This window comes from Primulina tabacum, chromosome 14, assembly GCF_025594145.1.
Source record: "Primulina tabacum isolate GXHZ01 chromosome 14, ASM2559414v2, whole genome shotgun sequence".
Classification (NCBI taxonomy): domain Eukaryota; kingdom Viridiplantae; phylum Streptophyta; class Magnoliopsida; order Lamiales; family Gesneriaceae; genus Primulina; species Primulina tabacum.
The window spans coordinates 3,039,640-3,183,818 of NC_134563.1; the positions used below are offsets into that span (position 1 = coordinate 3,039,640).

The following is a 144,179-nucleotide window of genomic DNA, read 5'->3' on the forward strand; positions in this document are numbered from 1 at the left end:
ATCGTCTCACAAGAGACCTACTCTTTTTTTAAAGTCGTGGGTTTGAGGTATCCTTACTTATCTCTAAATAAAAAGTAGATACGAATCAGGACTTGGTTAAGACCTCTCACCAAAATAACTAAGGCAAATCTTCAATGTAATGGCAGGGTGTAGGATCAAGCAAAAGTTGTCTTGCACAATAACTAACTTGAAAAATAGTTCTATTTCATCAAGAGAATAGTCGTTTCTATTTGGCTTCATCTTAATCGTTAACATAATATAATAAAAAAAATCTTTTATTATTTTAATTTGATACTCACTAGAAATATAGGGTTCGATTCTAATAGGTGAGACTAGTCTAATGCAGACATCGAATTTATTCTAGGTCTGAAATCACAAAGCAGACAGTTAGAAGGGGGCTGAGAGGGTGTCCCGTCATAACCCTTTTGATGCTCAAGTCAGATATTGAGAATAAAATGAGATAGCAGCTAAGGACGCTATTAAAAATCAATATAGTGAATGAATAATTAGATTCTCAAACCTGGTATTTATAGGGGAATACATATAATCCATCATTGACCTTCTACTTTGGCTAAGGATGGACCGGGGCTCCAAAATCTGGTTTGGGCCTGATCTTGATGAACTCATTCATGAGATATCATAATTTAAAAAATTTTGTATCTATGAATCAAAATTCAAGTATCATGTGATATTATCTAAGCATCTTTAATTTATTATATTCTAATAGTTGAGCACCATAACTATCTAATTTTTTGATGTCTTGATATAACTTTTAAATTTCCTAAAACATCATTTATCCTTTTTCCAAATTGTTCTCCCCCAAAACACATCTTTCCCGTCTTAAAACAAATTCCACATTATTTTCCAAAAAAGAACACTCATCGGTTCTCTTTCATGTATTCGTTAAATATATTGTGGTAACTAGTATGTATTATATGTTTCAAAATTTGTAATTAAACAAGGGAAAAAATTTGTGTGAGACGGTCTCACATGTCGTATTTTGTGAGACGGATCTCTTATCTGGGTTATCAATGAAAAAAATATTATTTTTTATGCTAAGAGTATTACTTTTTATTGTGAATATCGATAAGGTTGATCCGTCTCATAGATAAAGATTTGTGAGGCCATATCTGCTCTTAAACAAGAGTAGTTTCCCTTATACTAATAAATAGGCATGCAGATGACGTGAATACTTTTATTCACAAAAATATCTAAATTTGTACATAATATTTTTAATTTAAATGACTTTTGGTGTTCTAAAATTCTTTGATCATTATTACAGGTGACGTACATGCATCATGAGTCCCACTCAACACAAAATTCTCCATCTAACTTCGCATCCAACAGCTTTAAATCGAATCCAACACCTAAATATCTATATATATATATAAGAACTAGAAATCAGTTTAGAATTAAGGATCTGAGATTACAAAGACCCTTCTTTTCTTAGATTTTCACTTTAAATTATGGCGTCCTCAGAGGAAAGTGCAGCTCTGGATTTGATACGTGATCATCTTCTTCATGATGATGCTTTCATGGATAGTTATTGTCCATTACCTGCTCTTACGAGAATTTCTGATTCTGGCCAATCTTTTGCGTTTGATCCTATAAATTTCAGATCAACCAACACAAATTTTGACGATTACTCCAGCTTCTTTACTGCTAAAACTGAGTTTGAACATCCAGATTTTGGGACGAAGCCAAGAATCCGGAATACAAAACATAGTTTTAATGGAAATAATTCATCATCTGAATTAGACATTCCTAAAGCAGTGGTTCAAGAACATCCCGGCCAGAGGTGGCATTACAGGGGAGTCAGGCAGCGGCCATGGGGGAAGTTCGCGGCGGAGATACGCGACCCAAGCCGGAAGGGCACTCGACACTGGCTTGGAACCTTTGACACAGAGTTAGAGGCGGCGAGGGCCTACGACAGAGCGGCGTTCATGCTGAGGGGCAGCAAAGCCATTCTGAATTTCCCACATGAAATCGGAAATTCAATCGCTCCGCCGGTGACCGCTCGTCGGAAAAGATTGACTGACCGGGAAGATGGAGGGAAAAAGAAGAAATTAATGGAGAGTGGAAGTTAAGACTGGGAGTGAATTCACTGCCAAGTTGGACCGCGGTTGACAATAGTTTCGAGGTCGGAAAAGATTATAATTTTTAGGGAAATGTAGCTATGAGTAGTTATTTGATAAAAATAAATAAAGTTAGATATGCATGGCAACGATGGGTTTCAAACGTAAATCTCTGATGTCAGATAAATTATCAGTCATCGGCGTATCGATCATGATTGTTATTAGATATACATGGCGGTGATAGAGGTTTCAGACGTAAAACTTTGGTGTTAGATAAGTTATCAATGATCGACATATAAATTAGAACATGGTTGTGCGTGTGCTATTACGTTTTTTATAAATAAAGAAAATAAAAAAGTTATATATTAAAAATATATTTGATCTATTAAGTTATTGGACTAGATGCATCAAAGTTTGAGGTATTATTCAAATTTAATAAAGATGAGGGGTGAGAACGTGGATTAGTAAAATATTCATATGCGATAATATGATTTTTAAAATTAGGCAAAAACTTGTGTGAGACGGTCTCACGGGTCGTATTTTATGAGACGTATATCTTATTTGGGTCATCCATGAAAAAGTACTACTTTTTACGCTAAGAATATTTCTTTTTATTGTGAATATCGGTAGGGTTGACCCGTCTCACAGATAAAGATTCGCGAGACCGTTTCACAAGAGACCTACTCAAAATTATGTATATCTATATTACGGCTGAATCGGGGACGGAGGTAAACATATTTTACGGGGGTTATAATATATTTTTGAAATAATTAAATATTTAAAAATAAAATTATATAGATACTGTGTTTAACATCCACTCAAGCTACTATCCAGATTCGCTCGCGTTTGATTTTGCAGCTGTTGTATATGTAGGGATGTAAACAATCCAAACCAAATCAAACAGTATCAGGCTTGAGCTTGGCTCGTTTAAAATTGTTTGCTCGAGCTCGATTCGAGCTTTTATTATCAGGCTCGAGCTTGGTTTGTCTTGAAATTACAAAGCTCGTTAAAAGCTCGTTTAGCATGTTAATCAAGTCAGGCTCGAGCTTTATTCATTAATAGCTCGTTTTGCATGTTTAACAAGCCTGGCTTGAGCTCGGCTCGTTTTCGAGCTCGTAAAACATAGAATTGAGCTCGAGTTTGAGATTGATTCGAGCTTGTTAAAAATTAAATATATCTATAAACTAATTTTAAATCAGACATAAAAATGTAAATTCATTCATAAATAACTAAAACGACACAAATAAGAGCTAAAAAAACATAAATCAATATATTATTGAACATTCCAAAATAATACATCTAGATTAATATTCATCATACACTGATATCAACATATAAATAACAATGAAACAATTTCACTCCTTTAATACTTCAACTAAGTCTGGTGAGAAAGTAGGGAGGACGTCAAAGAATCCATTAATATCAGGAATTACAAAATCATCTCCAATAACAACTAGTCAAGTATCCTGCAAAGTTCATAATAACATTAGTACTAATATTTTTATTTGTCTTGTGTTCAATTCCTTCAATTGACATTAGTATTAATATTTTTATTTGTCAACTCAACAAATGAGTCAAGCTCAAGCTTACGAACCACCCAAACGAGCCGAGCTCGAGCTCGATCTCGCGAGCCTATTATCAAACATGTTTGCGAGCTCACGAGCCGAATACCTTTAGGCTTGAGCTTGATTTGATTAAATTTTCGAGCTCAAAATCGAGCTTGATCTTGACTTGATATGATTAACAAACGAACTCAAACGAGCTTTTTATCGAACCGAGCTTCGAATAGCTCGCAAATGGTTTGGTTCATTTATATCCCTATGTGCATTGGATTTCTTCAGTCTTTTCATTAGGAGTCTTCGTTGGTTGATTCGGTTTGCTTTTTTTGTTCGACTTTGAAAATGTATTATCCGGTATCTAAATCGTTTTGGTTTGGTTCGGTTTTCTAACTAAATGGTTCGTTTATTTCGGTTTGGTTTATTCGGTTTTGATAACTATTTAAATTATTATTTAAAATATAATATATTATTTATTACTTAATTTTTTACTAATTAACTAAATGGTTCGTTTATTATTTCATGATTGGGAAAGCACGTATCTCAAAGAAATTTAGTCGAATAAGTTTAAATTGCAAAATTAAAAAATAAATGTAAGGTTTAAGCCACTTATTTTTCATATTAGATTATATTAAATTAGATAAACCTATACTTTTTTTAAAAATATAAATTTTATTTTGTAAAGTTTGCACATTTTCTTCTCTAATGTAAAACTTTGAATTGACTCGACTCGGACAATTATGATAACTTTGAAAAGTGGGGATTGCATAGTACATATGTTGATGACAAGAGGTGTCTTTTTGAACAGTCGCGTTTGGTTGATTCAAATGAATTTATGATTAATTGCACCAGTTACCAAATATTTCATGTGGTCTTGTTTCCTTAAAAATAATATATATGATATGAGACATATATTCGATCCAATTAATTCATGAAAATAATATTTTTTTACATTTTTTAGTTATATTATAAATGAATAATGTACAATATATACTAATTTGACTAGAAATATTATTTTTATGTCAAAATTATATTATATAATATATACTGATTTGAGTGAATTTTTTTTATGCCTAAAGTATTATTTTTCAAATCAGGTCGACATATTTCACGGATATGAATTTTTAAAATCGTTGCACGTGAAACCTACTCTTTATTATAAATATCATATTTTTTATTAGATTGATTTTGACATTTAATTTATTAACTATTTGGAAAAGTATACAATATGTAGTCTTCAAATCCTAACATGGAATAAAGTTTGATACTAGTATTCTGTATGTTGTCTTTATTGTTTTCATTTATTTTCATTTTGGTCTTTCAAGTTTTTAATGTACCATTTATATTTTTTTATGTTTTTTACTCAATTACACCTTTATTCTAATTTTATCCTTGTTTTCTATTTTTATTTACTTATATATATATATAATTTTTTAGATCCAAGTATATAGTGTTATTACACTTATCGAGCTTGTATAGAGATATACTACCTAAAGATACAAAAGTATGCAAGGTTTCTAGCCTACATAACATAGATTTGTTTTAATGGTCCATCATGCTTTCATAAAATTAATAAATTTTATATCTTTTTGACCAAAATGCCACCGAGTCATATCTACATACTGCTCCTCACAGCCCAACCACACAGTCGCAACTGATGGTTTCTGATGCAGATTTCTTCAGCAACACCTAACACAATTTTGTTTCGTTTCCTACCTCGAGATGTATAGAAATGAATTGATTTTGAAAATAATACATGAAAAGGGGAAAACCTAAAAATTTTATTCGGACATATTAAATATATTAAAATAATAAAATTTTGTAAAGGAGAAGATATCTTGTTTAACTACTTATGGTAGCTGAAAATAAAATACATATAAACTGAAAAAATATTACAATGATTTTTTCGAGAGAAAATTGGAGAGGGTGATCGATACCGCCAACTTACTTTTGCCTTCTTATTTATAGAAGCTCTCCTCGATTTCAAATTCGGACTTCGAACTTGTAGATAATGTTTTGAATTATTGTATGTCAGTTGCTATCGGCACTTTCTTGTAGTGGGTGGTTGGGTGGTTCAATCTTCCGCTAGCTAATAGTCCATTATTTAATTAATTAGTGAACCTATATTTTTGTGGTAGTTTGTCACATGTCTTCTTAATTTTGTCGGTGAATCTTTTATTTTTAGTGGTCCTCGAGGAAAACATGAGTTGTGTTGTTCTTCACACTTGGACTTGTCTCTGTATTATGCATTCCGTCAGATCTTGGCTGAAAACCCTTACTGAATTCTGGATTTTTCTATTTTGGACATTCTGGGCAGATTTTTTTTTTACCATCTTCCAATGTAAGTCATAATATAGAATTTTCGACAAGTTTTCTTTACTTTCCCACATCTTTATATTCCAAAGAAGATTTATTTTCTTTTCAAATATTTCTTCTGCAAATAATGTAGTTTTTCATGTTATTGTATTTAACATGAAAGATCTGGTAACAAAATTATGATAAAATTTAAACAGAAACTTAAATTTGTCCATCTCTGTGAGACAACTACGTATCTCCTATGTTGTTCTAATAGAGATGTCATTTTCAGTAAGTGAATTAATAAGGGGTGTTTCATTTACTAGAGGATGTTTCATGAACAACTTACTAAATCCGTTTTTGGAATGCGGATATTTATAGGAAACCAGATGATGTGGGATAGACTAAGGCCAGAGCTCCAAACTTATGCCATGTCTTGACTTCCTTAGGATAGGCATTGTATTTCATCCATGTCCTTGGAAACTTTCCTGCTATGTCAATATGAGTTGTAGCTGAGTTAATTACTATTCTGTTTTTTAATTACTATCAGTTCTGCAGATATACTTGAAATGAAGAAACTTCAAACACATTAGTACCTACTTTAAATTTTCCCTTGTCTGTTTGAAGTCTAAGGTTGATCTATTCCTCTTCAATCCATGTTGTGAAAGATTGACTTGAAGGCTCGAGATAAAGACCAGAACTTAAATTTTTGTTTGGGTTGACTCATCTAAGGTGATCCCGACTTAGCACTTCTGCTAGGGGTAATTTAATCCTCTGCTCCAGGTATAGAGTCATGTACTCGAAAACTCTTGTTTTGAGAAGCCACTTGATTTTCAATAGCATGGGGGATAGAATTTTGCAGTACAGATCATGACTGAGTATAAGCCTGTAAATAACCTATAATTCGATCAAAGACAGCGCTCTTATCAATTTTTTGTAGCCTACCCGCAATTTTTGTATTTAAGGTAAGCTTGTTGAACTCATTTTGAAGCATTTCAAGGTGCTCCCTCAAATGTCTCTGCATTTTCACGATGACGTCGACATCAACATTACCTATCTCTTGTTATGAAATCTGCAAGAATATTTTCATGGGATTTAATAATAACAATAACAAAAATATAATTTTGACATAAAACTTGTCATCTTAATAATCTTGTCTTCTCCATTATATATTCAATTATATTTTTTCAAGAAATTTTTATTTGTGCACATCAAATTTCTTAGCAAATAAAAATCATGGTCATTTCTCAAATACTCTTTTTAATGTATACTTTTTTTTGTTGATGTGTCATCTTATGGATTTTGTATCTAATAAGAATCCAATGCAATATCTACATGGTTGTTCTTTTTATCGTGTGAGATTTGTTAGAACTGTTGTCCACCAATGAGCATTGACATATGTATATAATAGTAGGTCATCTTTGTCTTGAGAAATAACTATTTTTGGAATATTTTTGCAAATCTTTTTTAGTTGGCTAAGTCCTTTAATATGTTCTTTTGTCCAATATGGATCTTGCATCTTTATTTAATAATGGACTAAATATTTTCCTATTTTTTGCTAGAGTTTTTATTAACATTCCAGCAAAGATAACAACTCATAAAATTTTTTGTAGTTGTTTCTTGTCTTCGAGTTTATTCGAAAAATTCTACACCTTTTCAACAATGTGTTCTTGCAGAATTATTCATAATTCATTTATTTCTACTATAAAGAATTTAATTTTTTTCCTTTGTAGCAACAACTACCTTCTTTTCAGATAATATTAATCCTTCCCTTGTACATACTTTAGAGAAAACGTCTAAATATTGAATATGTTCATCCATATGTTTATATGTTATTAAAATATCATCAATATAAACGAACATAAAACTACAATAATCTTTAATTAGATTATCCATCTTTCTTTAAAATATTTGAGGTGCATTGGTCAATCTCGTGAGTAACACTTCTAGAATATAATGACATTATGGTGTGGAGAAATATGTGAATTTCTTGCGTTCTTCCTTTATTCGAATCTGAAAAAATTTCGGACTTACAATCAAATTTAGAGAGCATTTTAGCATTGTGTATATAGTTAATTAAATTATCTCTACTAAGTACGAAATACACATCAAAATTCAGAATTTTATTAATATCTTGATAATTAATTATTAACATAGGTTTGTTCCTTTTGAGAAAACCATTGAGAAATGTTGACTTAACATCTATTCGATATATTTTAAAGTTTTTTTAATGCGACAAAAAAAAATTCTAATAGAATCAAGTCTAGCCACATGAGCAAATGATTCATCAAAGTCTATTCCTTCTTTCTATCTACATCATTGAGCTAAAAATCTAGCTTTATTTCTTACTATTGATCCACTCTCATCCATTTTATTTCTAAAAGCCCATCTATTTCCAATAAAATGTTCATTTATCGATCGGGACTAGGTGAAAAACCTTGCTTTTCTCAAACCGATTAAGTTCTTCCTGCTTAGCATCTATCCAATTTGAATATCCTAAAATCTCATCAATCTTCTTAGGTTCAAGTGTAGAAACAAATGTAAGATGTATAAATTCATCTATAATTTTTTTTATAGTTCTAAGAGGAGCGGTCAGGTTACCGATGACCAGCTCGAGTGGATGATTCTTATTCTGCCCGAGGCTTGGTCTAAATGGATTTGGATATAGTTGTTGAACTGTTAGATCTTCATTAGTTTTTGTATTATCCTCTTCTTGATGTATTTTTGGCTGATGGTTGATCGTTGGTTTAGTTTCTTCAATGGCTTGATTTAGTGCGGTTTATTCATTTCTGGCTGGACTTGCTTCATGCATGATTTCAGCCGTTCTTAAATATATCTCATGATCAATGTTAAAATTAAGGTTAGTAGCGTTTAATTTGTTTCTTAATATTCATGTATATTTCTATTATTAGTATCATGACAAATAGATTATTCATTAAATGCCGCATGCACATATTCTTCAACAGTTAGGGTTCTATAATTATAAATTCTATAAGCTTTACTAACCGAAGAATATTCTAAGAACACACCAACATCAAATTTAGCATCAAAAGTGGTTAAGTGGGTTTTATCATTATTGTAATGAAACACTTACAACCAAACATGAGGAAATATGATATTTCTAGCTGTTTGTCATTCCAGATTTCTAGAAGATCTTCTCATAATTCTTATTAATCATTGATCTGTTATGTGTATAGCATGCAGTGTTGACAACTTCTACCCAAAATATTTTAGAGATATCAGATTCAACTAGCATTGTTCAAGCCGCTTTTTTTAGTGTTTCATTTATTCTCTCAGCGACACCATTTTACTGAGGTGATCTAGCAGCTGAAAGATCAAGCTTAATACCATTTTATTCTAGATATGTCGAAAGGAGTATATTTGTAAACTATGTGCCCCTGTCACTTCTTATTCTATCCACCACCGTGGTTCTCTCAATTTGTGATATTTTTAAGAGCTTGATAAACTGGGCAACAGTCTGATCTTCAGAACTTAGGAAGATCACCCATGTAAACCATTTAAAACCATCAATAATAACTGGAGTATACTTTTTCCCCCTAGGGTTACTACATGTATTGGACCAAATAAATCTATATATAGAAGTTACAGACATCGAGCCGTCGAGGTAGCTCATTTGTTCTTGAAATTTGATCTGACATGTTTACCTAATTGACTTGCAGAACAAAGCTTATCTTTTGTAAAATAAATGTTAGATAACCCCGAGACCAATTTTTGCTTGCAAAGATTAGCAATCAATTTGAAATTTAAGTTATTGAGTCTTTATGACATATCCAATTTTTATTATCGCACAAAGAAACAAACATGTAGGAGCATTCAAATTATCATCATTCTCTTAGTCGTATTAACATGATATCTCCATTTTCCGATACATGAGTGTTTATGAAATTCAACAGGGTAACTATTATCACGAAGTTTGCTAATGCTAATAAGGTTATAACACATATTTTCAACCAATAAAACATTTTTAATGATTACATTGTTATAGATAATTTTACTCTTAATCACGGCCTTACCCTTGGAGTTATCATCGAATGTGATTCTCGATCCTTTGTGGTCAATGACTTTGGTTAACATTTTGATATCACCAGTCATAAGTATAGAGCATCCAATGTCCATAAACTAGGAAAATTCTCGAAGAAGCTTCTTCTTTAGTTCCTGCAGTCATTTAAATGAGATTTTGGTACCCAAACCTAGTTGGGTCCTGAACGAACTAACTCTTTCAGGACCCACACTTAAATTAGCCTAACCTACTCGCTAGTGTGTGTATTCTCTCTCTCTCACACAAAATGATGTTTAGTCTGTTCATCATTATCATTCAGTCTTTATCTGTTTTGAATTGGATTGCAATTATGGTAACAATTAGATTTTCCTTCACATAATATTGTTTGGTCAGACTTGTTTATTCGCAAAATCATTTCGAACCATTGTACCGGCTTGACTTTGTCTGCTTTAATCATGTTTGGTTGGACTTAGAACTCTCCATATCAGTATAACCTAAACCACGATTCTTGCCTTTGTTCTCAAAATTTACATTGTGACTAGGTTTAACTTTGAGCTGATCATGTCCATATATTGTGTTAGACTGGACAAAGTTTATCATTTTACACTTGTTTTTGTCTAGATACAATTGAGTATCTATCTCAGAAGTATTGCACTCATTATTGCCAAACTCCAACCCAGTTCTATCACCGGCTAATTTTTTTCAAATCCTACATCTTCTCAATGGATATAGAAGACTTGTTTCAGGGTTTTTTTTTAAAAATAATTTAAATTTTAAAATTTATTTCAAAACTAATTTGAAAAAAAAAAAGTTTTGCACAACTAATGCAATCACGGTGCCTACGTGGAGCACCGTCCGCGCTTACCAAGCGCGGACGCTGCTTCACGTGGGAGCGTAATGTCCGTTCATTCATTATCATGCCTGACAAATTCACGTGAAAGGCGTTCATTCAGTCGATGCCTGAGAACTTCACGTGAAAGATGAGATTCTAAAAAATCACGTGAAGACCAATAATTCAAATAAGAATCGAAGCTATACAGTCTTCACATTTTATTCTCCTATATAATTGAAGAAAAATTCGAGGAACGAGGTATCAACTTTCTCTTAAATTTTTTCTCAATTTTCATTGACAAAATGTCTAACATCGACGTACTCTTATATTATGGTGGTCATGTAATTAGCGATAATGGATCGATTGAATATAGCATTCCATTTGTTAGACCGATACGAGTATTACGATCTATTAATTTGATGGAGTTAGTTGAAGTTGTGCATAAAATGTTAGCAATCGATCCAGCGAATTTTTCTCTGAAGATGTCAACAAAGTAATTCATTCATGGAGAGAGCATCTTGGCATGAAATTGAAGTCAATCTCGTTGATGACGATGCTTTACAGTTCATAATGCAATGTGACAACATGCATGTTTTGCATCTGTACGTGGAAGCAAATTCAATTGAGCATAATGTTGGATTTGATGATCATGAATCTTACATTCCACATGCATCCGATTCAGGTTTTTATAATCAACCCGGTACGTCTACATATGGTGGTTTCCAGGAGCAAGAATCTTATGTTCCACATGTTACTGAAGGACTCGGTAATATGAGTTTCGATGATGTAAGTGGGCCTTGGGATCAATATATAAATGTCTCGTCGGAACAAAATAATGCTCCATATTGGCCGAATCCAACATTAGATACCAGCGCTCGTTGTCCGGATTAGGCCAATAATGATGATATTTGGAGGACTGATTCCGAACCCGATATGTCATACAGCGAGTCTGAAGAAGAAGAAGTGAATGTTGATGATGAAGTGAATACTTTTACAAATCCTGATGAGGGTACATCATCTCGACAACCACCACGTGACACATTAAAGAGGCAGACCGTACCATTTCTGTCAAACACTTCTGAGATGCCATCATTTTTCAATAAATATTTTGGTGAAGAGCCTCATGATTCTGTCGATGTTCCTTGTGGAGTGCAATCAAGCTATTACAATCCGGATAGAGGTGAATTATGCGTCAATATGTTATTTACAGGACTTATGTTCCATGATGATGAAGAGTGGCTGCAACCAATGAAGCCCATTTGTGCACAGGATTTGCAGCGGAAATACGCTAAACGACAGTTAGACTTCAGGACGGATGAGGGAGATACAGGTGGATCGAGTACCGCTGCCCCGCATCGAACACAACCCCACAGACGGTCCCTAAACGACAAAGTAGATGAGATGCTTGCCTTCATGGCTCATCAGGAACAAGTTAACTTGAACCACAATGAACATCTCGCATATATCGAGTCCACGATGCAGACAACGATGGTCGAGAGGGGTGTTGACCCAATGACCATCCATCCACCTCCTCCATTCAATTTTCAATATGACTATCAGCCGCAAGGGAATGCAACAGGAGTGCCACCACTAGATAATGACGAGGATGAGTAGTGATCAACGATTCATGATGCTAGCTGAATGAGGTATGTGATATCATGTTCTTCTTGGTATATTACTGTAGTTTTTGGTTCTTTAATTTTAATTTACTTATCGCAGATGAGCAGGATAAAAAGAAGAACAACAAATTTGAGGAGATAGACGTCAATAATGTTGTTTCATATTAACTTTCGATTGTGTATTTTCTTCTGTTGAGATGTGTAAAATTTTAAAAAAAATTGGAATGTTTATGTTTATATTTTTTATTTCATCTTTGTTTATTTGTGTTATTTTTCCTGCACTTGTATTCATCTTATCTTTCGTTTATTAACACTATACTGAAGAAATAATAAAATATAGACGATGCAACAATGCAAACTGTACAACAATAAAAATGTTATAGTTAGAGTTAATTAACAGAATCATCGTCATAATTAAAATGATACAAATGGCTTCCTGTTCCACAATCAGGTGGATTGCGTCTTCTCGTCCCTCTCCGCAATCCTACATTTTCAGGAATTTGCTCATTTGAGTAACCTGGATAAGTGACAGGGGAAATAACATTCCTCTGTGGTCGAGTGTCATGCACAATATGCTGAGGTTCAACGTTAAGCAAATTCGTGAAACTTTGTGTGTTGGACCAATAAGGAGTCTGAAAATCAGTTTGACCAAATGGATGAAAATCACCGAACCTTGGATCACTGAAAAAATCGGGTTGAGTATTAGAGGTTCCTGCAATATTCAATTCAGCTGACGTAATAATCGTAGAGTCTCCTGCAAACCCACTTGGTTGCCTAACCATGTCACTTCCCCATCCTAATGATGACTGATGCGAAAACGGAGAAGGCGTACTAAAATTTTGTTGAACATTCATTTCTCCAACAAAGTATTGTACGGACGTGGTTGAAAACCAACGACATTAACTGCAGGTGATATGGTGCGCACAGTTATTCGATTGTACCATTGAAAGTAGTCTTCGTCAGTTTGCATCGATCGCCCGTGTCGCACCCCTTTACAAACATATCTGAGCCGATTATTCCACAACTCAATTGAATTTCTATGATACTCTCTCCAATCGGTGTTTCGATGTCCTATTCTCGTGATATTATGCATATCGTCATTGTCGACGGCAGACCCTGGAATTGATTGCCGTCTTCAAAATTGTCGCATTACACGATTAGGACGATGCATCTCCACGATATCAAAGCATATAAGGGGACACACACATCGCCATTTTTTATTGTCGTATGAATCAATAATCGTCTTCACATCTATGTCATTTTTCTGATATACGCTCCAATTAAACTGTAAAAAAAAAAAAGTAAATTAAATTTCAGTATTCATTTAATAAATCAAAACAAAATAGTCTTCGTGTCATCAATATTACGTATTAAAATTTTATAATACCTCATTATTATTCATTCAATCTAGAGAATCCCTTATAATTCTTACAGAATGTGTTGGCGAATGTGTGTAACTAAATCCATATTTCCACCTACAATTATAAAAAAAACAAATACATATCAACAAAATAGACAAGAATATATGATATTAACACCATAAATTTTAAACATTACCGTGCACCATATGGAGAAACTGGAATGAAAGCATCCGGATCAACGGGAGATACAACTAATGTTAACCCATTTCGATCGGGGTTAATACATTTAATCCTGCTCCATGCCCATACCTACTTATAATAAAAAAAAAATTAACAAATTTAACCAAAATATTATGTTAAATATTCACATCACATTAATGATACCTGCAGGACATATAAAGGTCCAGCCATTGTAGTCTTCTCTATACGTGACGCGTTACACAACTCACGGTATAGAAATGCTAAAACTGCACTACCCCAACTATAAGACTTCACGTTATCAACATCTCGTAGCAGTTGCAAAAATATAAGTCTAGCTGACCCTTCTTGGTAGTCAGGGAACATTATTCCTCCAATAATCATTAACGCAACACAACGAGTAAATTTCACAACATCTACTTCTGAAATTTCATCATTAACAAGGTTAGATATACAATGATCGTGTAGTGCAGTCATAGATAGATGACCACCTTTCAAATAATTTGAAGCTGGCAAAAATCCCAACATATCCAAACATATGTGTTGCCATTTCTCAACTTTATGTGATACATCTACTCCAGTTACTGCTTCACCATCAATTGTTAGACCTCAAATTATTGAAACATCTTGTAATGTCACTGTTGTTTCACCACATGTAAAATGAAACATATGTGTCTCGCGTCGCCAACGTTCAAAAAGCGCAGTAATCAAATGATTATCAAGAACTTGAGAGCCACATTCTAAAACTCCATAAAAACCCATATGATTTAAATATGCGAGTACACGCTTGTGTAAATAATTATCAGTATACAACTTCCAAATCAAATGGTCTGACCTCTTCACTTTGACAATATCATCAACTGTTAACGAAGACACGCTTGATGACATATGTGTTGCTTGTAAATAGAGGACACTAGGATCTTCTGGATTTCGATTATCTGTCATTCTGAACTATGCTCTAGTTCTTCTCAACTTTGTCAAAAAAAATTTCGGTGAGGAATTGAGAAACCGATGAATGAGAGAATGAGAGAGTAAAGATAAGAGGAGGAAAGAAGAGGAGGGAAGGAACGAAGAAGGAATCGGGTAAGATAAGGAATGAATGAATGGAGTAGGGACACGTGGCACGTGGAGCACCGTCCGCGAAGCGCGGTGCTCCACGTAGGAGCGTCCGCGCTTACCGGGCTTACCAAGCGCGGACGGTGCTCCACGTAGGCACCGGTAAGCGCGGATTGCATTAGTTGTGCAAAACTTTTTTTTTTTCAAATTAGTTTTGAAATAAATTTTAAAATTTAAATTATTTTTTAAAAAAACCCCTTGTTTCACGAATTGAATAGAAATGTCAATTGTTTATTCTCATTTATAGTTGCTTGGAACATTATTTGTATATCATCATTTTCAGCTCTAAGCATATTGATTTTCACTTTTAGACCGTCAACTTCCCTTTCGCTAGAAACAACTAGAGTTGTTTGACTTATTTTTTAGTTTTTTGCTTTCTGCCTTAGCTTCATCAAATAATTACAAGAGTCTTTTAAACTCATCTACCATATCATACAGTACCATGGCAAGATCATCTCGTGTGAATTCATCTGATTTGAAAGTAAATATCATGTAATCGGCGGTTTCCAGCTCAATGTCTGAAGTCTCCAGCTGAACATCTGCCATGAGACACTTGACATTCTCATCACCACTTTCACTGGAGGATATCTTTGAATTAGATTGATTTGGGTCTGACTTGGCCCATTTGTTTTTTTTTTCCTCAACAAGTATTTTTTATCTCTTTTTTTGTTAAATGATCTTTTTTCATTTTTGACCGTCTCTTTTAGAATGACTTCTTATCGTCTTTCTTCGGCCTTGTTAAATCTGAAATAAATTGACCTTGCTTTTCACAATTAAAACAAGCTTGATTATTATCAACTTGGTCTTTTTTACGAAAAAAATTGAATTTAGACTATTTTCTTCATAAATTTTCCAAATGTTTTAACAAATACAGACATAAACTCGTTGCTTATTTGGTCAACAGATTTTTGGTTGGAAGCTTCATCATTTATGGTTGAAATTATGGTTGTGGAAACTAGAGCTTTAGTTGGTTGAGAAGTGTATGACTCTTCTTCTGTCCAGATTCCCAGTTCAAACTTACAGGCTTTAAGATCAACGAACAAGTCGTGCAGCTCGAGTTTGTTGAGATACTTGGACTCCCTCATAATCGTTGTCTTTACATCCCATTATTTGGGCAATGATCTCATAACCTTTAACGTAATTTCATGGAGTATTCTTTTCCAAGAGATGTTAGTTAATTAACAGTACTACTAAATCATTTCCGTTCATCAAACTCATTAAGAGTTTCATCGGGCTTCATTTTTCCATTTTCAAATTTATGGATTGCAATATTTATTTTGTTTTATTAGGTTTTATCGTTGCCTTCATAGAGTTGGGTCGGCTTCTCCAAGACTTCTTTGGTTATTGTACAGGTTTTATCTTGTTAAACATGTTCTTGTCAAGGATTTTGTACAAAATTTCTTTGGCCATATTGTCAAGGTTGGCCATCTTTTTATCATCAGTCATCCATTCAGATCGGTGTTTTTCTACCATATCTTGAGCATCATCATATATTGCTACTATTATCTTTCAAAATCTTCATTGGACCGTCAATGATGACATATCATATGTCGCCATCTTGAGCTGATAAATGTGAACATGTATGTGTATTTTTCAATCGTCATAATATTTTTTGGAGAACATTGAAATCTTTTTAAAAGATTCGATTTTAAAATAGAGCTATCAGAGTTTGAGAAAAATCCTTTCCGATATTACTTGTTAGGATCAAATTAGAGTTTAGACTGGGGTGAATAAAATCTTTTAAAAAATTTCTTCAAACTGAACTGCTCTTAACAGCTTTAAGGATGTTAAAAAAATATTCTCAAACGACTAGTTTTTGTTGGACCGCCGAAGAGTGAATAAGTATGCTGGCTAGATTATTGATGAACTAAATATTGCAATCAATAGTTAATAAGAAACAACTTGAATATAATATGCAATAATGTAAAGTGCGTAAAGGAATATGACATATTTTTATGGATGTTTAGAGATAACACTTTATGTCACCCTTCCACTTAAGAAGTATTCCACAAAAAGACTTTGGTTTTAAAACACCTTAGTCACTTCAGTTAGGACTTATCACTGCTTAAGTCAAAATTCTTAATGATCACTTTACAAGGTCTGAATGTTTAAGAAACCTCAGTTCACCAGAAAACAATACAAAATAACCCAATGGTCAACTTGAAGGCTTCAGTTGGTAATGTAGCACACAATGTTCCTTGGAGATTTGATATATTCTTATAAGTGTATACTTGGAGCAGCTTGAAATTATGTTAGCTTAAATGTATTCATAAATATTTTCAGAAAACATATAGGCAGATGCGACGAGAGTTCAAAAAAGATCTGTATGAAGTTCTTGAGTCATCATATTTATAGTTGAAGAGCTCCAACGATCTGATTTCCTTTATAAACGATCATATGTATCATCACCCGACACAATAGACATGTCGTTTTCAGTCGTCGTACATATTATTAAATGCTTGTTAATGTTTTTTATACTTTTGTGATTTAGGCTCTTTCCTTTTCAAAAAGCTGACAGACTATGAAAGAAATATGTAGCTTTCTGTCGTTCCAGAGTTGGTAGGATGTGTGTAATCATTATAAAAATATCTGTTGTTGAACGACTTGACTTTAAACATCAATTTTTAAATTGCTCAAGTCTAACCAGTTGTAGTGGTTAGAGTTTCAACGATTTGAAACAATTTGTCAGATGATATCTTGCAGCTCGAGTTCATATAATTTGCAGCTTGATTCTAAACGGCTTGAATGTTGATGTTCTGTTTGAACTGCTTGAAGTAGGGTGGATCTAAAACAGCTCGATTATATTATTTGTCGATCACCAAAACTTAAGGTATAAAAATATTCTAGCAAGTATTCTGCCATAATTATATTTTGACATTCAATTTTTTTTAATGATAATCAATTGTTAGTTTTTGGACAATTATTTTTTATATATTTGCTTTTATAAAATTAAAATGTGTCTTATTTTTTATTTACGTCATACTATATAATTTTGTTAAAAATTGGATTCATTATTCTTTCATTCCACTTCTCGTTCTTTTTTTTAAAAAATAAACTGCATGAAACTGTACATTAAATGTTACTTAAAACCGCGATATATAAAAATCTTTAAAATATGACCCTATATGGCAACTAGGTTTGAGTTTTAAAGAAAACTTCTCAAACCATATCGGGATCACGCCTACGTCTATTTATTTGTTTTTATGTTTTGTAATCAACTATTAATTTTTTATTATCATATTATTTTTGTTTAGTTTATCATATTATTATGTTAGGTTAAGAGTGCATGAATGAAAGTACTACTGAGATGAGTGACCTCCTGGGAAGTTCTCGTGAGTCAAGCTGCTGATCTTGTGCCACTTGATCTGGTTGACTAGGTGAGTCGTAAAATAATGACGTCATATCTTAACGGGTAATAGCGTCTCTGATGAGAACATGGTCGATGGAAGAGAAATGGTAAGACAATTGATCTCGAAGGGATATGAGACAATATTACCAAACAGATACGCATCTCCCCAGACTCGTGGGCCTAAAATCCCGACTCATTAGTACCCAAGTATGTGCACTCTGCGCTGCACGAGGAAATAAAGTTATGCCTTGACTAACAGCTACTGTTTTGCCTAGTGGTAAGCATTTGATCCTAAGAATTATTATCATAGCGTGGTCATGAGTTCAACTCTCCCAATAAGCATTTATACTTCTTGGGGATGTTGAGTTAAGTGTGTATGAATGAGATTTGTACTGGGACAAGTGATCTCCTTGGAAGTTCTCATACGTCAAGCTGTTGACGTTGCACCGTTTGATCTGGTTACCTAGGTGGATCATAAAAAAGTAACTCAGATTTTAGTAGGTAATATTGTCTGCGTTGTTACAAGTATAAAGAAACAAAGTTGCATGTTAACTAACAAATATATTTTTGACCTAATGGTAAGCGCTTGATCTTAACATATTTTTATTATGAATTATACTATTAATAAAATAATAAAATTATATGTATTACATTTTTTATTATATTAACTGTATTAATTTTTGTAACTTTGTCGTACTAACTTATTGTTTATGTTATTCATTTTAGGATGACAAAAAATTGAGACCAAAAGACTTTAATGTGTTGTGTTTTCAAATCTCACTTGTTTTTCGCTACTTTTGAAATTCTTCCTCTTTAATCTTATTTTTCAATTTTTTTTATTTTCAAACGATATTTTAAAAATAAATTTATCCGTAATTTTTAAAAAATTAAAAATTTTAATGCTTAATATGTTATTTTATTAATAATTTTTCATATTTAATCTTTATATTCATCTCATTGAAATTTTGACTTTTTAAGTAATCAAAATATATTTTATAGTCCGTTATCTTTGTTTTCTTTCAAATTTGTGTCATTTGTTTTACAATTTTAACAATTTTGGTGTGCTTGTTTTCCGGTATACCGTGATTTTGGTATTATATAAATTTCATATCGTTTATACCAAAATTTTCGGTATATAGAAATTTCGGTACTGTGTTGATACAATACTGTCCATACTTGTCTTAATTAATTTTTATTTTGTTTTATGAGCTCTTTTTCACATTTTCATCTATTTGTATATTAATTAATTAGTTAAAAGTATTATACTTTTAAATTTATAAGAATTTTGTTATGGTATACCGAAATATCGAGAATTTTCAAATTTCATAATGATACTGATACTGAAAATTTTGGTACGACATCAGTTTTGACAATATAGCTAGGGTCCAAAATAGTAGAAGGTAAAAATAGAGGATGAAAAAGACAATTTTTCCAATTTTTGAGTGTTGACTATAATCTTTTGTTATTCAAAGTGTTGAAAGGCAATGTCTTGTACTGATGTGGTTTAAGAAAACGAAAACGAAAACAAAACAAACAAAATATCAATTTAGAAAAAAGTAAAATTTGAGGGTTTGAAAACAACTTTTTTGTTTGATATATATATATATATATATATATCTATATATATATATCTCTTCTCATATTTTAATCAATATGGGGAAAGATATTACCCTGGAACAAGTGGATCATGTTAAAATTACTTATATTTGTGGGAAATCGTAATTGAATTATAAGACATCCATATAGAAAGAAAAAAAATAGAATATAATATGGCAAGACGAGAGATGGTAGCGGGATGCCTTCTCCATCCCTACCCCCGAATACAAAACCCAACTCCATCTCCGCCCCAATCCCCGATTTTTCTTATCAGAGATTCCTCGTTCCCGCGAGGGTTAAGTCCTCGTCCACATCTCCATACTTGGATATATACAATATTAGTAAATCTTATCATAAAAATACATAAAATATTAGTAAACTTATTAAAAAATATTATTCAATTTTATTATAAAATTATAAAATATATAAAATATCTTGGTGTAAAAAATTTTGATTATAAAATTAACTTTTAAAATTAATCTCAATAGATTAAATAAAAAATATCTTTACCGATCAAAATTGTTATTTTAAAAATAGCATATATCAAAAAATTTAATAAGAATATATTTTTTCAAAAAAATTAATTAAAAAACATAATATCTTAATAATTTATTTATTATACGCAATCTGGATGGAGTTCAAATAATATTTTTATGTCATAAAAATTTTGTTATCATAAATTTATTATTTATAATACATAAAACAATAAAAACTAACGAATACTATTAATTTTAATTTATGTTTAGTATATTTTATATCTTATTTCAAGATTTTATAAAATTCGTTAAATCACAAAAAATTTACAATTATTATCTATACTATTCTATTAAGTTTGAGACGCTTAGATTAACTAATTTTGATGTCATGGTCTGTTTTAATAATTATTATATTAATAAAATATTAAACTTTAATGTAAGTTATATGTAGTTAAGTGGATATAGTCATTATTTCTTGGAAATTAAGTTATATGTTCAATTCTTATTCATGTCATTTTTTTATTCTTTTATTTTTTAATTTATATATCAAAATTACAGTGTAGTCTCTCACTATTTCTTATAATTATATTTTGATTCTCATTTAAATATAAACAAAATGAATTATAAAAAATATTATTATTATGGATTTGGGCAGTTTCAAATTTTTCCTGCGAAGCCTCGAACCCACGGAGAAAACTGTCATATTTATAAACTGAAAAAAGGGATTGGTTTGTGCCATTTTTACGAAAGATCTATCCAAGACATTAATATGATACTTCAGTTACAAGGTCTGAATACAATCCATATCACGATATTTGACCCCAAAAAAAATTGAGAAAAGACTTAGTGTTGCGTGACTTAATTGGTTTGTGACATTGTTGTTCATCGACACTTTTTAATGGCTTTCTAATGCTCCACGGGGTCCGAAAAGTGGCTAGAAAATCAATTTAGGGGAGTGAAAATGATTTTTTTAGTTATAAAAATATGTAAATATTAGTATATTAAAACGTGGACAAGCATATATTTGAATGTAATTTTCACGAGAAAAAGATTATGAAAGACAATCTTAGTAATTAAGTACAAGAAAAAAAATAAAAAAAATATGGTCTAAAAATAAGTTGAACGAGCTAGACATATGCCAGTTTTATGGCAACCGAGCCTGCAAAAATTGACCAGAAATACTTTAAATTTTTTAATTCAATTAATACCATAAAAATTATAGTTATAAAAAATAGTTACAAAATTACAGTTTCCGATTTAGAAAAATTTGTCATACATTCCATAATAATAATAATAATAATAATAATATTATTATTTTTATTATTATTATTACTGATGACGTGATAACACACGTCGATATCTTCTGGTGCACTAAGTAAACCTCTGTACTAAAAAAATAGTCTGCAAACTACATCAATCAAGTAAATTATTAGGATTAAACACTTATCACTGGGTCAAAAGTAATAAATGTTAGCCTAAGAACAAATTTATTTCCTTATACTTTTAGCAGCGCTTAGTGCACCTACTTGGGTGCTACTGAGTCATGCTGTTAGGCCATGAGTCCGAGGTGGTGCTGACTATCTGCTGGTCTTGTCTTGTATCTCATAGAGATCACTTATATCTTTTTCCTACCGCCGATCACGTCTCCAACGGAGACAATATTACCCGTTAAGACCCGACGACACTCTTTTATGGCCCACTTAACCAACGAGATCAAGCGACGCAATGTTAGTAGCTTGACGCACGAGAACTTTTTACGAGGTCACCAATCTCAGTAAGAGTTTTGTCTAATATATAAGAACCTTAGTGAATAACCATAGTTAGGGGTGGATACGGTACCGGAAATTCGGTATATCGCACATTCGGTATACCGAATTTTCGATATGAAAAAAGTTCATACTGGATACCGTACCGACACTGAAAATTTTGTCGGTATACCGAACTTTTTTCGGTATAATGAAATTCAATTTTAAAAAAAATAATAATAAAAAATTATTTTCGGTATTTTCGGTACCGAAATACCGAAAAAAATAATTCCGTACCGATACCGAAACCGAAACCGGAAATTTCGGTACGGTATCAACGGTGTTGAAGAGTTCATCAACTTTTCAAAAGCTAACATTTGAAGCCGTAAAAAGCAAAAAATAATTAAATGAGCATTTAATGCTATGTACGGAGAAGAGAAGTTGACAATATTATTATCAGACTACATCGATTCTTCTAAGAAGCATTTTTCGTTTCCCTACCAACTCAAGCTTTCAAGTATAAATATACAGATTCAGCAGTAAAAAAATAACAAAACAAAAACAATAATTAAGAAAGAACAATACGTATTTCCAATCTCCATTAAAAAATCCTGACCACACTTATTCTTTCAACTTCAAGCAGTTCAAATTAGCACACGTTTATCAGACTACATTCTACGAATTATTTTGAACTATCATACCAACTCAAGTAATCAAAGCTAACCGTTGGTATTTGTATTGGTTTCTGATGAGCCGAGAGTTTTAAACAATTATAAGTTGTAGTGTGATAACTATCAATTTCGATTTAGGTAGTGATAAGTCCTATTTAAAGTGGGTTATTACAAAGTCATGTAAAAGCAAAGTTTTTTTAGTGGATTACTTCCTAAATAGAAGAAGGAGTGACGCATGAGTATTCGTCTCCGAACATCCATAAATTATGTCTTCTTTACCTTACACACTCTCTATTGCTTGTTTGCATATCTAACCATTTCTTTGTTAACTGCTGCATACATTAAATATATATTTACCACTAGTTTAGCTAGGGTGTTTCTGCTTGTTTATTTTAGTGGTTCAACAAAGTTTAGTTGTTCAAGAAAGTGTCTTAGCAGCCTAAAAACTATTAAAACAAGCTTGGTTTTAGCAAATATTTTAAAAAAATTATTCACCCCCTATAAATTCCGTTCCGATCCAAAAAAAAAAAATATTCAATTTTTAGTAGCGATTCATTATAGAAACATACAACTTAATTTATTATTTACTTTATCAATTAAACCATATAAACAAAACTTTAACGCTAGAAAATGAAACCGAACCAAAATAAAATAGTTTGATTTTTGGATTAAACATTTGAAAAATAAAAAACCTAATCAAATCGACCGTTACACACCCTACTCGTGGCATAGACAAAGTCACAAAACCCTTTTTCAAATTTAAGTCCGGTGAACTTTCTCAACGAAAAAAGAAGAAGAAGAAATACTCAATTAATATCTTTTAAGTTTTAACATTCATAGGTAAAATAATGTTTGCATAAGTTTTGCTTCATAAACACATCCAACTTATTTACCTTGTTTTCAAATCATTTCTTAAATATATTTTTTCCCCAGTGAATGTGATAATTATTGTAGATTTGAATTTTGTCACTGACAAAATGGTTTTACTAATAGATTACATTATAGCTTAGTATACTGTATTTCTGGTTTTCAGAATATCAATGTACTATTAAAGGAATGGCTAATATTGGGGAACAAAGTTTGCAATATGGTCAAATTAAAACTGTCATTATTTTGGCGATAACAAATAATTTCTTGTTGTTTGATTGTCCACCTGATTGATTATATGTATAACATGTTCTCTTGTTGGATGATCAGTAGTAGATGCTTTCGTTTTTGTCGGACTGCTCCTTGTTCCAAGCTAGTCTATCCTATTGCCATTTGAATCCAACCGGACACAATCATACAGTTAGGACACCGGTAAGTTGATTAAGAATTCATCCAGAATATTACCAGAAATGTTGCTGTCTTTTTTCTCTCATCAATCAAAATTTAAAAAGTTGTTAGTATCTTTAGCTAATATCCAATGTTCGTTTACTTTTGGAAAGAAGACAAGTACACGTTACATTCTTTGTCCTCCATTCCGGTTGATAATAAGAAGGTCTAAATTCCTGATCGATATTAATGTTGTAAATGTCGGATACTTTAAAGTAAATCCACTCGACATTGAAGACTACTGAATCACTCACTAATCACATGCATCTTATTTGAATAGGATCTAAGAATCTCTCGAGCACTTGTTTAAGTTTTTAATCTCAAGTTGCTCATTACACATGCTGAAACTCATGTTATCTAATCTTATATCATCACTTTGTGCTAATTCATTCATTCTATTTGGTGTATTGAATTTATTGAAAGAGAGATTGTTTGTAAATCTATCTGAATATTTTGTTTTTGAGCAGATAGTCGTTGGTTTTATTGAGTTTGTCTTGGAGTTTCATCGGTTAAGGTTTGACCAGCTGATGTGGATCTGTACAAGTTGTATTGATCGAAGTATTCTAGTGGAATCTTTCTTGCACAAGGAAAAAGAGAAACGTAGAAGGATTTTTTTCGAGCTTCCATAAAAAAACATGTCTCATTTATCTCCTACTCTTTATTTTGTACATCTGTTATTTGGTGAATCTTGTTCTTACAACAACCAACTGTGTAGCATTGTTCTGACCCCTTCAGCAGAAAGTTTTTGTTTTAAAGTGGTTTGTTGGATAGTATCCAGATGATTGAAAATAGGTTTCAACACTTAACAATGCCAGTCACTTGTCATAGTAGCTTGAGCCTTGAGGCAGTATTGAGGCTGAACTAAATATTGTGATTAATGGAGTGTGTTAAATATTGTTGACAAAAATGATACTGAGATCCCAATAAAATTGTTTGATGATGATAAGTCTGCTATCATTATTACGAATTGGATACTCCAACATGATCAGCCTAAACATATTGAGACTGATGTATATTTCAGTGAAGAAAGATGAAAAGTGAGATTCTCTCTCTGTCATTTATCTTTTCTTAACAACAAATTGCTGATACATTAATTTATCAGTGACTTCTTTTTACCAAAATTCGAAGAGTTCAGTGTCAAGTTAGGTTTGATAAATATTTTTACACCAACTTGAAGGGGAACGTAGAAAAAACAAGGATATTTTAGTACATGGAAACAAAATATGTTACTCTTTCCATTAAGGAATTATATGATTATTTGGTTGTGTATATTGTGTAATTGTAGATTATACTAATTGATTCATTCAACAAAGAAGAGAAAACATATACTCTCTATATCCACAGAAACTTCACCAATTTCTCAGTCAACATATCACAATAATACATGGGTTGATTCACAGTATCTCCAAGAAAAAAAATTTCGACACCTGAACTCGAAATACTTGAACAAAAACAGGACCGCATAGTGTATATCGATACAAAAACCCACGATGTTTATTACTTGAATCAAACTAATGCCCTGGCTCTTAAAGGATACAGGAAGAATAATGTAGGCTTTGCTCAATTAACCACGATAGCAATGAGCATCGAGGCACTCGGCAAGAGAGCAAGAGGCAATGAAGAATTTGTTTGTGCGATGTGCAAATTTAGAGGGGGGGAATCATCAAGGATGGATAGGTCAATTTTAAGATGAAGTAATCTTCAAGTTGTTGATATCATCGATGACCTGCTTGTTAACTCCATCCAGCAGAACCTCAGGATTTGGCAGAAAATTAGGTTGATTTGTTGAAGTGAGAAGCCGAGCCCACATCCTGTCAGTCAGCTTTACGGTGTTTTGGGTCTCTGTAACTCGCTGAAACATAGATGGCACGTAGTTGTAATAACTCCGTGTTGCTTAATCAGAAAAGCATAGTCAAATGACCCAAACAAATAATATAATCGGGTATCACATCCAAAATCATTTGCTTTCTTATACATAAAACTGAGCAAAAGGCAACGAATCCATGACTTACACACACAATTCTGAAATCTTTGTCTATCTTATCACTTTCAATCCAAGTCTGCCTGCCTATAGAGGTGATAATTCACGTACTAAAAAATATTTAATATTATTATTTGTAAAAGGGGCTTACACTGATAGGAATATAAGAATGTCTGCTGTTTACAGGCCCAACAGTGAATCCAGTATATCCAGCCATGGCTCCATGCACAGCACTATGTGCAAGAAGTGTACAGTAGATATTATCCGATGCGTTACTTGGAACAGCTCGAATCATGTATGTAGGATCTGCAGAAGTATTATGCACATTCAGAAGCAAAATTTAAAGTTAGAATGACAATCGCATATTCAAGGATAAACTCATCCACTGTCATGAGATTTTTGAGGGATGAAGATCATTGACAGTAAGAAATAGTTTCCGACTTGGTGAGATGGAACTAAGACCTAACAAAATGCAGAAGATGACAGTTCACTAATGCAATTAATATCCTGTTAGGGCAAAAAAAATACACAACGAAAAAAGATGCAGTTATTGCTGCATTTAAAAAGTTGGTGTGTCTGCGAAAGGATCAACAAATACATCGAATCTTCTTGAGCTGAAACATCAATATTCATTAGTGTAGGCGGCAACCTAATACATATCGCCAAAGCTTCCAGAAATGATCAGACACTTGAGCTATCTACATGAGATATTGCGATTGAATTGAAGTCGTAACATTTCGAACCATTATTTAAGCCATCTCTACTCACTCGATTACGTTTTAAAATATAAATACTATCATGCAAGAGTTAACAATTGAAAAAACACAAAACACAGCCAAAATCTCCATTGTAGGGATGAAACATCAATGAATCAAACGAAGGAGATTTAGTCTATTTTCTTCAAAACGTCACGACATTTTACTGACAAGTGAAAATGGAATACTCCAGTGTCCTATCCTCTTAATAAACACTTGATATTGACTAAAGTCGAGGTATATAAATTTGATAATAAAATAGTCGAGATAAAATCGACTATGAGCAACTTAATTGTCAAAAAGAAAGAGAACTGGAAGGTATATAGTAAGAAGGCAACATTTAGGTATAAGACAAAATGCCAAGCATGTCCTTTGATGAACCATGCTCGATAAATCAAAATTATATTTTAATCCCAACAATATAATTATAAAAGAGCATAATTTATAAAGAAATTCAGAAGTCAGCTATGGCTTACTGGATAGACACGAGTTAAAAGATGTTGTTAACGAAGCTTTCTAACTTAAAAGGTACAAACAAATAGTTTTTTGTCAACTGGTTGACTGGAGCTCTTGAAACCAAGTTGCTCTTCATTCTATAAACAAATGCCTATTCTAACCTGAACTACTAATCAACTATTTTGTATCAAATACAAACCAGCAAACACGATCAAGAACAATTTCACTAACCATTCATGGACAAGTCAAAATTCGAAAAGGCAAAGATTTTTTAGGACTGTTACAAGACAAATATGAATACCATATAGAAAATATTACATCCTACAGTGATCAAATGAAAGCAGATCAGCTAAGGTTTAGGAAAAATCATGCAGAACTTTTATTACCTATATATTTCATATTTATTTCCATCTTCCGGACATTTGTAAAGTGATCCTGGGGAACAAAATAAGAAACAGAAATTTAGATGCACTGATAATTACTTGTAACTCAAACAGAAAATAAAAGGAAAAATTATTCCCCCTTTCATACATCAAGTCCCTGATATATAACATATTATGTACACATGCAAGGCAATTAATTGCAGATTATAAGGAGTTCAGGACATAGCCCCTTTGCGTCAGCAATGACAATATAATTATGTTTACCAGATGATCCTGACAAGGAAGGGAGAACTATTCAAATTCATATTCAAAAGAATATCCATACATGTTATTGCGACAGAAGGTCTAACAACCATCTGAATTTACTTGATATAAATGAATGTGACAAAGACTTTTAATATGGAAAGAAAGACAGCTTAAGAAGCGGACAAAAATGAGTAAACAAATCACAATGATTTACATGAAAGATTGAAGTTCAAGGACCATGATTATGATAAGAAAGTAGCAATAAAGACCCAAAAAGTTAGCACATCTAATTAAAATTTATTTTTTATTAAACAAATTGAACTGACTAAAGATGTGCGCATATGCATATTATATTATCTCCAGGATACCTTAATCTTTTGTGTTAACCAAAGGCCAATATCCAATAATAGCCTGTTCCCTGATGCATCTTTTTCACCAACAGCATGCAAACTCGGAGCAACGTATTCCTGTCCTGCTCCTTCAGCCAACACAATCACCATATGCTTATTTTCTTTGAGCCTTTGCTCAACATATTCAAAGAGCCCACCTCGGCCTTCCAAATAGAATGGGGATTCTGGAATTAAGCAACAATCCTGCCATGAATTAAAACCTATAAGCAGACCTAAAAATGTTAAAATTATAGTGCAGTCACGCCCCTTCGACATATTCATAAATAGCATGTAATCACCTTCTGTGACGTTAGTCGTTAATAATTGTATTATAATGTTAATGGTGCATTTTGAGATTTTCCTTAGCAAACTAACCTTACTTGCAACATTTCAAATCAGTGTCGATAATATTTTTGTAAGAGTTTAAAGATAGACGAGCATCACACGGTTGACCCAAAAAAATCATAAACAAACCAGTATGACATGATATACAATTTTTCCATGACTGAGATGAATAAAAGAGAAAAAAGTACAATAAGGGCAACTGATGGATGGATCTGAGGTTTTCTTACCACGTCTCGACTGGCCAAAGTGGCGTGCATGGCAATGAATCCTGCGGAATGATTAAACAATCACGGAAAATACAAAAAACATTGATATTTTGCACCAAGATACCATCTGCTGCTTTCACACAGCATTCAATCCCCTTACCACTGTACCGACCCATTAGTTTCACAATTCCGACCCCATTTTCGATGCTCTCAACTTCCACGTGTGCCGCATTTATTGCTCTCTGAGCCTCCTCTACAGCGGTATCAAATCCAAATGATTTGTCTATCACCTGTTTATTTCATTACAGGAAGAAACACAAGAAACTGAAAAAATATACAGAACACATAGTCTCACATAAATTGAGTTAAACATAATCTAGATAATCACAGTCAAACCAGAACCTAAAAGAACTTATATCTAAGTTGCTGGTTCCATTCAAGAGAAGAGAATTTCCCATTCTGCATATGGCACCTTAGCTCAACAGGGTCAAAACAATCGTTTGCCTATGATGCAAAATTAGGTACTTCCATGAGCTAAGACAGAGTTTCATAATGACACATGAGTATTATCAATTGCTAAAATGACACGAGGATATATATATATATATATATATATATATATATATATATATATATATTGAGTCAAAATCCTCAGATTTAAGATATCCAAATATTTACATTTACAATAAGCACTCTTCCCATCTTATTCATTTGTGAGTGCATTGGAGAGATGATGACATCCCACTTTGACAAGATCTTGATGTTTGCATGGGTTTTCATGCCCTTTTTAAGGTTTACAATAAGGTTTACAATCCAATCATAAACATATTGACAACAATGGGAACATAATTTATAAGGAACAAAAAAAATCACAAATACTGGGCTTTACTGGAAAGACCAAAAAGATCAGAACCATAGAACTTACAGCTATATCATTATCAATTGTTTTAGGAATTCCAGCTACTGCCACTTTAAGTCCGCGCCTCTCCACTTCCTACAAGACATACATATCAGCATTTCACAGAAGTACTTGGAAAATAGGTCAAAATCCAAACACAATTTAATCAACACCTTAAATATAGAAGCTGCTCCTTTTTGAGTCCCATCGCCTCCAATTATGTATACCTGGATTCCTTAAACATTTTCAGCAGTTCCAAAATTAGTTAAACAGCTTTGTGCTGTTGTGGTAAATATATAAACACCTGGTTTATTTTCCGGTCCTGAATATTATCAACTATCTTGCTGGTATCATGACCTCCTCGGGAAGTTTGCAATAAAGTTCCACCACGTTTGTGGATATCGTTTACGGATTTCGGCGTCAATTGAATGGTATTTTTTGAATAGAACCCTCTATATCCTCCCTGAAAGTTGTCATCACCATTAATCGAGTCAGGTGAGAAGAACTACCCACGTGATAACAGGATATTGAATTTACTTAAAGACATCTTGCCTAAGGAGATCGAACAGGCCACATATGAAAAATCAGGCATGGTAACAAAGTGACGTGAAAAATTGAAGAAATGACTGGTTATTATTTATCTTTTATGTTTACATCCAACACCAAGCCATAGAGCAGAAACCATCATCCTGATTTACAGTGTTCAAACTAACATTAAAGGATATCCAGTTGTTTAAGCAGTGATAACATTAACAGGGCATGTGAAATGCTATCCAACAATAACGGGCAGCATGGATAGAGGAATTATTAGAAAGAAACAAGAGCTCTATCACCAACTTAGGTAAAAAAAGGTAAATAAATTAATATGGAGCTATTTCAGAACTTCCAAGGCCGAGACAATGAAAATGAAAAGAGTAAAAAGAAGATTACCTGAATTCCTAGAATATCATCAACACCATACATATAATTCAAACCGCATACTATCTCACGTATAACTGTATTAATTCCCGGGCATAAACCACCACAAGTCACAACGCACGCACGAACTTCCTCTGGTGTAAAGTAAACCTAAATTTAGAAAAACAAATATTTAGACAGCATTCTCCGGAACATCACTTTGCCTTTCTCACAAATTACCAACAATGTCAAGATAATTATTTTAGATAGTTTGCATGCCTTTTCTCGAGGTCCTGCTCGACGAAAATGTATTCCCCTTGGACTGTCCTTCTGAACAACTATCTAAACCCAAAAAGTAACCTTCCAAGTATTAATAATTTCTATAAATGTGCATAACTTTATCAGCCAACATTAAGAGTGAAAAAGTTTTTACCCTTTGCGCCACCACATCATCAGGGCCGACAAATGTCTTCCTGCCACAGAAAAATGATAAATGATTCCTCTTATTACAATACCGTGGCTATTTCCAAAAAATTTCAAATACAACAATCTCAAAAACATTGCATACTCATCACGCTCAGAGTAAAATGACGACTTACTTGATGGCATAAGCTTGGCTGTTCTTCAAAGGATTAGTGTACCACTAATCAATGGAAAATTACAAAAATGAACACCTCCATATTCAATAATACTGAATAAAAAATAAGATCATAGACAACAATAACATTAAAAAATACCATCAAATTGGGAAGGTGATCAGTTAGGTGCGGGATGTCTTCGAGAATAAAATCATCATTTCCCTCCTTATCAACAGCAATTCCGCCATCATTGGATAAATTTGCTCTGATCAAGCAGTCCTGCCTCGAATTCAACGGCCTTTTGAGAACAATTTTCTTCCTGCGCGTAAATTTCGATATGTTCGCAATATAAATAGAATCGAAATTATTCCAATGAAAGCTTGATGGAATCGAATAGCTCGTGAGAGAATATGGTCGAGTTCTCGAACTGCGAGCTATCTCCATAGCTAAATTAAATTTGAATTCAAGAATCGAACAGCACCAGGTTAAGGGACTTTGGGCGTATTATCAAGCTTGGCGGCCAATGGAAGTCTAGATTGTGCTCCAGCTCCCTTTCAAACCATATAATTACACTCGCTGGTTCTCGAACACCAGACTAAATATAAAAAAATTAATTTTTATTCGAATAAATTATAACACAATATAGAAAATCAAATATGACATGTGAATCTTTGTTGCATGAATACGAGAAAACTTCTCATTTTACTCGTAGATATAAATCAACGGACAATAGTATAGGCTGATATTTAATCCGCCGCAATCTGTCATCAGGCGTGGTGAGGTGTGGTTTGGGAAATCACCAATCCAATCTAATTATTTTAGTTGACGCCCGAGTTGGTTTTGTATGTAATTTGATAACTTATCGTTTTTCGAAGAGAGTTGGTAGACGAGTTAAGAAATTGTCGAAGGTAAGGTATCGATTTTGTATGGCGGTATCGATTTTGTATGGCAAAATGAGCCCAACTCGTTTTGACTAATTTAGTTTCAGGGTGATCATTTGTAAATTTAATGATAATAATTAGTAATAATAATAATTGTAATAATAATAATAATAGTAATGATAAGAATAATTAATGATAATAATAATTGTAATAATAATAATAGTAATGATAAGAATAATAAATAATAATAATAATAATAATAATAATAATAATAATATGACGAATTTGCCTGATAACTACTAATCGGGGTTTGGGTTTGGCACAGCCGCAGAGAGCACAAAACCCTAAACCCTCACTCGGCCTCTTGCTCGTCTGTAATTTAGCTCATTCCTCCGCCACCGCCCCTCCGCCACATCAGGTGATTCGGAAACTATTATCTATCTAAGAACCTGAAAAGTTTCAGAAGAGCTCAACCACAGAATGGCGGGAACCTCTATCTCATCTCAGCTGCAGGCAATTAAAACCATCTTAAAGGTCTCCACCGATCCTGAACCGGGTAGGGGACGCCCGATAACTCGGCCTTCAATTCTTTTCGATGCCAAAGCGGCCGCTGACATCGACCTCGACGCCATCTTCGACATCGCCATCTCAGGTACTTGCTTCTCGCATGTACCTTCTATTAGTTAATTACTTTCGTGGCTTATTTAGTTTCATTGATATTATCTTTTGTTGGGATACAGGTTTGGAGGTTTTGATAAGTATGGAGGAGAGGTTTAGGAAGTATAGGAATGATTTGTTTAGTCATCAGAGCAGGGAGTTTGATAGGGAGCTGGTGGGCGTTGAAGAAAATACTCGAATCAATGCATCTATTTACTCGTATTTACAATTATTGTCGGGATATCTCGAGTCTTATTCAGCTTTGAAGACTCTAGAGTATTTAATTCGTCGATACAAGTAATTTTTTCCCATTCTTTTCAACTACTTATGTTTGCTTATTTCTGCTAGCTTGAGTTTCTTGCAAGCAGCATTTTTCTCAATGCCTGCAGCTTTCATATTTTTTCGTAATGTTTAGAAAGTTTGACACTTTTTTTTTCACCGGGGGTTGTAGGATTCATGTATACAATGTGGAAGAGCTGATTTTATGTGCATTGCCGTACCATGACACACATGCATTTGTTCAAATAATGCAATTGATTGACACAGGGTATGCCCTTTACCACATTATTTTATGCATTCCAATTTTCTTGTTTGACATCTTAAGTACTAACTGTTTTTTTCATTTCTTTTCATAATGCAATTGTCCCATATTATGAAGATGAAACTTATGCGAATTCGTACCAGTACATGATGTGCTTCAGCATGTAAATTTACCTTAATTGTCTGATGTTGGTCGTGCAGTAACAGTAAGTGGAAGTTTCTAGATGGAGTTAAAGTATCAGGTGCACGATTGCCTAGGGGAGTTATTGTGAAGCAGTGTATTCAAGATAAGGGCATTTTGGAGGCTATATGTAATAATGTAGGAATTCATTATTGACTTCTGTTCTTCTGTTAAATTCGACTCTCCAATCGTGAATTCTTATATGCGTTAAAAATTCTAGGCTGCAACCATAAAAAAGAGAGAGCCATCACTGCAAATGACTGCATTCTGCACAGCAGTTGTTTTTGAAGTTCTGGGGCTTGCCGTCACTATTGATAGTGACATCGTGAAGAGGATTCTTATGTATGTTAGTTCAGGGCTTAAACCCAATGCCAGAGGACTGGACCAGAAGGTCACTTTCTACCATTCTACCATGTTGACTAAATACAATTTTGGTTCCTATTGGGTGACCTTTTTTAATGTATACAGGCTGGTGCATTAATGATTGTTACTTTACTAGTCCAAAGGGCTTCTCTGGAACCTAATGTTGTCAAAAGCTTGATGCGGTCAGTTGCTGACATAGCCAGGATAGATGCAAAGGAAACAGCCAATTTCCAGTGGTTGCGCATGTCGCTTATGGCACTAATAAAGATTGTTCAGGTACTCCGTTTGCTATGACTTTCGAGGAAAAACAATTATCACAATCAAGATGACCCTAACTTCCATTGAATGCTTGATAGCTTCCCCCTTGGGCAGTGACAAGGCCATGTTGCATTGTGTGTTCATATTCTGTTCGGCTGTTCCCTCTCCTTGTTTTTATCTTGTAGTATCCCATTCTGTTTTGTGAGGTCTGAAATGACTGGCTAACCTTTAGCAACCACTAGTTCAGGATTCCATTAAGAGTTACCTCTACTGATTGTTGATATCACGTTCTTTGTGTAGCTTCAAAATGTGGAATTAATCCCCAAGAAGACTTTAGAAGTCATAAATGATATCAGGTAGTATCAGACATCCCTACATCTTTTTTCATTAGCACATACTGATGCCCTTTAAACCATTATATTGCAAAAATTCAAAAGTGTGTTTTTTATATTTCAATTGCTTTTGAAGGGATATTTCCGGCATCCTTTCTGGGTTGAACAAGGAGTTCAACATTGACAAATTCTTGGCCGTGTTGGTGGAGTCCTTACTTGAATATAGGTTGGTTGATATTCTCTTTTCCTTCAGAACTAATTAACTATATACTTATATTCTCTTTAAAAACTTAAGGTTTAATTTTGCAGTCTTTCAGATTATCCATGCCATATAACTTTATCATCAATGATAGTGACTGTACCCATGGAAGCATGTGTTAATCTCATTGTTTCTTAAGTTCTCACTTCATGCTTGAAAATTTTGCAGTCCTTCAGATGATCTATGCCGTAGCACTTTATTATCAATCATGGAGACTGTTCCCATGGAAGCTTATATTAATCGCATCATCTCTAAAGTTCTTACTTCGATCATGAATAAATCACGAGAAAAGAATTTGGTGTCATCTGAATCAGGTTTGTTGTTTTAACTGGAACTGAGCTTTTCATCTCGGCTGCTGTTGTTGCTTTAACTTAATTACTTTTAATATGCTTCTATGCATGCTTTTGGTTGAGTATTGCTCTTTCAGAGTCATCATGGCTTGTCTGATTTTGCTGGTTTGAGATACTTATCAGGGCTCCATGGTAAACGCATTCTGGTTACTTTATGTGAGAAGTACCCAAACGAATCACGTGTAGCCTTTTATACTTTCTTGAAGGTTTGTTATCCTCTCCTTGTCATGAATGTCATTCTTTCTCAGTTATTCCTATGGATTTAAATAGGATGCTAACATGCAGTCAAGGAGAGTTGCTCCAAGCCATGAAATACTATGCCAGATATTGGGTGAAGATTGGAAGTTCTCAACTGAAATGCCTGACCCAAGGATATTTTTTGCTCTGGAACATGTGGAGGTAGCATTCTTTTATATGTACTCCTTATGTGCTGCCCTTTGGGATCGAGATATGGGTCTATTAACAGGTTGATCATTTAAGTCTGTGATGTGTTTTGGTTTAGAGGATTTCCGGCCCTATCGAGCTATTGTGAAAGTGAGTTGGAGGCTCGATAAATGAGAGAACCTCGCGATCTCATACTTGAATTTGGAGATGAAATTTTAACTTGTTTTATAACCCGCATGCAAATTTATACTAAGTTTCCCCAACAAAAGATAACCACAAAATTCCTTGAAAAGAAAAAGATAACCACAAAATCTGGAAAAAATAAAGATCCAACTAGCCCATCCTTATCCCATGTTGTCATGCACATGGGATAACCCTTTATTAATAACCAAAGATCCTAAGATAACAGAAGGAAAAAAATGCAATCTGGAAGTCTTCTATTCCTTGGACTATTGATTCTTGAATTTGCTTTGTGTGTATCTTTGATAAATAATGGGCTCCTATGCATCATTTCTTGTTTGTATGGGCTTGTGTTTTCGGCCCATGACAGTACAACAGGTTGCAATGTTAGCGTTGTCCATGAGGTTTTGACATTGTGTTTCCGGCACACAAGGACTCTTTTTTTGTCCTTTCCCTGTAATGGTCTCTATACCTCTTTAAATTCCTGAAGGGATAAATAATGCTCTTTCAGAGTCATGCGATGGGATATATAACTCCCGTGTCTCCTTGTTCTAGTAAAGCTGTGTGTACTTACCCCTTCATGAACTCAGTGAGGTCGGGTCCGTAGCTTGTATTCAGATTAAAATATAGAAGTGCAGTGTCTCTGGTTATTTAATTATGTTAATCCTTGTAACTTATTTCTTGCTTGTATGCATTCTTATCAACTTATGTTTGGAATATTGGAATGAAATATTATTTCTGTCATTCCATTGGAATATTACAGGCTGAGATACGACGGTCAGCAATCTTGGGCTTGGACGTAGTTAACATTCTGCAGGATAAAGCTGCTGGTTTAAAGGTAATACTGTTTTGTTTTTCTTTGAAAATGACCATGTTGTGTGCATTTTCTTGGAATTTATTTATTGAGCAAAATGGAATGCATTCCTGAGAGATGCTTAGGCACTGATACATCACTTGTCGATACTTTTGACTTAACAAATCAGAGAACTTCTCCTTGTGTTGATTGTATTTGTTTTCTAGCATTATTGATGTAGTGCATATTTTGTGTGTTTATTTTCTAGAGGCATTGATGTCGTACATTTTTGTTGATTTTGGCCTTTTTGCACGACTTGAGTTTGGATTTCAAATTATCATTACCTGTGCAATGTGTTTGAGTTTCTGTTTTCACTGATCTCTAAATCTAATTCTCCTCAATCAAATCATAGCTGGTCTGCTTTCCAGAAATTAAATATCCACAAGCTCATCCAGTTGATGAGTATTGGTTTTATACATTTGTGATTTGATTTTACTCCAAGTAGTCGCATCGCTTGTCGATAATTCTATTCCTGAGTTTTTTATGAACACATTACCTTTTTTTAAGAATTCAATCTTTTGATCGATCACACGGTGTTCTTGATATTGTAAGTGAGGTTCAAATTGGAAAGCTTTATTAGATTCTGCATATTTAGTTATGTAATATGATTTTATTATTACTGTGTTGGATTCTGGTACTTTGGTTAACCAAAACTTTGGTCAATTCTCTATCACCTTATTTTCTTTTTGCATATTTTTTATACTTTCTTTCTTCTATCTTTCCAGAAGTTTGATGCCATTCAAGAAGCAATACTGCACCGACTTTCTGATGATGACATAAGTGTTGTCCTTGCAGCTCTGAATTTGAAGAACTTATCTGAAATAATAAGTTTGCCTCTTCTTATTGAAGCGCTACAATCTGTGCTTCAAAGATGTATTGATATTTTATTGTCAAGTGAGTATGCTGTTAATTTGAGTCTTCTAGTTTCGTTTAGCTCCTATTCTTTCACAAAAAAATGAAGAGTAAAGTGGTTGGATTAGGTCAAGTTCGAAGGCCGTGGATTCATATGACCAATTATTTTGACCTATTAAAAAGAGGTTAAACTCTGAATGATTGCTCATAACCAATCATTCAAATACAAAGCTGGAACTTAAGTGGCATTTGAAAGGGCTGTCACCTTTTTCTCAGTTGTTTTATTGAGTTTTTGAGATGGATGGGCTTGAATTTAAATGATCTTATCAGAAAGACTGCTTGCCGTAACTTCTTTTGATTGTGCAGGAGCAAATTGATGTGATAAATAATTTGTGATGTTTTTGTCAGATTTATGTTTTTATTTTTTAGGGAGAATATAGAAAAAAGATGAGAGAGTAATTATTGTATTTTAAAAGGTGTTTAGTAGTAGTGTGCAAGTATGTAAACTCATAGCAGGAATCCAACTTAACTCAAAATTAAGTGGTTGAATGCATGTAATCATCTTTAAGATATTTGTGTTCCATGCTTCACAAAATAATTATGTTTTACACCTGCCTTTCTTGCTTTTTACATATAATGCTCGTACGAGTTTGCTTTCTGGTGAAAGGTGGGCATAATTGTAAAGAACAACCTATTTACCGTAGTTTGGAAAAAGTTCACATGTTTGCGGTTGAAGATTGACAAAAGCTAACACGTGGAAGTAGATAATAAATGGGTTATGCCAATTTGTTGTGCTAGTAATGGATGATTGCTTACTTCATTTTATTTCTGTGCTTATCATTGTACTTTGGAACCTTTTTCAAATAATTGCACCCACAGCAATTCTACGCAACTCTTTATATCAAATTAAGGAATAGAAGCGAGAATTTTGGTTTTTGGATTTATCTGTTGGCCACTAGAACTTGTTGATTGTTCCTCCAGTGCCTGTATTCAACATATTTAAATTTTCCTGTACTGGACATATTTGAGCAGGTTCATCAACAAATCCAGTTTTGCATGAAGATGCAGCTATATCATGCCTTCAACAAGTTATAACAAGTTTCAAAGATCAAGAAAAATATGCAATGACATTAGCAACTATGATTTTCCCATTAGTTCTCATTCGTCCCAAGGTTTCCTTTTTTTTTTTTGTTAATAATTGTATGATTGCTTGGCTAATTGTAGTTTGCAGCAGTCTGTAAAAAATTATTTGTATCACCTTCTAATTTTGTGTTCTTATTGTGTGAAACCAGGCCCAGAGATTAAATTTGAAGGCATTGGAATTGGTTAAAGAGTTTAAGTGGCCTTTTTATGAGAACCTCGTCAATCCTTCTGGGCCAGGGAAGGTAAATTTATTTTGAAAGCGGAAAGACAATATTAGATGTATTGCTGCAGTGCTTAAGTAGTTAGTTTATAATCCCTTACCAACAATTTCATAAATAATTGACGAGGAAAAGAAGTGGTTTCCTGATGATAACTTATTTTATTTAAATTGTCACAAGTGGGTGTGGAGATTATAAATTATCTGTTCTTGATCTTTGTCGTGTGTTATGAACTATTCTTCAGCATCTCAAATACAAGTCAAATCAACAAGAAATAAACAAGGAATCACAGAATTTTAGCGACAATATGCTGATTAAAAGCATGTTGATTGAACAAGGAAACTTCTTAGTAGCGATACTTGGCTGAAACTATCCATTTTACGAGAGAAAAGATCATCAATACTTCTGCCTTAGCAGAAGCTAGCAATAACTGAAAATGTGCTTTGATTGTCCCTCATAACTCTGGCCTCATTAATTTTCTTCCCCTCTCCCTTGCAGTATATTCTTGACAATTGCGAGGATTTATACTGGCCTTGTAGGCACATTTTATTTGGGCCGGCAACATTGTTTCAGTTTTGTTTTTCGTTTTCATGGCTCGCCTTTCAATTCCACATTATTCTGGATGCTGAAATAATTTCAGCATGAAATTTTCGCATTGCTTGAATTCTCCCCAGCAGAAAATATTTGTGCGAGTTATTCCTATATAGGAAATCTTCACACACACCACTCATGCATGGTGTATCTATGGGAAATGGATGACAAGAATTCCTTACCAATAAAGTTATTTTTTCCTCTACAAATATATCAGATAAAGAACTGTGGTTAAGCTTAATTTAGCATATTTCCCTATCCGTGGGTTTCTAATAATATCATAAATAATTGCAGAAATTTGAATTCGGACACATATCTGCTATTAATATGGAGAACATATGTAAATTAGCCGAGACATTCTCTTTAAGCCCCGATGAGTATATGCCGTGGCTTGTTAAATGCTGCAATTCTCAGGAATCAAATGCATTATTCTTTCTGGTGCTATTGCAGACCCTGAAGATGTTAAAAATGGGTAAATACGCCTCTCCTTCATGCATAAAACACTTCATTTGTTATCTGCACTAATGAATGCCCTTGGGATAAATATTGATTTCTTTTATATTATAAAACCGTTACTGAATGCTTTTGAGATTAGGGCATATGACTGGATTGAGAAACATTTAGAATTTAAGAATTTATCGGTTTTAGATTTAGTGAGGGATTGAAGTTTTATTTGTTGTTGATATGATCCATGATTTTGTTCTTCATTTTTCACGTCGCGGGTTTCTTGTCCACTTCTTGTAGCTATCAGCTTTTAATTATTTGATATAATATTTCCTATAAAAAATAACTATTAGTGTGCTTTATTGTTTAGATTGATATTCAAGTTGTACTTTTGTAAATTCGAGGGGGTGGTTTATCTGCTTGATTTGCAATTGATGAAAGCCTGTTGCCATCACATTGGTTGTCTGCACTACGGTTTTTTCCTGAAAGAAGTTTATATGTTTTTGTCTCATGCAATAAACCGGTGTCTTGCAACAAGTTACTGTGATATAGGAAATGTTTTTGAATAACCCTGTGGGATTGCTCAGTGTTCTAGACTTTTACTGGCAAGATGGGCATTTCAGCCCCTTATATATTAATTTATATACTCTTTAAGAGAATATGGTAAAATATCTTGTAAGCCTAGTTGCTGAATTTTTTTGGTTGGGTTATTTCGCTGTTTGTTCTCTGTCCCTTTTTCATTCAAGGCACTATTATGCAGAGAGTTTTTTTTCAGTTATAAATCTGCTTTTGTAGTATTGTTATGTTGGAATTTTACAGCATGATTCTGTTGGAGGAAGGCTTGATGTCGGGATTTTATTATTTTCTTGAGACATTTTCTCCATTCCAGTTTGAAACATGTGTTTGATTGATGCCTCTGATCCTGTACAGGAAGTTTACGCCTGTTAGGGACTTTGGTTTCATTTTCTTTGCTAAAACATTTGGAGAGTTTTATAAACCGGTGTCTTGCAACAAGTTACTGTGATATAGGAAATGTTTTTGAATAAACCTGTGGGATTGCTCAGTGTTCTAGACTTTTACTGGCAAGATGGGCATGTCAGCCTCTTGTATATTAATTTATATACTCTTTAAGAGAATATGGTAAAATATCTTGTAAGCCTGGTTGCTGAATTTTTTTGGTTGGGTTATTTCGCTGTTTGTTCTCTGTCCCTTTTTCATTCAAGGCACTATAATGCAGAGAGTTTTTTTCAGTTATAAATCTGCTTTTGTAGTATTGTTATGTTGGAACTTTACAGCATGATTCTGTTGGAGGAAGCTTTGATGTCGGGATTTTATTATTTTCTTGAGACATTTTCTCCATTCCAGTTTGAAACATGTGTTTGATTGATGCTACTGATCCTGTACAGGAAGTTTATACCTGTTAGGGACTTTGGTTTCATTTTCCTTTGGATTTCTTCTTTTGATTTTTAAGCAATTGTTATAATTTTTCATATTTAATTTTTCAGCCATAATTGAGTTCTTGTTGTAATGTTATGGATGTAATTGTCACCTCATACTTTGTCAGATCATGGTCAATTTCCCGAATTTTTTGATCGTTGCTTCCCGTTCCTAAAAAGTGAGTGGGAAAAGCTCGAGTCTATGGGGATTTCAGCAGAGCAGGTGACCTGATTTTTTTCCCTACTGTTTTTGTGCTGTGTATAGTTTGGTCGAGTGACCACCTCATATTATTTTTGTGGTTCTGGCATTAATTGTGTGGCCAACAGTCCAAGAAGAGAATGCTGGATTGTGACTGTAAAAGAATCTTGGAAGATCTTGTTGACACTAACACCAAAGACCTCAATGTTGAGCTTCTTTCCTGCCTTTTTTTGGGGTTATTGCAAGCGTTTAACATGGCAGCGCCTGAAAATTTGTCTTTGGTTGGTGACTCGTTAGTGATATATGTTGTTTATTAGTTGTTTTATAGACATTTTGGTGCCTTTAAAATTTAATCTGTTGTAGGATGTGAAGGGGAAGTTTGTCTGCATAGTTGAGGATTTATTTTTATTCTTTACATCCCATTCCAATGATGTTTTCAAGATCCATCTGGAACACCTTGTGAAGAAGTGCAAGATTTATCCGAAGGAAATAATATTGAAATTCCTTACAGAAGAAGGTATGGTTATGCCACCCTCATTATTGCTTTTGTCTTGTCATTTCCTTGCTTCTCGTGTGTTATTGTCAGTTGTCTGGGATCTAGCTGATGTACATCACCTTGTGCATGATCCCTAAAAATGGTGCAACTTGAATTGCTTGGGCATTCTTTGTCTAAATGATTGGGGAAAGCAATTGATAGTAATGGTATTTATCAGGTTTTTGTGTTGGTGGTATACAGATATAGAATCATTTAAAATTTATGTGTCTTGTTACTATCAGAATCAGATGAAGACTTCAATGACAGAATTGAAAGTTGTTTCAAGTGGTCAGGAAATTTCTGAATTCATTTAGGAGAATCTATTCATTTCTTGAATTATTACCGTGAAGAGGTTTTGTTATTGTTGCAATGCAATTGAAAGATACAGATTAGTTAACTAATCTTCTTTGATTGTGGAAGTATGGTTTTAACTCATTGTATTTTTAAGCTTTGAATGTATGACTTGTAGATGTGGCCATTTGCGTGTTGTTTTACAAATTGTATGACCCCTTTTGTCGGCTGTTTTTAGCTCACATGTTGCCTTTTAAATTTTATCTGTTAAATCTTCCTTGGTCTTTACGTTAATTATTTTTCGCTCAATTTTTTCTGTGTTTGGGTGCTTTTAATTTTTCAGGTGTTCCCTACCCCGTTCAAGTTCAGAGTCTTCGTTGGTTCTCTCATCTTTCTTCTCAATTAGACAATGGTTTAGGCCTTCAACTCCTTGTGGAATTCCCTTGTATTCTAGTTCCATTATCAAGTGATAACAAGGTTTGAAACATTCGAGCTCATTATATTTCTTTTCTTTTTCTTACCTATCCTTTTTACTTTTAGATTTATAACCTGAATGGGTGCTTTGATTATCTTAATTCTTTGAAGTATGTCAATTTTGTGAAACCATTATTATACTTAAATAGGATGTAAGAATGGCATCCATGAGCTGCATTGAAGGTCTTTTTGAAGTATGCTCCCATATTAGTAAAAAAGGTATTGCTCTCCTTAGATGTACTTCTAAATATGACCCAAGTTCCTCTGTATTTCATATTGGTATTCTAATCTAGAAATATTTCAGCTAAAGAAGAACTTGGGTTGCATTTTCTTGGAGAATTGCTGCTTTTAATTATCCAGCAGAAGAAGATGATATTATCGGACAAAAATGTCCTTGCCTCTTTCTTCACTTCCATACTCAGTTCATCTTCTCGCAGTCTACTGCTGCATCCGGCTACCGGAAATAGGTTAAGGGCTTGCCTGGTTTTATTTTGGGAGTTTGTAAGAAAAGTTTCAAAGAAATATTTTTGGGAAAACATGTTGTGGAAATAGATTGCATGCTTGGTGAAGTAGAATAATGAATGCAGATGTCAAGTCATGTTAAAAATTGTTTGATAAATTAAATTTGGAATTTTAAAATATTATATTTGTGTTAGAATATAATGGAATAATGAAGTGGTTTTGGGAATATGAAAAATAAATATTTTGGAGAAAGAAAATGCAAATGAATGAAAAAGTTTGTTTTTTTCGGGGAAGAAAAACCTTCCCCGAAACCGGCGAAACGTAATATTCTGAGCCTGTTAATTTACTAGTACACAGTGAATTATGTGTTGTCCCACTGTTATTTATATTGTTGTGCTGAACACAACATATTATTTGATGCATTTTTCTGATTGAAGAATTCCATTTCTTTTGTTTACATGTTTTTAGCTTGTCTATGTAATTTTCTGTTGAAGCATCCGTGCTTCAGCATAATGGCCAGTTTGTATCTAGAAACACTTGGCTTAAAAAGTTAGTTTTTCAAATAGAGCTTTTACTTAGAAAATAAATGAAAGCAGTTTTATGGTTGGATAAAAGAGTTCCTTCCATTTTTAAATAGAAAATGGAATCCGAAGCTCTAAAAACCATATTTTCTTAGTTCTGGTTGTATTTAATGCTTTTTTATAACATGTTTCTTTTATTTATTCAAACGTGGTTTTCTAAAACATCTAATCTGACTTCTCTATCCGAACACACTCAAGTTAGTTATTCACCAGTATTTTGACTAATGCTTTCACCATGAATTTTCAGATTCAACTCATCTACCAAAAAAGAGATATTGGATTTCATCCTGGGCCACGCTCTTAAAGTTTCTTCCCAGGCAAAGGTTTGCCTCCATGCATGATCTTCAATTTTCAGTTTATTTTTCAAGATTAACACAATGGCTGTGGGAGAATTTTCCTTCACCATTTCCATATGTAGTTCTCATTTAAATAAATGGATTAGTTGAAAGAGTTTTAATTTTCTTTATGATCTTTGTGGCAGCTGAAAATTCTTAGGTTGCTCAAAGGTTTGGGAAGTAAACTAATGTATGTTGATGGAGCGAAGTTATTTTTGAATGATCTTTTGGAAAACCACCATCGATTTATTCAGAATGACGGCTTGTATCACAAGTTGTCAAAAAATGAAATTGAAATGTTGTGCATTTTGTTGGAGGTAAGTTTTTCAATCTATTTTGGAATAACACATTTGTCCCAAAGTTGAGAATACTACATGAATGATTTTATGTTTTCCAGGGTTGTGTTAGGTCTACTTCATCTGAAGTTCAAGACTTTGGGGATTCCATAGCTAAAGCTTTGCAGGTCATAAATTTGTTTTTGATTACTTCGTTTTTAAATTCGTGTGATTCTGATGATCTGTGTTGAAGTTTTATACCGTCACTACTTTCAGTTAAATGGTGCTGAGGATTCTATGGTTGTGGAGCCATGTTTAACAGTGCTGAGCAATCTGAGCAGCTCGGTTTATGAATGTATGAAGACTGAAACTCAGGTGTGTGTATTTTCAATCTTACCCATTGAAAAGGATTGAACAATTAGGTTTAAAGTGTTCGTTTTCATTTAGTTTAATGGAGGAAAATATTGATACGATTAAAATGCTTCAATCTGTTTATTGTTCCATCCGTAATTAATATAACTCATCTATTTGCCTATGATGAATTGAAAACAAGGCCGTTACTAGTCAGAATGCCCTGAAGTTCAGTAAAATTAAAAAATTGAAGCCATTAAAGTTTTATTCTGTGGTGGAATAATTCTCTTAAATGGATTTTCTAGTTCTACCATAAATAATTATAGAAATTATAAGATTTTGGCTGGATCCAGGAATCTCAGGTTCAGAGGTTTAGCTGGCCTTGATGTTTGTACCTGAGTTCCAGTAACATATGTGGAACCTTCTATTTACTTTGTACTGTGGTCCCAGAAATTGATTGATGTTTAGTTGGAAGAGCCGATATATCCTTCCACATTGTGACCTTAGTTATGTTAATTAGAATAGTTGTCATTTTTTCGCCTTCGTTTTATATTACTTTGCTTGCTTTTGATTATGCAGATAAGTGTCCAAGTAGGGCATTACCACGTTGCTGTTATCCACCATTGTTCAAATTTTAATGTTTTTATTCAACACATTGCAGGAACTTATCTTCCGAAATCTTTTGATATTGTTAAGAAACACAAATTGTGACATACATAACGCAACTAGGGAGACTTTGCTGCGAATTAATGTACGTTCCTTCTTCTCTGTTTATATCTTCTTTTCTTTTTTAATACTTATGCAGTTGGTTTCATGTGTCGTTTTGTTTGTTTCATATTGTCTGTGAATCTATGTGAATCCGCTAATGAGCCTTCCCACAGATTAAACTCATAACTTTTGCAGATATTAGTTTTTTTCCAACTGTTTTGCTTGTGGAAATACTGTTTACATTTTACATATATTTACCGAAGCAGTGATTGTTAAATCTTGCTAGAGTCATTTTTCTCGAATTAATGTGTAGTTTCATGGGGCTTGATCTGTTTGGGAGTTTTGGAGGTAGGGAAGTATTTTCGTGAAATGTTATGAGGATTTAATGTGTGTTTGGTCATGTTTTTACTTTTTAGAATAGAATATAGAATGGTTCTTGTAAATATAAAGTTATGTTTGATTTTTTTGATAAAATTATTTTGAGATTTTAAATTGTTATATTTTGAGTTATAATAACATAGATGCGAAAGGAATGGAAAACATATTTTTGAGAATGTGAACAAATTTAGTTAATGGCATTTATTTTTATTTCGGGAAATGGAACACTATTCACCGGAAACAAAAAACGAATAAGGCTGTGATTCTTTTATTGGCTTTACTACATTCAGTCATTATAATAGATGCTGAACAGGATTTGCTGAAATTGCCAAGAATTTAGTCATTGTTTGGTTGCAATCTCCCATGAAATTTGTAGCTGTAAGAATTCTGAAGACAATGTGTAATGGTCCTGTGTGGTAAAGTCAGGATTATTTACTTTATCTGTGATATAAGTAGATGTCTTTGGTCAGCCTTTAGGTAAAATATTTTATGTTTTTTTTCTAAACATAGAATGATAAATTAACAATAATATAGATAAACAGGCAAAGAGAATACCTTGCATGCCTCATAAATTTATTGAGTATCAGTAGAAAAGTACTGCCAAGCATATCACAAAAACATTGCGGTCCCAGTATTTGTGGTGTGTGACTTGTACTTTGTAGATGTGGCATGACATGTCACCTTCATGGCATGTGGCACAAACTTTCTGATCTGAAATGGAAACATCAGTGCTTTCTAAGGGGTGGCATTATGGAGAAGTTAAATGAGAAAATCTTCAATTAAATGTCGAGGGGTCGTAGAACCCATTATCACAAGACAGATCAGGATGTCCATTACTTGGTGTTTATTTATTTGATTCAAGTGACATCTATGAAGTCGGCCTTCTTGACCATCAAGTCATTATCGCTGGACCGTTCGTTTAAGTCAGTATTATTAAGTTTGGAATGACTAAGTTGTTTAAGTGTGTCCCATCCGTATGTTGGTTGACCCCTTTTCTTCCTGCCTTCAAGTTTATTGAGTGCTTAATAGAGAGATTAAATTCTTCCGTATACATGATTAGGTTTTTATGAGTTGCTGCTCATGCATCATGGTGTTACCTTCTTTTTAATTCATGAAATAATATGCCTAAATGTTCAAGATTTTTTTTTCATGTTATTTTTGTTTTATGTGCAATCAATGATGCCATGAAACCTTCCAGGTAAGTTGTTCAGTTGTTGGACGGGTTCTTGCTTCCATCTTGGATCAGAAGGGTTGTTCAATTGGTTCAGCTCAAGGGAAGAAGAGAAGGAAGTCAGTTAAAAGGCAGACACACATATATAATGGTGCACCCCAGGATAGAGAAAATACATTATCTTTTATGAGCTCTTTTCTTGATGTATTGCTTATGAAGAAAAACATTGAGAACAGGTCCGTTTTACTCTCTCTATACAGACATAAATGGTTGAGCATAGTTGTGATTTGCAAGTTTCGATTGACTGTTTTGATAATATTGCAACAGCCCTATTATCCAGGCTAATGATTTCTACTAAATTTTGTAGAACTTCACTTGTTGGTCCTTTGTTTGAGCTCCTCCGCCTAATATTTGTGAATGATGACTGGACGCTTAAGGTCGCTGACCAGGATAAAGCAAGTACATTTTCGTCTGGTGCTCCTCAGACTGTTTCTGATACTATAGCTTATATTCAGCAGACACTACTGATAACTTTGGAAGATATCTGTGCTTCCCTTATAAATGATATTCCACTGAAGGTTTTTGCGCTCCTGCCTCTATTTTCACGCATTCTCGCTTTAAGCTTGTTCTCTGCTTTCTGATCGCAATTGACTTTTGTTTCATGGCAGGAATTTGATTCTAATGTTGACTTGCAATTGTTGGTTAATTGTGCTCGTTGTTCAAGTGATGCGGTCACTCGTAATCATGTCTTCTTGCTAATTACTACTCTTGCAAAAATCGTACCTGACAGAGTCTTGCACCAAATTTTGGATATTCTCACAGCCATTGGGGAATCTACTGTCATACAGGTTGGTTGTTACGATGCATATATGAATCTCATCTGTGATGGTTTACCCCTGTTGTTGTTCCATTATGGTGAAGGAGTTTAAATCCCGTTCTTGAAACATGGTGAACTTAGATTGTAATACCTTCTATTGCCTACTCACAAGCACTACTATGTCGATCTAAATTTGAATTATATCTTTGAAACCTGAGATAACAAATGTTCTCTTATTCAACTGTAGTGTGATAGCTATTCACAAAGTGTGTTTGAAGGGCTGATATCAGCAGTTGTACCATGCTGGTTATCTAGGACTGATAATACAGACGATTTACTTCAGGTAATATTTTATTGATATTGGTGAGACATACTTTTCTTCATTAGTCTAGTGTTTTCATTGACTTTTCGTTGCACCATCCATGATTCTGACACTTAAATTCTCTTAGATTTTCGTCAACTTATTGCCACAAGTTGCAGAAAGTAGGAGGCTCTCCATTATTCTACACATATTGAGGTACTATAAGCTGTGACTTTTATTATCATGGTTTTTGTCATTTAGCTTTTTCTAACCTGTTTCTCTTGCAGTACTCTAGGAGAGGCTGGTAGCTTGGGTTCGCTGCTCTTCCTCCTCTTCCGCTCTATAATCTCAAGGAAGAGCTTATATAGCCTCGATGCTGATGAGATTTCTTTGCGTAGCATGACTATTTTCATTATTAAGCAATGGGAGTATGGATTTGCCTTACAGCTATGCCAGCAGTACTCTTGTACTGTGTGGCTTCCATCGATCAACTTAACACTTCAGAAAATCAGAAGCAATGATTTGAATGAAATAACATTCATGGAAACACTGGTTGCGATTCAGTTTGTTGCAGAAAAGCTGCGAGATCCTGAAATGTCTTACAGGCTTGACACTGGAGAAGATGTAGATAAAATTCAGGTACAATTATATTTTCATGTTCTGTTCAACGTTTTACTCAGTTGAAAACGGTTATGAAGTTTTCTTTAGTAGCTAGTGGTCTAAGCTTGTTATGGTATCTAGAAATGGATCGAGTAATGGGACTATTTACGGGTTTTCTCTATCGCTTGTGTTGGCCGTGGGTTTTGGTGTTTTCCTCCACTTTCTACCTATTTACTTTTCAACAGTTAGAGGCTCGTTTGCTTGAGAGAACCTCAAGATCTTGATGCTCAAGAATTTTGGAATATCAACTTATGAGTTTTATAGCTTTATGTTGTAACTAACTTGAGTGGGAAGAGAATCACGCTCTTGCTATTTTTTTTATTAAAGGCTACAGCAGTTAACTGGTTTCACAATTACAAGTTATACTCGCAAAAAACTTTTATTTGACATTCATTCTTTAATAAATTTAATGGATGTAATTTGTTTGTCTATGAGTCGAAGAAAATTTTGATAATTTGAGATCATTTATGTTGTGTGTAAGCTGTTATTTATTTCGGTGAGTACAAATAATCTGCACTTACGGAGCTAATCTTCAGGCAGAAGTTGCTGTGTGTATATTTGTATACCTTCAAAGTTAACTCTAACTGGAATTTGATCCTGCAGAATGTATTTGGTCAACTTATGGAGCAAGTTGTCTTTCATCTGCAACTGGTTGACTTCAAGTATAAGCATGTTGATGTTCCTGCTGTTATCATGAAGGAACTGAAGCAATATATCCACACTATTTTGAAAACTGTTACAAAGGGCCTTTTACCGTCTACCTACTTTAATGTCATAATTAAGTTGATTGGTCATGCGGATGATAATGTGAAGAAGAAGGTAAGGTGTTCCTTTTATCAGTGATTAATATTGTTATGATCGTCATCGTCGTCATTATGATTATGATTATTATGCCATTGCAGAAGTTGCAAGCAAATGATTGTTTTTTGCAATAAACCATGTGTAGATGAGGCTTCAGTTTTGAATTAGATGTTCTGGCTTGCTTGCCAGGTCTCTGGCCTAACATATTCATATTCTGTCTATATAGTAGTGACTCAAATTTGCTCTCTTTTTATTTTTTCTATTTCCATTATTTGAATTTAGTTAGTTTTTAATTTTTCTTATTGTTGAGTTCACACACCCTGTTGAACAGGCTCTTGGGCTTTTGAGTGGAACTGTGAAGGAATTCGACGTGCATGCAACTCTTGAGAAGAAGGGTTTAATTTCAGGCTACAGAAACTTGTGGATTCATCTCAATGAGGTTTCTCTGAAATCATTTGAGAACTTATGCTTGGAATTGTTGAATTTACTTGATGCCTCTGATGATGTCTCAAGTACTTCACTGAAACTGGCAGCAGTATCAACATTGGAAGTTTTAGCCAGCAGGCTAACTTCACATGATTCTGTCTTTACCACGTGCCTTGGATCTGTATGTAAAAGAATCCGTGTGGACAATTCTTCTCTTTCCTGTCATTGTCTTCGGGCTGCGGGTGCTTTAATTAGTGCACTTGGACCAAAGGCACTACCTGAACTCCCTGGTATTATGGATTCTATGCTGATGAAGTCTAGTGATGTTTACTCCGTAACTGCAGAAAACAAGGCAATCATTTACGGTGCTACTGGATCATCAAACTCAGTAGACTTCCTCATGTCCATTTTACTGACCTTGGAGGCAGTAATCAACAATCTTGGTGGATTTCTGAATCCTTATCTAGTAGACATTTTAAAACTGGTCATGCTTCATCCGTTGTCTTTATCTATCTCAGAGCTAAAGTTGAAGTCTAAAGCTAATACTGTGCGAAAGCTTATTACTGATAAAATTCCTGTGAGTATCTTCACTTAATCTTTCATTTTTATTCGCTTGCAATGCAGAATTGTTGATTTTAACTTGCCACTGACTTTAGTTTACTTTTTAGGTTCGACTTCTGCTTCCACCTCTCTTGAGTATGTACTATGATGCTGTTAAATCTGGGGAGTCAAGTTTATCAGTACTTTTTGAAATGCTAGGGAATTTGGTTAATTCAATGAATAAATCATCAATTGGTGCCTATCATGCCAAAATTTTTGACTTGTGTCTGCTAGCTCTTGATCTTCGCCGTCAGAGCCCTGCTTCAATTATCGAAATTGATGTTGTAGAACAAAATGCCATCAATGCTGTTGTTGCCCTGACTATGAAACTTACAGAAACAATGTTCAGGCCTCTTTTCATAAGGACTGTTGAATGGTCAGGTTCCAACATGGTAGATAGTGAGAACGTGCAGGAAAGAACCACGAGTCGTGCTGTTTCATTCTATGGATTGGTGAACAAACTTGCAGAAAGCCATCGGTGAGTTTACTATGTTAGACATTCAGGTATTTCAATTATTTAATATTTCATACCCCATCTAAAAGAAGAAGCTAGAAATTCATAGTCAGCGCTTTGTTTGAGGTCAGAGGCTGCTTGCCTTGCTTGTCTTCTTGTAAAACCTCGTTTTACTCACCATTGGCATGAAAATGGGAATCTTGGAGGATCTATCAGTATCGTGAGCAGTTTCATGTTACTGGGTATCATCTGTTGAGATATACTGTTATATTTGGTTGGAAGTAACCAGATTACATTGTGATTATCCTGTCTAGTTATGTGTGGGTTAGCTACTAGAACTTGGACAATGATAATTGGGAATATGAATGTGAAACTGTCTACTCTGGGGCATTTTTCGGAGGTTTGCTCATGGTTAGTTGTCTGGATTTGAGACCCTTATTCTTCTTGAAGTGTTTAGATTTTGTCTCTGTTCTCCATTGACTTTTGTTGATACTGAGGTTCAATTGTTTTCATAAGTTTAAGCATCAATTACGACCACAATTTTCCTCTTCAGTTATGTTTGTAATGCTACTTCTTTTTGTAACATGAACCGATTTACTTTGCATATCCTTCGTTTTATCATTTGCCCAATTCATGGTTGTCTATTTTAATCCAGGTCACTGTTTGTCCCATACTTCAAGTACCTGCTTGATGGCTGTGTTCAACATCTTGCTGATTCTGAAGATGTCAAAACCGGTCCAACTAAGAAGAAGAAGGCTAAGCTTAGCTGTGACAAAAAAGACGTGGATCGTGCATCATATCTTCAACTGTGGCATCTGCGGGCTTTGATATTGTCATCACTACACAAGTGTTTTCTCTATGATACTGGGAACACAAAGTTTCTTGATTCTTCAAATTTTCAGGCAAGCAAATTTCTCACTTCACTATTCATGAGATATACTCTGGCTTCAGTCCCCCACTATGAACTTAAAATTATGGGCATCATGTTCTCAAAAGTCGGTGCATATAAGTGAGAGATTTAGACTTTATCATATTTTTAATCTGTCTCTTCAAGGATCCACAATACGATCAGTTTAACTCCTCTCATATCTTCCATTCTAATATTTTGATGGAATATATTTGCCATCTTTTTAAGAATGTGCTAGAGTTGAATCATGTGAATGCATCCTTTTTCTAAGTGCCCCAAAATTGCTGTTCGTTGGTGACTTTTAGCCAAGAAAATTGTGAACCCATCAATTTCCATATGATTTTGGACCAATTTTCAGAAATATTGTTAGGTATATACCTATCTTTATATGAAGCCTTTGTAGTTTTATAAATAATGCTATGATTTATGGTGGCCCTGGAAGCTTGTGAAATTTTTTGCTAACATTTTTTTATAAGAAACGATATTTTATTAATTATATGTCAATAACAAATTACATCAGTGGACTAGTGATCCACTGTCATGAAGAACATAACATGAAATTGTTTTAATGATATACAAAAGCCCAATCTCGCAATATATCAAAAATCGAGACATTCTTGAAGTCATCATGAGTTCCGATCCACATAGCTACTGCGAGCTTAATATGTTCCCAACACTGTTCTTTATTTTCTGCCCTATCATCAAAAATTCTTCTATTTCCTTCCAACCATACAGTCCAGCATATGCAATGAATCACGACTTGCCAAAAGATTCTTCACCTCTTTCCAGTCATTTGTCCTAAATCCATAGCAAATAAATCCTTTGTTGACTTCGGCATTACCCAAACCAATCCAAGTTCTTGCAAAGCTTTAGCCCACAATCCAGTCGTGAATGGACAATGGATGAGCATATGATCCTGAGTTTCTGTGTCATTTCTACACAATACACACCAGTTTGGGCAAATAGAAAGGGGCCACCTTTTTTGCATCATCTCCGAGGTTGGTAATTTAGCCAAAGTTGTTGTCCATGCGAATATCTGGATTTTTTTTGGAATTGAAACTTTCCATATTTGCTGGAAAAGAGGAAAAACGGGAAAACAAGTAGGAGGGAAAAAAGACTGGAAGAATGACTTGACCGAAAAAAGACCTGAAGAATCCCCTCTCCACACTTTGAAATCATCTACCCCTTCAATCAATCTAAATGACTCTAGCACACGTAATAGCTCGGACAATTGAACAAGTTCTTCATCTCTGACTGCCCTCCTAAAATGAAAGTCCCAAGAATGAGCAGACAAGGCATTATCGAAAGACACAAAGTGAGAAATAGGGAGATTATGAGCTATTGATAACTGGAATACAGCGGGGAAAAGATCTTTGAAAGAAGAATCTCCCAACCACCTATCCTCCCAAAATCTAGCCTTATTGCCCCCTCTCACCTCAATTGAAACACGCTGCTGAAAAGTCGGGTATATTCGGGAAATAAACTTCCAAGGCATTTGAATGTAACATTTCTTGCCAACCCCGCATCCCACCCATTATCTTGTAAACCATACAAGCTCACAATAATTTTCTTCCAAAGTGTCTCATCTTCCGCACAAAATCTCCACCACCACTTCCCCAACATGGCCTTATTTCTCAAAATAATATTCCCCACACCCAATCCACCTTTTTCCTTAGGTTTGCACACTTGATTCCACGCAACCAAATGACTATGCACATCGCCATCCGCTCCATCCCATAAAAAGTTTCTTGAAATCTTCTCAATCAATTCCGCTATGCCTTTGGGAACTCGGAAAAGAGACATGTAATATATCGGAATTGAATTTAAAACCGAAGATATCAATGTTAATCTTCCCCCTCTTGACAAAAAAGATTTTTTCCAACTTGCCAATTTTTTCGACGTCAACAGGCATGTCTGCGTTTCTTAAGCAAAAAAATAAAAATAAAAACAACATGCATGTGTATGTTAAAATTTGTGAGGCAAGTGGGGTTTTATGAAAAGGAAAGGAAGAAGGCGATTACAAGTGAAGACCCATCAATGTCATGCAATGTAGTAAGAAACTAGGCCAAATAAACCTATTGTGAACTTAAATTGGAGTTTCCTGGTTCTTCCCTTGAAATGATTGAATGGACTGTGTAATGTTATAGACATGGGCTGTTTAACATTTGTGAACCCAAATTGGAGTTTCCTGGCTGTTCCCTTGAAATGCTTGTGTTGCCTGTGTGGTGCTATACATGGCTGTAGTTTGAATAGTTATCCATAATGGAATACAGAGACATTTTACTGATAGTTGAACAAAACCTCATTGTTACTGAAATTTTATGACTTGCAAAGCTAGTTGATATTGCCTATTTTTGCTTTTCTAGCTTGGCACCGTGATGGACCACTTCAGATATCTACTCTCTCTTCTCGTTTTTCTTTTGCTTACTTCCATAGCTGTTGCAGGTTCTTCTGAAACCCATTGTGATACAGCTTACCATGGATCCCCCAGTTGAGAATCACATATGTACACCGTCTGTAAAAGAAGTGGATGATTTGTTGGTTGCCTGTGTTGGTCAGATGGCTGTTGCTGCTGGCTCAGATCTTCTCTGGAAGCCTCTAAATCACGAGGTGACTTGAAATGAGTTATTCCATTAGCATTCTCTCTTTTACTCTGGTTTACATTTGTATTTAACTTTTAAATACGTTTAGAATTCCATTGAATGATAAATAAAAATTGGAGAAATATATAGGCAATTTAGGAACTATACAGGGTTTCTTTCCTACGTGTTTGTCTCACATCCAGCATCTTACTACATTGCCAGCTGCTGGACTAGTTGGAAAGAGTCGTATGTCAAACCATTGAAAGAGTACAATTTAGCCAGCTTGTATGACTTGTTAAATTATTTTTCTTGTTGCATCTAATTGTCTTTAGAATGTACTTTTAGGAGCTGATGCGAATCTTTAACTCTGGGATCATGCATCGATGATTTCGGTGCTTCATAATCAGTTTCCAGGATTACACAGATTACTGCAATGTGTCATTTTATGGGCTCTGCTTCTGAGTTTTTATAACCTGGAAGAAATCAGAATCTGACTCCGGTTTTATTCTTGTTATTGTCTTCTTCAAATGTAGGTGTTGATGCAAACTCGTAGTGAAAAGGTACGTGCTCGCATCTTGGGTCTGAGAATAGTAAAGTATATAGTTGAGAAATTGAAAGAGGAATACTTGGTATTTTTGCCCGAAACTATTCCCTTCCTTGGTGAATTGCTGGAGGACGTTGAGCTACCTGTGAAGTCTCTTGCGCAAGAAATCCTCAGAGAAATGGAGACTATGAGCGGTGAAAGCCTTAAGGAGTATCTGTGATGATATATTCTGTTAAGTTTTCCATATGGACTAATGTTTGAACTCAAATCAATTTGAGAAACAGCCAGTCATGCCTGGAGTAACACAAAAGTGAGCTACAGATGTCAGTGGCTTGCATACTTTTGTATGGGGAGATATTATGCTACATTAGGAGATTTTCTCCTTGTGTGAGCAGCAGTGAACAACCCCGAGACAAGGCTCTTCTACCCCAGGGCCTCGCGTTTTGTGTAGATGATGCAAGTGAGGATATCTGCGTACAAAGATAGTGAGTTTTGTTTTTCCATTAGTCTTATTTGTAATCTACTTTGAATAATCTTGTAGTTGGGGCGTCTGGAAACCAAGAAATTTTGGATATAATATAATATATTCAGTAGCACATAATATTCACTCCGATATTAGTTTATCAGTCTTGCTAATGTTGGCAAATTTCAATTGTATTGCCAGTAGTAACAAGGAATCAAAATAGCGATTTTCGCTTTATGCTCTCAAATAGAGTTGAATATTACATAAATCAATATTAAAATAAATGTTGTGGTTTTTTTCCCAATTTTTATTTTTTTCCCTAGCATGAGAACGAGATTTCAGTTTAACAAACAAGTCTGTCAATACATCCTTGTTTAAGAACAAAGAGAAGCATCCAAAAACAAAATATTGTCGTGAGATTGCAAACTTTGGCGAGCCACTCGTTAGCCACTTGGTTGGCTATCTTTGACAGTGTATCAGAGTAGCTACTGGATGATTTGAGAAAAGGCTTTGAATATGCGCAGCAACAGGTTCTTCGGAGAGAATGGATTATTCGGACGAATAGCTTGGAACGCTTTCAAAGCATCCGACTCCACTACCCAATTCTCCAGCCGGAGTGGATGGCTTTATCAACACCTTGCTTAAGTGCAAAGAGTTCTGCCAAATGAGGTTCAAATCTCCCCAGTAAAGATTTTTCCCTCGGCAAAAAGTAAATGTACTTTGTCATCTCTGCCTACAAGCCCCACCCCAAAATGGTCAAGGATTCGGAACTCCAGGAGACTGCCAAGGTGTAAAAGAAGGTATGTGTTGATTGATGGAGTCACTGTCACAGTATATTTTGAAAGCTTTTTCCAGCACTAACCGCACGTTCAAAAACGTCATCACATGAAGACATCTTTCCTTGGAGTAAAAGAATATTTCTGGCCTATCAAATGCTCCAAACAAGCAAGACAAAGTCCTCAAAAATCCAACTAAATAGATCACCAAAAGAACTGTCAGGAAAAGAACTCAGAAGAGTCCATAGGCCTGTTCTCTTCCATAACTTACGAGCAAAAGAGTAAATCCAGAAAACGTAATAAATATCCTCAGAATTTCCCATCTTAGTCAAAACCTGTGAACCAAAACCCCTCGATGAAAGAGTTTTGATCCAACAGGTAGAGCATTGAATAACGTCCTCCACATGTGGATCTTGATTTTGTTTGGGATCTTTAGTTTCCACAATCTGCGAAGTCCAGCAGTAAATAACCCGATTGTGCTCCCTTCTTCCCTGTCTAGAGTATCCATTTTAGTTCAATCCCACTCACCAGAAGTTGTCGTTAATTTTAAAAATACATGCCCCATCCTATCCACAGTCACACACAATTGTTCAATAAAAATTCTTTTATTTTATAATTCCGAAGAAAATGTTTTGGTGATGATACATAAAGTATTACGCACGGAAATATCGAAACAAATTAACAAATATAACTGGTGATAACCGGTGAGGCCTGGGTATGAGTGTCAGTTGATCCCGGGTCATGGATCTGATTATGAAAAGTTTTGGGCAAATCCGACAAATAGCGGTCAAATTTATGCTCGAGACATCATCTTCCTGAGTTACTAGCAGCCGGGCATATACCTCGGGCTACAGAAGCCCGAGATTCCAGATAAGTTCCCGGGTGATGGCTTTCTACCAGGGCTGCCTCGATGGTAATACTGCACTCGAGTGCACAAGTATGTGACACCTTACTTTGGTAATCATTACTTTCAGAATCACAGAGATTTGACGTGTCAGAGAAGCTGTCATAAAGTAGGGTATGGACAGCCATCTTGCATAATTAGTAAGTGGACACTGAAAACAAGGTTATCATTGATTTTCTGGCTATAAATATTAGGTTCGCTCAAATCTTAAAGATTCATTCACTTACATATTACCTACAATATTTACCACAAGATTCTCTAAAACCCTTCACTGACTTAAGCGTTGGAGTTGTCACACCGGAGAATCTTCCGGTGCCCATTAACATTCTCTCTCTCTTGAGAGTGCAGGTCCAGGTACCCTGGCAATCATCTCCAGCTCATCAACCCGACCCGATGTAATCGTCCACTAAGCTCGCACCCGATTCACCCCGTCATCATCAATAACAATTGTATGCGCACAAAAAAATCAGAAATTAAAAGGGAGATAAAAGTTGTAAATAAGTGCATTACTAAAAAATCTTCTTTTTGCACATTTCATCAAGCGGGTGATTAACATTTCTTTGAGCAATAGTGAGATGCAAAACTGTATGACAATATAAAAAAATTATGTATTAAACTGGCCAATATACATGTCAGTAACAACATGATGAACATAAATCTTGGTGCAAAAACATAATCAAGTACTTATAATTTAAATTATACTACCAAATAAGCAACATAAAACCACACATTTGAAAAACATTAACGTTTATATAGACACATTATCTGACTTGAACTCAGAAATGATACATTAGGACAAAGACAACCTCCCGACCCCTTCTAACACTCTGTTCACGGTTTCAGGCTTGCTCTGAGATTTAAATTGTAATTTGTGTTAAATCGGAAGAGGGTCGTCTAATTTTAGTGAGTATCGTATGGACAATACTCTTCAGAAACCAATTCCCACATTTATTTTATATATATATTTTTGGTAAAATATATAGTATCAATTTGATCAATACCAATCATTAGGCGATGTGATCTTAATTGTATATATGAAATTGATACGATCCGATCAAATTGGATGAGCAGGGTTGGGGCAATCCACGGGATCTGATAAGAGTTTTGTTAAGGGAAAAATGAGCAAGGAGATATATATTGTGGAAAAGATATATCTCTCTAATATGGCTTCAACTGTAACCTGCAAACAAAGAAATGAACTAGTGAATGGGCGCTGGAGAGGTATCCGGCGTAGCCACTCCGATACTTAAGTCAGCAGGTGGAGATGAAGGATAAAGTATGTATATGTGAGGATATACGTGAGTGCCAAGAGCTCTATAATCAGAATATGTCTATTAAATATAAAATGTACCTGCTATTTATATGAGAGAAGATAATAATGACATCGTTTTCAGTGTTCACCTACCACTTATAGACATGTCACGTCAACTTCATGTCATTTCTATCACGTCAAATCTGATTCTGTCAGGTACACTTATCAAGGTAAGATTTTACATGTTCTCGCACTCGAATGCGGCACTACTATCGATGCTTCCCGGGTAACGAGTCATCAGTCGGGAATTTGACCGAGAGTTCGGGCATTTGGTTGTCCGAGTGGATGAATTCCCAGGTACTTGCTTGCTTTGCAACTCATGAGCCATTTCCATCATCCTACCATGATCCGGGCTTTCCATTTAATGTCTCGGTTCATCCATGACCCGAGCTCTTCCAGGGTTATCATCACTCCTTCCTTAAATAGTCGGGCTAGAGTCATACTCGCTGTCCCGATCAGTCATGCTTGGACTTCAACAGAAAGATAATCAATTTGTCTATAAAAGCATTCGGGGCTTTATGTCTCCCAGAGATGGGATGAGATGCTAGGGCCTCATGTCTCCTGTGCTTAAATAGAATACTGGGGCCTCATACCTCCCAAGTTTATAAAAAGGTGCCAGGCCTTATGTTTCCCGGGCTTTACTGGATAACTAGGGTATGGAGCCCCGGGCCAGGGTACGGATCCCTGGCCTTAATAAATGGTCGAGGTGCGGAACCCCGAGCCAGGGTACCGGATCCCTGGACTTATAGAATGGTCGAGGTGCAGAGTCCCGAGTTAGGGTACAGATCCCTGCACTTACAGAATAACCAGGTACGGAGCCCTGGGCCGGGAAACGGATCCCGAGACTTGGAATTGTCGAGGTGCGGAGCCCCGAGCCAGTGTATGGATCCCTGGACTTACAGAATAGTTGGGGCCTCATATCTCCCGAACTTTAAATATGGTGATGGGGCTTCATATCTCCCGGAATTTAAATACGGTGTCGGGGCCTCATATCTCACGGGCTTGAAATATGTGCCGGGACCTCACATCTCCTGGACATTAAATATGGTGTCGGAGCCTCATATCTCCCGGACTTTAATTTTTCTGCTCCTCCTGCTATATTAGTTTTTTAAAAAACCAAATCATTAACCTAGAAATACTGAATCCGAATTCATTTTCGGTAGAGTGAAACTTCTCTAGTTGAGCTAAATTAGGTGACTAATATAGATGTATGTTACTGAGTGCATAGCAAATACTTTTCCACGCCAATCCGAAATAACCTCTGAGCTTCGAGCCCATATGAAAATCCCTTGATAAAATCTGAATACCGAGCTGGTCAGACTTATTTTTGAATGGAAACCATATCTACGTCTTGAGCTCAGTTTCCCACAGACGGCGCCAATGATCCGATCCGGGCGAATTGGATGAGCAAGGTTGGGGCAATCCACCGGATCTGATAAGAGTTTTGTTAAGGGAAAATAAGCAAGGGGATATATCTTGTGGAGAAGATATATCTATGCGATCCGGGCGAATTGGGTGAGCATGGTCGAAGCAATCCACCGGATCTGATAAGAGTTTTGTTAAGGAAAAACGCAATCCACCATATCTGATAAGGGTGGTAATTGTAATTTTGAAATGGTCATACCAATACCAATATACATGAAATTTTGTAATTATTTTAAGGTGTTTCCTCTTTATAAGATAATATAGATAATATATAACATGATTAGAGTATATGGGGTTGATACAATATATTTTTATATTATATAGTATTAAGATTACATAATTTTTATGCTGGAACCAAGTAAGTTATATACATATAATTAAATGTAATAATGTATTAATATACCAATATTGAAAATTATGGTCTTTTGTCAACCTCGGTCTTCACTCGCATGCTTTCTTTTTTCCACTAGGAAACTTCTGTAATGGGACGAAATGCTGAAGTGATAACCACAAAAATTGTAAATTAATTTTAAATTTTAAGAACTTGTAATACACATAGACACCTTAAATTATATAATTAAATTATTGGATCAATCCATGACTACTAACTATGGTTAGAGGAACTATGCTTGGTGAAACTTTTTTTTAAAAAAAAAACATAAAATTACCTATTACCGTCAATCTCTTATTTCCGGTATCGTACCAAAGTCTTAAGATTCAATTATAACAAACTTCTCGTCCCAAAAAATAAAATAAAAAACAAAAAATAAAAAACAAAACAAAACTACCCCATCACTTTAAACTTTCCACTCTTATTTTAAATAAATGAATATTTAAACTATTATTAAAATTAATTTATAACTTTATTTTATTTATTTTAATAATTACATTTTAACAATAGTTTTTCTTCAATTTAGTTCATATTTTCAAAACAAAAATATGAATTAAAGTATATATGGATTCAATTTTTTCCACCATCTTACTGAAACATTTTATATGCCGAAACAATAATATAAACTAAATTTTAATTCCCTATTTTTATTTTCTTTTAATCAGAACTAAATATTTGTAATATTTTTGTTAAACAATTGGTTTAACTATCGCACATATTATATCTTTCTTTCTTTCTTTTTTTATTTATAATTCAACCATCCCACAATGTGGTTCTGTTCTTAAACTGCTCAAAAGTTAGGCGGTAAAATTAAGTTATTCAAGCCACACATAAGAGTCGAGACAAGATCTCGTGTTTAAAATCCAATTAAAAATCCTTCTCAAATAATATAGAATAAGTATATTGTGAGACGTTTTCACGAATCTTTATCTGTGAAACGTGTCAACTCTATCGATATTCACAATAAAAAGTAATACTCTTAGCATAAAAAGTAATAATTTTTCATGGATTACCCAAATAAGAGACATGTCTCACAAAATACGACACGTGAGACCATCTCACACAAGTTTTTGCCGATAATATACTTCTAATTTTGAGTCAAAATCCACTTGAGTAGCGGCCAAACACAATTCAAAAAGATAATTGAGATGTACCCATGACTGGAGGAGTCCACCAAAAAAAGACACCAATTAGTTTAATCCGATGGGCTTGCAGCTGAAACTCATGTATCGCAACAAAAAAGATTCCCATCTTTCAAATCTGATTATGTTCCATAATTCATATATACTCTGCCATTCGAAATATAAGAAAAGAATTGGGGTAAAATATTTTCAGATGTAATGGACGATTAGCGATAAACATCTTTGAATACCAATATCATTTCACCAAAAATGGTTTTCTTCATTTTCAATATCATCCAACTCTCACCATAATCATGAACTTTTCCAAGGCTCTAACTTGTTTTCTTTGTTTAACCACAATCACACTATGTTTCATTTCACCAAAACTCTCCACAGCACAGAACAACGCCACGACAAGCGGCGATACATGCAATTGTGGAGCATTCGGGAGCTGCAACTCGCAGCACTTGGCAGTTTGTGCATGTCTGCAAGGATTCGAGCCGGAGAACAAGCAGGAATGGGATTTAGGAAACTGGACTAATGGTTGCGTCCGACGAATGAAGATGAAGTGCGAAAGAAATGACAGCACTGATGGTAATAGGAACACAGACGACGGATTCTTGGTGCTGCATAATATCAAGATTCCGGGATATTCACAACGTTCGCTTCAGCCGTTTCGCGAGTGCGCGGCGCTGTGCTTGAGGAATTGCTCTTGTATCGCATATGCGCATGATTCTGATCTTGGTTGCATGTTTTGGAACAGTTTTTTGTTTGGGATTCAGCATTTTCCGACCGGCTCGGGTGCCTCTGATCTTCATTACCGTGTTGCGTACACTGAACTAGGTGAATTTATTTTTGAATTTCCTTTTCTTTTTTGTTAATTGCATACAATAATACTTGAAATCTCGATATCCCTGAAAAAAACTCTATAAAAAAATGAGTTATTAACTCCCCGTGTTTTTAATCTTGAGAACATCTACATGTTTTCAAGAGGGATATAAATTTTCGTTTGATAAAGGACGATCGGGGCTTATGAGTTTGCACGCCCCTTTGAGACCCCAAAAAATGGACCTTATTAGGTAGAATACTTTCCGCTGTCGGTTATCAACCTACTCTGAGTACCCAGCCATCACAGCCCAGGCACTGTTAATAGGAAGAAAAACAACGATTGGAGTGGGAGAGTCTGAGTCGAAAAGAGGATTCCTCGCCAATAACCACGTCCACTGAGTAAAAACGGGATTGGACACAGTATCAAGGATCTCCAGGCCTAATTGAAAATGAAGCGAATAATTGATATTCATCAAATTCAAAGTTGATTCGGCCTGGGATCCGAAAATTTCTACAATAAATTGGGCAGGGAAAAATAGGTCGCATATGACTCTCTGGTTGCGGATAGTAAGTCGGGAAGAGACTTCCTTTCGATACCAGTTTTAGGCCTCTATATTGAGGCCTTATTAGACGTGAGAGCTAGCTTAAACACACTGATGTCTAGTTCGATTTCAAGTTAATGGATGGTTAATTTTGAGGAATTTCTCATAACAACATATGCTTTAGATTTACGTTTATCTTTGAAATGATTTGCCTGGTTGTTTGGACATCACAGGTCACAAGAAACACTTCAAGAAAATCTTGATGCTCTTGGTTATCATGGGGTTTATATTTATCTCCGTTTTTATGTATTTTTCATGGAAATGGATTGCCAAGCGAAGAGGTAAATTAAATGTCTTTTCACTATTTAATCCCTGAATGAGGCAGTCTAAACTCATTATGTGTTTTTCCTTGTCAATCAGACAAAGAAAGAACAACTGAACTTGGAAAACCAAGCACATCAGATTCAGTTGATTCCTCGCATCAAGATGCATTGAATCAAGTTAATCTCCAAGACCTACCATTGTTTCGGTTCGATACACTTGCAGACGCCACAAATAACTTCTCTGATGCTAACAAGCTAGGGAAGGGTGGCTTCGGTATTGTTTACAAGGTACAATATTTTGGCACTTGTTTATGTTACATAGCGCGATATCTGAATCCGACAACATTGATGTTGGTTCTGAGACAACCCTCATGTAATCATGTTCAAAGGGCTCATGGCATTACCATGTTTCATTGAATTTAACGTCCGTAAATTCACTAGGGCGAGTTGGCGAATGGAAGAGAAGTTGCGGTTAAGAGACTGTCGAGAGCTTCTGGACAAGGGTTGCAAGAATGTATCAATGAAGTGGTGTTGATTTCTAAATTGCAACATAGAAATCTAGTAAAGCTATTGGGATGTTGTCTAGAGAACAAAGAGACAATGCTTGTATATGAATACTTGTCGAATAAAAGCTTGGATTTCTTCCTTTTTGTTCAGTTTCAAAACCTTATATTTTCAAATATACATTAAATCGTCGTTTTAATTAAATTTTTGGGTCTGTCGTTGATTACTGATATTCAATCAAACTGTTTAAATCACTCTGAATATTGCTCGTGCATAGATTCATCACTAGAAATCCTCGATTGGAGAAGGCGTTTCGACATCATCAAAGGTATTTGTAGAGGCCTCCTTTGTCTCCACAGGGACTCAAGATTCAGGATAATTCACAGGGACCTCAAGCCTAGTAACATACTGCTGGATAATGATTGGAATCCAAAGATCTCAGACTTTGGCATGGCAAGAATATTTGGAACTAGCCAAGATCAAGTCAGAACTGTAAGAGTAGTAGGAACATAGTAAGTACATAAGACAAAGTTGTTATTGCTCTCCAAAAAATCAAATTTTATATGAACAACTCCTGATTAATTTTCGTGTTTCGCCTCTATCCGTTAATTGATCATGCTAAAGACATTTGATAGGTTCATGATATATTTTTGCAGCGGATATATGGCGCCGGAGTATGCGATCGAAGGACGTTTTTCGGAAAAATCCGATGTGTTTAGCTTTGGGGTTATGATCCTAGAGATTACCAGTGGGAGAAGGAATACTAGCTTCTACAATCATGAAACATCTTTGAACCTTTTGGGACATGTAAGTCTACTAAAATCCCTTTTTTCACTTACAATTTGTGATACAACATAGACTTGTATTTTCTTGAAGGGTTTTTTTTCTAATAAAATTAGTCATAAATTTAGATTAGTTTTGTTTTTTAATTAATACTAGTAAAAAAATGCACATGCAATGCATGTGCTATTATTATTTTTAATTTGATTAAATAATATTAAATAATTAACACGAAATTATTTTCGATTTAGAAAAGTTGTTCGATTTAAAAGGGAAGTTTTGTTTTGAATTTTTTATATGTAAAATATGGAGTGACTTGAAAAGATTTTTAGTAGAATAAGAAGGGTAATTATGGAATTAAATATTTTGGTGTTCTCAAAGGTAGTTATTCTAAGACCCTCACACTTAATATAATAGTATAGATAGTATAGATATAAATAGCTGGTAAGAGTTATCAAAGAAGATTTCATTTGAATCAATAAACATAGGTTGATTTTCCTTCTTCATTATTTTAAAAAATCAACGGCATAAAAAATCCCAACTCTCTCTTAATAAATTTGTATTGTTAATATAATTTATTTAAAATCTAATCTCATGACATTTACATAAAAAGATTAAAACCAAATTTGGACCATTTGGGCCTTCCTCGTTACACATTTGAAGATTTTCCCTTTACAATTTTTTAAAATTCTCTCAACTCTGGTCATATTAGACTCTAGAATATTTTAATTAATTCACAAAATTTAAAACTTCATTTTTAAATAAAGTTTTGTTGGAATAATGGTAATACTATGACATAAATGTATAAATAAAATTGAGGAAAATGTGTTTTTGTCCTCTATATTTTCTTTTATGCAATTTGGGTATACATGTCAAAACGGGCTGCAGGGCGGGCTAGCCCGCAACCCGTCGCAACCCGCCATTAGGCGGGGCGAGGCGGGCCAGCCCGCCATTTTGGCGGGCCTCTAAATGGCCAACCCAGCCCAACCCACCTTAGACCGCGGGCTAACCCGCTTATTATTTTTTTTAAAAAAATGCTAAACAGTATTAAAATAAACAAAAAAGAAAAATATATTTCAGTCAAATAATTTCATAAAAAACTTAAAAACATTGAAATAAGACATTGAAAGCATCCAACAATCAACATAATCCATAAAAAAAATAAAGTGCTTATTCTAATTTATACAAAATTTTATCGTACATATGTACAAAAAATTAACTCATGTAATATCACCAACCGTAAATACAATGAAACCTTTAAATATGAATTTCAAATCTTTTTTAGTATACATTTTCTCCAGTTTCTTAAGGATTTATCCTCACAATAAAACAAAAATTAACGATCTTAAGGGTTTGTCTGCACAAGGCACCTAGCTCTTACCATCCACATTTTCTTAAAAAGTGAGAAACATTGAAACATAACAGAAAGTAGAGGAAACAGACGGTTGTAAATTTCAAAAAATATTATGTGTTCAACAATACACATAATTACTTTATTTAATATATTATTTCGATAATTCTGTATTAGTTCGAGTTAAACATTAAAAAAAGAGAGGAGACTGGAGAGTATAACATCTTCAAAAAAAAAAATAGAAGTATAGAGATTTTACCAGAGTGATTGAAGTTAGGCACATGAGAAAAAATAAGAAAGAAATAGGAATTTTTATATAAAACTTAAAAGTATAAAATTCTACCTTAATTTGGCGGGCTTAGGCACATGAGAAAAAATAAGGAAGAAATAGGAATTTTTATATAAAATTTAAAAATATAAAATTCTACCATAATTTGGTGGGCCAGCCCGCAACCCAAACGGGCTCAACCCGTTGGGCCCGCCTCCAAACGGGCTGCTATTTTATCAACCCAACCCGTTCAATTTTTATGGCGGGGCGGGCCGACCCGACGGGCCTGACCCAATTTGACAAGCCTAAATTTGGGTTCGATGCATTGTCAAAATCGAGTATCATCTTTTGGCAAATTAGGTATTATTATTTTTTTGTAATTTTAGTCATTTTTTTATTATAGTGCTTGTATGACATACACATGCAAATAGGACTGGATTAAATTTTAAATATATATATACATAACAGTAGACTAAGATTGAAATTCGACAAAATAAACTATTAAAATTGCAATTTTTCCTTAAAATCGCAGACAACGTTAACTGACATTCCCCTAGCTGATTTTGATTATTTGATTCTTTTGATTAACTCGGCATGAAACTCTCCAGGTATGGAGATTGTGGAAGGAAGACAATGTAGTAGCTTTGATAGATCCGACCATATCGGATCCAGGTTACCGGGCTGAAGTCGTGAGATGCATACAAATCGGGTTATTGTGTGTCCAAGAACTTGTGTTATCCATGCTGAGTAGTGAAATTGTGGAGCTTTCGGAGCCTAAACAGGCAGCATTTACTATAAGATCGACTAGCTCGGACACGGGTACGGGTACGGGTTCGTCTCAGCAGAGCCAAAAGAGCACTGGCTCTTTGAATAATGTTACCATGACTATGGTCCATGGTCGTTGATATGTAATGATCTATTTAACACGTGACAAACGACATGTAGTAAAACGGGGACGTAGTTAGCAGTGGCGGAGCCACATATATATTTAAGCCCGGGTGGCCCAATTTTTTTTTACAAAAATTTATATGTAAATTTGTATAATTTTGGAATAATATGATATTAGCTTGGGTAGATCAATTTAAAATATTAAAATATTTTAGAGTTTAAAATTCTAGTTCGGACAGAGCCATATTTCTGACTTCGTCAGTGGTAGTTACATATTTTTTTTGACGCTAGAAGAAAGAAAGACATAAAAGAGTGACCTTCGAACTTCTTTAAAAACAAATATCATCATTTTTACTTCTTGTTTATATTATTTAGCATTGGATCTTGTCGTCAAACCTACCTGGTTGTGTGCAATCAACAGACTTTTTTCAGTGCTTTGAAAACATTTTCAGAAGTTGTCTGCTTCATCCAACTGGTTGATAATCGGCTTCGGTTGCTAATTCAGCTGAAGTCACTTGTATTTTAAAGTTCACAAAAAAAAATATATGTGTTTATTCACTCAGTCACTAAAATTATTTTGGATCATAACAATTATGTATAATATAGGAATGATAAATGAATATATATGTGTAGAATCAAGTGTTTATAGTTTTATGAAAAATTACAGTTGATGATAGCCGTGCAATTAACCATACAACGACTCAAATGCCAACTGTCGATCACTCTCTCAGTTGGGGAAATAATTACTTCTCAATAGTTGACCTCACTGCAATCTATGATAACCAAATACGTGACATTGACTCTGATAATAATTATATGATCAAGTTTTTGTCGCTTCAACAAAAATTATAACTGTTGATAATGACGTAACTTAAATATTTTAAATTATGCGACAATACAAACGCCATGTGTCTACCGGTATCTTGGTAGGGATAATTTTTATTTCTCAACAATATGGATGACAGAACAATTTACAACTCTAATATTTTGTAGAACCTGAATTAAATATTAAATAAAAAAAAAATATGTAATCTACAGTAATAACTACTTTTATTTTTAAAGTCTACTTTTTAAAGTACCAAAGTTTTCCTCTCAAATTAAAAATTAATTCATTCTTATTCGATATCGATCAAAAAATATATTTTTTTAAAATTTGTAACTCAACAATAACTACCCATATCTCTATCATATTATAAAAATCTATAAATCTAAAAATAAAAAACTTTATATATATCTTATTATATTATTATTAAAAATATCTACAATAAAGACAAAAAATAGTGTCATAATTTAGTTTTTATCTTTCTTTTTTCATCAATTCAAATTATAATATAACGTTCATTTAAATATATTTATTTGAAATCACAAAACGATCCCAACCAGCTCGGTGGGTGTCAACCGCCAAGTAATTGATTAAGGAACTGGCATTTTATTTAATATTCTAAGCCTACCCCTCCAATTTGATCAACTCTTCCATGCACTTCCTTTCGTTTTTTTTTTCTCTTATGAGACGATTTCACGAATCTTTAGCTGTGAGATATGTCAACTCTACCAATAGTCATAATATGTTAGATATATAGTGGTAGAGCAAGATGACAGCTGTACAATAGCTGTAAAAATAGCGGTTAAGAATGTTTGTTAGATAAAAAGCAAAAAGAACGAAAGTTCATCTTCTTTCCAGCTAAATTTTGTTTTCCCCTGTAAAAGACTCTCATTGAGAGATCACATTCAATCAATTGATTATCTCCATCAATGGAGATTTATGATGATTTGAATTGAATTTTAACATGGTATCAGAGCAGTATTATATTTCCGCAAATCCAAATCTCAAACTCACATCAGCTTGTAATTCATGGCGGTTAATTCGGGAACGATCGGCATCAACGATCCTCTGTACTTACATCCATCGGATACTCCTGGCATATCGTTGGTTCAAGATCCTCTCCTTGGCGTCGAGAATTATGGTGTCTGGAGTAGGGCGATGTTTTTGGCTCTCCAAGCGAAGAACAAGCTTGGATTCATTAATGGCTCCTCTGTTCGTCCAGCAGCCACTCATCCAACCTTGCATCAATGGGAGAGATGCAACGCCATTGTTTTATCTTGGCTCATGAGTTCCGTGTCGAAAGAAATTTTCAGTGGAATTATCTACTGCAATGATGCGTCCAAAGTCTGGGCAGATCTGAAGGAAAGGTTTGACAAAATCAGTGGTTCGAGAATCTTTTCTTTGCAAAGGGAAATTGTTCATCTATCCTAGGGTTCATCTTCTATCTCAGTATTTTTTTCCAAGCTCAAGAGGTTATGGGATGAATATCAATCACTGGTAACTCTTCCCTCATGTGAGTGTGCTAGTGCTCGAAAATATCTTGATCATGAAGACCAACAGAGGCTTATTCAATTTCTTATGGGCTTGAACGAGAGCTATGGTCAGATTCGGAGTCATATTCTTATGATGAATCCTCTGCCCTCTGTCAACCAAGCTTATTCAATTGTGATTCACGAAGAATCAACTCGTCAAGCACTTTCTTCTCAGCCGATTGCAGAAATTCCCACGACTGCATTTTATTCCTCATCTACAAAGAACCAGGATTTAGTGAAGTGTGCAAATTGTCAAATACTGGGACACACCAAGAAAATTGTTTTCGGTTGATTGGTTACCCTCCAGGCCATAAATAACATAAGAAATTTCCTCAGCACAAGCCCATGAAATTCAATCAGAAGTACCCCAAGCCTTATGCAAACAATAGTTTCAACAATCCTGTTGAGTCCGGGCCAATTGATGAATCACAAACTACTCATGTGATGCCTCATACATTTACTGATGCTCAGTACTGCCAGATTCTGAAACTTCTTGGTGATTCTTCGCCAATGCATGAAGCCACGACAAATCTTGCAGGTAACTTCACAAGCCTAATGTCCATTTCAAATACTAATGATTGGATCTTGGATAGTGGTGTAAATGCTCACATTACAGGGACCTCAAGTCAACTGCACGACTCGCAACCATGCGCATCCACTCCTAGTTCAGTTCGGCTTCCAAATGGTAACACCACTTCCATTCATTCTACTGGTTCTGCTCATATATCACCCTCTTGTGTCCTGCGCCGTGTCTTACACGTTCCTGATTTTCAATTCATTCTCTTATCAATATCCCAGTTCACCACAGACCACAATTGCCGTGCTATTTTCTACCCACTCTTTTGTTTCTTTCAGGACCTTTTGACTGAGAGGATCATGGCGATTGGTAGACAAAAGCATGGTCTTTACTATCTTGCCAATACTTCATCTTCTGTAACTTCTGCTATACCCCGCAATACGAATTGTAACAACAACACTAGTGTTTTGTCCACTTCATTGCATCCATGTACATTTTCTGCTTGTAAAGACACTGATATTGATATATGGCATAAAAGGTTTGGTCATCTGTCTCTGTCTAGATTGCAATTTCTACCTTTCATCAAGAAGAAATCACTCAAAAGTCACTGTCCAATATGCTCCATTTCTAAACAAACTCGAAGTTTTTTTCCCACAACAGATAAACACTCTTCACCTTATCCATTTCATCTATTACACATTGACATTTGGGGCCCCTATCGACATCCTACTCATGATGGTGCAAGGTATTTCCTCACTGTGGTTGATGACTTCTCGAGATGTACATGGGTATTTTTAATGCATTTTAAATCTGATACATTACAGTTGTTGAAACAATTCTTTACCTACATTTCAAATCACTTCCACAAAAATGTGGAAACAATTCGAACCGACAATGCCACTGAATTTTTTAACACTGAATGTCGCCTCTATTTTGCTTCCCTTGGCATTATCCATCAAAGCTCATGTCCCTATACACCCCAACAAAACGGCCTAGTTGAGCGCAAACATAGGCACATTCTTAACATAGCTCGGGCACTCAAATTCCAAGCCTCCATTCCAGATTCCTATTGGGGTGAATATGTTCTTCATGCAGCATATTTGATCAATCGCACTCCCACTCCCTTGCTGTCTAACAAAACACCATTTGAGGCTCTCTTCAACAAACCTCCCACATACAGCCATTTAAAAGTTTTTGGATGTTTATGCTATGCCTCCAACCTCAAGCCTCTGCACAAATTTGATGTTCGAGCCAAGCCATATGTGTTTCTTGGGTATCCAGTGCATCAAAAGGGTTATAAGCTGTTGGACATATCTACCCATACCTTCTATATATCTCGAGATGTTGTCTTCCACGAGGATGTCTTTCCTTTTTCTTCACATGTTGGTGATCGAGGACCCTTTCCAAATATCACAGTCCATAACTTCGATGAAATTCCTCTTTCATCTTCATCTGATTTACCTCCTCAAGATGCTCCCTTACACACCTCTTCTCCACGGAATTCTCCTTCTGCTACAAGGAAATCCTCCAGAACTATTAAACCACCAACTTGGAGCAAAGATTACATCTGCTCCACTTCTACTTTGTCAGCTTCTTCTTCGAAACAATACAACATTTTTCAGTCTCTTTCCTACCACAATCTCTCACCATCATATCAATCATTCCTTGCATCCATCTCTGCATTCTCAGAACCTAAATCATTTAAGGAAGCCGCTTCTGATCCAAAATGGTGTGAGGCGATGGATGCTGAGATTGCAGCCTTGGAGGCCAATCAAACATGGACAATTGTTCCTTTACCACATGGCAAGAAACCTATTGGTTGCAAATGGGTATACAAAATAAAGCACAAAGCAGATGGCAGCATTGATCGTTACAAAGCCCGCCTTGTTGCCAAAGGATACACTCAACAATATGGTATTGATTACCATGATACATTCTCCCCAGTTGCTAAAATCGTTACTGTTCGATGTATGTTGGCCATTGCAGCAGCTAAGAATTGGTCTTTACATCAAATGGATGTGACAAATGCCTTTTTACAAGGTGACTTACATGAAGAGATATATATGACAATCCCTCAAGGCTTTGCCAAAACCCGTGCCAATCATGCTTGCAAACTCATTAAATCATTATATAGGTTGAAGCAAGCATCAAGACAATGGAATTCCAAATTTTGTCACGTAATGTCTCAAGCTGGATTCCAACATTCCCGTCATGGTCATTCCTTGTTTACCAAGAGACAAGGTGATTCACTTACAATGCTCTTACTCTATGTTGATGATATAGTCATTACAGGGAATGACAGTGATTGCATTACTACCTTAAAAATCTATCTCCATCAGCATCTTTCCATTGAAGACCTTGGTCCACTCAAATACTTCTTAGGGATCGAAGTTGCTCGTTCTAAGGCAGGGATATGCTTAAATCAACGCAAATATACTCTGGAATTACTCTCTGATATAGGCTTTACTGGATGTAAACCTTATGATACTCCCATGGAGCAACATTTGAAGCTTACTACTCCGGAATATGATCAAAGCAACTCATCTTCCACATCCATTTCTGATTCAGATCCCTTATTACCCGACTCATCAATTTACCAACGACTTATCGGCAGACTCATTTATCTTACTATTACTCGTCCGGATATTTGTTATGTTGTACAAACACTCAGTCAGTTTATGCAGGCACCAAAAAGTTCTCATATGAATGCTGCACTTCGGATTCTTGGTTATCTCAAGAAAACTCCTGCCTTGGGTATTTTTTTGTCATCCACAAATGACTTCATACTATCTGCCTACTGCGATTCTGATTGGGGATCATGCTTAATGAGTCGCAAGTCAATTACTGGTTATGTTGTTAAACTTGGGACGTCCACCATTTCTTGGAAAACCAAGAAACAGAATACAGTATCCCGCTCTTCCGCTGAAGCTGAATATCGATCAATGGCAACAACAGCTTGTGAGATTACATGGCTTCGAGGAATCCTCACGGACATGAGATTATTTTTTGACAAACCAACAATTCTTCATTGTGACAATCAGGCAGCACTCCACATCGCTTCAAATCCGTTGTACCACGAACGTACAAAACACATCGAGATTGATTGTCATTTCATACGTGAAAAAATTCGAGCCAACATCATCAACACTTCTCATATATCCACGCATCACCAGCCTGTTGATCTCTTCACCAAAGCCTTGGGTGCAGACCAACATCATTACCTCCTGACCAAGCTTGATTTGCTTAGCATCTTACAAGCTTGAGGGGGGATGTTAGATATATAGTGGTAGAGCAAGATGACAGCTGTACAATAACTGTAAAAATAGCGGTTAAGAATGTTTATTAGATAAAAAGCAAAAAGAACGGAAGTTCATCTTCTTTCCAACTCAATTTTGTTTTCCCCTGTAAAAGACTCTCATTGAGAGATCACATTCAATCAATTGATTATCTCCATCAATGGAGATTTATGATGATTTGAATTGAATTTTAACATAATAAAAAGTAATATTCTTAGCATAAAAAGTAATATTTTTTATGGATGACCCAAATAAACTATTCATCTCACAAAATACGACCCGTGAGATCGTCTCACACAAGTTTTTGTCTTTTTTCCTTTGTTTTAGAAAGTACACGTCCCTTCCTTTTTGTTTTCAAATCTACTCCATTTGGTCATTTTTTTAGTTACTATTTTCCATATTTTATGCTAATTGCACATTTAAATTTTTTTAGTATCATATTTCTCCCATTATTGAGATTAAAGTTGTAAAAATTATTTTATAGCTACCCACGGAAAAGGACTGATGGATTTGGACTCATCCACATAATACAATTTTCAATTTGCTTCCTTGCAAAATCGTTCCCAACTTCACAGCTTTATCCGATCGACTCATCCAAACAAGCAATCGCTAGGCATGATCCTCACAATAAACGAGTACAATAAAAAAAATATTCGAGAGTCGAGTCGAGTCTAATCGAATCGATATTCTATTGTATAGTAAAATCTGAACTTGGTCTTTTCAAGCCTCCTAAGCTTTGAGTAAACACATTAATCTGGTGTTAGTATAGGACGAGGTTGTGCACGGGTTGGATAAAAAGAACATCAGTCGATGTACTTTATTTACGTGAAAATATTTGATTTGATATATACATCATTCGTATTTGAAATCTGTCATAATTATCAGCGATGATAATAAGTACGTACTTGATAGATAATGAATTTCACATCAGTTTAAATTCAATTAATCCAAAATTTAGATAGAAGAACAATATGTTCTCTTGTATATAATATCCTTTGTGCTTTGTGGTCGTACAGTTCGATTTACTGTGTAACTTTTTAATCATATAATAATTTCCAATTTTCAATACCTTTTTTTTCCTTTAAAAATGAATTTTAACTCTATAATTTTGAATTTCTGATTTAATGTCACAGAATTCAAGTATTTATTTGTCAGCTCTAACATGCAATTAATGAAACTTGCTTTGAATATACAAAACTGAGATTGATTTAATATATAATAATTATCTTCAGAATTTTCAGAATAAAAAAAAATAAAATGACACGTTATTTTTGTGAGCAGAAGGGAAAAATATTTGTTTATTGGGGCTAAAATAGACCCCACGCCAACCCACATTTCAATCAGGCCTCATCCATTATGGTCGGAAAAAATGTGCTTGAGATCCAAAGGGATTTAAAATTTTTTATTGGAAAAAAATAAAAAATAATCTATTATTTGTAATCACGTTGCAAGAAATCTAGTTATAATATCATATTCCCATGTGTATTTCTTACTTTTTTTTTTCCTTTATTTATTGTTTTACTTGCACTAAGGATACGGAAAATATTTTATAAATTGAGTCGACTGAAAAATATTTAATTTATATTCGAAATTATCGAATTTGATTCAAATTTGATAATGTTTGAAATTTTTTTAACCAAACTATTAGCTCAAATTATTTTGTCAAAGTTCGGTAGCTTGAATGTTTCACTAATAGATAATTGATGGTTTTGGTGACGTACGTGTCTTTTTCTCCTCTATCTTGGAAAAATGCTTAGCCAGCGAAGAAGATGGGACGGGAGAAGAAGAGGGGTTGAGCTCTAAGTCGAATCGAATTCGAATCAAATATTTTAAATTATTCGAATTTCGAATCAATTCTCGAGCTCAAATAGATCTAATTTGAGCCAAATTCAAACTCTAAATTTTTTTATATATTTATATTTAGATCGATTTTGTTCGTCTACATACCTTATCCAAAGTAAGAATGAAAATATTTATCTGGTTTTCATATATATTGAAATATATATGGTGTGAGGATTAAATATTTCATTAAAATATTATTTTAGATTCAATTGATGTCAAATAAATATCAAAAAAAAAATTATTGAGTTGAATTTTATGAAAACTTGTCTCCATCAATTATTTCACAAGAAAGATAAAATGAGCTGTCAATCTTATCATTTGATTTGAAAAGAAAAATAGTTGGACATCTTGGTTATGTAATGTTCTTGGAGCAAAAACAACTGCTATTTTAAGTTATTACTCGGAGTATTTTATATTATAAAATAAATATTTGGAAGATATATTATTATCTGTTACATTTGTATATATAATAAAAATTTAGGAAAAAATCTCATTAATTGAAAAAAAAAATTTTGAGCAGATCTATTGATTGAGGTGCCAGAATTCGAATTTCGACTCAATCGCAAAAAATCTTAGATTGACTAATATATAAGAATATGGCTCTTGTGAGACGGCCTCACGAATCTTTATCTGTGAAACGGGTCAACCCTACCGATATTCACAATAAAAAGTAATGTTCTTAGCATAAAAAGTAATATTTTTCATTGATGACCCAAATAAGATATTCATCTCAATCAATACGACCTGTGAGACCATCTCATACAAGTTTTTGCCTATATATAATAAGGCAAAAACTTGTGTGAGACGGTCTCACGGATCGTATTTGTAAGACGGATCTCTTATTTGGGTTATTCATGAAAATATATTATTTTTTATGCTAAAAGTATTACTTTTCATTGTGAATATCGGTAGGGTTGACCCGTCTCACATATAAAGATTCGTGAGACAGTCTCACAAGAGAGTTATTCATATAATAATCATTAATTTATGTGCATAATTAATAATATAAAAGTAAATATTATTTTAAAGGTACAGACTTATATATAATGATAAAATTAATTTATGTGCATAATTAATAATATGAAATATAACTATTATTTTAAATCATTGTAACGACTGAAACAAAGTAAATGAATCTTGAATGCAAACAAAACATTGCGTACACTTACATAATTAGGTGACAGTAAATTTTTATAAATATATTTAAAATATTTTCAATGTTTTTTCGATTATCATGAAAATAAAAAAACATTATACCCCATTTTTTTTTAATAAAAAAAAATGGCATTTCGCGTAATTATTATTAGTCACGTTGTCGATGATAAATCCAATTGACATTTCTGTGCTGTTTGGAGTTGTCTAGGATAAGGATGCTGAATTTTCTTGATAATACAACGATAATAGGCGGATCCTACGCATGCCATAATATGCATAGATCTTCATCCTAATCTCCACGTGAGATTGGATAACGTGGGGTAATTATATTTGTATGAGAGTTCATCCCATGTGTAGATCAAGATTAGAAGTGTAAATAAATCGAGTTGGTTTGCGAGTTTTTCAAACTGACTCGAAAAAATATTTGATTCGTATTTGAGTTTATAAAATTCGAGCCAAATTTGAACATGTTGCGAACTCGAGCACAAATTATTTTGTTCGATAGTTCACGAGCCGCTCGCAATCTTTAGTATTTTATTAATATAATATAATTATATATTAAGTAAATAAATTTGAGCCTTTCGAGCACTTATTTTCGAACATTAATTAAAAAATTCACGAACATGTTTGAATCTTTCGAAACTGATTCGAGGCAAAAGTTTTAAAATTTTCGAACTTTGAGTCGAGTTCGAACTCGAATAGAACTAATTCGAGCTGAATTTGAGCCTTCAAATTTTCGTCATATTTAGCTCGATTCGGTTCGTTTATGCCCCAAATCAAGATCGAGAGAAAACAAAATTGACCTTGTAGGTTGGCTTATATCTAATTTATTATACATTTGTTCTCTAATTGGTCAAGATTTTATATAAATGAAATAACTTGGATTCTTTTGTGTTTTAATTTTTTCTCCTGATAGTGTTAATATGATGTCAGATATATCTAAAATATATATCTAGTTTAATATCATTTGGTGGGAAAAAGATGAATATTAGAAGTGCAAGAAAACCAAGCTATAATATATTAAGACCAATTTTTTCATTTTATTAACTGAATCTAGCATATACTCTTTTCGTATTTAGAAAAATATTTTTAATAGTTTTCAACTGTACCCAACAGGTTGAGTATTAGATCTGGTTGCCAACTTAGCTGAAGTCACTTGAGTTTAAAACATTATTAACTGAATCTAGCATATAAAATTTTTTTTTTTTAGAATTGTTATTTTGACGAAAACTTACTATTTTAGACATTACTGAATATTAGTGAATTTGTAATTTGTAATAGTATATGCTATCATGAAAGCTACGCATCTGTCTAAGAGTTTGGTAGTATTGATTATATTTTATAGCCATGTGCCAAGTGATGCTTGCATGATCCCAATATCGACCATATTTGTCAAGATCCACATTTATTATTTATTCCCTTATTATTATCATTATTTTATTATTATTATTACAACATGAACTTCACGGGTCCTTGTTTGATGACATTATTGTTCATTATTTTTGTTTTGTACGTAAATGTATGTCTTTTTGTGGTTTAAATATAATTTTTTATAAATTATTATTTTATGAAGTTAAATTTCCATTTATATTGCAGGGAAGAAAAATTCATATTTAGAAAAGTTTAAAATACTCCGATATGTACCAATTAATTTTTTACAGAAGTTTCGGTTGTCTGAAAAATATAATCACATGTAAATACAAGATAAAAAAAATTAATTAAACACGACAAAGAGACTGAATATACTGAAAGCCACGGACGTTTGGATACCTCAAAGAAGACCTAACAATTCCACCTTCAAACTCCACCAAATCTTCAAAAGTCTTGCCTTGAATGTTGTATCTCACGACTTTCCCAGGAATCTGCAAAACCAAGAACGAATCCTCGTCTTCATTACCTGGTACCACGGCCAAAACCTGAAAAACAAAGCCGCACCAGAACATGGGGCTGCCCCGTCTCGAAGCCATAGCAGGATTCGCCACCACGACTGCCGAAAGATCGACCTGGTACTTCACGAACCATTGGGAATAATCCATTTTTAACTCGTATACAACGAGCTTTAATTGCGGTCGGCGCATATCGATGAAGTGCAAGTGTCCACAGGACTCTCCGAAGTAATGGTCTCTCTTACAATGTGTGCTATATGTAAGAGGCAGAATTGGGATATTGCTTAAGGTTTGATTGTGGATATTGAAGTACAATGATTCTGAGCTCCCAACGGTAGCCATCCAATGTATGGCGTTGTTCCAATAGACACCTTTGTCGAAATTAGCCGGAGAAGTGAAGGGCTGGCTTTGTACTTGCCAAGAACGGGTCTCAGACGAATAAACTATGATCTCGAAACGTGATTCCGTATCCGTGCCTTGATCTGTTTCAAGCAACCAGACGGAAACAATTTTGTACTGAAAGGACTTGACAGGATCAAAAGCCAAGTTGATTCCACGAATTGTTTTCAAAATCCCATTTGTTTGGTCCGGTTTTGGTAGGATTGACAACTTCTTGGTGGTGGGATTGTAAGCAAAGTATTCAGGATCATTACCGGCAGTGATCTTGCTGCAACAAAGCATCAAGCCGTTGCAAGATTGCAAGATTCTGACCCCAGAAGGAAGATGATCTTTGATAAATTCAGTAGACTTGTTGGGATGAAAAGGGACATATTCATGAAGGTCTTCGCCGGAATTTGCGGCAGAAGAGGACAAGAAGAGGCCAACAGCCGGGTTGGGATTGGGATTAAGGAGCTGACAGAATCTTGGATCACTGATGAGATGAAACCATTGTTTGGAAACTAATTTGAAACGAAGTACCGATTTTACGGGCAGGCGTAGCAAGATTTCAGTCAAGAGATCAGCGATGGAGGCTACGATTTCTGCAGATTTGGTTTGTGGAGAGGATTGGAATTGGATTTCCATGTTGTGGTTGTGTGGACTCCCACGTTTTGTTTGTATATTTAAGCTAAGTCAGGATGTGATTCAATAGTCGTTGGGAAAACATTGTAATTCCGTTTGATTAATAAGAACATTCGTTGCAACTTAGTATTCAATTTTCATTTTATAGTTGATTTTCTAACGTAATTATTGGGAACATATTGTTGGAGAACATTCATTGTCTCTAAACAAACGTTGAGTACAATAATTGTATCTTTTTTATATAACAATATTATATGGTTTAAAATATTAAAGTCGTACAATTAACATCAGTTATAGTTTTTGGTAAAACGACAAACGCATGATCCTAAAATCGGAGCTTATATCACCTGTTTGATTCTCATTGATTTCAATTATTGCAATTATTGAGAGAGAGATTGTCGATTTACAATAATTATGTTTGCTTGAAAATACATCGAAACATGGTGTTTGAGCTGTTGTATGATTTAAAATATTAGAGTTACACTGTTATCACTAATTATAGTTTTTTGTAAAACGACAACAAGAGCTCGATTTCTAATGTATATTGATATATTAATTATTTATATATGTTTATAAAATTGAATTCAAATATCAGAACTATTTAATATACATTATTTTCATCTTTAAAATTTATAAAGTCGGCCGGTTTGGTGTCGTAATTATATGTTATTCACAAGCAGATACCAAGAGAATATGTATGAATAGTAGTTGGAAGCCATGATTAAGTTGTGATTCAATAGTCGTCGGGAAGACTTGTTATTCCGTTTAATTAATCGGAAAATTCGTTGCAACTTAGTATTCAACTCATTTTATATTTGATTTTAATTTATGATTTTTAAATTTATTATTCTCGCATATCTACTATGACTAGTTTTTCTAATCTTATGATTAGTTTGCTAGTTTTTGGAACAATAATTACCCGAGAAAGTGATTGAAATGTGATGTTTGATCTTATATCGATTTAAAATATTTAAACTACATGGCTAATATTTATAACTTTCGATAAAAGATCAAATGATTGATTCTACAATTAGTATCTGATTCAATGCAATTATTGAGAGGATTTTGTTGGAGAACATTTATTTTCTTTCTTGGACAGTAATCGAAACTCAGTTTGCTATTTTTTGGAACAATAGTTACCCGAGAAAGTGATTGAAATGTGGTATTTGAGCTGATGTCTATTTAAAATATTTAAACCACACTGTTACTAGTTATAACTTTCAGTAGAACATCAAGCGATTGATTCTACAATTGGTAATTAGGAGGAGCTTGTTGGAGAACATTTATTGTCTTTCTTGGAGAGTGATTGAAATTTAGAGTTTGAGTTGTCGTATGATTTAAAAAATTTAAGTTTTGCTGATACCACCAAATATAGTTTTTATAAAATGAAAAACGATTGATCCTATATATGTATTTTTTGGTCCACTAGCTTGTTTAATTTTGAGTTTTGTTTCAATAAGTTTTCAAATTTTGTTTTTGATACATTATTTTTCATGTTCACCCATTTTGGTATATGAAAAGATTGCACTCAAAAGTATATTCGTGGTTGTACTTGGATAAATGTATATTCTCAGTTGAAATATTTCAAACTTGAATTAATTCAAGTGTTATCCATCTTAGATATATTTAAAATTCATCATAAATGACAATATTTAAATTGATAGATAAAAAATTAATTAAAAATTTAAATACTCATTTTCTCTTAACAAATCAAATGAATTAGCAGCATTTGCAAACTCGATAGATGGGATGTCCTGTCTCGACATCATTTTCTACCCCTTTTTTTTTTTCTCGAGAGAGGTCTTCGTTAGTTTATGTATTTTTTTTTCGAATTTTTCTTAAAAAAGATTTCAAAAATATATAGTTGAAATCTATAAATTCAAATTTTCTAATCCAAAGACAACCCAACAGAGTTCGACTACTAATTTATCGAGTTGATAGAGATGTTGGAAATTTCAGTCGATAGATTGGAGCGAAAAACAATTTTAGGAGAAAATATTTAGATCATCCAGAAACACTGGATTAAAGAATATTTTGGCTTCCTCATAGGTAATACCCGATGCAACAGGATTATGACCAAATACTTCCCAGAATACAACGATCTCGTCTTGCTCACGAGTTGCACGGTTTGGAGTAAGGTTTCTATTAACAATTCTAGTATTATTATAAGAATAAGTAAAGAAAGAGATTTGGCTCAACTTAGAACACATGATGACCTAGTATATAAAATTGTTAGCTTGCATAACAAAACTATCAAGAGAAAATTGTATTTCTTTATATTAGATGAAAATTGTGATCTCTCATTCCTTTCTCTCAAGTAATGTGTATAATATATACACTCAAAATCTAGCAAATATTTAATGACCATCATTAATAATATTGTAGGACCGAGCGCTTGTCGCTTTGTCAAAAGCTATAGCTTGTGGTAATGGTGCAACTCAAATCTTTTAAGCCGCACAGCAGCTTAAGCACCACGAATCGATCGTTCTACCAAGCAGGGACAATTATTGCACCCAACAATCTCTCTCCCAATAATTGCACTCCTTGCAATCAATGGGAATCGAACCCGTGATCTTGACTCTGATACCAATTGTAGGACCGAGCATTTGCCGCTTTACCAAAAGCTATAGCTGGTGATAATAGTGCAACTCAAATCTTTTAAACCGCACAGCAGCTCAAGTACCACGATTCGATTGCTCTACCAAGCAGGGACAATTATTGCACCAAACAAATATTCATTGAGAATATTGATGAAAACCGTTACAAAATCAATGATATTAACTAGGTATTAATTTGAAATTGATGTCACTAATTTAGAAAATAAAATCAATAAATTCTTTATTTGAAATACAAAATATTTTGTAAAAATTCCAACAATCCCAAAGAGAAAATTTTAATAAAGATGACAAGTCAAGAAGAGAAATGCATAAGTAATGGTGTCTTTGAACTATGAGCCAACACGAAGGGAGAATAAATGTTAAATCCACGGAAGTTCGGTAAAATTAGATTTCTATGAAGCTTGCTTCCTAATGTAAATAAAGTGGTTTACCCCCAACACTTCACTTCTCTATGCAGAGTTGTTCTTGCGGTTGGATGCATATTGACGACGGTTTTGCTTACACCGTCGCTATAAGCATAACTATTGCTAATTTGTGACGGTTCTATAAAACCGTCACTAACACCTATTTTTTTGTAGTGAAGTAATCTCTTCAAAAAAAATTGTCCACAAAATTCTAAACATTATATAATTCAAACATTTTAATTTTTTTCCTTGACAACTTTAATTCCAATATATATTAAGATCTCAACTCAACAATCACATTTTGTTCATCATTTTTCATATAAATATTTTTGTATATAGATCACAATTTAAATTTCAAAAGTTAAAAAAAGACTCAATAAATAATATTACGAATTAAATGTGACCCCCAAATTTTGCAACATTTATTAATACAAATTTACTGCCACATTAATTCACATATCAAAATTTTCTAATTGAATTTTAATTCTCCACAAAATATTTGTAAGATAAAGTAGAATCATAATTTGAAATTGTGCATATAAACAATGTATTTAAAAATGACCAAATAAATATATTCAGATCAAATATTCATGTCAAAGTTATTCCATTTAAAAATTCCAAATCCAATCCAGATATAAGATATATTGAGGCAGTACCCAAACTCATGTAACCAAACCATAATGTCACAATCAAAATATCTAATGAAAATTAATCTAATATCTATCATTAGAGTGTCAAATAGAATCACATCAGAAATGTATTCAAACTTTTATTAATTCACTATTTATGATACTACACATGATGGCGGAGCCAGAAATATGGCTTTACCCAAGTTAGAATTTTAAACTCTATAATTTTTTAATATTTTAAATTGATCTGCCCGAACTAATATCAAACTAATCCAACAAAATTTACATATAAATTTTTTTTAAAAAAATTGGGCCACTGAACGTGTCTTTTCACTCGTTCCTTAGTTAATAATAGTAAATGAGAAATGATTCAACCTGGCTATCTTCATTTGGATATCAGATATACCGTGTCACGAATTTGAATGAATCGACTCGTTTGAACCAAGAATTCCAACACAAATACTCTTTAGATTATTGGAAATTTCGGTCGATAGGTTGGGATGAAAAACAATTTTACGAGAAAATATTTAGATCGAGACGTGTTTGATTGCATAACAAAACTCTTAACGGAAAATTGTACTTGTTTAGATTTGATGAAAATTGTGATCTCTCTTTCTTTCTCTCAAGGAATGTGTATAATATATATACATATAAACTAGAAAATTTAATGACCATAATTAATAATATTAATTGAGAATATTGATGAAAAGAATTACAAAATCAATAGTAATAACCATTAATTTAGAAATTAAAGTCAATAAATTCTTGCTTTGAAAAATAAAATATTTTGTAAAAATTTCAGAAGAGATTGAGTCGATACACACAAAAAAGAGGTTGATATAAAATATGAATTTTCATAATAATAATAATAATAATAAAATCAAATTACACGTCAGAAGATATTGAAGGGCACATCGATGTCATCTTAATATTTGTTTATTGTCACTTTTTAAAAAAAAAATTGTTTATTGTCGCTTCAAGAACGTCCCGACAGCATTTCGGTCTTACCTGGCAATCAAATACCCATCCATTATAGTCGGATTATTTTTTATAGAAAAAAAGTTAAATTTTATCCATTAATTTAAATATATCTAAAATTTCATTTCAATAATATATACGCATATCTATTGAATATTTTTCCCAATCCCACTAATTATTATCCGCGAGAATGGGAAATTTTTAGAAGATTTTCATTAACACTGATGTGATAGACACTGATTATATAAAAATTTCTAAAATTACCTTTTCAAGTCGGTTTACATTCGGTTTATATGGATATATAAAAACGAACTACCCATCCGGTTCGGCGCGTGTTGACTCGAATTTTTGGCAAGTTAGAAATTATCAATCCAATCCACCAATTTTCTATGTAATCTGGTGGGACGCAACGGGCCTACTCAATTTTGATATATTTAGTTGTATTTGAACTCTCTTTTTTTTCTTATGGATGTTGTATATGAATTTGTGATCCTCTAATTCATCAAATTCTATATTTGTATAATAAATTATTTATATATATACAGATTTAGTCCGATTTTCATCGAAGTGTTGATATAGCACTGAGTATTGATCGCAGTTTCTCCCTAATTATGTGGATTATTTGTAGAAAAAAAAAATTAATATTCAAAAGGGTTAATAAATAGGTACATTTTAAGTCATTTGCAGCGGCGTAACCATGATGTTCAATCAACGTGGACGAAATAAATATACATCATAAAATTTTTATTGAAAATTTCATTTAATTTTAATTATAATAATGCATCAAAATACATAACAAATATTACATGTTTAACAAAATGTCTTCGAGAAAGCAATTCAATTCATATAACCCAAAAAAAAAAAAATATTTCAAAGAAATAATCCATCACACAAAAGAAAAACAATCAGATTAAAATAACAATACAACAATAATTGATTCATCAAAACTACAAAATTTTATTAATATGAAATGTATACCACAAAACTGATAAAAACCCCAAAATCCATATATAAAAATTACCCTAATTTTTAAGTTAAAAAAATTTCCGAAGAAAGCCTACTGAGAAAATACATGAAACCTTCAAATTTTAAACACCAAATTATTTGAAAAAAATAGAGAAATTATACTTGTGATGAAAAATTTTAAAATCCCTTTAATCTTCAAAAAAATATTTTCTATTCTTAAATTATGTAAACTTCTAGGTTAAAAATATAATAATGAAAAAGGAAATAATCAATAGACTAATTTTTTAAATGATGTAAAAAATTCTAGGTTAAAAAAATAAATAGGCCACTTAAATATACATAGATTTATCTACAATACATTTTACAAATTATATCTACTATACATTAGTCTCTAAGGAGATTGCCCCTCCAATTTGGAATGACTAAAAAGGTAAATGATGGTATGTAGGAAGTTTGATCGTTTGGACAATAGCAAGAAGTTTGATTTTTCCTGCCAACACCTTATTATGCGAGCTTGTCAGTAAGATTTACCTGAATAACATGATTTGCAAGCTATTACGTTACTTCGAGGGTTTACTCGGTGCACACATAAAGATACTAACGACAGCAGATTCTCATATCTTAAAAAAGTTAAATGATCCATGAATATTCAAGTAAAAAGTGGTATACGATGAGTCATAAATTTTTATAAATATATTTAAGATCACATATGTTTTTACACCTATTTTGTGATCTTTTTTTAAAAAAAAATTGTAGAAATTTTATCATCATTTTAGCTGACTATAATTAATTAATATCAAAAAGATCAAAAATCTCCCCACGAAAAAAAATAAATTTTGAATATATATTGATGTGTGACATTTTTAATCATGTATGTTTCTTCAAATTAAAAATAGTCTTGTAATTATTTTCTTTTGGTCAATTTTATTCATTTCAACCTAAAATTATTTAATTAAATGACCAATATTATTGTTAAATTATTGTAAATATGTGGTTATAAAAACTTCTCGAAATATATACGAGTTTAAAAATGTAATTATAATTTTTAACTGTGATATTAATCATTTAATTACATGATTTTGACTAAAAAAATATTAAAATTGACACAAAAAAAAAAGCATAGCTACATATTATAAGTGATTCATCGAAACATATATGACTAAAAATATCACGCATCGATACATATATTACTAAAATCGACATTTGTCCCCCAATTATTAAAGTTCTTAATAACGAGACATTGAACATGTGCCTATCCGGTTGTCAATGAGATTGAGAAATCACGTCGACTGTTCTGCATGGCTTTTGTTTTGTTGCTATATATATTATGATAAATCTTCATTTTATATTCCAACAACAGTATTTAATCACATTGTCCCCTACATAAAATATCTTCCAGATCCAAAAAGACCTACATTTATTCGTTCCCTACATATTTTCACGTACGTGGTTCAATCATACGTCCTCATGAAAAATCTCAAATATATTTTTCACTTACGTGGTTCGATTATACATCGTCGTGAAAAACCATATGTGACTCATTGTAATTTACAGTGAGGATATTAATATTACTGTAAAGTCCAATGAATCGTCAGCGACATCATAAAGCAGTGACTATCGAAATCATTCATCGTATAAGTCAAAAGAATTTGAAATTCATCGTTTCAAATTAATCAACGAGGGCCCCCTTTCATCTGTATCGTTGTATATTGATCGTTTTTTAAACTTATTTTTTTTAAAAAAAATGATTTCCAGCCAGATTTATTTATTGAGAGATGTACGATGTATCAACCAGGGGCCCCCTTTCATCTGTATCCACATTCACGATCATTGTGTTGTTAATGTTATTGTCATTATTATTGAGAAGCCGTCTGAAATAATAATTTAATATTACAAAAAAGCCAACATCGTGGGGCATTGGTTAATAACATCCACATTTTGATATTTATTAAAATTATTGATGATCAATCATATTTACTAATAGTGAGTGAATTAGAGTCGAAATTGGACCGTGGGGTTTAAATAAATATATTATTTTAAAGATTTGAGTTATAATGTTATTATCGATTGGTTTAAGCGTGTAAGGAAGATACGTAATGAGATATGTGATTTTGTGAAAAGTTTTCGTGTATTATTGTTTTATGATGATTGTCGTATGATTTAAAATATTTGAGTTTTACTGTTGTCATTTGAAATGAGTTTTGGTAAAGCGGCAAACGTTTGATCATACATGCGTAACAAATTGTTTTTTTAGATATTATTCTGACTTCCGTTGGCATTCTCGATTTCAGCCGGATATGTCAGCGATGTCGGTCACCATATTAGCAGATTGAAGAAAGTCAATGTAGGACCGAGCGCTTGCCGCTTTACCAAAAGCTGTAGCTGGTGGTAATGGTGCAACTCAAATCTTTTAAACCGCACAACAGCTCAAATACCACGATTCGATCGCTCTACCAAGCAGGGACAATTATTGCACCCATGAGTCAAACTCATTTTGGAATATAAATACAAATTTTATTGTATTAAGACCAAATTTTGATTAATTGGATAATCGAAAATGTATTTATAAATCGATTTACTAAATATTTTTTGGAATTTATTCCTATATTTTAAAATTTTCTAATTATAGTTGTATGGCTCAAACTGCTCTGATCCAATATAAAAAGTAAGCTGGTTAAAAAAAATATTTTACGTGTATTGAAAGTCTATTTCTAGCACAATTTAATCACATGTGAACTACAAAAGTTGATGAGAACAATTACGTTTAAAAGTCACCAAGTCCAAAGGAGGAGATATTGGCGTCGGCTGGAGAATCATTCAAAATCCTGAAATTCAGGATATTTACTTTCTCAAAAATGCATAATCGGTAGTTTAATTTATTTATGTTTTTACATATTACCGGATGGTGAGTTTAATCTCGCTTAATCGTTGCTTAATCTTGTTTTACAAAACACTGAAGTAACATGGTCAGTTTATGCTGTATCGGGAGATTTACAACTGATTTTAGTTTTGTATGACGATCATTTCATTTTAAAACAAAAAAATATGAGATTTATCGATAATTTTTTATTTTACAACGAGATGGTTAGCCGATCATCTTATATAAATACATTGACAGTAGAACTCTTGATTTAATATAGATTTACCAGAAATAACAATAGAATATTGCATCATGATATTGGAATAATTCGAGTCGAATAATAAAAAGCTGGCTGTATGGATATCCATTTTCCTGATTTTTTTGAATGGTATGTATTCTTTATTTATTTAATTTTCCCTGTTAACCATTTGAGTTGTTTGAATTAATTTGTTTTCTAATTTTTTTAATAACTTGGTAGAATTTTAAAAATCAGTCACTAATTAAGTAAGTATTTGTTAAGAAAAAATTACAATTTTTGTCATTTATGTTTTTCTCTTTATTATTTTAATAAATTATGTTGTCAAATTTCAATTTTAGTATGATATTTTATTTTTGTAATTTTAGTTATGGTCCTTAAATGATATTCACGTATCTAGGCAAAATGATGGCAGAAAAACTCATCATTTTAGCTGGTCAGCAATGATCAGTTGAACATGAGCAGTTGTGGTATTTTGGTCAGCCTGATCAGCTTGGTTATCCAATTGAAACAATTCGCATACGAAGCTAATACGATGATATATAAATCATATTCAGAAGTCAAAGTCTGAATCGAACTATAAGATGTTGATAAATGATGAAAAAATACAAGTTCTGCGCAGGCTGAAATGCTGATTTCAGCATACCTCGTCAGTTTGGTTCAGTTTAGCAGGCGAGCCAAACTGAATAACCAGTCTAGCAGACGAGCCAAACTGAATGATCAGTCTAGCTGTAGAGCCCAGCTAAAAAAAATGTCAAAATCAGTTAGGCTCGAGAAAAGTGTCCAAAAAGATGGAAATGACTGTTTCAATATCAAAAACAGTACATAAACTTTTCAAACATTCATATTTTTGTGGCTAATGTATATATAATTCATGGAGCCTATAAATAAAACATCTTGAACATTAAATACAATATTTGGAAGTGAATTCAAAATATTGACAACCTATATAAAGAAATTAAATAGAAATAGAGCAAGCTCAATGTGTGAGGATACATTTGAGAGATAAATACATTGTAAAAGGATTAAATACTCATACACAATCACTCATATATATACATATAAGTTGAGATTCGAAGTTTAATTGAGTATTTCATACAAAGACATTAAAGCTTGTGTTTGTAGTATTAACATAAGATAATTAAACACTATGTGGATTGTGAGGTTGCGATCTACAATCGAGAATGTGCTAGGAGTTTCGATTAGTCAAGAGATAAGTCTTAAGTCAAAATGAGTTTATATAAAGAGTTGAATAAATCAAAGTCTTCTAGTGGATCATTCCTTGGGGGAATAAGGGGGTGACATGGAGTTGTTAATCTCCGAATATCCATAAACAAATTTGTGTCTATTTATTTACTTAGTACTGTTTTTAAGATACAATGTTGAAACATTAATGTGATATTCATGACCAGGTTTGCAATATAATAAATAAATATATTTTTTAAAAAAAATTATCTAATAGTGAAACAAAAATTAGGGTTCTATTTTCATTTTTGGACTGAATTTTGTTTCATCATGATACATAGAGTAAGGATTTTATAATAAATTTTACTTTCAAAGACAACACACAGTTTTTGAGTTAATTAACTATTTTAATTTTCAATTAATGATTTATCTTAATTTCAATATTAGTGTGAAATTATTATTATTTAAAAGTTGTAACTCATTTCATAAATACCTTTCAATGTGATAATAATTTCTCTTAATTAAATTTTCAACCTTTCATGTCATTTTTGTGTATTACATAAATCCTCACAACCCATTTTCATTTTTAGAGACAAGCCATAAACTTTATATTTTATCACTACCAAGTTTATTAAGTAATATTCCAATTCATTTCATTTTATCAAATTGTCACCGCCAACTTATTCATTTCCATACTAATATCTATGCAGTCTTTTTATTAAATTAGAGTAGTGGCATAAGGATTGAAGGACACTGAAAATAATCGTATTTTATGTGGATACATTGGGTATTGTGTACTTGTGTATATTTAAGGATTTTTTTATGAATATAATTCTTAAGCTATGACATGAAGTTGATAATAGAAGATGATTAATAATAGTTTCCACTATATGAAGCTGAGATCGAGGTAAGCGGACTTATATATACGTTTTAAAATAATGATGTTTATGCTTTAAAAAACTCGATCGTACACTACTCGTCTCATGTCATTTGATTCCATATATGTTCGTTCTGCATGATTCCTCTGTTATTCTACGAAATCTTGAAAATGTACTGTTAGGATTCAAATTAAAAGTGGCAAGGAAATTTTCGAAACGTGATAAGATAAGATAAGGCCCTGATGCGGTGGGTTATAATAACCGATATATAGCATCGTCCCCTTAGAGGAGTAACAATTAAGAACGGATCAGTATACCGTGAATAATAGTGCTTTGTATAAGTTTATGCTCAGTTTATAATATCCATTTATGCCTTGTTTCGAATTCTATTTGTCTCATGTATTGACTCATGTTATGACATATTCGGCGAATTGTCACTGTTGAACTCATATTATATGTATATTTGATATTCGCGTGTACGATTGGCCCACACTTGCTGAGTGTTTTCCCAAACAATCACCTCCTTATTTCCCTCCTCGGATAAGAATGAAAGGAACTTGAAGAGAAATAACATACATAATCTTGGGCTGATGTGAAATGAGATATTTAGAAGTGATGCTATTATTTGATTTGTGTTGTAACTATGATTATAAGTTTTAGCTTCTGCATATTTTTTAAATGTTTTACAAAATGTTTCATCGGTTTCACCTCCTCGATTCGATGAAATAAAGAACGTTGTGTTGTCCGAATCTTTTTGAAACAAGCAATGATTTGTGATATTCACATCTAAGCTACGAAAAGCCTAGCAACAAATATTCACGAAGATAACAATCGATCTCAAACAAACCTTCAAAGAACCCGTCTTTGACAATCCGAGAGAAGAACAATCGACAAACGCCACAAAATATAAGACTTTGATATGTTTCATTTGACAATCCGCGTGGCTGCGTGTTATCTCGGGCCATTTTACACTCGCATACTTGGTTGCTCGGCACTCATTCATTATATTCTTCTTTGAACTCCTTCAATTGCTTGAATATGCTTGATTCTTCAGCATAAATCATCATCAAGCTTGAAAGTCTGAAACGACGACACTTCTTAAATGTCCTTCCAACTATTAGCACGTTACACCAGAAATTATAACTAGTAATGGTACAACTCAAATATATATGTATGTGTATATATATATATATATATATATATATATATATATAGTGTGGATGATTGAAAAGTTTTTCAATTTGACATGACACTAATTAACAACATTTTATGGTTATGATTTTGTATTTTTTACTCTTTCTTGTTGTCTTTCTTTCATTATAATATTTAATTATGACAGATTGCATTCTATTTCATTTTTAAAAAAATATTTTTTATTTCATTCTATATTATTTAATATGTTTTTTTGTTTATTATCATTTGATAATAATACAAGTTTTTGAATATAATTGCTCTCCAAAAATATCAAACTAGTCATTATATTAGAAAAATTAGTAGTGGTAAAAATGATTGAAGAATAAATTTAAAATCATAGAAAATGAAAGTCGAATACTAAGTTGCAACCAGAGTTCTAATTAATCAAACGAATTAACAATATCTTCCCAACGGCAATTGAATTCCAACCAAGCAATTGAATTCCAACCAAGCTTAGCTTAAATATACAAGCAAAATGTTGGGAAACAACACAACTACAACATGGAAATCCAATTCCAATGCTCTCCACAGGTTAAATCTGCAGAAATCGTAGCCTCCATCGCTGATCTCTTAACTGAAATCTTGCTTCGCCTGCCCACAAAATCAGTACTTCGTTTCAAATTAGTTTCCAAACGCTGGTTTTATCTAATCAGTGATCCAAAATTCTGTCAACTTCTCAGTCCCAATCCGAACCCGGCAGTTGGCCTCTTCTTGCCCTCCTCCACGAATTCCAGCGAAGATCATCAACGCTATGAATATGAATTCGTCCCTTTTAATTCCGACAAGTCTGTTGAATTTATCAAAGATCATCTGCCTTCTGGGAGCAGAATCTTGCAATCTTGCAATGGATTGATGCTTTGTTGCAACAAGATCACTGTACTGAATAATGATCCTGAATGCTTTGTTTACAATCCCACCACCAAGAAGTACTTTTCAATCCTACCAAAACCAGATGCAACAAATGGGATTTGGAAAAGAATTCGTGGGATCAACTTGGCTTATGATCCTGTCGAGTCGTTTCACTACAAAATTGTCTCTGTCTGGTCATTTGAATCGCGTCAGGGCACGGACCCGGATTCGCATTTCCAGATCATAGTTTACTCGTCGGAGACCCATAGTTGGCCTGTGCAAAGCCAGCCCTTTACTTCTTCGGCAAATTTCGAGAAAGGGGTGTATTGGAACAATGCCATAAATTGGATAGATACCGTTGGAAATGCAGAATCATTGTACTTCAATGTCCACAGTCTAACACTAAGTAAATTGCCGAGGCTGCCTCTCACATATAGCAGATACTGCAAGAGAGATCATTACTTCGGAGAGTCCTGCGATCACTTGCATTTCATCGACATGCGTGGTCCACAAGTGAAGCTCGTTGTTCACGAGCTGAAAAGGGATTATTCCGAGTGGTTCGTGAAGTACCAGGTCGATCTTTCGGTGGTTGCCGTGGCTAATCCTGCTATGGCTTCGAGTCGGGGCAACCCTATGTTCTGGTGGGGCTTCGTTTTCGAGGTTTCGGCTGTGGTCCGAGGTGAGCAAGACGGGGATTCGTTCTTGGTTTTGCAGATTCCTGGGAAAATCGTGAGGTACAACATTGTACGCAAGACTTTTGTAGATTTGGTGGAGTTCGAAGGTGGAATTGTTGGGTCATCTTTGAAGTATCCAAACGTTGGTGGCTTTCAGTATATTCACTCTCTTTGATGTTCTTAATTTTTATTCCATGTGATTATAGTCTTTAGATGTTGAATGTAAATTTGTGGGTAAATGTTTATATTGTAAATCTTAAACTTTTGGTAATAAAAATCTTTGTTTTTGTGTCCGAATTTACCTTAATTAATATGTATGGTTAAAAGATTTGGTGGTTCACCTCTAAGCACGTCAGATTGAAAACAAACTTACGCGTAAAGACCGCTGTTTAGTTGCATTATTGAATTGAACTTGTGTGAGGATAACGAAGGAGACGGGGTTAATGTGATCCTACCTATCTAGGCACTACCATCACTTCATTTCAACGGATAAGATCTTGCCACACATACAATTTCAAAAAAAAGTGGGTTCTATATATGCATGAGAAAATCTTGGTCATTCGTCCTATTATGGGGGCAATGCTCACATGAGTATGATGAAATAAACCGGAGAGGGGACGGGCTACTTGCAAAAGTTCTTCGACAAAATTAATTCTTTTTTCACTTTTATCGTGAGGTTCGACCATGATTCCAAAACCAACGATTCTAATTTTAAAACTCGATGGTTAATGAAGGAGGAATTGGGAATCAAATCCGGAAGTAGAATCAAAAAATGGTTTTGATTTTGGCTTTTGAGAGATGTTTCTGATTTCGTTCCATGGTTGCCATGAACCATGATCGGGTCTACTTATCAAGATGTGAGACCCTCGAATATGACATTTAATTATCATACAATCTCTAAAAGTTATTCACCGAAAGAAAAAATAAAATGTGAAATTTTTTTTTCACTTATATGCGTACATACCCCAAAAAAGTTTAAAAACAAAAACAAATAGCGATGGGACACGAAAATATCCTCAAGCATATGGATGCCAATGGGGCAGGGTGGGGGCGGGTTTGTCATCCATATCCTCGTCTTCGAATCTCATCTCCACCCTCATACTCGTATCGATTTTCGCTTTTTCGGGGATTCTTCGAAATCGAGGATCAACTTTTCATCCCCGCCCTCATCTTCATTTTAAAAATATTAATGTAGCAAGACTAGGTTCGTGGATTTTCTCGAACCAAAACTTATTATCATCTATTACTATTTGTGATAATATTAATATTAAAATCAAAATTAATAATAATATTATTATTAATATTTAAAAAAATAATAATATTATTATAATATTAATACTAATAATATTATTACTTTATTATTGATACTATTTTCGGGGCGGGTTCGGGTATGAGGATAATCTCATACCCTCCCCAAACTATTTCGAGAATTTAAAAAAAATCCCCAAACTCGAAAAAGCTGGGGATCCCCGTCCCCGTTTCGGGTTTTCCACGTGGAGCCCCAAACCAGTGGAAAAAGTTGTCATCTCTATCCAAGCATGTGTTTTTTCAGGGTAAACTCGACAATTCACAATTTTTTTATTATTTTAATTAATTTGTCACCTATTTACATATTTTTATATCAAAAAATTTAATTTGATTAGGTAGTTGATTAATAGATAAATATTAATTAAGTAGATGAAGAGTCGATTTTATAACAAACCTTGCAATTTGAATGATTGGATACATGAACTTGCTAGAGAAAACGAAAATAACACACATCACCATTTTTTTTAACTCTCAATTCTCTTGAAATCAATTTAACTAATTCATCACTTTTTAAATTTTATTTTCTATCTAATATATATTAGTAATCTCTCTTCACATTAATTAGGGCATTAATTATTAAAATATTACTTTTTATGACAAAGTATTAATTTTTATTATAAATATCAACATGATTGACATATTTCACAAATAAATATATGTCAGACCATCTCACAAGAGAACTACTCTTATTTATATTGACATTTACAAAATCCTCCTATATTTATTTATAATATACATTAAAAAATGTCGCTAGTAGTAATTTATAAGGTCATTTTAACGTGCCTTCCATATTTATGTTTATGAGTGTCTCCTATATTAATTTAATTTATAGGGACATTGAAAAATGTCAATGAGCATAATTTATAAGGAATTTTTATAATGCCTCTTAAGAGATTTTGCAATAGCATTTGTCGTTGTTATGATTATATTCTGATGTCTATTGCATCAAAAAAAATCACATATGTACTAATATCTTTTCTGACGAGCTTGTCACACAGGATTTGTTCAATATGATTTATTTGACTAACGTGGTTTGCAAACTGTTTCGTTGGTCCAAGAATTTACTCATTACGAACCGAAAAGTAGCAACAGTAGGTTCTCACGTCATTAAAAAAAATCGCATATCACACCATTCATGCATATAATAAGTTAAAATAAAAATAAAATTTTCAAAAGATCTAAATAATAATCTGAACGAAAACAAAATGTAAAATCAATGTACTAATGCAAAAATTGTAATTCCCCTTATAAAAATATGAATCAATGCTACGATTATGACTTTACTAACAAATTCCCTACCTCAAAATTGGCTACACACCAACAAAATATAACGAAGTTTCGATAATAAAATAATAAAAACAAAAAAATAAATAATAAAAAAAAAAATCGGTAGATTCATTGAGTAGCAATGTAGCATCTTCAGTCGTTACATCTTAATCAAAATCTGGTCTTCAAATGCAAATATGAATCATATATTTTTATAAATAATAAAAATATAGTGAATAGCGATTAATTCTAAAGATCGAATACCATTCCAAATGACAAAGTCAATCTATAATCAATATTATCTCTATAAACGTCTCACTTTCTTTATGAATTTTTGTGGGTTCATGAGTTTGTTGTTTTTTTCAAGGTCGTTTCGGCCATTTTCTTGGAGTGTTTTTAAAAAAAATTATTTTTTAAACAAAATAATTTCAAAAATAAGCTAGATGATGAAGTTTTGTAAAATTAAGGCAAAACCCCATCATCAATGACATATTTTGCAGCTTTCGCCACTAATAGCAGCGGACGTTGCAAAATTACAGCGTCCAAGCAACCATGCGCAGCTGCCAACATGGCAGCGTCTGCTACTTTGCTGCAGCTGCTTCTTTTTTCCAATATTCCAACTATTATTAATATTATAATAATTTTATTAATCATATTACTAGTAATGATAAAATAAAAAATAAGTTGATGGATACGTATATAAATTTTTTTCGAAAACTAAATCAACACATATTTAAATAAATAATTTTATTAAAAGTGATTTTTTGTGTTTATTGCATTTATTGTTAGTATTTATCGCTGAGGACTTTTGTGTTTATTGCATTTATTGTTAGTTGGAGTATCAAAGTTATTTTATGGTGGTTTGACTATTGCTTGTTTGGAGTAATCAGAACCAATTTGCGGGCAACCAAAGGGATAACGACTTTGGAGTAAGTGAAATTTAATTATTTAATTAATTTAATGATTAAAAATTATATGGAAAAACAAATGAAAGAAAATAATTTAAACAATATTTGTCTTAGATTTTATTTTATCAAGTAACTAAAACAAAATGTCAACCATAAAATCCATCTAATTTTATCAATAGCGAAGACTGTTGTTTTCTAAAACCAAAAAACGAAATGAAAAGTGTGGATGAATTTTCAAGTTCGTCATCGCTGTAATAGCAAATTTTATGAGAGAAAATGAAAAAAATATAATTAATTTTAAACCTCTGATCAATGAAGTTGAAAAATTTGAGAGGTGGCGGCCGCTGCATGAATCCATGATAGTTATTATACTTGTTTTGTAATATTATTCAGCTTCTGTATTGTTAGTCTCCACGCTAGAACATCAACTGAAGAAGCCACGACCAAAAGATGCTTGTCTGGTAATGTGGGAGTAAATTTGGCTGGAATCAGTATTAGACAGAAAAATAAAATAGTTTATTCAAAATTTTATTTGAAAATTCATGTAGATGAGATCCATCCCAACAAAGTATTTCATGAATCTAAAATTTGAAGAGATTTCAAATACTTTGAATTGAAATCTCCTCACAAATTCAAATCACTTATCCAAACACGCTCTGATGCGATTCAAGTCTTCTTTCTTTAACTTTTTTTTTCTATCACTACCATCAAACAAAGCTTTATACATTTGGAAGCAACTAAGAATATGAACACCTTTAAGAAAATTAACTAAGACCATAAGGGGATATTGATACCAGATGAAGTTTTCTTACCATTTGCCAGATTTCCATTCCATGATAGCTGACAGAAGGGTGTAATTTGGTGTAAGACTTTTGTTTGGGAAAGGTAAGTTGGTTTTAGGAGACGTGTTTTTCTTCTCGAGCCACGCCTCTATCGCCATTCGTTCATAAGTATATCCGTCCGCAGCAACACAAGGGTCGGTCATAATATCCTGAAACAAAAAATGTACAAGTTATTCATACATGAACAAGATATGACAGGAGGAGAGTTCCTTGAATGAGAGATTCGACCATTTCCTTGGCAAATGTGTAAGACCGATTAACAATTATATGTGATGACAGTGGCTTTTAAACCGCATAACGGCGCAAACATCACAGTTAGATTTTGGTGCCGCGTAGAAAGCCAAATAAGATAACATAGACAATCAATCCTCTCAAACAAAACAAATAGATTTGATAAATACAGATAATTCCGGCAACATGGGCAGTTGCAACAAAAGTAAAATGATCTTCATATAATTGAGAGACATTAGGGAAACCTTGAGAATAGGACAGATGAAATGGCTAGGCGGCGGTGGCCCACAAGGTAATGCCAATTCTCGTGCTCTTTCCACGACTTCTTTAAGTTTCTCCAAAGCTGGTAAAACTTGGTCGTGTAAATCGGGCCTGTCACTTCCCTTAAGTTCGGTGCACTTTAATGCCATTCGAGCCAAATGTTCTGTTTCTTCGATGGGCCATGCACCAGCCACTTGATCCAATACCTCAATAAAACAATCTTTCTCCATTGCAACTTCTACAATATGAGCCAGTCCTTTGGCTGGTTTTGCCGTCAGCAACTGCAGAATAACAATTCCTAAAGCATAGACATCAGACTTCGGGGATACTTGTCCGGTTCTTTGGTACTCAGGATCAAAATAGCCAAGTGTGCCCACTAGAGTCGTGTCCTTGTAATTCATTGACATTGAGAAAGAATCTTCATTAACAATTTCCGAAAGGCCCACATCTCCAATTTTACTTACGTAGTTATGGTCGAGCAAGATGTTTGCTGGTTTTAAATCACGATGTATGATGGCATTTGGCTTCGAGTTGTGAAGGAATACAAGAGCTGAGGCTACCTCCCAGGCAATTCGGAATCTGTCAAACCATAAAAGTGGAGGCGTGTTGTTTTTCTTGAGCAGTCTATCCTCGAGGTTACCATTCTCCATGAACTCATACACCAGGCAAGCATGATCAGGACATGCACCAAGAAGAATCAGCAAGTGTGGATGGCGAATTTGGCTTAAAATTTCCAACTTCAAACAAGAAACCAAGAAATAATAAGAAAACTTAATTGAAGCAAAATACAGAAATTAATTGTTTCAGACTTTATTGGACATACGGGTGAAAGATCGACCTCATAAATCTCTCCAAATAGTAAAATCATACGGAAGATATACCATAGTAGCAAGAAATCTGATTCCAGAAAATATTGTTTGATTTCTCATAATTCATTTTAGGGAAAGGCATATATATACCTCCCGCAGAAATTGTTTAGTTCTACTAGCTTCCTTGGCATGGAGAATTTTCACAGCCGCGGTGATGTGATGAAAAATGCCTTTATACACGGTTCCATATGCTCCATTTCCAAGTTTAAGATTTTCAGAAAATGTTGAAGTCGCGGATATGATTTCTTCCCAAGTAAATTTTCGGTACTGATAGAAAGATCCCATCAAGGCATTTTCGAGGTTTTCCTTTTCTCTAGCTTCACGAGATGCTCTAACCTCTGCCAATTTTCTTTCTGCAGCTTCTCTTTCAGCATGTTCATTCGCATAATCAGCTTCTCTTTTGGCAGCTTCATATCTCTCTTTCTCCTGTCTGGCTAACTTTGTTAATTCCTCCTCTTTTAAACTTACTTGCTTAAGTGTATTTTCTTCGTCCAAATGCCGTTTGTGAAGTTCGTTAAGCTGATCCAAAGCAAGTCAAAAATACATCTTGAAACAAGAGTAGATATAACGAAAATATGTGAAGTAAAAACAAAAAGCGTTTTAATTTGGAAAAGAGTTACTAGAAACTCATGGCAACTTTTTAGCAAGTAATCCAGTATCATATATCATATATTCAAAATATACCTTCCTAGATGCCTCAATCGCTTCGCCTTGGGCCATTGCATACATTCCTCTGACATGTCGGAGTTCAATTCTCAATTTTTCTAGCTCAAAATTGATGTTGGCCTACAGAAAATGAATAAAAAAAACTCGTGGAATACTATAATTTTGCAGGACTTTGAGAGATGAAATGTATGATAAAATAGCTAAATAGACAACATGTTTCAATTTTTTTATTGCTTCAATTTTGAAACATTACTTTATTTTGTTCAGAAGCTTGTTGAAAATGTGTCCGAACTACAAATCCCTCACCTGATTCTCAGCTGAGGCTTCAGAAGTTGAAGCTTGATCCAATGGAGGAGTGCCTAAGGTCGAGCTTCTGCTGCTAGAAATTTGGCTGGATACTTCATTAATATCTGAACCATCGGAAAAATCATTTCTCTCATCTACAGCAGCGAGAGATGAACTTATAGAATGTGTGACTCCACTAGAAGGTATCCTTTTTCGAAGAGAGGTCTTGTTCGAAGTTTGAAAACGCTGCACCGGCAGTGAAGATGAACGAATCTGAGACATTGAACCAATTGAGGAGCTTCGCTCTGTCGACTCTGAAAACACAACAACTCGATTGGTAGCAATTGGAAAACCTGAAGCCATCCATGACTAGTTCATGCACATGTTATGTTCACCAAGGAACATGTTCAAAATCAAGTCATTATACATGTAAAACGAACTCCAATAGTCAATTCAAATGAGGCTGTTAGAGACAAAACTCGAATCTCTTTCTTGTACCTCTGAGTAGAATTGGAGTGGCAAAACTTGAATCTTTCGTGGACAACTGAGTAGAATTGGAGTTACAAAACTCGAATCTTTTGTGTACCACTAAGTAGCATTGGAGTTGTTTGGTTAAACTTATTATCTTGTGAGATTTAAGAGCTTTAAAGTTGCTTCAATGACTTGAAAAATCTTACATTTTTTTTTAAATTAAACTGTCAAACCAAATAAGTAGTCATCGGAAAGAAAAGTTCGGAAAATGAGAAATCAAATGAGTGGGCAAAGAAAAATATAGTCAGAGGAAAAAGGAGTTTAGAATAATTTGGAATTTAGAGAGAGTATTGGGGATATATTGAATCAAATGGACATGATCTTAAAAAATTATTGGTAGTTTCTTCCTAAAAAAAATTAACATTATCTGACTATCTTTATGAAATCACGAGATTGCTGAAAATTTCTTATGAATAAAAAATCTATCAGCTCCCCGTGTTTTCAAATCTTGAGCACACACATACTTGAAAACAAGCATGGACAAGAGTGTGCGTGCTCAAGATTTGAAAATATGGATAGTTAATAGATCATTTTTTAACGGAATTTTTACTCGGGATTTAACAGGTGTGATTTATGCGATTAACTCCATAAGATATTTTAAGCAACTTATAAGAAGAGTCCAACATCCTCTAGACAAACAAGCGCAAGTCAGAAAAGATACTTGTTTGCGAGCTCGAAGAATTGCGAGTGAAACAACTTGCATCAGAACCATCATCTCTCATGCTTCTTATCGATTTTGAATCTGATGGGCGCAATGATGCCAATTTTCCTTTAGAAACAGCATAGACAGTGCAAAAAGATGGACAGCCTCCTGATATTTTTGATGATAAAGTTTGTGCCCTGCGCATCCAAGAAAATTTTTTTGTTTGTCACAAACTTTTATCTATTTTTCAAATTTATTTGTTCATACCTAGGGAAAACACGTGCATAAATAAATATATGTTCATGAAAGAATTTTTAAAGGAGATTACTTTTTTTCTCATGAACACCCTGCTTTCATGGAATCAGAACTGTAGGCTATGCTGGCCTACATTACATAACCTACTCTATATCAGTTTCAACACCTCGCGAAAAGGTGCCCAATATCTACTCTATCTACCAAAGTGTGAATAGAAGGGCAAAATTTTTCCATTGTTAATTTTCTACTTTGCCCTTAATTGTGTTGTTTGAATTTATTGCATGGGCATTAAGTGGAAATGGGTGCCAAAAATAGGATCAAAGATGGAATATAAAATTTGTGCGTAGATGAAGAATAGCATTGTCATGATTCGACTCGTTTTGTTCCAAATTCGAAAAGCAATGTTATGATTTGAGTTAGAAGTAGAAGGAATTCCTAAACTCTGATAAGTTCCGTTATGGCCCCACATGGTGGATATAAAACCGTGGTATGGCCCCAACTCGGTGGGAATAAAACCGAGGTATGACTTCACCCCATAGAGGAGTAACATATTGGGAAAAAATTATCAGTAACTATGAATAACATGATGAATTTCAGTGTTATATTTGTTTCTGTTTTGATATGATATGTTTATGAGCTAAGTTTTGAAATCTGTTTATTCTTATTTCTGACCTCTGTTACGAGATGTTCTGAAATATGTCATTTCTGAAATTATGTTATATATATATATATATATATATATATATATGTTATTCTAATATTCGATCGGCTTCCCCTTGCTAAATGTTTCCCACAACACTCACTCCTTGTTTCCTTCCCCAAATAAGAATGAAGAACAGGTAAATGAGGAAGAACAAAATCAGTTCTGGAGATGGTGAGGAAGCACTACTGAGTTCTGGGATCGAGTTTCCATTTTAATTCAGTTGTAATTCACTTTCGCATTTCATACAGTTATGAAATGATCAATCACATAATCAATCTCCGTTCAAGATTAGATGCCCAGGAACTACAGAGATTTTTGACTTCACGAATTTGAATGCCAAGAAAAAAACAGATTAATCACATGCAATTGACAGAATAAAAACCAAAACAAGAATGAAAAGTGCACACAGATTTTAGGTGGTTTGGCCTCAAAATGATAGCCTACATCCACCAGAGACTTCACTACTCTTTTTGAAGTTTACAGATACAATTGAAAACTCAAGAAGATGAATCTCACAAATTCACTCTTGCTTTCTCTCAATCACAAAAAAGCACACTCTTGAAATTCGTTAACCTCTCGGTAATCTTTATTCCCATTTCTTCTTATTACTGATAGCTTGAAGTTTATTTTTTTAATTTCACTCTTCGGCAGCCCTTTATATATATATTGGTTCACCAGCGGTTAAGCTCAACTGCCTCCTTGATTCACTTCCTTAAAATACAGCAGCTACAACCAACTCCCAACTTCCATCCTAGCCTTTCCTCTTATATCTGTTTTTATTCAACATGCATTGAGTTCTTGACAACTGGTTCACGCGTACGTTTTTGTAAAGACATCTTCCGCACTCTTTTGATTATGCATTGTAAAAACAACGATCTTTTTATGAAATAGACTGGTTTGGCTATTTGATTTGCTAAGAGATTTATTGTTTTCAATGAAAATTGTTAAACAACGCTGGTGTCTTACGCTCCAAACTCAGGGTGCAACAAAATTAGCCGGTGAGGAATCATTTCTAACATACTAGTGCTGACCTCCAGATTTGCATCAAAACCGGTCATAATCACCAGAATTGGTAGCTTATGGGATTGGTTTAGAAAAGATCCAGTTCGGAACTTCCGAGCTGAGTCCGAACTCAGCCTATAAATAGGTCACTTGAGATTCATTTTCAAGTGCATCTCTCAAACTCTCTCTCTCGGTTCTAGCTTATATTTTAGGCTTTTGACTCAGTTTCTATAGTCGAGGCGAGTTGCGAAGCGCTTCCGGAGCACTCGACAACTCGTGGATGGACTGACAAAAAGCGAGAGGCTAAGTTGAAAGAATATTATAGGCACATATTAGCTAGAAATGCATATTCAAATCTAGAAAGTCATTAATATATCTTTTTTGGTTATAATATCTAGGATCGAACTTCGAATCATAGGTGTTTCAAGACGGTTTAGAGGTACGTAAGTACTGAGATATCCCGATGAGTAAACATTCTTATTTATTGCATATCTGCTTGTAATATGATGTATGTTTTATTGTCGTTATATAATATGTTGAATTGCATATCACGTTGAGCTTGTCATCCTTCGCGATAGCCTTGATTTAGTAGGGCCGCTCAGCCCTTTTCTTGGACGATTGGATACCCGATACCACCCACTGATTTTACGGAGAAGCGTGCTAGGTGACACAGGACATTGCACGTCCAAGATCTCATCAAGTGTGAGAGTCACCAACTTATTCTTCAGAGCAGTGTGCTACATACTCTAGGCACCTTTTGTCTGAGCAAGATATTATAGTATTTTATCCTTGATCACCAGAGCATACTTTCATGCATTTTCAAAAATGTTTGTGTACTCATATTTATGTATTGAGCAATTAAGTCGCTAACGCCCTTGTTTTTATCTTAGACACCTCATTCCCATGGGTCATGTCTTAGGTTGGATGAGCCAAGGGTTCAAACAATGGCTAGGAGAGACCTAGTTTTGTATTTTTGGTTAGTTTGAAATTCTTTTATATTGATTTGATTTGGAAGTTATTCTTGAGCATAAAAATCAAGTGAATCTGTCTGTAAAGAGGGTTCTCACATATCAGCGAGGTGTTGATTTGGGAGGAAAAATTATCGAAAATATCTCGGATAGAAATTTGAGATCGCAGATGAATCTGTCACATTTTTTTCACAACATATTATGCATCTTCGGGATTTAGTTCGATTTTAATGAAATTGAATTTTTCCTCCATACAGAGTCAATATATAGTTCTCATTAATTTAGGAGATTGCCAAGTGAGGTTATCTGTGGTTAAGAGAAGCCAAGTGCACTTTAATTGTCCAATATTTCAGAGTGAATATATTGTTTTTATGAATTGAAGCTCATAATAAATTCTTTGAGAGAAGAATGTGAGTTCTCAGGAGAGAGCGATATATTTTGCATTATGCATGGAGTTTTTTCATTCATTCTTTCAGAGAAGAAGGTGAGTCTTCAAGAGAGAAGGACTTGTGCATCAAGGATTTTGAATGTTGCAAACGGAAAATCTACTAACTGTTGTAATTTGGTGAACAGTAGAATTAAATATAATGAAGATATATATATATCTATATAATGATGATGATGATGATGATGATGATGTGAAGTACATAAATAGATGTTAAATTTCAGATAGCTCTGCGCCAAATTACAAAGCTATCTCTATTTTTTTTATTATAATTTTTTGTTAAATGTTTTTTTAGATAATAATATTATATAATTGATAAGTAAAATTAAATAATGTTTTAATATAGCAATACAATTAGTAAAAAAAAATCAAACACAAAAAAATTAATTATAATTATATTACTAAATTTATAAATAGATTTCTAGTTTTTTATTTTATTTTATTTTTTTTTAATTCTCATAAATATAAATAATTCATCAAAGATTTGATTTAGCAACATCGCAATTTTTAACTAAAAATTACAACACATAATTGAAATACAAAGATAACATATAACTGAAATCAAATACAAAGATAACAATGTCAATGAAAACATATAAAGGACACACACTAAGAGTATACTTTTTAAAGTAAGATTTGAAGTAAATGGGTTGGAGAGAGAGTCACATTTGGTACAAAAATTGCACTATGTTAGTGCATAATTTGCACAAAACAGATTTTTGGGTTGGAGATGGCATGAGAAACAGGTTTTAGAAGCTGATAACAAACGACAAAAAGTTGTGCACATGCAAACAAGACAGTGGTTGTCGATATCGCAAATCTACTTCTTATTATTGCTTATCAAGAATTCCCTCGCACGAGTTTGTTGACAACAAATCTACAATCGTGAGTGTTATTAATAATCAGTTCAGCGTGATTGAATGAAACTTTTTACATGCTGATCGAAGTATTTTATCTATCTGTGGAATATGTCGTTTCATTAAGCGTGAACAGAGATATACTAGAGAGCAGAAGAAAACAAGCTACTGATCAGAATTTGTTGTGAAACGGTCACACACGATACTTTTAGAAGTCACACATACTTCGTACCTTGAGAAAAATGGACGAGAAGAAACACCTATCACAAGTTTATTGATCATATGTTGAAGGATTTCCGCAGATATTGCAGATACAACGTCATCTGATTCAATTTGCTCAATTTCTGCGCGCACCTGCAAGTGAAATCTTTGATAAGCACCACAACACGGGAAATCTTACCAGAGATGATCCATCCTGACCTTTTTCTGACTACATATCTTCTTGTAGGGAAGAAGTTTTTCATTCACTTGACTTTCTATATCCTTTCTATATGCAGCTGCTACGTCATCTCGTACCCCGGAAATAGGAATATAATTTCCCACTGGAGAGTAGAATACAAAATAACCAGAATGAGGTTCTTATGAGTTAAGACGAGTTGCATCAAGCTGCCAAATCTAAGACAGTTTATATTTCCTTTATTCAGCTTTACCGCGTTTACGGCATTTGATGTTTCTGAGTACATTTTTAATTCTAGTTTTCAATCCATATAACAAAATTCTATCGCCAGATTTACGAAAGTTAGGCATATATAAAAACATATGCTTCATGAATCATGATTCACTACATTACCATCGATCTCATTCACCTGGTTATAACCAACTCTTCACCACGGCCCATGTCAAGTTAAAGAAAGAGTTGGATTAAAAGCAAAATCTATGAACTTCATTTCTCATATTCTCCCAATATCATGGATTACTAAACAGTTAAAGTACTTCATTTTAGTCTCTTGTATAATTTCGTTCTTCATCAATGATGATGTTCAAGGGGAAAAAAACTTACTTGGCGTTGGAATTCTCGATATCTTGGGGCGGACATGTATCAACTTGAAGTGCATCTGTTGTTCTGGAACAAATTTCTCCAATGCCCATTTCACAGTATATTTGTCTTTTTTACCTCCACTTAAAGCTACTGCAACAACTAAATCTGATAGAGGTGGCAATTCGTCCAAGCCTTCCACCACATTATATTTTTTCCCCTCCATCTTAAAACTTATAGTACTTCAAAGCAATCTGCTGCAACATTAAAAGATTGAGAACTTGATGTTATATGCATGCTCACTCTCACTAGTTGTTAAGCGAAAAAGTCACAGAGGCCATCAGGGATGCTAGTATTCGACGGAATGGTCACAACGACCATCACGGAAATTTTTTCAAATGTATATAACAAATCAGCCATTTTGGATTCAATCGTGATTTCCATTGGCACTTCACCCTTTACAGCATGAAACTTTGTATTGATGGCCACTGAGACTGTTCCGGAACCATCTTTCAGCGGCCGCCACGGCGAATCAGTCGAACCAAAGCCCAGTAGGATAGAAATTTAAATTTCTTGTTACAACTCTAAGCATCAAATATATTAAATGCCAAATAAATTAAAAAAAATTAACAAGTCGAGTAAAAAATTAAGACCACAGACCAGGAAAAACACATTTAACACTCCATACTTCAAGAAAATCAGGACATTGCCCTTCTATCCAAACATACACACAAAAACATATCTTTTCCAACATTTCTTGAAGTTTTTCCTAAAATTAAACAAGGAAAAGGAAATCTAAAACAACCCAGAAAATAAACAAATTCAAATAAATCTTCAAAATCGACAATAAAGCAAATTCCTAGGACCCAGAGCAAAAATCACTTACCCAATTTCCCACTTGAAACTTGACATTCTCTGTGTTGGTGTACTACTTCCTTCAATGGGAAATGAAACACATGCTTAGATAAATCCTTGGAAGTTTCAAATGAATGACGCTTCCTCATCTGAGAGCGTCACCGTGCCGTAATTCATATGCTGTAATGTCTGACCACATGCGGACGCATACGCATATTTATCAGAACTGACAACTATAAATGAAATTTACCTTAGTTTTTTTTTAATATATTATACGTAAGAGTTTTAAAGGTTCTTTGTTTTGTTGCATCGCATATGCGGATCTTCAAGTCTTTTTGTATGTTTTATGTACTATTCAAAGGGAGGAAGTGGGCTCGTAAAAGTCAACCATTCATCATCCTCGTTCGAGCATTCAACGACGACAACTTGATTCCTCCAGCCCAGTTTTTCAATAAAATGTTACAAAAATAAAATATTTTTACCAAACTAAATTAAAGTTTAATAAAATGAATTGTTTTTGAAATTCACTTATTATGTGTATATTTTATGTATATTTGATGTTATTCACGCTTTATTATATATGAATCAATTTTTACTTTTTTTGAAAAATAATTTGATGAATCAGATTTAGAAATAAGTTAAAATATATATAACATAAAATAGATGAAATAATATTATATAAATATATACACACAAGCGGAAGTGTAAATTATTACCAAACAAACATATATATGCATCGTGACACAGGTGGAATTTTGTATTTTTTAATAAAAAAATTATTAGCCACTTTTTTAATATTATAGTAGGATCCGAGTTGTTCCTCGGATTGTTATAGATATCGACTATAAAAGCTAAAATAAAATGAATAAAAACTTATTATAGATTAATTTTATTTTGTCACGTCAACAATTGATTTTTAATAAATTAGTACATAAAATTTTATTAAAATAAATTATTTTGAAAATTCTTTTATTATGTGTATAACCGATGTTATTGAATTTTTTTTTTGAAAAATAATTTTATGAAACAATTTTATAAAATATTTTTAAATATATATTGTTGGACCTTTGTAGTTCACTGTTTCTGATAAGAGATCTTTGTTTCCAGTGATGTGTCTAGAGCAATCACTATCCAAGAACCAGATGGATTCTTCCAGCTCCTTTTTCTTTGTTGCCTGTCATTATTGAAATAAGATATTGGTACTCTTTTATTTGGGTCATGAGTTTATCATTCCTTTAGAGATCCACACTTGAATTATCCTGAAGGATTTTTCATGATGTGCCCTAAAGTAGGTGCAGTTGTGTGGATAATCAAGTGGTGTATGCGGTCCTTTTTCCTTTCCAGTTTGTTGTTCCGACCGTCTGTCATTGTCACTCAATCGATATCTCTTTTGAACAGGTCGGCTGTTGTGGTTATGGTTAGGTCTAGTTTTTGAATGATTTCCAGTTAACCCTGATTTTCTGCTGGCCCAATCTGAACCGTTGTGAGCGGTTGTGTTTGGCCTGCGTATGAGCCATGATCTGTTGGTTTTAGCATTCTCAATTTCGACGTATCCTAAACCATGTCACCTTCTGTTATTTTTAAGATTTGCATTCTGAGTACTTTGATCTTCAGTCTTATCATGTTCATATATCATACTAGATCTGACAAATTTAATTGGTTTTAAGTCGTCTTTCTCTAGTAGTGGTTGAGTTGATGCTTCAGAAGTACTACATTCATTAATGTTATAACCTATTCCGGTTCTGTCTCCGGCTGATTTATGCATTTCATGCATCTTGTTAAGAGAAACAGATGACTTGTTCCAAGTGTTGACTGTATTTATCAACCGTTTGTTTTCTTTCAAAGTAGCATGGAACAATCTTCGCAGGTCAACGTTCTCAGCCGTTAGCAGACTTAACTTTACTTTCAAACCGTTAACCTCTTTTTGCTGCGAACAGCTAGAGAGAGTTAACTTGTTTTCCAAGTTTTGTTTTTCTGTTTTGGCTTCATTGAACTACTGTGATAGCCTCTTAAACTCATTTTTCATGTCGTGAAGTGCGGTGACAAGATCTTCTCGTGTGAATTCATCAGAGTTAAAGTCAAATACCATTTCATCAGTAGATTCTTGATCTTCTTTGGCCATGAGACACTCTACTTTCTCATCTTCGCTTTCACTTGAAGATTCTTCAGAAATAGATTTTTCAGATTCTGATTCAGCCCATTTGCCTTTATCTTCTTCTGCAACTAAGACTCGCTGACTCTTCTTTTTGATGAATCTTTTGTTGTCTTTAACTCGTCTTCTGTCACTTGATTTCTTTTCATCTTTTCTTGGCCGGTTGTATTCTGCAATAAAGTGTCCTTTCTTTCCACAGTTAAAACAAGCTTGACCATCATCAGTATGGTCCTTGTTGAAGTGAGGTTTATTCATCTGTGATTGATTCTTACGCATGAATTTACTGAATTTTTTAACGAATAAAGACATGGCTTCATTGCTTAATTGCTCGGCCGATTTCTTACTTGTGGACTCTTCGACCGGAAGAGTCACTGTGGTAGCTGCCAATGCCTTTGTTTGTTGAGAGGTGGATGGTTCTTCTTCAGTTTGTATCTCAAGCTCGAACTCATATACTTTAAGGTCGGCGAAGAGGTCATGAAGTTCCAGCTTGTTTAGATCTTTGAATTCTCGCATTGCTATAGTCTTTACGTCTCATTCTCTGGGAAGAGCTCGCATAACCTTTAAGGCAATTTCACGGTTAGAATAATCTTTTCCTAATGAAATGAGTTCAATGATAATACCGCTGAACCGTTCATCAAATTCTGTCAGAGTTTTTCCTAGCTTCATTTTCGCATTGTCAAACTTCTGAATGGCGACAGTTTGTTTTCTTTTGTCTGATCGTTGCCTTCACATAATTGAGTGAGTTTTTCCCATATTTCCTTAGCAGCAGTGCAAGTTTTGATTTTGACAAACATATTTTTGTCCAGAGTCTTGTAGAGGATGTCTTTGGCAACGTTATCCAGATTTGCCTTCTTTTTGTCTTCAGCTGTCCATTCGGATCTGTGTTTTTCTACCATTTGAGGAGCACCTCGATTGTAGCGGCAGCTGTGTTAACTTTCAAGATTTTCATCGGCCCATCAGTGATAATATACCACATATCATCATCTTGGGCTGCTAGATGTGCCTGCATACGAATTTTCCAATCATCATAATCTTCTTTAGAGAACATCGAAATTTTATTGAAAGAAGCCATAAGTATTCAAAGAGAATACCAGTGTTTGAGAAAACCCCGCTCTGATACCACTTGTAGGATCGAATGCTTGCCGCTTTACCAAAAGCTATAGCTAGTGGTAATGGTGCAACTCAAATCTTTTAAACCGCACAGCAGCCCAAGCACCACGGTTCGATCGCTCTACCAAGTAAGAATAATTATTGCACCCAACATATATATAACATAAAATAATATTCACATATAAATACATACACACGTGGAAGTATAACTTATCATCAAACAAATATATATGCATCATGACATAGGTGGAATTTTATTTTTTAAAAAAAATTAGTGGATATTGTTTTAGTATTATAGTGGATCCGAGGAACAAATCCGAGAAATTGTTAATCGGATTGTTATATATATCACCATAAAAACTAAAATAAAATAAATAAAACTTGTTATAGATTAATTTTATTTTGTCGTATCAACATTTGATTTTTAATAAATTATTAAATAAAAGTTTAATATGATGAATTGATTTGAAAAATTCATTTATTATGTGTATAAGTAACGTTATTCACATTTAATTATATGAATCATTTAAAAAAATAATTTTATGAATCAGTTTTACAAATAAGTTAAAATATATAACATAAAATAGAATAAAATAATTGTTGGGATCGTAAAAAATTTAGCGAAAAGTGAATGAAAATTTTTAAAAAAAAATTAAAAGCTCGAACTGATTTTAACAATTATTAACTATTAATGACTTTTTTTGAACGGATGTAGATAATTGAACCATTGAAAAAGATTTTAGAGTGCATAAATGGTCTGATTAGACTAGTGATATAATATATTCAGTGTACATAATTTTTTAGCAATACGGCAGATGAATAAATCAAAGCAGACAGAAATATAAATCTCAAAGTAAAAAACACAATGTTTTATAGATGTTTGAAGAATAACTCTTACGTCATCTCTTCTTTCACTTACGAAGGAATCTATTAAAAGATTTTAATTCATACAACTCTTATACAAACTTATTTCGATTAAAAATTATCATAGCCTAAATCGAAACTCTTAAAGACAACTTAAACAATAGTGTAAATATTTGGTTGTCTTTTGGAACCCTCGGTTCAGAAAGATACAACATGGCTCTTCAACATATAGCTTTGAACGGCTAGAATTGGTAAAGTAACACAAAACGATCATTGATGATCTGATATAGAATCTAAGTGTTCGCTAGTGAGCATCTTGATATTGAAAGAATAGAAGTGTTCGAGATCTTGTATATTACATATTGTAAAAGTTTTAGTCTTATATATTCTTCAATCTTGAATCTACGTATTTATACTCGAAGATCTCCCAACGATCAAAACTTTTCAACGATCATATGTACTAACATCCGGCAAGATAGTATTGTCAACTTCTATTCAAAGTACATTGTATTTAATGCTTCTTGCTTTTCACGGCTTTGGCTTCTGAAAGCTTGATTGACTCTTGGCATTTTAAGATTAAACATTCTCATCAATCTAGGGTTGGTAAGATATTGTTCATGATCTGTCAATGGTATTCTATATGATAAAGTTGATCAGCTAGAGTCTGCGGTCTAATTGGAGTGCAACTTGAACCTGTTTGCAACTTGATTTATATGAATCAACAAGAGTGTAGTCCAACTTGAATTCACAACGTCGAGTAGAAAACCTATGAATACAAGCAAATAGGAGCTAGACTCTGAAACAACGCAAATTGTTATCACCAAAACTTAAGATATTTTCAATCTATAAGTAATATTGATATATAAATACACACACAGATGTAAGTGTAAATTATTATTAAACATATAAAAAATAGTGTATATTATTAAAAATAAAAAATAGTGGCCATTTTTTTAATACTGTTGGGTACAAAAATTGTCCTTGCTGAATAGAGTAATAAAACGTAGTTCTTGAGCTATTATACGGTTTAAAATATTTGAGTTGTACAGTAACCACCAGCTATAACATTTAATAAAACGACAAGCAGTCGTTACTGCATTTGGTATCAGAACCGAGGTCATAGATTCGATTCTTATTGATTGCAAGAAGTGCAATTATTGAGAGGAAGATTGTTGGGTATAATAATTCTCCTTGCGGGGTAAATCATTCAAAACAAGGTGTGTGAGTTGTTGTACGATTTAAAATATTTGAATTGTATATTTACCACGAGATATAGTTTTTAATAAAATGGTAAACACTCGATTCTATAAATATTATAGTAGGATAAGAGGAATTGTTCCTCATATTGCTATGATTTTAAAATCCTCTCATTTTGTTATAGTTTAGCAACTTTTTTGTTTTTATAATATTTTATTAAAAACCCTATGTTCAGCCTTAGGTTGGGGCAAAGCTAATATTATTTTGTGTATTCGTAACCTTTTATTCTAAACAACTTTATTATTTAATTAATAATTAAATTAATTATTGTCTTATAATTGTATATTTAATTAATTGAATAAAATAATCAACTTTTAATAAGTTTAAGTATTTAAAATAATATAATTTAATATTTAAATTTCTTAAAGTAATTTTTTAAACATAATTAATTAGTAATTTAAATTAAGTAATTATTATAATCAATTTAAATATAGAAATTAATTAAGCATAAAATTAATGTATCGATATTTTAATTAATCTGTTAATAAATATTTTGTTGAATAATTTAGATGTTATAAATAAAATAATAAGGAATATTGCAAGCATATTTATTTTATTTTAGATTTAATGAGTTGAAGATGATTATAATATTATATGTAAAAATTACATTATTTTGATAGTGTTGCTTTAAAATAGCGTACTAGGCTTGAAATTGTCTAAATTTAATTTTCACCTTAAATTTGATTTATTAACTCTACTTTATATTGAAAAATCATGGAAACAAACTAATTTTAATTAAATGATATTTTTAGAAGTTGTTAATTTTATAAAAATACCAGCGTTTTAGCAACAAAAAAAAAAGACTTTCAAAATCGTCTCTAGACAACTCTTTTGTCGGAAAGAACTTCACCAAAGAACCTATCAAACAAGACAGTGATTTTGTTAATCGGTTTATCCAATACACATCGAAAATAGCGACGGCGGGTTTTCTCATTGAAAAAACATAAGATTGTGATTTTCATAGACAATAATTACTTTTTTAGAAAAAAGTTGTAATCGTATAAAAAAAAATTGACAGCAAAATTATCCATACCTGGCAGTTTATTAGCCTTCCTAACTTAGCAACATCCATATTCATTTGAGTGTGTACGTATATGTGTGCGTAAATCATAAAATGGGAGATTTTAATGACGGATATGTTTTAAAAGTACAAGTTTAATGTTTTCCCATAAATTAATTAAAGAATTAATATAATTAATCTGCAAAAAAAAAATTATTATCGTTATCAAGTTTGCGTAACACTTGAACTTAACTAATTCAGTGTTTTGTGATTAACAAATAGCTAGCTAATATGTGTGTTCATACTTCGTTCTCAACTTATTTGTTTAATGCACTTGTTTAATGGTAGTTCGTACTTAATAATAATGGCAAAAACTTGTGTGAGATGGTCTCACGGGTCGTATTTGTGAGACGGATCTCTTATTGGGTCATCCATGAAAAAGTATTACTTTTTATGCTAAGAGTATTACTTTTTATTGTGAATATCTGTAGGGTTGACTCGTCTTACAGATTAAAATCTGTGAGACGGTCTCACACGAGACTCACTCATAATATATACATGCATGTGTTGTGTGCTTACATAATCTTGTTTATGTTTAATATTTTTTAGTGGGGAAATTTAAAATTTGAATTATTATCATTATTATTATTTTGTATTTTTATTTTCTCTTTAATTTTTTCAAGTTATTTGGGATAGTTATATATAAATATTTATTTAATTAATTAGAAAATTATATTGTCTACTTTTTGTAATAATTTTATTTTTGTTGGATAAATTACCAAATAAATCAATAGTATATTATTAATTAGAAAAAAAGTGATAATTGTAATTTTGAAATCATTAAAATTTTGATACATGATTGTGAAGTATTTTTTTAGTTGTATGTTACTCTCAGCTGAAGTCATTTGTTGTTTTTAAATCTCAAATTTTTTTAAAGATTCTCCCCTAAACTCAGTTTTTATCGTAACATATTACTAGGATTATTGAGGTTATTCTAGTATATAATTAATCTATAATTATCATCCCTTCAAATAATTGTTGTGGTAAGAGTTTTTTGGATATCTAAAAATTAATAATCCTAACACCAATTCTATACACATTCTTTTTTTTTATTACAACACACGCGGGAAGAGAAGATCGAACCCGGTGAACCAGCTAATCCGGCAGGGAGTGAGACCATTGAGCTACAAGCTCGGTCTTAATTCTATACACATTCTTAATAATATAATAATATTATTATTTCCGAAAACTATGACAAATGGCAAATAAAATCTACAAAACGCCACTAACAATGTCTCCTTGCTGCAAAAGACTACCAGCTTGGGGATTTTATAGGCAGTCTGATAATTTTATTGACATGTTTATTGGTCTCAGGATAGTACCATAAAGAATAAGTGGGAAATATTGTCAAGAATCACCTCCAGACGGTCTCGTTGGCATCTGTGAAAACAGCATTGTGATGTTCAATCAAACACTGAATAACTTCAATAGCCCAAAAGTCGACTGCCGTTCCATCATCGAGGGGGATAGAAGATGAAGTATCTATACTTTCACAGTCATCTGCAACGCGACAATAGATGTGATTTAGAATAACTAGAAGCAGCAAAAGATGCTATATGTCATGAACTTCTCAGCCGCATATCGGGACATAAATAACAATTAAAAGTATGCTGCCATCCAAAAATATTTTGGAGATAAAAACTGTAAAGAAACGAGCGTATTGAGAGAAAACTTCACTGATTTGTTAAATGTTTCTTCTATCTAACTAAGTTCTGTATATGAGCTTATATACAATATATGAAAGAAAGCTTGCTGTTAAAGTCTATTTAATAAAAGCCCATTCATGTACAATTAACAAAAACAAACGGTTTCTATCTCATTTCAACAAATATCCCCAGAAAAATATTTTCTACCAGTTTCACACTTTCTCATGCAATTGTTGTTTGAATTTAAATTTTTTTATCACTCCCAAATCTTAATTATATTGTTATTATACTAAAGAACGCAATATATTTTTACATGACATGGTAAATTTCTCGTTTAAAAACAAATCCGACACAGATCACATTGTTCGATTCATTTTATATCAAATTACATTTTCAGAAGAGACAAAACCAACATGGCCCAAGTTCTTATATTATTACTAGATTGTGCATTAACTAAAGATCCAGAGAAAGAAAGGGCACATTCTAGTCAGTATCCCAAACAACCATGTATGGTCAATCATTAGTCATTACTGCTGTATATTATCATTAAAATTGTACCACGGCAAGATGATGAATTAGGAAGAGCAAAAAATAAGCTTTCTAAAGAATGTTTGTGATGCATCTGATTCATACCAATGAACATTTACACATTAATATGTTCGAATAAAAAAAAACATTTATGACAAAAAAAAAAATCAGGATCATATACAATGGATGCTGGATCACCTGCAAGCATGTCCCATGCACTGAAGTTGGAGGCAGAATCTATATTAGTCTTAGGATCAAGCTTTGATGGATCATTCCAATACTGTTTATAGTGCTCAGGTCCTTGGCCTTTCCGCCGCATAATGACAGGAGCCATTTCCATTGCAAGGCTTCGAGTATCCATCTGTAACAAGTTTGCAACCATTTAAGCATTACTATCAAGTAAAAATTGAGGATACACTCAATATTCTGAATTTATGCTCCCAAATATGATAGGTCACATAATCATGGAATGTCTAAATTAAACATTTGTTGGAATATGGGAAGTGCAGTGCTGTACTTTAGAACACCAAACTTCAGAATATCACGTAGCACTTAGAATCGTTGTATTCCCCAAAGCCCAGCACCGGTTGGAAGGCACAAGTTAGCTCGCTAAATGCTAATTCAATAGACACACTTAAAGTGGAATTTTCAGAGTCAAAGAAAGGAACTCTCATGCACACCAAAGAGGGGAGAAGTCTACCTTGTTAAGAGGAGATTTCTCGCCAACATGACGCAAAAGGGCAGTCACTAGTTCCAATGTCATGTACTTAACAGTTGGAAGTTTCTTGAGAATATTTCTCATTAAATGAATGTTGGTTCGAGCATTTTTTATTTCATCGTACAATTCAAAGGAGGTTAATGGTTCAGGAAGGCTTGCAATGTAACATTTAATAAGAGCTGCGACGTCAATTGAGTTTACACCCTCTGGAAGAGTTGCATCTGGATCTGGATATACAGATAAAACATAAATTAAAAAAAAAACAAGTGGAAAATATGCAAATAACATAAATTCACGTAAGGATGAAAGTAAAGATATACCGTGATTGTACAAGGACACCAACTGCCGAATAACCTTTTTGTCTCCCTGGGCCTTGAACAATTCCTGAGAGTTCAATCCTAAATCATAAAAGTGAGAACCTAAACTGAGTATATATATTTTTAATGATATAAACAAAAATTAAATTCATTATTTTTGCTTTCCTTAATCACCTGATAATATAAGATAATCTGAACATTTGATCAATATATTTGGAACTGGAGTGCTAGACTGTTGGCGCTGGACAGTAACCTCAACTGGAACTCCAAATACTGACAGATCAACAAGTAAAGTGATTGTCTACATCAAATTAAGTTAGGAGGCATTGCATGCAACATTTATTTAGCTTTGGAACAAGTAGTTTCTAGAACATAGGTATAAAATAGTTAGTAGCTCATAGAACATGTACTTCATCATGTAAAGATCTCACATAAAATAACTACACAAAGCTAAACCAAAAAAAAAAAATCCATAGTCAGTTTTTGTAAATTCGTCAAAGTATCTCCATGTTGGTTTCGTTTTGTAGACCTTACTACTAGTTCATTAAACAACAAAAGCATCAAAAACCTACCATCAGTACTTGCAACTCCCTGCAGAAATGATAAAAAAGAAAAGTCAGAAACATTCTTTGTTGGAACAAAAATGAACAAAAGGACTTTCTGAACCTTTTGCCATCTCTCAATATCTGTCAGAAGAGTTTTACTTTTTTGTGCAGTCTTCTTGGCCACCTGTACAATAATTTTATCATCATTGCACCTCCCATTGCAGAACTAATGGAAATAACTTATTCTTGTTTCGAATGCAATACATAAATCATGCATGTCAAACCATACCTGAATATCAAAAGAAACCATGAGAAACAAGAAAATGAGAAGAAATAAGACAGAATGTGTGTGAATTATGTATTTATGTTCATGATATTGATGTCTTGAACATTCTTCTTCTTGTCAATCTGAAGACATGCATAAATATGTATTCATGAAAGATTATTTTTCCATATACATTTTCATAAAATGTTTCGATCAGCACTCACAAAATGAAGAATACTTTATTAGTATTATAGAATGAAACCCAACATCATAATTTTTATGGAAGCATCATCAATTGTAGACTTATAATATCTTTGAAGTTTGCAGTTTGCACAATCGGAAAACAAAATTTTCTTTTATCATTGAGTAACTGGATGTCCAGACAGATTAAGAGCCAGACTGATAAGTGATCTTGAACGGACCAAGTATCGAAAGTATTTATCAAATGGGCAGATGTTATGCCTAGTTTACAGATGCAGAACAAAACCATTCAATAAGTGGGAACTTGTAATGGACACAAACTAGCAAACAGTACCTACCGTAAAAAGTAGCATCAATCAAATAAGAATCAACTATATACCAAAATGATTTGATAAAAGAATTCAGATCCAGGCATGTTGTCATTTATTCTGTACCTCACCTAACAATGGTGTTTTATGAGACGATTAATAAGGTAAAGTAATTATTAATTCCACTCGCTTGAAGTAGTAGCAAAGCTACGCCACACATCAACTGTATTTAATAAAAAAAATTAAACATCATGTACTCCTGTCATCGAGCATTCCTGCTTTATTACCTCTTCGACCTTAGTTTTTCCCACGGAAACCTTCTCTTTAGTTTCTGAAAATCCCCTCCTTAAAAACATGCTGCTGGTGGCAGCAGCAGAAATAAGACGTTCCTGCATTGCATGTCTTGTAGATGGCTGCTGGAAGAGTGCCCACCGGCTTTTGACTGCAGATCCGACTTTCCCTGCCACATCAACAACATTTTCTTTCGCGTCCTTGGCAGCTTCCCCAACAAAACTTCCAGCAGATTGCCCTGCTTCTTTAAGCTTCTCCCCTATTCATAAGAACTGTCATCTGATCTCCATTTTATGCACTTAGATGTGCTAAAAGAACATAAAAAGAGAAGGACCAATAGAAATTATAAAATTCAAATAAATACCCGAGGATTGAAAGAAAACATTGGCCTTTTCTTGCCACTGAGGCGATACAATTGAAGGCATTTGTACTGCCCTCGAACACAAAATTTGACTGGAGATATTAATTTTACTCTATCTGTCCATTTTAAGCAACAAAACCAACCATTGATGAGAATATACTTATCAAATTAGTAAAAAAGAAGTCTTTTATGAAACGTAAATAAATATAGATGCTAATTCCTGCCCTGGATAACTTTTTTTCCCGATCCTCCAATCTTTTGTAAACATAAAAATAACCAGAATTCTTCATTAAAAGCTAAAGTTGATTTTGCAAACTATCTTTCATTTTCCTTCCAACTTTATAGCCAAAAAATTGATTCATATAGACCACCAAAAAAAGGATAAGTTCAACAAATTCTCAACTCGGTAAACTAGGAAATAGCAACCAAAGACATCAAACCATATCTTACAACGAAAGAGCATCATATAATCCTCGTAAAATGATCAAACAAGAAAAACAGAATCAACCAACAGTCCCACGCCCGATTAATCATCAGTTAAATAAACGGTGAGAAATTAACCATCATTAACTCAAGAAATGCAATCAGCAAACATCAGTCAAGCAACGATCAACTGCTCCAAAACCCTGAACTTGCAAGTGTTTGACGCTTCGTAATCGGCAGCGGAGAATATAAGAGCGGAAGAGAAAATTCAAAACGAGAAGTCTTTCAAATATAAAATATGATTTAGTACAAAGATAAAAGCAATAATAAAATAATTATCAATTTGTATTAAAAGAAATAAATATTTTGATAAAAGATTGATGTGAAGAATAATATGAGTTTTTTGTTTGTACGAGTAATAATTTTGAAGATAATCAATATTAATCTCTTAAATGGAATATCTTGTTTACATATTATTATAATGATAAGTCAACTATTATGTCAATTGATTTAGACACTGTGAATATTGTATAAATAATAATTTATTTTTTTATGATATTAATGCTTGAAAAAAATATATAACATTAATAAAAATAAAATATAAAAAATGATAAAATTTGTATTAAAAAAATTCTGAAAATGTAAATTATAAAAGTGCAAAATGTTAGGTATAATAATTGTCTATTTAAAAGAGCGATCGAACTGTGATGTTTGAGCTGATGTACAGTTTAAAAACTGATGTACAGTTTAAAATATTTGAGTTGCACCGATACTACGAAATATACTTTTTGGTAAAGCGACAAGAACTTAGTCCTACAATTGATATCAGAGTCAAGGTCACGAGTTCGATTCTCACACACTCCAAGGAGTGCAATTATTGGGAGGACGATTGTTGAGTGTAATAATTGTCTTTGCTGAAAGAGTGATCAAACCGTGGTGCTTGAGCTGTTGTACGAGTTAAAATATTTGATTTGCACCAATACCACCAGCAATAAATTCTGATAAAACAGCAAACGTTCTATCCTACACAAGATATTATTTAAAAAAAATGTAATACGATAATATTTTAAGGATGTAAATGTCAATTTGTAAACTTGAACCAAAAAAAACATAAGCAAAAAAAAGCATGACAATCTTTCTTCTAACTTTTGGATAATTTATAGAATTCGAAGCTGAAATTGACACTCACAAACACTTTCATGCAGTTAGAATCTAAAAAATATTTCATAGAAGCTCTAACAAACGCTACTTTAAAATAAAGTAACTGTTTTTGCTCTTTTTAACTATATTTCTGTTATATTTTTTTCTTATACGATATAATAATACCAATTATTTATATATTAACTTAACAAATAACAAAAATTAAGGATCAATATGTTATATGGTTATCAAACAGGATATTATGCGATATTGCAATAGAAGATTTTGTTCATGTTTTTATGTCTTTCATTTGGGTGGCAGCGCACGCACGCTCTATCTGCACGAGCGTGTGGGGTGCGGGCCCATGTTTACTGATTTTTAGAGCCGTTTTGATCTTTTTTTAAAATATATTTTTTCCTCCAATGGCTATTTTGTATTTCATTTTACATTTTTTTTTCAATTTTTTTAACTTAATAATTAATGTTAAATTTATATATATATAAATTATAAATATAGATAATTATTAAATATTAATTATTGAAATGTATTATTAATTTATAAAACTAAACTAAGATTTATTATTAATAAATTAATTAAGATTATTGTCATAAAATATATATTTATGATAATATATAAATGATATTATAAATAAAATAGTAAATAAAAATGTAGATAAGAGGTGTTGATTAGCAGGACACTATATTTTTTTTAAAAAAATAGTTAATATTGATTGGTTCGGACAATGAATAAAAGAGATCAATTGTCAAAGCTAAACAAGCCCAATAAACAAGGTCCATTTCAGAAAAATTTAGCCCAACATTTTAGTTCCAGCCCAAGAGAACAAAGCCCAAAACTGGGAACCTTGGACTTCAGAATTCAAGACAAAAGCCCTAATTCCATGGATTGCTGCTAGTTACCCGCGGCAGCGGCAGCAGCAGCGGCAGCAATGGGTGCGTTTCCCCGCCCCTGTCCTCTCCGATCCCTAATTTCCTGCTTTAATTTCATTTGATAGATCAATAACATGTGCTCAGAATCATAAATGATGTTATCCTGGTGGAAATGAATTATTTTTACTTATTTTTTTGATTCATTTGGATTGATCTGGTGATTCCCATCACAGGTGCTTATACATACGTATCGGAGTTATGGAAGAAAAAGCAATCCGATGTTATGCGGTTCTTGCTTAGGGTGCGCTGCTGGGAGTACCGCCAGCTTCCATCTGTTGTTCGTGTCACTCACTCGACGCGCCCGGATAAAGCTCGACGGCTGGGCTACAAGGCGAAGCAGGTAAGGATTTGATGGGAATTTTCTTATTTTTAAGGTGTATCTGGTGATTATGTTGGATGCGTGGTTTTTTCATAATATCTGGTTTTTCCTGTAGATCAGATGAACTTGAAATGAGTTTTCTTTCCGTCTTGTACTTTATTTGAATTTGTTTTATGGGACATCATTTAAATTTTATCAACCATAAGATTGCTCGAATTTCTTGTAGCTGGTGACCGTGGGTAAGTGAGTAATATTCGGTTTTTGTTTGATATTCATGTTACTTGCGGAATGCCGGAATTAGTCGCGATTATTATTGATTGAACATTTCATTTGACGGGACTTGTTAGGAGAATCGATTTTGCACTCAATGGCCTCCTTAATTGCCTTAGTTGTGTGATGCCACTATGCTCAATTTGATTTGATTTACTTAAATTAAAGTATACTAATTTTTTTAATGATGGGCGGTTGGTTAATGGAATATTTCTGCTCTTGGGTGTGATAGGGCTGTATCTTCCTTGAAATATTGTTAAGTTTTTTTTCGATGCCTTCGTGATCCTTATCTCCTGCAGTTTTTTTCAGTGATTTTATGTGTTTGAATGTTATCTATCAGGGTTATGTGATATACCGTGTCCGTGTAAGACGTGGTGGAAGGAAGAGGCCCGTTTCGAAAGGAATTGTGTATGGAAAACCCACCAACCAGGGTGTTACACAACTGAAATTCCAGCGTAGCAAGCGCTCTGTTGCAGAAGAGCGTGCTGGAAGAAAACTGGGTGGACTGAGGGTTTTGAATTCTTATTGGATCAATGAGGTTTGCCTTGTGTTAACATGCTTCCTTTAGCATTTCTATTTTTTTTTGTTGGGTAAAGTATTTATTTTCTCTGCTATGGTGATAACTAATGTTGACATGTGTACACTAGTGATACCTTGTATTAGATGTCTAAAGTTGAATGGCATGGGAGGAATTCAATGATTAAATCACCTATTCAGTTTCTTCGCAAATGTACTGAAGAATATAAGTTGTGACTAAATTTTTTCAAAAATTTGACCTCATGCTTGACATCGTAACATGCTATCATATTTGATATTGAAGTAGAAAGCTTGTGATAACAATCACCTCTTTAAACAGTAATCTTCAGTATTTGCCTTGTAGATGTATAGGTCTTTCCAATATTCTTCATAAGTAGTGTTCCAACTCTTTGTATAATGCAGGACTCTACTTGCAAGTATTTTGAAGTTATTTTGATCAATCCAGCCCACACCACCATCCGAAAGGACCCAAGGATTAACTGGATTGCAAATCCAGTTCACAAACACAGAGAACTCCGAGGACTTACCTCTGCCGGAAAGAAGTTCAGGGGTCTGCGTGGAAAGGGCCACCTTCACCACAAAGCTCGCCCTTCAAGAAGGGCTACATGGAAGAGGAACCAAACATCATTATCCCTTCGTCGGTACCGATGATCCTCTTGTTATGTTTCGGTACTCCTATGTTATACGCCAATCCGTTCCCTCTTGTAACTTTTTCTAACCTTCTGAAGGAAAGTATTACTGTTTTTATTGGACATGCTTTATGTTCTCCAATAGGATATCCATATGTGCTTTGTTAGCCGTTAGTTGCTGTTATGTTTGCTGCTATTATATACAATCTTTTCTCTTTTGTTCCGATAATGATTTCATATGAAGATCCATGAGATAGTTTGAAATCTACTATTCTTCAAACAATTTTTTTTATATAAAAAATTACGACTTCAAATTTTTTTATATAAAAAAATAACAATTTTCTTCAATATAGAATATACACTCATCTGACATCAAAGCTTCAAGCTAGAATCAATTGTAGCATCTCTCCTCATACTCGAAAAAATGTACAAATTGACTACTTTGAAAAAAACTAAAAATTGAGAGTCAAATATTCGGATTTGGATAATATGTTATGTTATAAACACAACACATTTTTTATACTAGATATATATCAAACGTGTCAGATAAATTTGAACAATTGTCATATGATACTAGATGATCAACTTGTCATCTTGTTTAAAAAACACACAACACTTTGTGCTGTTTTTTCAGCTAGAGTGGAGGATCCAAATATCAAATCTTCCTTGTTATCCGAGGATTCAAGGTATTGAAATTGTTAATGTGTTCGTTACATGCGCACCCGAGTGGGCTAAGCTAATTGGTTCTGTAGGGAGAGATTTGGCGTATTTTTGAGAAATATGAACTGAACATATAAAATTTGTCATTTGAAACGATGTACTTGCATTTGTCTTGGAAAAAATTTGGTAGAAGACATCCCACAAATCTTAATTTTAACCTCATTCTAAAACTATTCAATGTGGGTAAAACTGTGTGTATACAATTCTTTATTAAATATTTTACGTTAAAGATTTTGTAGTTTTTGTTATAAAAAAATATTGAATTGAGGTCCAAATGTTTAACTCCTGCCTTTTATCTGGACGTGCAAACGAATTTTGTAAGTTTGTGAGATTTTTAGGTGATTCATAACCGAAATTATCGAGTTAAACTGAGTTCGAATACGTTCAATCGTTTTTTAGATAGATTTGATTTATATTATTGTGTTTCATAGATCGTTAGTTGTTTGTGATTTTAATTTTTTGTTGATATTATATTAAAGATATTATTTCTAACATTTCAAGTATGAGTATGTCTTTTGTGAAACGGTCTCACGAATCTTTATCTGTGAGATGAGTCAATCTTACTGATATTTACAATAAAAAGTAACTCTTAGCATAAAAAGTAATAATTTTTCATGGATGACTCAAACAAGAGATCTATCTCACAAAATACGACCCGTGAGACCGTCTCACACAAGTTTTTGTCTTCAAGTATTTATTTTCATAAACATATTCTAATTTTTCGAGCCAAAAAATTAAATTAGTTGGGCTTGGACACAAATATGTCTAATTCAGTCCAAATTCAATAATTGTTTTTAGTTTTTTGGCTCAATTCAGCATTCCTCCATAGTCTTTCTAAATGTGGGGCCCTTCACCGTGAGACCCAATGACCAAAACTCGTTGGAGCAAAACCAATCAAATTTTTTTTTATCTATTTTGTGGATAAATAATTGTTCAAAATTCAAATTTGTCTTAATTTAGAATCATACTCTTATGATTGAGCTATAGTTTTTAGCCAGATTACAACTTTATTTATGTAATATCGCAGAACATTATGCTAAACGACATACAGACATGAGAAAGTGCGGATACATAAGTGCCGACTGATCGAGTTGTTAGGCCATTGATTTGAGAGAGACTTTTGGGTGTACCTAACTGTCGATGTTGTCTCCAATCCTCGAGAGCAGTCTTATTCATTCTATACTATCGGTCATGTCTCTAGCAAAAACATAATTACTCGATAAGATTTTACGTTACATTTTTACGACTCACTTGACCAACCAGATTAAACAGAGTAATGTCAATAGCATGACATACGAGAGCCTCCCAAGACGTCACTCATCTCCAAGAAAGTTATTAATATGCTTATTCGGAGATTCGAGACCAATTTGTAAGATCAAATGATTAGCATAAACTCAAAAGTTATAAATGTTAGCCGAAATGCACTTTTATTTCTTTATCCTTGTACCAACATAGCGTCACATAGAAAGCGACATGTAGACATGAGAGAATGTACCTACTTGGGAGCCGATGGGTCGGGCCGTTAGTCCCATGAACCTCATTGTAAGTGATGTTTCGTACCCTTTGTATCAGTGTCAATCATTCCCTACTATCGTCTTTTTTCATAGTAGAGACATAGTTACATGTTAAGATCTGATGTCACTTTTTTATGGCTCACTTGTTCAATCAGATCAAACGGATCAACGTTAACATCACGATGTACGATAGCTTCTCAAAAAGTCATTCACTAAATTACTTCTCTCACTGAAGCACGCTTAACCAAATAAAATCAAATCAAACGAATAAATGTAGCATGTCCAAACCTACACCATAGTTGGGATATCAAAAAATATCATAACGAATTTCCAATAAATGATCTCAGTATGCAACACTAAAAAAAAACATGAACCAGTTTTAAATCAATATAATTTGATTATTTCTTTGTACTATTTAACGTGTATTAAATTTTTTTTTTGGTTCTAATTAAATAATTTATTTCACTTCCTTCGCTAGTTGAATACGGTGAGCTCTCAAACTCTTCTCTTGAACCTGCACGTCAAATATTAAATAATCAATTGTTGTGATTATTTTTTAACAACATAATTTTCGTGTATATAATCTGATTTTGTTCTATAAAAGCACTAATATCCAAGCATTTTACAAACTGTAATTCATTACAAATTCCCAGTAAACCTTGGCAAGATCAAATTTTTAGTGCAAGATCAAAACCAAAAGTACTTGGAAAATTTAAATAAATTAAATTCCCAGAAAAGTTTATTCTGAATTACCTCTAGAGATGCAGCCACGGCATTAATAGTGTTTCCTAACTCCTCATGTAATTGCTTCTGTTGTTTTAGCACCACCGCAAGTTCCAGTAGTATAAAACACGCTTTCTCAGCCTTGAACAAACAAAATATAAGTACTATACAATGAAATCAACATAAAATACGATACGCTAAGACACCGTTTAGTGTAAAATATACGTGTAAGGCCCGAGAATTTGATTACCATAATCGGAAATGATTTGGGTATATTTACCGTAATCTGAGATTAATTTGGGATGATTTCTTGATTAATTGAAGTGATTATAGACGGAACGGAGTGGACTGGGAAAGACGAGAAAAGACACGAATTAGGTGAGAGGGAGGTGCCACTCGCGCACATGCGCGACGTGATGCGCGAGCTGTGCGCGAGTTGGGCAGAAGATCCCGCGCATATGCGCGGAGTGATGGCGCGCATATGCGCGAGCTGTAGTATGCCTTGTCCAGAGAACCTCGCGCATATGCGCCGAGGTGAGGCGCGCATATGCGCGAGAGATGCCGAGACACACGCGCCGAGAATTGGTGTCTCGCGCATATGCGCCGAGTGATGGCGCGCATATGCGCGAGACGTGTTTCTTCAAGGAGTCGCCACGTTTCTTGATTCATGCATGTGTGTGTGTGTATATATATATATATATATATATATATATATGTAAATGGACGAAATATTTACATTCAGTTATTCGAGGAAGCTTCAGGGAAAAGGCTCCGTCCGTGATTTTCAAAATTGATTTATGAGCGAACCGTCCGTCTGATTTTGAATCCGACTTCAGTACTGTGTTCCTATCAACGCAGGCTACAACTAGACGTAAGTTTTATTACGTTTAGACATGTTCTAAAATTATGATGTTGTTGGAACTGAATACACGTCGTATATGATGTTCTTGACATGTTAGACATCATAGAATCGAAGTCAGATTAAGAAACGGACTGATTATGGAATTATTATGAATTTTGGAGTCAATTTGATTGAAAATCGATATCAGATTTATATCATCGTTGAGATTATGATTTCTACCAATATTAATTATGAGTTCTGGTATGATATCTGTGGTGTTGGAATTGACGGGGTTATCGAGACTGTATTGTTATGCCGTCGAAACATCAGTTGATTGATATTGATCAGATTCGGTATTGATTGAGATGGTATTGTGATATCATATGTCGATTGGCATTGATCAGATTATGTTTTGATTTGAGTATTAATCAGAACAGGTTTTGAACTGAGTTATATACTGATATTGTATCTATTCGATTGTCATTATCAAATTGGGTATGGACAGAGTTGACTTCGATACTTCGTCTTCGTCGGACCGAGAAGATAAAGGTATAAATTAATGTTGAGTTGGGATTGCACAACTCGAGTGAGGTTTGGCTCGAGTTTTCCTAAATCACATACTTTACCTTATTGTATTGATTTGATTGATGTACTTGTTCTCTTGATTTATGGACAGCAGGTATTAGACGAGTAATCTTGTGACAGAAGTGCCTGATAGTGGTGGGATCGCCACGGGCACATTGCACGATGTCACAAGATAGTGTATTGGCGATAGTGCCAAAGTCTGTCACCGGATGTTTGGCTATCGATGTGGATAGAATTATAACTTCTTCTATTACTGATGATCGATATTATATCGATGTGGATAGAATCGGAGCTTCTTCTATTACTGGTGATCGGTACCGTATCGATGTGGATAGAATCATAACTTCTTCTATTACTGATGGTCGATATCATATCGATGTGGATAGAATCGGAGTTCTTTCTGTTACTGGTGATCGATACTATACCGATATGGATACAATACGAGCTTCTTCTATTACTGGTGATCGATACCATATCGATGTGGATAGAATTGGTATTTCTTCTATTACTGATGATCGATACCCTATCGACGTGGATAGAACTGGAGTCTTTTCTATTACTGTTGGTCGATATGGGAATGCTAACTTCTGGAAACCGGGATCCCTAGACTAGGATTGAGTCTAGTCTTAAATGTGACGTCATGAGTCTAATTGACAGTTATATTGATTCATGTTGATTATGTCCTGAATATGGTACATGATGAGTTATGTTCCTGATGATGGTACATGTTTAGAATAGTATTTATTATTGATATGGATTATATTCTGATTTGAATACATGTTAGACATATCTGTTATATGCTTTTATGTTGTTTTTATGATTGCATGTATACATGATTTATACTGAGAATGTAATTCTCACCGGAGTTATCTGGCTGTTGTCTTGTTTGTATGTGTGCATGGCAACAGGTGGGATAGGATCAGGGTCAAGAAGAGAAAGAGGCTGGACTAGAGAGCGTGGAGATCCGGGCTTCGAAGCAACTTAGGATTCAGCACTGATATATAGTTGAACATAGTTGAATTCTTGTAGATAATACAAGATTTGTATGTTTATGTATCATATGATTTGAATTGAATTACATTACGTTTCCGCTTTGTATTTTTAAAAAAAAAATTTAGACCCTGCTTATTATAATTGGTTGAATTATTCCTAAAGACGATTAAGGAATGAATTAGCGTTCGGATCCCCACAATACGACTCTACGTTCATGATTCATCCAACTTTGTATCGTGTTTTATAATAATTGGAGTTAAAAATAATCGTATTATCCATAAATTTAAATTTATTATCCCCATATTATAATATTTTATTATCTCGTCCTTTGAGTCAAGTGATGTCTGAGATGTTAGAATCGTTAGATACTTTAAAAAATTAAAAAATTTCCAAAGAGGTCACTCTTTAAACACCTTTAGGAAATCATCGTTCATATTTGAGAGTTTATATGCTAATTGCTATGAATTATGCGGCAATTTTTTTTAAAAAAAGAGCCTGTAAGATATAAAATAAGTTGTGTAAAAAATATTAGGTTAAATCTAATTTATGTTTTTATATATTTTAATATTTAAAATAATAAAATGTTTTTTGTAAATTTTATTACATCACAAATATACACAACTCAGATCCCGCAATATTTATAAAAATATTTATTTGTTTATTTTTCAAGTATATAATTTCTTTTTTCGTGGTTATGAAAATAAAATAATTTTATAATATCCAATATATCAACTTCTTTAAATTTAATTATCTTATTTTATTCACATATTTTTACATCTTATTCTTGAAATGAGGTCTTGTAGTTTAGAAGAGGGAAAATGAATTTTTTGATCCATAACTTTTCTTATTTTGAGTTTTGGTCTATTCAGTTCTCAAAGTTTTGTTTCGATGCACTGATTTTGATTTTCTTCGGCTTTAAGATCTATTTCATCATAGTACCGACGTGACATTGAAAATGCTAACATTTAGAAAAATGCTAGCGGGACGTTAGAAAATCACCAATAGTTAGACCAAAATAATCTAAAATTATAAGTTAGTGCATAAAACCCAAAAATTTAATGAACCAAAACCCAAAATCCGACAAATTAGTGTAACAAAAAAATCATTTTCCCACTTATAAATATCTAATCTAAAATAGATAGATATAAGAACTTGTAAGCTATTTAAACATAGCATCGTTTAGCTAAACTTCTATACCGATAACTTATAAGAGCTTCTAATATGACAAATTTTAGATTATGCGACACATAAAATCAATGCAAGTGGCAAAAATTTAAATATATGGCCTAAAATCTATTTTATATAATTAATTAATTAATTTGTGAAGCATTTTTTAATTCTAATTTGAAGGTAACTGTTGTAATTAAATTATACCTGCAAATGCATGCCTGAAATAGTTGCTTCTATGGTATCCATCACTCCCACGGCTTTGGACATTGCATCGTACAGAGACATTGCATCTGCCTATTGAAAACAATAAATGAACACTTTTAATTAAAAAATAATGATTATTTTATTTTTTTAAATTTTAAATAAAATTCCTCTAAAGCTTAAAATGTTTGACCAAATACATATATGCACAAGAAGTATTACATAAATTAATTTGTTATTAGTTGAGAAATTAAAAATAGTTTGATAGTTAACACTTGTTATTAAAATGACTAAGCGAGTATTATTTAGGCTGCGTTTGGTTGGAAGGATAGGATAAACTAATGATCAGTATGTAAGTGATAAAGAAAATGATTGTGGTAGGATTGTAATATATGGTGTAAAATAATATTATGTTTGGTAAGATTTTTAAATGTAGGATAATTTTGAATTTTTTGATGAAAAGACAAAATTGCCCTTCCCCTTCGCGGCGGCGGCGGCGGCAACAGTGGCGGCGGCGGACGGCGGCCGGAAACGGCAGGCGGGAGGCGGCGGCCAGAAACGGCCGGCCGGAAATATTCGGCGCCGGCGCCGGCGGTCAGTCGGGGCTCGGCCGGCGGCGATCGTGGCGGCGGCGGCGGCGGCGGCGGCGGCGACGGTCGGTGGCAGGAAGTGGTGTTGAGTTTGAATATAAGAGAAGGGTAAAATTGAAAAAATAGGAGGTATTAAGAGTTGGATAAATAATTATAGGGTGTGAGAAGTTATTATTTTAACCTACCTAATATAACCTAATCATTCATAGGAGGGATTGACTTGGTTAAATAATCACGCGTACCAAACAGCTGACTAGGTAGGATAAAATAATCTATCCCGGCTAATCATCCGAACCAAACGCGGCCTTAAGTGATTAACTTCCTATAAAATTTACAAAAATTATTTCACTGTAAAAAAAATAAAAAATATATATATTGACCAGGCTAATTTTAAATTCTGGTAATGATTAGATTCAAAGAAAGCGAAAGAATAATTAATGGGAATTGATATTTATATTATATTTCTTATTATTTACAATTCATCTGTAAATAAGTTAATATTCCAGCAAAAAAAATAAAAACTATATTTAAAAAAAAAAAAAAAAACAAAAACCAAGTTATTACAGTGAGAGTAAAATTTTAACTAATTAGATAATCAAAACCATATTTAAACCATACTTATAAGATCAGATAATCGAGCTGGTTCCCGAGCTTTCGAATCGGCTTGAAATATATTTGATTCGTATTCGAAATTATCGAATTTGAGTCAAACTCAAACATTCTCGAACTTTATATCAAGTCAAAATTATCTTATTTGATAGTTCGAGAGCTTTAAAATTTCATTAATTTAATAATAATTATATATTTAATAAATATATTTCGAGTCCTTGCTTTTCAAGTAGCTCCAGAATATTTCGAAATCGAATTCAAGTTTAGATTCGAAACGAATTCAGCCAAAAATATAAAATTTTGAGCTGCAAAATCGAATCAAGCTCGAATATACCTTATTCGAGCAAGAAAAATTTCTTGATATTCAGCTCGATTCGATTTGTTAATGTCTTTTTCAGTAATCTTACTTCTTCCACATAACTGTCAAAATTGATTACGATTAAAAAGCCAGTTTATATAGCATATTTCACTTACTTTAGAATCATGGAGGAGAGGGAGGCAAACGGATGCGGCTGACATTTTTCTTGAAACCCTAACGACTGCTTCTGCGTTTTTGGCCTCTAATCTCGACCATTCATTCAGCAAACTCATCTCCGAGTTCAGAATATGATTCAGTTTGATCTCGTGCTTCAGCTTTTGGATTTGGCTTCTCTTCTCCTCGATTACGTTACGGATTATGGAAATTCTTGCGTAGCCGCTAAACAGCTTTTTCTGCAACATAATCACAAATCAATCATACTAAACTTTCTTCTTTTATTAAATTCAAAGTTGTTTGATATAATATATTAGATCGTTTGAGACAATCAGAGAGAGGAAAATGCTACACCGGGAGAAGTTTTCCTCGGCCTCTCCCGTGATTAGATGGGACGGAGATGGGCAAAAAAATTCAAATGACATTCTTTTTTAAAAATACATTGTCGCATTTTGGGACAATATATTTGTATCGACCTTTTTAGATTTAGAAATTAGAAATGATTCCACCTTTGGGATTAGGTATTTTTGTCGACACAAAAACTCATATGACATTGTTTATTATTAAATTTTGTGAAATGAATATCTAATCTGATCCGATCCGATCCATGAAAAAATATTACAGTTTTATGCTAAAAATATTATTTTTCATTGTAAATATGGATCAGATCAACCCGTCTAACGAATGTAAATCTGTGAAACCTTCTCACGAGTAACTTATAAGTAAGTCAATAAGACAGTGACTGGTGAAAAAAATTGAGTGGGGTCAATATTTTGAGTATCATTGTTGAAGAACATCAGGCATTTGGGTCGATAACTCTTGTTAAACATCAAGTTAAGAAAAAAGAATGGCATCCGTTTGACTAAAAAAATTACTTATTACATAATGTGGAACCAAGTCTATTTTTAATAAATATGAATAATTTTTAAAGTGAAGTTTGATTTCATTGATCAAATTCTCCCACTAAGAAGTAAGACCCCAAGTTTTCGGATGGGTCCCAATCCAAATATGTGATCTCCACTCCATCCAAGGATGTCAAAACACCAAAGAATTTCTTTCTGTTCAGCATCGAAAAGTCCACGAGAAAAAAGGTAAATGACACGGGTGATCAAATTCTTTAATTTATAGTCAGAATCAAATTGCGTCACACTTTTTTCTTCAATTTTTTTTATAAAAAATTATGATTAAAAATAATAATCATAAACGTATACGATATAGTTATTAATATTTTTTTGGCCAAAAATTGCGCCAAACCATCTCACCTAAAACAATTGTCATAGTATTTGACATAGAGTGATAAAAATATAAGGAGTAGGTCTTTTGTGAAACAGTCTCACGAATCTTTATCAGTGAAACGGTCTCACGAATCTTTATCAGTGAGACGGGTCAATTCTACCCCGATATTCACAATAAAAAGTAATACTCTTAGCATAAAAAGTAATATTTTTTCATGGATGAACAAAATAAGAGGTCCGTCTCACAAAATAAGAGATCCGTATCACAAAATACGACCCGTGAGACCGTCTCACACAAGTTTTTGCTAAATATGAAAACAACATATTCAATTAAAGACATCATCGTTTAATTTTTCTTAACTCTCGTTCAAAATTCATTCCCTACAAAAAAAAATAAAAATCATATTATTTTTAAATATTTTTCAAATTAGTCTCAAAAGGGAGAAATCATGAGTAACGAAGCTACACCTAGCGTCAAAGAAAATAACAACGTTTTAAATTTGGCATATGTCATTTTAATAGTGTCTTGTTGTGTCCAAACATTCTAGAATTTATTAAATTAATTTTGAATTTTGATTATTGTTTTATAAAATTTTATTTCTATATGATTTGAGCTATTTATTTTTTTTTAAAACACTATGTTATTATTATATTCGAATCAATTTGAATATATAATTATACTTGAACATTAAAAAAAAACGGCAAACCGACCGAAACTACTCAAAATCGTTTAAAAAAGTAAATCTTATTCCACATGATTTTTAATAAGACTAACCAATCGTATATGACAATTCGATTTTTTTTTTAAACCCCAAAATCGCATCGTGATCATCCTAGTAAATGATACACTTAAATGTATAAGATATTTTAGAAAGATTTATTTCACATGCTCCAGTTTGAAAATGAAAAACTTCATTAATGTACTAATCTCTTCTGTTTTTATTTCTATTTTTCCCTCAAAATTTATCACATTTTGAATTTTGTCATAGTAGATAACATATAATTATCATTGAAATAACTTGGAATCTAATTAGGATAAGAAGTAATGGGTACCTGAGAAGTTTTCTTGACAGCAGCCATGGACGGCTCAGCTCGAGCATTGGCGAACCTCCACTGCAACAACCTGTTGTACATCACGCTGAAGTGATGGTACTCTTCTTCCAATACAGGCGAAACTTTCTTCTGTCTCAAGTACTTGAGCAACCCTCCAACGCCCCCGCTTTTCGATCCCTTCTTCATCGATTTCTCCGAGTTCGCCGGAGATTTCGGCTTCGCCACAGCTGGAGCACCCGACTGAGATTTGAACAGAGCCAAAGCCCCTGCTGTTGCCGGAGATTTTTGATGAACCGCAACCACCGCCGACGCCGCAGCAACTATTGAAGAACCAGTCAAAGATCGGCCTGGGGACAATGCCCATGCTGAAGGAGAAGTGGAAGCTGATCTCGTATTCCTCGGTGGCGCTTCGCTCTTGCTTTTGGCCCGTGGCAGAAACCTTACAAACCCACCGGCGGTTTCCGCTGACTTTTTCTTCATTTTCACTGTTGAGGTGTTGGAGTTTTCTTCGCCTTTAGAGGTTCTGGAAAATTTGGAAATAAAGGTTTGCACTTCGACCAGAGAAGTTGCCACAGGACCTCCGCTTTTGCTTCGGACAAGCCGAGGGGATGTTCCGCCGCAGACGGCAGCGTGTTGGTGCCTCCGCCGTTGTGGGTTTTCCATGGTTTTAACAAAAGTCTTCGTCAGAAAAATAAAGCATGCATGTATCATATATGGGAAGTGAGCATTTGAGTAATTTATGATAGTTGATAGGGGTAGAAGTGTAAATATATGAACCAAAGTCAAATCTAATCTAATCTATTTAAAAGGAGGTTGGGAGCACGTTATAATAAGGGCTTTGGTTCTCCACTAACTATATCAATATTCAATTGGTTAGAGTTAAAACAGTGGGAAAACTTATATATTTTTCAATTTTGGTATTTTTTTTCACCCAAATGTTAAAGAAGCCAACAATATTCAGTCCATATCTGCAATATTTGATATCATATCGTTATTTTTCAATGTCATATCATCATTTTCTGATATCACGTCAATAATTTTGTAGAAAATGACCAAAAATAAAAAAATTGTGGAAATTAACTGACTAAATCTGTGGATTGACTACAACATGATCAAAACAAAATTATACTAGTTAAAAGGACGAAAAATAATATTCTAAAAAAAAATTTGTCTCACTTACCCTTTATATATGTCAAGATCCAATTGTTTTGATATTCTTGTGCTAATTTTTTTATGTTCAAAAAATTCGATTAGTGTTTTTGAAGTTCTTAAAAATCATAAAACTTAATTTATTAAAATATGATTTTTAATTTATTCAGTGTAAAATAGTGATTTCACGAGTTAATTGAAAATTTGATTAAATAAAATAGTGTTTGTTTAATTTACTAAATTTATTTTTTATTATTTAATTAAAAATAAAATGGTGATTTTACTAAATTATCAAAAAATTATTAATTAGAAATTAAATAAAAAGTATTTTGTTAATTGGTGCATCTAATTCTTAATAAATAATCTCGAACCATAAACCCTCAGTTCCTGTCCCAGTTCTTTTAGTTTTGGAATTACAATCCTTTGGAACCAAAGGAACCTGGCTCGGTCTAGGTATTCAACAATAAACAAACAAATAAATGTTGCATGACATTTTTATGGTTCTTCCAAAGCGATTCAAATCTACTGCCGGGATTACAAATCAAGAAAGCATAAACCAAAAAAGTACAGAAGTAGAAACGCATGAAGCTCATATAAAATTACTTACATTAAAGGGAGTTGGAGTCTTCAGCAAAAAAAACAAAAATTGAATACATCTTACACAACACATACGAAATGACTAAGATTGAAATCAGAGAGCCTACCCATGGCCATCAGATTGTTGTGGAAATATATGAAAGGACGAGGGCTGCAAGAAAATAAGAAAAATTAAAGCATAATGAAGAGAAATTCATTAAGCTACATATCTAACGAAAGTAGTATGTGATTCAAAGTTGAGGGATAAACAGCTTCCAGATAGACGGGCATATTGCATGATATCCCAATTATTCCATTGGCGTTTCTATAAATTTGACTACCCTTAATTTCTGTTATAAAGTATCTATGTAGCTGGTTTCGAAGTAAACTCACTAGCATCTTGGCCACAGTATTGCATCAAGACATGTTAGAATGACCACACTGAAAAGCAAGAACTTAGAAAGATTTAGGGTCATGTGAACTCTCTTCATTGCAAGGTGTAGGAGGGTGTAGCACCGTTTACATTGACTGGACCGAGTGTCACAAAAAAAGTGCACGAGAAATCAAAAAGAAATCATGGAAACTGAATTTTTGCTTCTAATAATGACATTATCAAAACTTAACTGCTCGTGATGCCAATGACCAATTTCAGCCAATCTAAGATTTATGGTAGGTTTGATATACTCAGCGCTATTCTGTGAAATACATCAGGAAATATAATCCTTACCAGATAGCTGGAATCACTTGCTTTGTTTATTTGTCACAGTTCTCTGTACAGTAGATACACCATCTACGAATTTTGTCCGGAAAAGAACATTGGCATTATTAAACATGCCTTCCTTTAATGACACCACAATAAACTGCGAGATAATCAAGGTCAACATGAAATATGATCAGATATGGTAGCAATGTGCATTAACAAAATGGTATTGATATTTTTAGCATCTTGAACGATTTTTTATCCTGTCAAGGAAAATTTCTTCTTGTTTTTACGTTGGATTGCCACTTTTATTTATTTTGGGTGCAAATTTCTGCAGTAGGGGAAGAACAAAAGAAGGAAAAGGACCAACTTGAGAGTGTGGAAAGTGAGTTTTGATCATCCTTCCAATGTTCTGAGTGTGACTTAGATCAAGAGCTGCATCAACCTGATGCATGTATGAGAAGTTAGTTTTCAAATTGAATTTGAATATATTCGAACTTGCAAAAAGTTTCAGAACACAACCAAATTATTTCATTTTCACAGTAATAATGTGATACGTGCATTGGCTTAACAAAAGATCAGGGGAAACTTTATGGAGAAATTGTTAAATCACGATAACTGAAAAAAATAAAATATCAAATTGGCCATCCTGATATGTATTCTCCTTCAATGATTTTATCGTCATACGTACACTCTCCTTCAATGATTTTATAGGAATGTGTAATTCCTTTAAGGAAAATAATTTTAACACATTTCTAAAGGTATTTCAATCGTTCTTAACTCAGACATCTTGATGCATACGAGCATTTCAGTTTTCACATACCTCATCCAGTATATAGAGTGGAGCTGGTTTAAAAAGAAGCAAGGCCAAAATTAAAGAGAGAGCAAGAAGAGATCGCTGCCCTCCACTAAGTTCAGACAAGGACTGTTTCCAGACACCCCCAAAAGCAACCCGAACCTCCAAACCATTGAGGAAGCTGCATCCTTCAGGTGGTTCGAGCTTCGACATTGAGCCAGGCAGCAGAGTAGAAAATATAGATCCAAAATCTCTGGATAATTTGAGCACTAGATAAGCATTTTGCTCACAAATATGGCCATTATTTCAAGAAATGGTAATAAAGCACCGTCATAGTAACTTCAATACTACTTCAGAAACCATGACAAATATCGTAAGCAAGCTTCAATTTTATGACCCAAACTTACTTGTTTACTTTAACCCAAGTGACTTTGAGCATTTCCTTCTTCTTTTCATCAAGCTCTTCAATTACCATTTTGATTTTTGACTTGTCATTCTACAGAAAGATTATTATAAGTAACAACCATCTGATATAAACAAGTTTTCAATATTACCAACCTCGATAATATTCTTTTTAGAAATCAAGTCATTGTACTCATCTTCAGCTTTTTCAAACATGGCCATGACCTTCTTGTTCACCCTTTTCTCTAGGCTACAACAAAAAAGGAGAAGACGATGAAAATTCTGGGCTATTGCTTTTGCTATTTAATATGAACATTAAATCTGAAGTTCAACATCCAGCCTAATATACAAATAAACGATTATCTTGTATTCTTGCTCGATCTTTTTTCTATTTATCTCGCTCAGGTCTTACCCTGATTGTTCAGATTGCAGTTTTTGAAATTGTTCCCCAGCCTTATGAGGATCACGGGACGCAAAGTCATAATCTGATCCAGCTCTCCCAAATAGTTGTTTCTCAGTTGCGATCCAAGAATGCTTCTCTATCAATTTCTCAACCTTCAAAGAACAATCTTTCTGATCCATCTCCATGCGTTTCACCTACATTTATTAAAAATAAATGTAAGAAAATCGGGATCGGCCTCAAAAGAGTAATTGGCTTCCATTAAGTTACCTCATTATCCATTCTTTTCCTCTCTAAGTTTGCCTCGCTAATTTTATTTTGGATTCCTTGCTGCTCCTTGACAATACTAGTAATCTGTGAATCACATTCTTTGAGTTTTCTGCGGGCCAAATTGAGCTCAGATTGTGCCTCATCGTGATTCTTTTTTAATAAAGTAACCTGAAAGAACAAGGTAGAATGATAATTGTGCTGTCTTCTGATAAGAAACACTTCTTAGAGCATCAAATTCTTTTCTCTATGTACCTTGGTCTTCTGAGACTCCACAACCATAGTAAGATCATTCATCTGCTTCATTAAAGCAGCTAGTTGGTGCTCAAGTGATGTTCGTTCCTTATCAACAGCTTCCAATTCCATTACCAGTCTCTCCCTTTCACTCTCATGCCCCTAAGGAATATTGTCAAGGACATCACATGTAGTCATTAATTTCCCTTATTTGATGAAGGGTGAAGTAACAGAATGCTCCAACATATGCTGTTCAATGCCTAATCAAAGCGGTTACCTTCCTTGAGCCACCAAGTGAGATGATGCATCAAAGGTCAAGATGCTTGTAAGAAGATAGCTATAATGTCTTATGTCATTATTAGGGAACAAACTTATGATATAAAGAAACATATTCGACTCATTTTTCATTGTTAACAGTTTATCGAAGGAGTATGACTTGAGATAGCAATTTTACATATTATGTTAAGGAAGACATACATATAGTTTTAAGCAATGTTATAAAAATCTGCCTAGGTAGCTGGCAGCTGACCGCCTAGGCGTTTGCTGGCAGCCGACCGCCTCGAAAAAGGTCTAGTTGGGCCAGCCTACGTGGTCCTCGTCTTTTATTTATTTTTTTGTTTTCTTTTTTAAAGGTTTTTGTTCTTTTAATTTAAATTAAAAATTCAATTAAAACAATGAATGGTAATTTTTTATAGGCTTTAAACCAAAACACAACAAGAAATGTGATTTGTTGATTGACCCTAAGACATCAAACTTCATATTCGTCTACGATCTAGAGTGAGAAAACTTCATGAGTATGATTTTGCATTGAAAAATAGAAAGATCGTAATGATGATATTGAGTTAATTTAAACAATGATTTAATATTCTAACATAAAAACTTCTTCTTATTGTTATATTAGTCATATTCTCTCAACATATGTCAAATAATGATTTAATATCCAAAAATTTTAAAAATAAAAATAATTTAAAGATATTAATATATAATATTACTAAATATTATAAAAATTAATTCAAAAAAACCGCCTAAGCGGTAGGTAGCTGTCCGCATACCGCCTATCGTTTTTTAGAACAGTGATCTTAAGTAGTAAAAATTTCTTATTAAAACATTTTAGCTGATATATAAGTCAAAAAATTAGTTCACATTGGCTAGCATTTACTTTCTAAGATGTTCTAGACATTTCTGGAACTCTGTCTTCATGACTAGTGGGATTCCATAAGTTCCCAGAAAATTGGCAACTCTAAGTGTTTTTCTACAAATTGTGGCCAGTGGAGATGTGAGGCTTCAAATTTCATAGTTCTAAATGAAACAAAGATCATTTTATAGTCACTGCTTTCTGCAGAAGATTAAACTTAAAAGATGCTAGAATGTACAGAATACCTACCTTGAGATCCTTTGAAGCTGATTGCATATGACTTCTAGTTTCCTTTATCGTTTTCTCCAAATCCTTAAGTCTGGTTTCCCTGTTTCCAGCATGATCATGAATTGACTTCTCCAAGTAAGAAACTTTGGATAGGCAATCTTCATAGAGAAGCTTCTTTTCCTCCAAGGCACATTTAGCATCTCTAAGCTCCTTGTCAATCTTCTTCACCAACTCACTCAACTATGCATCATCAAGGAAACAGAGAGATAGAGATGAAAATTCAGTAGTAGAGAATACTGGATGAAAGTGCTTGCTGATTTAAAAATGAAGAATAGCAAAACAAAACACTTGAGTTTAGATGCATTAAGTACACACAAAAAAAGACAACCTTATGATGCTCATTTTGCTCAAGCCTGTTCTGGGAGAGAGAGAGGTCGAGTGACTTGAGTTCCAGCTGTGACTTAAGGTCTTTGAACTTTCTTTGAAGGGGAAGAAGATCAGCAATCTGATGCCAAAACATGGAAGAATTATTATCTTCATAAGATCAATAAGGAATGTAGATTTAGGTTTACTTCTGTAGTCTCATCTCACTGATTACAGGATTTCACATTGAAGTAACAATACTATATGCCTTGCCCAAATTCTAGCGGTGGGAAAAAATTCCGAATTTTTGATACAGTATGGTATCGATACCCGAAATTTTCAGTTCGGTAATATTATGTAATTTGAATTTTTTGGGTATATAAGATATCGTACCGAAATCTCGTATACCGCAACATTTCGGTATAAAAAATTTTAATACAGTAATTTTGGGTACGATATACAGTATGCGTTTTTTGGTACGGTATGATATACCACCCCTACCAAATTCCTAGAAAATTAGCTTGTGTAGTTACACAGTAGGAGATAGAAAATCAGACACTGTATATAGTCACTATATACCTCCAATTTCTGTTATCAATTTTATTCATATGTCGTTTGTTAGACAAACAAAAACCATGACTAGTGAATAAGCCTAAATTCGAAATAAATTATTTAAACCATTTCTTTAGTGTACGTACAGCTCTAAAGTCTAAACAAGGATACAATGCTGAGATTGTTGTTACACTTGCAACAAAGAAAGCATAACATAGATAAATGAACCAACTCTTGCAGTCCAAAAGTGTAAAAGTAGAGGACCACAAACATAATTTTGCATCATCAAAAACTTAAAGGTAGAGAATAGGAACATAAACCTTAGCATCAATTTCTGATAGACGGTTTTGATGAAAAGAAAGCTTCAATTCAGCCTCTGCCAAAGCATGAAGCTGCCTCAATAGATCACCTCCACCTCTGACATTATAAGCTAGAATATTAGAATGATGTGATATTTCACCATTTCTAGGGTTAGTTGGATGAATTAATTGGAAATTAAAACCAAAACCTATGGATAATTCTCTTACTTGCGGCTACCACCAGTTAGAAGTCCACTGGGCTGGAAAATGTCACCTTCAAGCGTTACGCTAGGTGTTCCAGTTTCTCTATTGAAGGCAACCTATAAAATATCAAATTATTAGAATAAGGAAGAGTAAAACAAAATTCTAGAACTGCAGCTGCAATATAAAGCTTGCAAATGGGTATGAGATGGTTGTCACAGACCATCACAAAAGCAAAAACAAAAGCCGAAAACTTTTTAATCATTATTTCGTGAAGGTTAAACTATGTTTGCCATTTCCAGAAGTATCAATGCTGCCCAAACTAAAGTCAACAGGGTGGCAATACATAAACAAGTGTCTACATGAGCACAATAATTATGTTATCCTCCAGCTACGCATGCAGCAACCAGATGGCTCAAGAGGGGGGGTCTCATTTTCTCATTTCATCATGGTTCCAAAGCCAAAAAATAGTGCATCAATATACATTTGTTAGATCAAATTATTTAGCTGCAAGGAAACTATTACCGAAACGGAAGGATCAAAGGAGTACAGCAACATATAGGGCATATATCAAATGAAGTTCATCAGCACATCACTAGCATAAAAACATGTTACTAGGTGAGCTTACCTCTCTTGCTGCATCAATTGTTTTGCAAACAAAGGTTGACCCAAATACATATTCCATTGCACTCTGCATTGCACTTATATCTCTTAGAAGGGGACAGATTATAATGCTAAAAACATTTTTTTTCTTAAAAAGGTGGAACTGTGAAAGTGAATTTGATATGTATGTCAACGACAAGTGCTTTACAATAATCACACTAACTATTAAATCATGATGAAGAACATATGACCAAAGTGATTGCATAAAGTGAAAAACGAAGTAGAAAGCAAATGTCATCTGAAAACATACTTGCAGGGCTTTGTCATATCCGACCAGAGAAAGAGCCACTTCAGCATTGCCTTTGCCAACCTGAAGAAGGAAAGAGACATTATATTCAAGGAGCTAGATAAATTAAGCCAACGACAGAGATGGCAGAGCTGCACACCAATCTAGCAGCAGCATTTTGAACTCTCTGTGGGACAGGATGGTTTTGAATCTTGTTTAATGGAATGATTGTCACCCTCCTTCGCAGACCACCTTTTTGTAGAAGCTGTTTTCCAGTGTTTTCTGTGTCAACAACAACATTAAATAACTTCCCACCAGCAGCAACCTGCGGGAAATATTATCAGATAACACCAAAGAGCATTCATATTACTACATATCATGCAAAAGGAAAAGTGGCAAATAACTTAGTGCAGTAAATGTCAATTAACGAACCTCTAAGGCAACCATTGCAGAGCTATCTTTAACTTTAATTAGCTTTGCAACAACACCTTTCACCCTTGACCTATCGAAATTTTTTTCTGGATCACTGTAAGTGAAGTCAACATTTGCCAATTGTGAGGAGATTATTCGTACTTCATCTTTGAGTTTCTGCACCATCTCTAACTCAGTTCCATGGTCCTAACACAAGTTTAAGTCAAGATGCAGGTACTTTAAAGATAGAACAATTAGATACAATCAAGGAAAGACATACCTTTTGCAGTGTTTCCATCTGGCTGTCTTCATATGCAAGAGCTTCTAAAGCTTCTTTAACTTTTTCAACATCTTTTCTCTTGATATTGAGCTCCTTCTCTACAGCAACAGCAGCTTCACGTGTTGACGTTAATTTAGTATTTTTCTCCTTAAGTTCTTTTTCACAATGAATTATTTTTGTTTGCAATTGCTTCAGATCTGTTTCTGCCCTTCCAACAGCTATCTTGGCATCTCCAAGTTGATCTTCGAGGCACTTCTCTTCATTTCCGCTGCTCTTACCTGCTATAACACCCTGAGTGATACATTAAATAATGTCAAAGAGATTATTCTGCTCTTACCTGCTATAGTACCCTGAGTAATACAGTAACTAATGTCAAAAAGATTATTTGCCAAGTGCTAAATTGCTACATATATTCTTAGTGGGATATTAATTCAGAGGGTATTAAATTGTTTACTTGATGCTCCTTCTCATGCTCATCTAAACTTTTTGAAAGCTCTTGAACTCTTCTCTTAAGATCTGAAGCACCGTCTTCAGCATTTTTCACAGCAGTAACCATCTCTTGTGTCGATTTTCTTAATTCTTCAATACCCCTCTCAAGCTGGAAATAATAGACAATATGACCAAATGTAATAGAACACAAACTAAACTATTTAACAGAGCGAACTTTACCTTGGCCACATTCTCTTTCTCAGTCATAATATTGTCCTCTTGATTTTTAAGCACGGAAGTCTCCTTCACCAGATCCCGAGAAAGGGAATCAACTTTATCTGATAACATTTTTATTTCCCCTCCCATGCTTGCTTCTTTTTCAGCACTCAGTTCTGATATCTTCTTCTCCATGTCCTTTGTCTCCTCCTGCATCTTCGTAACAGTATCGTCAATTTCAGAAATCTTATTTCTTATTTCTTGAACGCGTTGAACTGCATTGTCTCTAATCTCTTCTGCTCGCACATATTCATAAGCAATGCAAAATCTTTTAAGTCGATCCAACTCTGCATTTCCATTAGCCCATTGCATGTACTGCATCCTTTCTTTTCTCAACTTTTCCATAGCTGGGAGTATTTCCTGGTCAAGAAGCTTGTCGATCTCATCTACCTTGCTCTGTTTCTTTTCAAGTGTTTTGAGAGCAGCTTCTTTCTTTGTCTCATACATTCTTGTTCCAGCAGCCTCTTCAAGCATCGACAATATTTCTGGAGGTTTCATATTCAGCACTTTAGTAATACGCCCTTGCATTATAAGAAAATGTGGATTGTTCACGTTCAGCTGCACCGAGTGGAAAAGATTCTGAACTCGACTCGGCTGAGCTAGGTGCCCATTGATCAAATATTTGTTCCTTCCACCAACTACAATCTATAATAAAATAATGTAAGAGAATTATGTCAGTCCAATGGGTATTTTTAAGAAATCATTTTAGTATAAGAAAAAGGGAATAGGCTTCTTTGATTGCAGTACTGGAAGCGTTGTGACTGTCCGATTGTGTTGATTAGTTAGCTAAACAAACCATAGAGGTTTGTGCAGAACTTGAATGCTAGTAAGTAGTAAATCACAATTTCTTCCTCATGCAAATGAGTTGAATTTTTCTATCATGAATTCTTAAACCCTTCAAAGATAGAAGTCCAAAAAATCACCCAATTTTTGAGGCAATAGCGGTTTACATCACCATCATACTCTTTACCCAAAGGTGAAAAGAGCATTTAGGAACTACCGTGATGCATTTTGTCTAAAAATTTAAAGATTTAAAATAATTTTATAATGACTAAAATGGACTTCTATAACAGTAAAACATTTTTGTAAAACAAAAACGAATACGAAGTAGTTGGAGAGTCAAGCCGGCCCGAGGCGTGACAACTACAGTTGGAAAAAGGTACAAGAAAAAAATTCTGATAGGTCCAAGAATATGCAATGCTAATACCAATAAGCGGTGCGATTCAACAGACTATTCTCCTTTTCGGCCCATGAAATGACAAAAAACCAAAAATTGAAAAATATTTTATTAAAGTTGAGGTTTTTCTTCAAAAAAAAAAAAAACACATGCTTTTTATGACAAATTAAATGCTTGGACAAACAAATTTCAGCAAAAATAAGAACTCGTTAAATTAAAAAAAAATACCTGGCGGGTAACTGTGATTTCTGGACAATCCTCGTATCCAAGAGGGCTGCGACTACGATCAGAGTTCTCAAATACAACTGACACAGTAGCTTTAGTAATTCCAGCTTGGCCTTGCTTGTACACCAGCTCCTGCAAATTGGAAGCCCTAACCT

At 33.6% G+C, this 144,179-nt stretch overlaps 11 protein-coding genes and 1 long non-coding RNA gene across 18 annotated transcripts in view; 5 read left to right on the forward strand and 7 right to left on the reverse strand.

Moving 5' to 3' along the window:
• The first annotated feature begins 1,380 nt into the window (after window positions 1-1,380).
• On the forward strand, window positions 1,381-2,389 carry LOC142524816 (ethylene-responsive transcription factor 5-like). Its single transcript, XM_075628928.1, has one exon. It carries the CDS (start codon window positions 1,467-1,469, stop codon window positions 2,085-2,087), a length of 621 nt encoding a protein of 206 aa, XP_075485043.1. The 5' UTR covers window positions 1,381-1,466; the 3' UTR covers window positions 2,088-2,389.
• Window positions 2,390-12,785: 10,396 nt separating this feature from the next.
• LOC142525143 (uncharacterized) lies at window positions 12,786-14,493 on the reverse strand. The gene is made up of 3 exons (XR_012815033.1): window positions 13,956-14,493; window positions 13,786-13,873; window positions 12,786-13,683 (listed from the first exon to the last, which is right to left on the reverse strand). It is a non-coding gene; the product is annotated as an uncharacterized LOC142525143 (long non-coding RNA).
• An 11,043-nt stretch (window positions 14,494-25,536) lies between these two features.
• LOC142524316 (ATP-dependent 6-phosphofructokinase 4, chloroplastic) lies at window positions 25,537-31,922 on the reverse strand. Its single transcript, XM_075628244.1, has 14 exons — window positions 31,518-31,922; window positions 31,380-31,423; window positions 31,214-31,253; window positions 31,060-31,122; window positions 30,814-30,951; window positions 30,188-30,346; window positions 30,057-30,110; window positions 29,911-29,979; window positions 29,146-29,275; window positions 29,007-29,047; window positions 28,414-28,638; window positions 27,803-27,851; window positions 26,357-26,511; window positions 25,537-26,076 (listed from the first exon to the last, which is right to left on the reverse strand). Exons 1-14 carry the CDS (start codon window positions 31,800-31,802, stop codon window positions 25,909-25,911), a joined length of 1,620 nt encoding a protein of 539 aa, XP_075484359.1. The 5' UTR covers window positions 31,803-31,922; the 3' UTR covers window positions 25,537-25,908.
• Window positions 31,923-32,539: 617 nt separating this feature from the next.
• LOC142524319 (uncharacterized protein At3g06530) lies at window positions 32,540-55,733 on the forward strand. 2 transcript variants are annotated; one of them, XM_075628249.1, is made up of 39 exons: window positions 32,540-32,891; window positions 32,980-33,193; window positions 33,348-33,443; window positions 33,638-33,755; window positions 33,838-34,008; window positions 34,086-34,256; window positions 34,539-34,594; window positions 34,707-34,796; window positions 34,998-35,143; window positions 35,303-35,385; window positions 35,465-35,578; window positions 36,507-36,581; window positions 37,322-37,490; window positions 38,481-38,620; window positions 38,741-38,833; window positions 39,695-39,872; window positions 41,409-41,503; window positions 41,608-41,760; window positions 41,843-41,996; window positions 42,649-42,782; window positions 42,929-42,998; window positions 43,084-43,246; window positions 44,070-44,145; window positions 44,304-44,474; window positions 44,555-44,620; window positions 44,709-44,807; window positions 45,445-45,534; window positions 47,068-47,276; window positions 47,408-47,618; window positions 47,709-47,888; window positions 48,105-48,200; window positions 48,307-48,374; window positions 48,446-48,797; window positions 49,422-49,637; window positions 49,951-50,622; window positions 50,714-51,123; window positions 51,755-52,001; window positions 54,452-54,616; window positions 55,122-55,733. In XM_075628249.1, the coding sequence occupies exons 1-39, from the start codon at window positions 32,720-32,722 to the stop codon at window positions 55,350-55,352; spliced, it is 6,414 nt and encodes a 2,137-aa protein (XP_075484364.1). In that variant the 5' UTR covers window positions 32,540-32,719; the 3' UTR covers window positions 55,353-55,733. The 2 variants fall into 2 exon arrangements, with proteins under 2 accessions (XP_075484364.1, XP_075484365.1); XM_075628250.1 differs by having other exon boundaries at window positions 37,325-37,490.
• A 5,908-nt stretch (window positions 55,734-61,641) lies between these two features.
• LOC142525290 (G-type lectin S-receptor-like serine/threonine-protein kinase At1g11330) lies at window positions 61,642-67,108 on the forward strand. The gene is made up of 7 exons (XM_075629534.1): window positions 61,642-62,367; window positions 63,128-63,235; window positions 63,315-63,505; window positions 63,659-63,868; window positions 63,998-64,233; window positions 64,378-64,528; window positions 66,729-67,108. The coding sequence occupies exons 1-7, from the start codon at window positions 61,839-61,841 to the stop codon at window positions 67,023-67,025; spliced, it is 1,722 nt and encodes a 573-aa protein (XP_075485649.1). The 5' UTR covers window positions 61,642-61,838; the 3' UTR covers window positions 67,026-67,108.
• Window positions 67,109-77,783: 10,675 nt separating this feature from the next.
• Window positions 77,784-79,196, reverse strand: LOC142525104 (F-box protein At5g07610-like). The gene has a single exon (XM_075629275.1). The coding sequence runs from the start codon at window positions 79,080-79,082 to the stop codon at window positions 77,892-77,894; it is 1,191 nt and encodes a 396-aa protein (XP_075485390.1). The 5' UTR covers window positions 79,083-79,196; the 3' UTR covers window positions 77,784-77,891.
• Window positions 79,197-91,432: 12,236 nt separating this feature from the next.
• On the forward strand, window positions 91,433-92,867 carry LOC142525192 (F-box protein At5g07610-like). Its single transcript, XM_075629377.1, has one exon. It carries the CDS (start codon window positions 91,549-91,551, stop codon window positions 92,743-92,745), a length of 1,197 nt encoding a protein of 398 aa, XP_075485492.1. The 5' UTR covers window positions 91,433-91,548; the 3' UTR covers window positions 92,746-92,867.
• Window positions 92,868-96,377: 3,510 nt separating this feature from the next.
• LOC142524475 (U-box domain-containing protein 35) lies at window positions 96,378-106,752 on the reverse strand. Of its 4 annotated transcripts, none has more exons than XM_075628486.1 (11): window positions 106,473-106,751; window positions 105,611-105,840; window positions 105,031-105,152; window positions 104,843-104,964; window positions 100,399-100,577; window positions 99,228-99,559; window positions 98,940-99,041; window positions 98,346-98,774; window positions 97,371-98,123; window positions 96,865-97,043; window positions 96,378-96,510 (listed from the first exon to the last, which is right to left on the reverse strand). In XM_075628486.1, coding segments are annotated over exons 2-11 (2,421 nt in total). In that variant the 5' UTR covers window positions 105,813-105,840; window positions 106,473-106,751; the 3' UTR covers window positions 96,378-96,509. The 4 variants fall into 4 exon arrangements, with proteins under 4 accessions (XP_075484601.1, XP_075484599.1, XP_075484598.1 ...); XM_075628484.1 differs by having other exon boundaries at window positions 96,397-96,534; window positions 105,611-105,843; window positions 106,473-106,752; XM_075628483.1 differs by having other exon boundaries at window positions 96,397-96,534.
• A 7,171-nt stretch (window positions 106,753-113,923) lies between these two features.
• Window positions 113,924-118,786, reverse strand: LOC142525234 (putative Rho GTPase-activating protein At5g61530). Of its 3 annotated transcripts, none has more exons than XM_075629455.1 (10): window positions 118,636-118,786; window positions 118,068-118,180; window positions 117,700-117,962; window positions 116,760-116,822; window positions 116,666-116,684; window positions 116,268-116,366; window positions 116,097-116,174; window positions 115,759-116,003; window positions 115,257-115,419; window positions 113,924-114,384 (listed from the first exon to the last, which is right to left on the reverse strand). In XM_075629455.1, exons 2-10 carry the CDS (start codon window positions 118,126-118,128, stop codon window positions 114,239-114,241), a joined length of 1,137 nt encoding a protein of 378 aa, XP_075485570.1. In that variant the 5' UTR covers window positions 118,129-118,180; window positions 118,636-118,786; the 3' UTR covers window positions 113,924-114,238. The 3 variants fall into 3 exon arrangements, with proteins under 3 accessions (XP_075485570.1, XP_075485569.1, XP_075485571.1); XM_075629454.1 differs by having other exon boundaries at window positions 118,626-118,784; XM_075629456.1 differs by having other exon boundaries at window positions 118,515-118,782.
• Window positions 118,787-120,432: 1,646 nt separating this feature from the next.
• Window positions 120,433-122,558, forward strand: LOC142525359 (large ribosomal subunit protein eL15-like). Its single transcript, XM_075629635.1, has 4 exons — window positions 120,433-120,577; window positions 120,748-120,914; window positions 121,504-121,701; window positions 122,103-122,558. Exons 1-4 carry the CDS (start codon window positions 120,574-120,576, stop codon window positions 122,349-122,351), a joined length of 618 nt encoding a protein of 205 aa, XP_075485750.1. The 5' UTR covers window positions 120,433-120,573; the 3' UTR covers window positions 122,352-122,558.
• A 2,302-nt stretch (window positions 122,559-124,860) lies between these two features.
• Window positions 124,861-133,701, reverse strand: LOC142525174 (QWRF motif-containing protein 7). The gene is made up of 5 exons (XM_075629353.1): window positions 133,036-133,701; window positions 130,750-130,986; window positions 129,080-129,169; window positions 125,317-125,427; window positions 124,861-125,077 (listed from the first exon to the last, which is right to left on the reverse strand). Exons 1-5 carry the CDS (start codon window positions 133,696-133,698, stop codon window positions 125,021-125,023), a joined length of 1,158 nt encoding a protein of 385 aa, XP_075485468.1. The 5' UTR covers window positions 133,699-133,701; the 3' UTR covers window positions 124,861-125,020.
• Window positions 133,702-134,666: 965 nt separating this feature from the next.
• LOC142525156 (structural maintenance of chromosomes protein 2-1-like) overlaps window positions 134,667-144,179 on the reverse strand; it is a 9,807-nt gene continuing 294 nt past the window's right edge. Inside the window, exons 1-21 of the mRNA XM_075629333.1 lie at window positions 144,028-144,179; window positions 142,587-143,267; window positions 142,372-142,515; window positions 141,918-142,208; window positions 141,659-141,844; window positions 141,387-141,551; window positions 141,251-141,310; window positions 140,966-141,028; window positions 140,365-140,456; window positions 140,158-140,254; window positions 139,311-139,427; window positions 138,944-139,162; window positions 137,581-137,721; window positions 137,329-137,496; window positions 137,071-137,255; window positions 136,815-136,908; window positions 136,664-136,752; window positions 136,284-136,509; window positions 135,831-135,905; window positions 135,488-135,620; window positions 134,667-134,932 (exon numbers count right to left, since the gene is read on the reverse strand). The exon at window positions 144,028-144,179 is cut by the window's right edge and continues 294 nt beyond it. Coding sequence (XP_075485448.1) covers window positions 135,501-135,620; window positions 135,831-135,905; window positions 136,284-136,509; window positions 136,664-136,752; window positions 136,815-136,908; window positions 137,071-137,255; window positions 137,329-137,496; window positions 137,581-137,721; window positions 138,944-139,162; window positions 139,311-139,427; window positions 140,158-140,254; window positions 140,365-140,456; window positions 140,966-141,028; window positions 141,251-141,310; window positions 141,387-141,551; window positions 141,659-141,844; window positions 141,918-142,208; window positions 142,372-142,515; window positions 142,587-143,267; window positions 144,028-144,179 — 3,365 coding nt within the window. The 3' untranslated portion in view covers window positions 134,667-134,932; window positions 135,488-135,500. The remainder of the gene's footprint in view (window positions 134,933-135,487; window positions 135,621-135,830; window positions 135,906-136,283; window positions 136,510-136,663; window positions 136,753-136,814; window positions 136,909-137,070; window positions 137,256-137,328; window positions 137,497-137,580; window positions 137,722-138,943; window positions 139,163-139,310; window positions 139,428-140,157; window positions 140,255-140,364; window positions 140,457-140,965; window positions 141,029-141,250; window positions 141,311-141,386; window positions 141,552-141,658; window positions 141,845-141,917; window positions 142,209-142,371; window positions 142,516-142,586; window positions 143,268-144,027) is intronic.

Coding starts and splice junctions, on each gene's coding strand:
- LOC142524475 (XM_075628484.1), bottom strand. CDS start 105,812: ATGGAGGGGAAAAAATATAATGTGGTGGAAGGCTTGGACGAATTGCCA. Junction 105,153..105,610: donor ATCGAGAATTCCAACGCCAA/GTAAGTTTTTTT, acceptor TCTACTCTCCAG/TGGGAAATTATATTCCTATT. Junction 99,560..100,398: donor TTCTTCGAGCTCGCAAACAA/GTATCTTTTCTG, acceptor GGATGGCTTCAG/GTTTTCCAATTGCTACCAAT.
- LOC142525174 (XM_075629353.1), bottom strand. CDS start 133,698: ATGGAAAACCCACAACGGCGGAGGCACCAACACGCTGCCGTCTGCGGC. Junction 125,428..129,079: donor TTTCAGGCATGCATTTGCAG/GTATAATTTAAT, acceptor TGTTTGTTCAAG/GCTGAGAAAGCGTGTTTTAT. Junction 125,078..125,316: donor CCGTGGCTGCATCTCTAGAG/GTAATTCAGAAT, acceptor TTTGACGTGCAG/GTTCAAGAGAAGAGTTTGAG.
- LOC142525359 (XM_075629635.1), top strand. Junction 120,915..121,503: donor TGGGCTACAAGGCGAAGCAG/GTAAGGATTTGA, acceptor GTTATCTATCAG/GGTTATGTGATATACCGTGT. Junction 121,702..122,102: donor ATTCTTATTGGATCAATGAG/GTTTGCCTTGTG, acceptor TGTATAATGCAG/GACTCTACTTGCAAGTATTT.
- LOC142524816 (XM_075628928.1), top strand. CDS start 1,467: ATGGCGTCCTCAGAGGAAAGTGCAGCTCTGGATTTGATACGTGATCAT.
- LOC142525104 (XM_075629275.1), bottom strand. CDS start 79,082: ATGGAAATCCAATTCCAATCCTCTCCACAAACCAAATCTGCAGAAATC.
- LOC142525234 (XM_075629455.1), bottom strand. CDS start 118,128: ATGCCTTCAATTGTATCGCCTCAGTGGCAAGAAAAGGCCAATGTTTTC. Junction 117,963..118,067: donor TGTTTTCTTTCAATCCTCGG/GTATTTATTTGA, acceptor TCTTATGAATAG/GGGAGAAGCTTAAAGAAGCA. Junction 116,823..117,699: donor GAAAAACTAAGGTCGAAGAG/GTAATAAAGCAG, acceptor ATTATTGTACAG/GTGGCCAAGAAGACTGCACA.
- LOC142524316 (XM_075628244.1), bottom strand. CDS start 31,802: ATGGAGATAGCTCGCAGTTCGAGAACTCGACCATATTCTCTCACGAGC. Junction 30,111..30,187: donor AGGACCGGAAAATAAACCAG/GTGTTTATATAT, acceptor TAAGGAATCCAG/GTATACATAATTGGAGGCGA. Junction 26,077..26,356: donor ATTCTTATATTCCTATCAGT/GTAAGCCCCTTT, acceptor TCTATGTTTCAG/CGAGTTACAGAGACCCAAAA.
- LOC142525290 (XM_075629534.1), top strand. CDS start 61,839: ATGAACTTTTCCAAGGCTCTAACTTGTTTTCTTTGTTTAACCACAATC. Junction 64,234..64,377: donor GTAAGAGTAGTAGGAACATA/GTAAGTACATAA, acceptor ATATTTTTGCAG/CGGATATATGGCGCCGGAGT. Junction 64,529..66,728: donor CTTTGAACCTTTTGGGACAT/GTAAGTCTACTA, acceptor GAAACTCTCCAG/GTATGGAGATTGTGGAAGGA.
- LOC142525192 (XM_075629377.1), top strand. CDS start 91,549: ATGGAAATCCAATTCCAATGCTCTCCACAGGTTAAATCTGCAGAAATC.
- LOC142524319 (XM_075628249.1), top strand. CDS start 32,720: ATGGCGGGAACCTCTATCTCATCTCAGCTGCAGGCAATTAAAACCATC. Junction 34,009..34,085: donor CCAGAGGACTGGACCAGAAG/GTCACTTTCTAC, acceptor TAATGTATACAG/GCTGGTGCATTAATGATTGT. Junction 43,247..44,069: donor CATCCGGCTACCGGAAATAG/GTTAAGGGCTTG, acceptor ATGAATTTTCAG/ATTCAACTCATCTACCAAAA.